Genomic DNA, 144,179 nt, shown 5'->3' on the forward strand with positions numbered 1-144,179 from the left:
TTAGTTTTACCCCCCCCCCCCCCCCCCCCGACGTTGGTGTAGATCATTTGCTCAATCAGTGATGGTGAAAACAGGTTTGCATCATTAGGTTCAATCTGCAGTGAAGGACTGTAGTAAATGGCATTTTGTTGAAGATGGTGTACTCATGGGTTTGCATGTATGCCTACAGGTCAGCTTTGACGTCAGGAGTAACTAAGAAATCCTAAATCAATACTTTGTTTCTTAATCTGTATGGTTTGATGCCTTGTATCTATTTAGCTTGTACCTGAGCAGGTGGTACGCTCCAGTTGGGTGAGGTGAAGGTAAAAGGCCTCTGACTGACAGTATTTGCAGCTTGCACATTTTATTATTTGTTCTTTTTATCTGTTCTCTTCACCTCAAGTTTTTTTTTTTTTTTAATGTATTTACTTATAATTTATTTTACTTGTTTTTATTAATTTTAGAGTGTTCTGTTACATTGATATTTTTCAATTCCACACAACATATGTTGCCCTTTATATGGGGTGGCAACACGACAAAGCATTTCATATTTACATGAATTAACCAGAGGGTAAATAAATGTGTTGATGAAGTATATACTATATATATTTGTATGTGTGTGTGTGTGTGTGTGTGTGTGTGTGTGTGTGTGTGTGTGTGTGTGTGTGTGTGTGTGTGTGTGTGTGTGTGTGTGTACTGTATGTATGCGTTTCAGATTCTGCATTGTTGCTTAAAAAGAGCTAAAGTTCAAACAAACCGATTCAAACCGGTAATGTAGAGTCTGACACATTTCACTGAGGTTGACGTGAAAGGATATTGTTGAGTGTGGTTAGCATCACCCCTGCGCACAGGAAGTGTTGCGTCAAGAGGATCAGAGAAGGAATTGATCAGACATGACATAAATGTGTCATCACAAACATAAACAGCTGACGTGTGTTGAAAGAATGTTATTTGTGTTGAACCTGAAATGACGTAAGAAGACATTGTGTTTAAGGTGAACATAATTGCTTGTACAAAATACAACTTCAACTGTTGTGTTGTGAATAAAAGCCAGTGATAACACGACCTACGTCTTCTCTATAAACTCATCAAAATCATTTTCAAAACCAAAGCTCTGCTGGATCATTGACTTAAATTTGACATTTAATACATGAATATATTTTTTATCGTTACAATGTTTCTGAATGTTTTTGCACTGGAAAGTTATTCAGGTTTTCAAGTTTTCATGAGTAAACCTTCGTGACAGTTAAACACAAATCATCTCCATCAGTGATCTGCAGCATTTCCTTAAGTGGAAGTGACAGAAAGGTGTTGACCTGTCAGAAGAGCCCAGTCTTGGGTATGCTGCTTTACTTTTTTTTTTTCATCAAAGGATATGGCTTTGATAGAGATAGAGATAGGGGAAATTTATCTTCAGAACTGCTTTCACACGTCAACTTCGAGAGGCTTGCAAGTATTTAAAAAAAAAGATCATCACTATAGGAATCAGTCCTTGTCATATTCGATAACTTGAGCGGACTCAGAATGAAATACAGAGCAGGTACAGTATGCGTTCTCACACACTTTCTTCATTCATCAAAAATGTGTGTCTTTCAGAATTATGGGGTGGATTTAGAATGTCATTCACTTGCATTTGCAGGATTTGTGACAGTGGCGTGCGCCTGGATGGTGATTCTGATTCAACGCTTGGACGCAGGACCTGCGCCAAAGAAACATGCTGCTGGTGTTCCATGCAATCTGAAGGATCTGACGGCCCTCGCCAGAAGTCTAGTTGAAGAAAGCTTGAACGGTTTTGTAAGTAACACAATACCTTGGTGTCTCTCCAGTATTTCTGAAGATGATGTGTGTCTGTGTGTAATGTTGAGCTCAGTGAAAGTATTCTTCATGCAGCTTTTAATCACTGTGGAGAATCCATGCCTAGCTATTTAAATAAACGATCAGTGCAAACACTGGTGTCATCACAGGGAGATTATTGGCCAGTGATTTGGTCCAACAGCAATTTGAACGGATCAAATCCTCTCGTATTGTTCTTGACTGCTCTATTAAATTTAAAATAACATAACTAAAACCCCAGAAACACTTGTTACATATATATATATATATATATATATATATATATATATATATATATATATATATATATATATATATATATATATATATATATATATATATATATATATATATATATATATATATTGTTTCCGAAAGACATTAGTCATCAGAGGGTTGTTTGTCATTGCCTCTGTGTAGGACTAGTTTAATAAGGAGATCAGTTCATTATTAAGCAATGGTAGTGTGGAAATAGTATTTTGATTTTAGAAAAGAAAAATAACACGTTTTAACAAAAAGTTAAGTTTGTATTTGTTTACACATGGAACAGTGCAGAATATTCTGACTTTGTGATTGTTTGTTTTTCTGTTTTCTAAAATGTGATATGGATATAGACAGCTATCCATCGCACTTTGTCTTTAATTTAGTGGATGAGTTGTGAAGTGATTCAATTTCTCAATTATTTAAAAGACTGAAATGATAATACAGAGCAGAAAATTTGTCTGATTTCAGATTAGATTTTAGAGGAAATGGTGCATAGTTACAAAATCATTTCACCTCAGGTTGATCTCAATATATATATATATATATATATATATACACACATACATACATACATACATACATACATACATACACACACACACACACACACACACACACACACACACACACACACACTATATATATATATATACATATATATATATATATATATATATATATATATATATATGTATATATATATATATATATATATATATATGTATTATATATATATATATATATATATATATATATATGTATATATGTATATATGTATATTATATATATATATATATATATATATATATATATGTATGTGTATATATATATATATATATATATATATATATATATATGTATATATATGTATGTATATATATATATATATATACATGTATATATATATATATATATATGTATATATATATATATATATATGTATATATATATATATATGTATATATATATATATGTATATATATATGTATATATATATATATATATATATATATATATATATGTATATATATATATATATATATATATATATATATATATGTATGTATGTATGGAAGTATGTATGTATGTATATGTATATATATATATATATATATGGCACTAATATAGGTTTTCTCAATCTGGACCTTTTGGAATTTTAATTGAAAACCCCTGATATAGAGCTATCGTATGTATTAGACAGGCTTTGAGTTGGTGGTTATGTTATGTATTATTAAGTGATATTGTGAGTATGAATGCTACGCATGTGTACTGATGTATTTTCTGTTATTGAAGTATTGGTAAAAATATGAATGGGGACTATCTCTTTAACCACTATAACACAGTGTGTGGTGCTATGAACATTTTAATCTGAAAAGTAACTCGTAACTATAGCTGTAAAGATACGTGTCAAATAATGTAGTAAAAGTACAACATGGAGTACAGTACAAATATCAAAACTGTACTTCACACAGTGCTTTACTATGTGTACAGAGTTACTTTCCTCGACTATATATGATATACTGTAGTTGGTGGAGCTCATTTGTGGGTGTCTGACATGTATTTCAAGCATGTCTTTATTTATTTATGTATTATAAGGATATTAATTTTACATGTGCTTTTCACTTCAGTGTGTGGGACGAGCCTCTTTGTGTCTTTAGTCATCACTCTTGCCTGTGTAAATAATATAATCTCCAACATTTGTCTTTTTGTTAATGACTTTGCTACATCAACGCGCACCAATAAGGATTGATGCTATCAATTGAAATCATGTCTTTTATTAAATCTACAGACACATTTCTTGAGTGGGTGTGGTGTAGATCCATGCTGAGACGTCTTGTTTGACGGAGAGTCAAGGAGTTTGGTGGAACATTTGCGACACAGAGAGATTGCAGGCTTTAAATTTCATGAGATGATTAACATAAATCTTCCAACTAAATTCACTGTTGGTCTTCTCTTCCAGGACAAAGCCAACGGGGAGCACCTGGGCACTTGGTCCCCTGGCTTCCCTGAACTCGAGGTCCACTGGAACTCTCCTCTCGATGGGCCAAAAGTTCAGTGCAGCCTCCTCTTCATGGCTCAAGGCCTGAAGGAAGTCCTGAAGGACCAGAGGGACAACCTCAATCCCAAAGATGTTTCACTTCACGAGAAGCTCACGGACACCATCTCCAAAGTCAACATGCTCGCAGTGTGTGCGAAGCATATCCTCAGTGGGGAATGCTCCCCGAAGCCCCCACCACCCCAAATGCCCAAGAATACATTTGAGAGGAAGCAGTGGAGTCACACTCTGCTGAAGACTGCCAGGGTCTATCTGGCCTGGCTGGAGCGTTCGACGAAAGAGAAGAATAAGAGAAAACGTAAAGCTTCTGAGACGACACCTCAGAAGTACTTAGAGGGGAGTGGATACCTCTTGTAATCAGTTTGTAATGAGGCAAGGTTACAGTTTATGGCAGCTTTTTTTTTTTTAAATGGTGAAGGATTTGTTGATGCTTATTTGTAATGCATTTGGGACATTTGTGACAAATGTTTGTCTCACTTTTCATACTCTTTTTAAATAAATAGAGGAATATAATGTTACATAATGTGTGCTGTCTTTAAAGTATAATCACTTGCAAATAAGGATCGGTGTGTTTTCGGTACCTTAGAATGAGTCGTTAATAAAAGGGGGCGGGTTCTCTTTGCGGAGCCGGTGGCCATGTTTCTACAGTAGCCCAGAACGGACAAACTAAACACTGGCTCTAGAAGAAAGGGCCGGTGACGTTTTTCAGTTGGTTCCAATCTGCAACCTCACCGCTAACTACCGCCAAATCCTACACAATGCACCTTTAGGTAGATGAAACGAATGATTAAATCACGATTTTAGCATTTTTTTTTCAACTGTTTATAGAAGTATAGTATGACATTTTGGAAAGTTGGCATATTTGCTTTCTTGCTGAAAGTTGGATGAGAAGATCATTGAAGAGCAGTATCAATGTTTGCATCAAACTCTCAGCAAGGTTGCAACATTGTAGTGATTTCCAAAATGTCAAACTATTCCTTTAAAAAAAGCTATAAAAGAAATGGCTTTGTTCAAATAAACTCAGCAACTGACATGGTTCCCATGTGACCGTAATTAATCAACTTGCCAAAGAGGCAAATTAAAAGGGGCTCTAATTCGTTTTCTAATTACGACGGTTTGTTTTCTCGGCCTTCACAATGATTAATTGTTACGCTCTGGCCATCTATCCCTAGTGAGCGGGCTGCGTTGCCTGAGGTAGAAAGAGAAGCTGATAAGAATCACCTACAGAGAGCCACCGGTTTGGACTCCAATCACTGTATTGAAATTTGTGGACAGATGGACAGTGCACAAGTGAGGCAGATAAGTCTGTCAAAGTCCCATCAAAGCAATGCAAGAGGACAAAAACACTGTAACCAAGATTAATGTGGGCCCTGTCCTCCTCAAATTAAGCAATCAATTAATATTCAATTAGAAGTTCCGATGTTTCGTGGTTCCGAATGAGCTTCAAACGCGTCTACAGGATGTTGAAAATCAGCAAAGGTCCACATATTTTACATAATTGAGAGAACAATTGTACGTACTTTAATACCGCTGTCGTTCTTAAATTCTATTTTTTTATTTCAACAAACCACAGCTTTGACTGTACCTTCTATTCTATTAATGTAATGCCATTTTTTGGCAAATAAAATTAAATGAACGCTAGATCATTCGGTCCTATTTCCTTTTCTCAAGCGCAATAAAGAAACAAAACACCAGCCCTCACCGACAAAGCCTTTTCTAATTTATCGTGGGTGAAGCTGCTTAGTCTAGCTGAAACACGTTCAGTTTTGCCGATTACCTGAGCGCTGGTGTTTTGTTTCCTTGAGCCTCAGTGCACTACAAGATTTGGAGCCGTGTGTGCTGCTGCTTTCCGTTGTATCTCGCACATTGAACCCCCAAGTTTTATCAACAAATGTTAAAATACGGAATGTTCCGCATGCTTATATCACCCTTATTTTGTACAGACTACACACATTATCCAGCGTTGAACTGCTCTTTACACCTGAAACAAAACAGTTCATGAACATTTCAAAAAGGTACATTTTAATTGTCACCACTTATAAAATAGCAGAAACCCATTTCATTTCACAGTCACCTTTATTAAATAGTTTCATATGCATGCACTACACACAGAAGTAATGACACATTCTTTGCTGTATTTAATATATAAAAAAACCAAAACATGAAACGGCTGTTACCTTCTTCTTCTAAAAATGAAGCCTATTTTATGACATGAACCGGTTTGAGGCGAGTCCTAATGGATGAGCTGCCTTGCTACGTAGACCTGATGATCATCACGGATGAATGTATGGAGCGTTCTATGCACTTATGAAGTGTAAATAATCAAATCACATACAGCTTTTGTCCATTCTCAGGTTGGTCTTAGACGTTCTCCATCTCTTTGCCTCTATAACGCAAAATTGTCCAAGACAGAGGTTCATTTGCAGAGAGTCTCCTCTCCAAGCACCTTCAGGTGTCCAGAACAGGGACGCCGTTATCGACCCGCTGCTGTTAGAACACTTCCTAAACCCGAGAGGGAAGTCAAGATGCTCACACAGGAAGGAGCTCTGGAGGGCTCTCTCCGTAGCAGTACTTTGCTTGAGGGTTTCGGTAGGTGTTCTCATGTTGAACACTCTGCACGAGAAGGAAAAAGAATAAACATGTTAATATAGTGAAGTATTTTCTGCTGCTGAATGAACCGAGTCAATAGATTAAAGCTGAGTGTGAAACTGTTGTCACCTAAAACAAACGAGCGTTTGAATTTTTATGGGTGGAAATAAAATGTAAACATTTATTCAGCTCCAGAAACCATAAAATGCTGATTCTAGGAATTTGTCTGAAGCTCTTATTGTCGGCAACTAACAACTTAAAAAAAAAGGTACATTCTAAAATTTGTAAACATTTAATATTGGGGAGAGCAAAGATCAAAGCCAGGGCAGAATGAATGTGAACAAATATAATAATATTCATAAAGAGAACAGACAAAATTTGTTCTTACCAGTTTTTAGTTTTTTTTACGTTCAGGAAATTGATGAGACAGTAGCAATGATAGTGAAACGTTCATCAAAGTGCAAATCTTCTGTCTAACTTTCACCGTCCAAAAAATAGAGGAAATACTGACTTTAACTGTCAAATCATAGCTCTCGTCTGTGGGACAGAATCTTTTTACTAATCACGCCGCTTAGTTTCAAAATGACTACCAGACTGACTGTATTCACGAAGATAGGATTGTGTTCTGTCAGAGTTGAATGTTTTCATTTTTTCGCTTATCTCCGAACTTACTTGTGAAGAGGTCCTACACTTGGCCAGGCACAGCTCAAAATGATCCTCCACGGCGGTGAAGAGGTTCTGGAATCCTTCCGCTGCACGATTCAGGAAGCGCTCAAGGAGAGGTTGCTGAGGAAGAGTTCACAGATAAGAGATGAGCGAGTCCAGATTTCAATCTGCTCAACCTGTTCTTTCTTCCCCCTCGTGGTCACTGCTGTGTCTAAAAGGCAAACTCAATATTCAACTTTAAAAGATATAGCACCTAGGATTGTTCATTCATTTAAAATGTATGCATGCAGCATGCGGACACATTACTTTCTAGATGACAGTAACGCCGCACGGCCCTGAACATCCTTGATGAGACAGATTACCTTATCAGGCTGGAGGCAGCAAGACACGCAATACTCATAGATGCTGCAGCAGCCGTTGGCCAGGCAGCTTTTACAGATGTACTGTCTGGAGCTGGGAGCGTTGACATTACAGCAGCCGTTGACCAGCAAGTCGTTTCTCTCGCAGACGTAACCTGTAAAACATTTAACGCGGAGAAGAAGGTGCATCGATTAAGAGGCGACAGAACCCGCGTTACCATCACTGTACGGTGGCGAGTTAACCGTCGCACCGCTCACCAAGTTCGTCTGTGAGCAGCGTCTTGCCCTGGATGGAGTTTCTGCACTGAGTGATCTGTCGGCTGCTGTTGCCCAGGTTGAAACGCACTTTCCAGGGGATGCGATGGTCTGAATCTCTAACCTCTAGGAGCGTGCGGTCCCGTATGGTCCGCTCCTCCTGCACCATTCACACAGGACAAGGCCACGAAACACCGTCAAAGAAAAAAATACTAGACAAAATTTCAGAAGAGGGTCAGACAATGTGATGAGATACGAAGTGAGAATCAGTAGTCTAAAAGTGAGGAAATACAAATTATCGCCGATATAATCTATTAATCTTTTCAGTAAATCTTTTAAGCAAACATGCAGAGAATTCACCAGTCCAATATTTTTTCCACTTCCTGCAGGTTTTTTTTTAGTTATCTGTTGTAGTAAACTGAATATATTTGGGTTTTAGATTATTGATCGGACAGAACTAAGTAACCTAAATGTTAGGTTGGGCTGTGACACAGTGGTTCAGTAGATAGACCGTCCACATGTTGAATTGTCCTCTGTGTCCTCAAGACACTCAACCCCGAATAGACTGATTTTGCAGAACCATTTATTTGGAGGTATCTCATGTGTTTTGTGTTGATGAGCAGGACTGCTTTAAGGCAATACTGGGTTTGCGGGAATTTCGCATCAAAAACAGACATGCCCATCTATTTCATAGATTTAGTCTCAATGCACTGCTGCAGAAGACGCTACCATTTAGTGCAGTGTGAGTTTGTGTACCTGTTTGAGCGTGCTGGTGAGAAAGTAGATGAGAGACAGTCCGAAGACAACTCCCAGCACCCAGCGCTTCCTCAGTAACCGCCGTAGCACCATCATAGCATGGCTTTCTTGAGGAGATGCCGGTGACAGTGTCGGTCCAACACATCAAACCTCCAGAGGGTGGTGGGGGGGGGGGGGGGGTATCAATTCCCTGACTGACGTTATTATTTGTCAGGACTGTGTAACGACGCACAAAAAACCCCTGTAAAAACGGCTGTGCAAAACTGACGTTAACTAGCTTTAACTGGCAGCAACTGTGCTAAATAACGTTACAGTTAGCATTATCAACAAGCCAATAGCTAACCCATGTTGCAGGTTTGAGATGCTGACGGATGACAGATGGCTGTAAATGTGAATAATGCTCAAAAACAGTTAACTGGTGTGCACGTAAGCTAACGTTAGTTAACTGTGCTTCATCATAAAAGCCTGCTTTGTTAGCCGGCTAGCTAGCTGTCGTTAGCATTAGCTTTCTCTTTTAGATAAGCTACACAATGATGATAAGAAAAAATATATGAATATACTATGACGCAGCCTATTACTTTAAAGAACACAGTTGTGTATTGTCCGACGTCACGTCTAGCAAGCAGCAACTGCTATGTTTATCCAGCGACGTCTTGACATCCACCATCTGCAAAACAAATTTTCCAACACGGATGTGGTGTGGTGGGAAGGAGGCCGCTGATTGGTCGACACGAGGACGTCGATGACGCCATACAGGAAGTCTTTAGAGCCGCACTGTCGGAGCATCTTCTCTGCAGCATCAACAACCTAGCTAGACCTGACACTAGAGCTACACCTGACTCTAAATATGCCAAGAACTGCGGTGCAATTCACAGAACGTACTCAGGTAAAGTCGTCTGCAATGTTGCTCAGCGTACTGTCTGACGAATAAAACACGCACACAAAAGGCAGAATAGCTGAAGAAACGAGCTGCTAGCACCGGCCTCTCCTCTGTCAGTCAGACTCTATTGATTTGCATTTTTTTTGCAGGGCTGGACCATGTGGTGGTGAGCGGTATGCCATGCAGAGGAGACACAGCAGCAACACGGATGGCATGCCCTCAGACAGGTGAGAAGAATAGCTCTCAGAAGCAGCACAAGCCCTTTTGTTTGTGTGTTGTCCTCATATTCTATATAGCCAAATGTATGTGGACCCCTCCTGTCTACATGCATACAGCCTGGCTTTCATTGTCTAGTGATCCCATAGATGTCTACCTGCAGTAATCAATTGTTCTCCTCGGTTTGGGCCAAACCAATGTTTAATTCCAATATTTCAAAGCTGGATCCATAAAGAACTTGACTGAGAGGATTTTTACTATACAGGATATGTAAAATGAAGCATAGCCATTGTCCAGGTTAAATATGTATTTTTTTTGTATCCCCACTTATTTCCCACTCAGGAGCCGAAGCCAAACTCTGGGATCAGAGAGCAGCCTAGATGAGGGTGGTGTGTTCGACTGCCTGAAGCCCGACTCGCCCACTTCACCCCAGCAGATCTTCTCCGGCCTGGTGGGCGTCCCCTCCGGCTCTGTCTCCTCTGCCCAATTCCAGGCAGCCGGCTTAGTCCTGGGCTCTCCCCCTGAAGTTTTTATCCAGATGACTGCGTCGTCCAGAGAAGAGGGAGGCCCCCACCGCACGGAGGGCGGACCTTTTCTCCCTCGGCCGCCCCCGCACCACCATCACCACCACCACCACTTCCACCACCAGCCCCTGCAGCACAGGACCTCCTCTCTGCTCCAGCAGGCCGCTACGGCGGGCGGCTCAGAGAGGCACAGCTCCAGGGAGGAGGGCCAGGAAGACCCGTCCACCCCGGCCCCAGCCCTGTCTGAGCTGAAGGCGGTAGTTACATGGCTGCAGAGAGGCTTCCCCTTCATCCTCATTCTGCTGGCTAAAGTCTGCTTCCAGCATAAGCTAGGTAGTGCTGCTAACGGTGTCTGATAGTACACCACTTGCATCACAGGGTCATAAGGTGTGGTTTAGTGATGATGTTGCACTTCTTTCCTGCAGGTATTGCTGTGTGTGTGGGCATGGCCAGCACATTCGCCTATGCCAATTCCACGTTTAGGCACCAAGTGTCGCTACGGGTAAAAACAAACTACAATCCTTTAACTGCTACAGGTTTTAAATACAATGACAACGTCTCATCTTTTCAAATGTTAGCTTAAATACTGAAACACACATAGTCTGAGATCAAAGTCAGGCTAAGCACATGCCTATGATTAAGGATGAGGCTGGTGTTATTTCATATGTTTATGCCGCTGCGCCGGCAACAATGTTTCCGGGTTGTTCGTCCGTCCATTCTCGTTATATCTTAAGAACGCCAAGAAGGAATTTCTTCAAATTTGGCCACAAAAGTCCAGTTGCACTCGAGAGTGAACTGATTTAGAATTTGGGGGTCAAAGGTGAAGATCAGTGTGACCTTTAGTCTGTCCCAGTCTGGTGAATGCGATATCTCAGGGAACACCTTGAGGGTTCATTTGTGTCTTTTTGTAAATGACTTGTAGGAGTAGTTTTCCCTTTCAGTAAAGGCAGAGTTTCCTTCTAAAACAGGACACTTTGTTTTTTTATCAAACAGGAGTTAATAGTGCACTTGTTGGGGACTATTTTCAGCCACGGATGAATACACGTTGGGTGCACTAGTGAGTGTTTACAGCAGCGGGACGTTGCATTGACTCAAAATAAACTACAGTGCCTATGTTCACGGGACTAAATTACTTATTACCCAGTACAACAATATGGCTCATTAATGTGTTTTTAATAGTTTTTATAGACAATAATGGAGTCAGGGAAATGAGATGCATCAGGCTTTGGACACACAGACGATACTTGTGAGTTGTGAATTCATCATTAGTTTTGGTCTTTTCATGGAATTTGTTGACTATAAGAAAAAAAAAATATATAAATTTCACCAGCTTTATCCTTTTAAGTTATTTAAACGGTAACGTTATAAAATGCAACCAAGAACTGATGATGAAAAACAATGAAACGCCCCCCAGAGCGTCCCGAGCAAATCCATGAGAGCGCATACACACAAGCTCACCGTTAGAAGGACGACAAACTCACCACAATGTGATAAGAGTTTATGACATTATTGCAAAAAAAAAAAAAAAAAAGGTACTGAATTACAATTTTAGATTTAACGAAATGCATTGCGTGTTTCACTTTTATGTTGCCAGGCGGAACGTTCTGTATTTGTTGCTCTTTGGATCATCGCGTTCCTTGCAGGGAACATAGTGTACATCTACTACACGTTCAGTCAAGAGGAGCTGCAGAACAGGTAGTGTACACGCAGGTATTTTAACAGTAGCTGTGTTGTTTTCTCACGCCTGCCATCTTATGTTTTTATTTTTATTTATTTTTTTTATATGTTTTAGGTTTTTCCATTCTTCTCGTGTCGTGTAAGCCATTTCATTTTGACTTCCATTTCCTTTAGGGAACGTTCCTGTTCTTGTCTGGTCTCGTCCTGTGAGTATTTTGTGTTTTATTTCATTTTTGTTGGTTTCGAGAGCGTTTTCGATTTGCCTTTCTGTTGCGTGTCGTTCTCCCATCCTGTGTGAAACCACCAGACCTCCCATTAACAACTCATCTTAATGCTGTTTTCTTTTTCCCTCTAGCCTCATATTTGCCAGGCCCAACCTCAACAGTTTCGACTTCTTTGATCTGATCTGGGCTGTGGGCATCACCGACTTTGTCCTCAAGTACTTCACCATCGGCCTGAAATGCTTTGTCCTGTTCTTGCCCAAGATTCTCCTGGCCTTCAAATCCAGGGTAAGAAATCCACACCGATTCCTCTGACCCTTCCGTCTACAGAAAATGTGAATTATTATTTGAACATCTTCTTCATGGGACACACAGTTTACATTATATTCATGAGTCATTACTAGAAACTTTAACTGTAAGTAGCTCTACATGCAGCTATAATTACATTTTAATACATTTTCCTTTATTGTATTAAGTGCTGAAGTTAGTCTTTTTTTGTGTTATTGATTTATGAATCAAATCATCAAGCAAAAAAGCGAAATCAGAATTTGTGTTGTAGGTCGTAACAGTCTGCCAAGAAAAAAACCTGAAGAAGTAGAAAGTATTTTCTGCCATTTTATGGACATTTTTAAGATTATTTGTATTATTTATTTATTAATCGCAGCACTAATTATGTCCATTTGACATTTGCTTAAACTGCAATAAATGCGTGCAAAACATAAGGCCCAGATGAACATTTAGACTAACTTTTAACCTTAAGGTTTTTAACTCTTTTGCCGTTACGCTATAAGAGCATGTAGGAGTGCATTTTGTCCTTTTTAAACACATTACTGAGCGCATAGACCGACCGAGCAAACCTTCAATGACGCACTTAATTAAAAGGCATCTGATCTGAGTGTAAATGTATAGACCGCCATATTCATGTTTAGCTTATCCATGACACGGTACGAACGATTATTGAGTTCCAAGAAGTTCACTGACAAAGTTGAGAAACTTGGTAGACAATATAAAAAAATTGTTAAAAAAAATTCTGCTAAACTATGATGCAATACTCCGCTGAGTGAAGAAAGTGCTAAAGGGTCACAGTGTGAAACTGCTCTGTATTCATAAGGCCTGTGCAATGTGGGAGTCTGTGTGCGTGGTTAGTCTGGCCTGAGGCAACGGACTATGACTGCACACACACACACACACACACACACACACACACACACACACACACACACACACACACACACACAGATAGATAGACTCTGATTTCCATGCAGGTGCAGCTCATATTCCTTGTCTGTGTGTGTGTGTGTGTGTGTGTGTGTGTGTGTGTGTGTTGTGTGTGTGTGTGTGTGTGTGTGTGTGTGTGTGTGTGTGTGTGTGTGTGTGTGTGTGTGTGTGTGTAATACAAAGTATTAGGATTACATTTTCCACTGATAAACAGACCTACGGGCCTATCGGAACCACGGCAGCCAGCAACTGAGCTCATTTGCCCTCGAGGGGATTGCATGGGTGAGGTCATCCCTCCCTGGAGCTGGACCATTACCTGCACACACACACACCTACACACACGCACACACTCTACACACACACACGTACATCATTTGACAGCTTTGAGGGACACACGTGGATTTTTAGGGAATCCCAGATTGTATCATGACTGTCCTCTGCTGTGACGGCCGAACACTCCCGTCTATTCTGAGCTCCATGAAGTCACGCAAGCAGCCCGTCTGCTTCGTTACTGCACAACAAACGCGGCTGCACTAATGATCCTTCATAATCACCACCGTCAGCGCAAGTGATACAGAAGTTCCGTGACGAGGAAGGGCTGCTTGTGCATGAATCTCATTAATTGAGTGTTTTCCTTGGTGTTTACGAGGCGTCTCTGAGTCTCCTGCTTCCTAAATTTGGTGGTCGTAACATCGATCTGCGGTTTGTGTTTTGGCTCTGTTGGTGCTGCTCCGCTTGTCTGTTCTGTTTGCCTCGAGCAAGATTTAATGTGGAAGACTTTCTGCGGCTGTTTCAACAGGAGCATGAGTCCCAAGTTAAGTAGGGCGAGTGACTATTCTTTCATTTTAAACTGATTAATTATGTTTATACTGATAATGATATTAGTTGACTTCGTTGTTCATACAGAGAAGCAGTCAATGTGTGGCATTATTGCTTGATAACCTACTGAATTGATTAATTTTATCATTAAAGTCAAATTTCATTCTAACATTAGCAAAGAAGAAGACCGCTAACAAGTAAACATGGATGTAGCCCTTCATCTCGATAACAATATCGCAATGTAGCATGTGAGGAAAAAGTTGTCTATATGAAGTAAACGCATGGTTTTGTATCCTCCTGTGCGAATTTAATACTTGGGAAATGAAAAATACTGAGTATTTTCTAATTTAATTAAGAAGTTTTGTGCAAAATGATCTGTTTTTCGGAGAAATTTGAGTGCTCTCTTTCAATCAAAACAAGGTAATTCAACGTGTATCGCGATATCTCGACATATGATGATCACGATGTGATTCAGTTGAAAGACAATCGGCCTTACTCATGTTTTATGATGAAGATATTGCTATCAACACGCCTATTGGACTTCAAGGACAGAGACAAAGTGTTTGATGAGAAACGGTGAACGTAAACGTAACAAAGAACGATTTCTAGCCATATCAATTTATAACCACATTTTAAGCCCCACCCACTTACCCGCAGAGTTAATAGATAACGGTGCAATAATAACGGCCTTCGTAGATTAGAACGTAAAGTTATATGTCTGTGTAGTGTTGGAGTGGAAACTACTCAAACAAGGCCCGCAGTGGAGCTTACTCAAACTCCTTGGCTTCTGTCCAAACTTCAGATTTGACAGTTTTTGCGTGGGCGTGATGGGCACTGTGGGATGCGAGGCTGAGGGGACAATAAGGAAGATGAATTAGCCACTAGCAGAGGCCTTCCTCCCCGACCAACCTGGCTGCTCGTGGCTCTTTACCCACAGTCATCAATCTTTGTCAGCGAACATCCAGGAAGTCATTATGCAAGCTGGGATGCCACAGGGGCCATTAGGGAATCAAGTTTGCCTTCATTCTGGTCCCCTCTGTTTTTTAACCGTACCCAATTCACTTAGTGCACTTTGTAGCAGTCAGAAGTTAAATTTTTTTTCTTCGTGATTATTTAGGGAAGGGGTCCTTTTTTTTTTTTTGAAGGCAGCTAGCAAGCCCCCGTAGGGCTGGGTTTAATGTGGGCACTGGGTAGCAGGTGGAAAGAGCCGCTGCCAGTTTCCCTTGCAGTGTGGGGAAATTGCCTGTACTGCTGTGAAACTGTGGAGCTCTGGACAGCAGCCATGTTTGGGCTGGAGGCATGCTGTTTTAAGCTCTTAATACCGCACTGCTCTTGACTAGATAGAAGAGTGCCTCGAAGCTGTTCAGCTCTTTCCGGACAGTAAAAGAGTGGATCAAAGGAAGAATACATATTGTCTTGATTTTAGTATTTTTTTTTTTTTCATTTAGTCAAACTTTGGTTAAGCCTTAAAAAGGTCGCCTTTGTTTTTGATGCTTTGTCTTCGACAGCGCTGCCAGTTTTAAAAAGAGAAATATTAGGTGGGCACATTCCCAGTCACTGCCATCTACTGGACCATCATATATAAGAAGTGGACCTCATCACCGTGATGTCAGCTATTGGTTTGAAGCCTCGACTTTGGCATTTAGGCCGTCGCCATCTTGGTTTTTGGCCCGTCGCTATTTTGTTGTTTTGCAACCAGAAGTGACATGAGAGGTTGGAGCTACAATCGAACTCTGAATAAGACATTTTTAGGAGACCAAACAAATAACAATTTACCTTTTTTTTTTTAATGAACTAAAAACACACTGGAAAAAAGTTCTAAGACGAAAACACAAACAACTCCCAGAGCGGACAACGCCGTGGTAGAGACCTGTCAATCACAAGGTAGCCCCGCCCTGAAGCATACCCTGCTTTATTGTCTATTTACTCTAAATGGGACCATAATGTACTCAATAGACATCATGCTGTATTGAAGAATTCTTGAAACTAGAGATTGAGACCATGAACTCATGTTTACAATGTTTGGTGAGGTAATGAATCAAGTGAGAATTAGAGTCATTTTAGACTAGACTTCTATACAATCTGACTTATTTTAGCACGCGTCGCCCCTCCAATGCAAGTTTAATGCGCTTCCACATTGGCTTCACTTTTCAGACCCGGAGGTTGCCGCCTGATTTGGACACAGAGTTGGATAGAAGCACCAAGAGAGGCCTCCTCTACTATTGTGCTTTTGTAATTTGTTTGTGTTTATCTAGGGTAAATTCTACCTGCTGATAGAGGAGCTGAGCCAGCTGTTTCGGGCCCTGGTGCCCATCCAGCTGTGGTACAAGTACATCATGGGAGAAGACCCGTCCAACAGTTACTTCCTGGGAGCCACACTCATCATCATCTACAGCCTCTGCAAGGTAATCTGTGCCCGGTAGCAAAGTATCTAGCAAAGACAGTATTGTTTTCCAACTGAACTATTTTACATTTACTATTAGTGCAGATATAGACGACACAACATTCAATTCCTTTATCAGAATTAATTAATAAGATGCCAAGGGTTGACAACAGATGGAGGACAAAAGAGCTCTGCATAGAATAATAGAAGCAAGTGAAGGTGCCTAAAATATGAATATTACTACTTGAATACTAAAACCCCATTAACACTTTTCTGGAGCTTACATTGTTCTTTACACCTCACATCAGGAAAAGTAATATATTATTATTATAGAATAACAAAAATCACGATAATAGTGTTACTCTTAGAGGCTTACTGGAGACTGCTCAGGTTTACTGTGATGGTGGTGGAAGACAAGAGGTCATAAAGGACGCCACAAACAAGTACTTTCATTATCGATTAATAGGCGGATTATTTTCTAGATAATGAAGATTATTTACTCGATTCAATTTTCATGTCTCGTTAAAAAAATTCCCAGTTTCTAAAGTCGAAGGTGATGTCTTTAAATGTCTTTTTTTTCTTTAATTCATTTTCATATTGTATAAAACAGTGAAAAGCAGGAAATCTCCATATTTGAGAGTCTGAAAGTAGAATTTTCTGCCATTTTTGCATGAAAATATATATTTTTTTTTTACAATGAATTGATCAAAATAGTTATCAACTTATCATTGCAACTCTAGAAGTCATGGGCTAACTCGGGTCAAAGTCTTGTTTTGGGAGTATGACTATTTTCAGCAAGTCTCATAGCAACACTATTCATGATAGCTCTGTGATTTATACAATAAGATTCATCACATTCATGTGATATGTTGTGTGCACGGTAAGCGTTTCGGCTCCTGGGTGGCGCTAGAGGAAAGTCCATTGGGTGTTAAAAAAGGAAAAGGGTTCCTCCTCTAGGGGAGTAGGAATTCATGCAGGAAAAAGTCATGATAATTAGATGAGCTTCTGATTTCTAGCCATGCTGGAAGTGAAATGGCAGCGTCAGTTAGACGGGCGGTCTGTCCAGACTGCGTACATTTAAAACAAACCTTATAGTGATGGGGTATAGAACTTAAGGGTGTCATCGGGAACATCTGTTGGGGACCCACAAAGTGAATGGGAATCCAGGCGTTCGTTTTCCAGACAAAAAGAGGGAAATTCTGACATGAGAGGGGAGGCTCGATGAACAGTTAGGTCACCAAAATTATTAGAAATCATCTACAATGTTATTCTTCCCCTGGATTGGAAAGACATTTGGGCCTGGATTCTAAAACTGAAACAGAAACCCCAGGTCACAGCTAGGCCAGTCACTGAGCTCTTTCATAAGGGAACTTAAAAAGACTCAGAGAAAGAGATTTTGAGAGCCATGCGTCAGCTTCCAGTCGGTCACCACATCGCATGGGAAGCTGAAATAGTGAAAATAGTCGTTGGCTGAAATGAAACTGCAAATGACGGCGCGATGAATTGTTTGAGGTTGTCACCGTCATGTGTTCCGTAGAGCGTGTTGACAATTATCAGTCGGGCCTTCTTTTAATACACCAGTGATTCAGCGGATGTAGCTGTTGATGATGAGCTTGTTCAGCTGAACTGGGTGGACAATTTCCTGGGGTGTGTGTGTGTGTGTGTGTGTGTGTGTGTGTGTGTGTGTGTGTGTGTGTGTGTGTGTGTGTGTGTGTGTGTGTGTGTGCGCGCTGAGGTGCAGCACTCTGGTGTTTTCCAAGATCAGGCAATGTCCGCAGTGTGTCAATATTAGAGTATGCCGATGTGCATCAGTGGTTGATTCACGGTTGTCATGCTGTTTGTGTCACACGGTAAGATAAAGTTTAGAGAAAATGTTTGTACGCGTAACCAGTAGAAGCTGCGCAGAGTATCTCTTCATTTTTGAATAAAACCATAGAGATTAGAGAGAACTTGTTGCTCGTTTAAACTTTATTTGTACAGCACCTTTCATACAGGTCAGTGCTTCACAGATGACCGACGAGTCAAAAAGTGTGTCCCCTGACACCAACAGAGAAGACGAAAAGACAATTCGGCAATTAAACAGTTTGAGACCATTGGACGTGAGACAATAAAATGATAACAAAGAAATAGAATATAAATAAAAGCTATGATAACAGTAATAGTAGTAGAACAGTGTGAAATGTAAAGTAGATTAATAAAACAACAACAATTATTCAACTTAAATGCAATGAAATTAGTGAATAATATCATTCAAATAAAAAACTTGACTTGCTGATCCTTCATCAAGCACCACCATGAGGTTCACATTTGTGGTTTTGAGTAAAAACACCCTTGACTTCATGTTCAGGATGATTTGTTATCACTTTGGTGATCCCTTAAGTGTGCGACACTTACCTGCAAACCTTTAGTAGAAGAAAGTTAACATAGGAAGGCTTCTGGGCAGTTGCAAACAAAAAAACCCCCAGATTGTTCTTCTTTATTGTTTTGCAGTCCTTTGACATCTGTGGACGAGTGTCTGCCATCCGCAAGGCCTTGGTCATGCTCTGCAGCTCCCAGGTGAGATTCACACAATTTTATTATTGCAACATATCGGTAAACACACAGGGATATGCTTTAACTTTATTTCACCTCTTTGCTGTCTCATCCAGAGTTACGGAGTGAGGGCAGGAGGTCAGCAGTGCAGCGAGGCGGGCGATGTCTGTGCCATCTGTCAGGCTGATTTCAGAGACCCCATCGCCCTTCTCTGTCAGGTAAGGACTCTGCGAAGAAAGAAAAACAGTGTTTCCCTTTTGTAAATAACAACATTCAGGGCCGTAATGAGATTTAATGAGATGTATTTATTAGAGACGTATGTCAGCTGTGCAATGCTCCTCGTCTCTTTCGCAGCACGTGTTCTGCGAGGAGTGCCTGTGTTTGTGGTTCGACCGGGAGAGAACGTGTCCGCTGTGTCGCTCCACCGTCATCGAGACCCTGCGGTGCTGGAAGGACGGCACCACCTCGGCTCACTTCCAGATCTACTGAGCTCCGAAACGCGCATCATCGTCTCCTTGTGCTGTATTGCGAGTTAGACCAAACGGTGTGTCATCTTTCGCTGTTTATTTTAGAAGCGGTAAACTCTTTAAATCGGGGTAAGCGTAGTAACGCACGATATGTAGGGGGACTTTCATTTTTAGAAGCGTTTGTAAAGACCAGGGGTCTCATTTATAAAACACGGCGTAGGATCCCCGCTAAATGTTTGCGTACGTTCAAAGGAGGAAATGCACGTTCTCCAAAAAAAGAATCTGATTCATGAAACCTTGCGTACGCCTGCCAGCGCGCCGTTTCAACCTGTAAATAAGCACAGCTGGATCAGCCTCACATCTGGCCCTCTGCACGGGCCACATTCAACCATAAAGTTAGGAATGTCGATGCATAGAAATGGGCCTGCTGATCAGCTGTTATTTACGGTGAATCACGGCAACTACAGAGAGGAAGACCAGGAAAAGGATTTTTTTTGACACAGAAATCGAAGTGCTTGTGGATGGGTGTGGGGGTGTGGGGGTGTGGGGGGGGGGGGGGATACCTGAACACTTGTTCCCTCCTGGAGCTGGAGTGATTGTACGAGAGCTGTCACTGGCTTTATTACCAGACTTCACAATCCTTATGTGAAGGTGGTGACGATTTGCCAGGTGAGGAGACTGGAGATGGCGGAGTGTGTGACGGTTACCGCGGTGACTCCAGAGAGCTTTGATACCTGCATCGGATCAGCTGTTTTCAGTTTGTCCGTGTACAGTACACATGCTGTATCTGTCCCTGTGGAATAAACCATAAATGAAGCACTCAAGTCGTGTTCACTGCAGCGATCGTAAACACAACAACTTTACGGAAACTAAGATCGTACTTGGTAATATATGCACAGTATCAGAAGATTATTGAAAACTGTTGACGCTCTTTTCTGCAAAGTAACGTGCGATTTTGAAGTGAAATCATTATACGTGTAATGATGCCTCTCACATTTCATTTCTAGTCCGGCTTCAATTCACCACTTCACCATCTGCGCTTATTTTCAGGCCCCCCTTTTTGTGCGGTCGCGGCGGTTACGAATGAGACCCCAGAACAAAACGCTTTGTTGATCACGTTTGTTTTCAGTGCGGACAAGTTGAGCACATTGTTGGTAGAAGCCACGTGCACAAACCACATCACCAACGCGGTGTCACTTAAAAGAAACTTAAACCTTGGACTCAGTTTTACAGTTGTGCCATCGTCATATTGTTTGTCACCTGTTTGTGTGCATGTAGTCTAAGCAAATATTGTCAAATGTTAAACAGCATTTTATTTTACACTCGACACACGATAGAAGAATGTTCCTTTTGATTTGGTGCGGTGGTAATGTAAATAGTCTGCACTCTATTTGTGGTCAATTTGGCAAATTTCTTTTGTATATTTTATGATTTTTATAATTGAAAACATTTTTATTTGGTATTTAGTTTTAAAGTTTTGCGATGTTTATTTTTGAAAGACCCTTTGAACACATCAAAATGTCTCCGAACGAGTCTGTGAGTAAAAAAAGGTTCTTGGGAAGCGATAAGGTTATTTAGATATTGAGTAATGAACGTCTAGTGGTGTGTGTGTGTGTGTGTGTGTGTGTGTGTGTGTGTGTGTGTGTGTGTGTGTGTGTGTGTGTGTGTGTGTGTGTGTGTGTGTGTGTGTGTGTGTGCGCGCGCGTCAGCAAGACACCGTAGTCAGCATTTTATAGAAGCATATTGCTTTTTTGCTCATGTCTGATAAGCTTCCATGTTACAATCGTCACTTCATTGTTATTCTATATGAATATTGTCGATATGAATCACTTCCTTTAGAATAGTCATTCTTGGATTGCATCATAGACACTAAATGCAGAGTGCATCGCAGTGTGGAGGTTTTCAGTTTGAAATTAAAGCACTTTGAGCTCATTCTTGTCAAGCGTACTTCTTGTCTCATCGTAAAGACACCATGCAGAGAATTTATTTCAGAAAGATTTTTATTACTTTACCTACTAAAAATCCATATGAAATATTTAATAAAGTATAAATAGCACAGACTTTTATAAAAGACAGTTTCAGTAGTTCTGCTCACATTACACTTGATATATCAAGAGAGAAAAAAAAAGCTTATTTCCAGAAATCACAGACAGCATTGACAGCATAACTTCCGATGCGCAGGTCCAGTATCTGACGAAAAGCCGCTTAACACTGCCCCCAACAGATAACGCTAAAGCAACAGGAGAATGTGGTAAACATCATCTAAACACTGTAGAAAACATCTATAAAAACATTCATCCTCTCAGTATTCACATGTTTACACTGACAGTATAGCTTATGTAAAAAGGTACAGTGCATTATGAAGCTCACAAACTGCTCTATTTCAGTGCATTTCTTCTTCTTCTTTTTTGTTCAGGACTGCTGCACTAATTGTAGCCTTACGTACATTTAAAGGTAAAATCAAGTCTAACCCGTCTGCCGTGAATGCACTCACTTGGTGGGAGGTGGGAATTCAAAGGAGTCCTATACGTAAGCTTTTCCCTCCACTCTACCAGGGGAGGATTACATCACCGTTTTTGTAACTGGGATGAGAGACGCAAAGGGGGGGGGGGGGGGGGGGGGGGGGCGCGTGCAGCCGGCTGACTGCAGGGCTGCTGGGGGTTCAGTGGGTTAGCTCGTTATGAATCTCTCAGTGCATCTGCATCGGGCCTGAGGAAGTCTTCACGACATATAGAGTTTAGTCAGACTCAAAGTTACGACCCTGAAACGCTCATTTAAATCCGCTTCCTCCTCCTCCTCCTCCTCTTCCTCTTCTGTCGGTCTTTTTCTCGCTGCACACTTTCCAACCTGGACCAGATCCTCCGACTCTCCTGCATCCCTCGATTTTAGTGCAAATGATGTGAGCCCTTTCCTCGTGCATGGTCCTAACGGCACCATCTATGGAACATATATCAACTTAATCAGCATAAAATATACATGAAATACACGTTTTTTTAAATGTAAGAGAGTCGTTGTAGAATCTACCTCACTAAGTCTTTATTTACGTCTTTAGAACCAGGAAGATGTGATGCCTTTGACCAACAGAAACCTGGCCAACTTCTCAAAAGTAGATGCAAATTTAGGATGCTTTAACAGCATATTAAAAACAAAACAATTTAAAACATTTACTATTCCCCTTGAAACCAATTATTTAAATGCAAATTAAAGCCATTCAGAATGAGTCTGCCTGCGCGTTGTGTGCATAATAAGCCTGCACGTTTTTTGTTTGGCGTTCCATTTAACATGATTGCCGTATGCGTTATTATTGTATAATTTAAACAATCAAAAGTACATGTTTAGTATGTCAAAACATTGGTAAAGAACTAAATGAATTTGGGAAGTTGTGTTTCACGTTATGATTACGTTTACGGTGGAAACATTTCGAAACTAAAACATAAATAAATACATCTTGTTTTCATTGTATTCAATATTCTGAAAGGCCAATATATTTAAAGAAGTAGAGGTTTTCTCAACCTACAGACGAAGAGAAAACTTCTGTCTAAAGCTAAAGTAGCCCACCTGTAGCCTGCAATTTACTTTGTATTAAGCAGACAGGTGTTAAACGTCTTTTTGCGTATATATTTCGACATACATTCACTTTTTTTTTACAGGAAATATAACAGATTTGTATTCATACATAAGCTGTTTTTTCCCACGAGGTGATAGGTATGTTTTTTACATTTTTATTTACACAATAGACCATACAACAGGTTTACCATTCCAACAACTGTAACGATGTAAGCTCGAGGTTTGTGATCGTAATTTACTCAAATCAAACACGCAGGTGACGCGACTCTGTTTACGCACCTGTTGCTGGTGTCGTCGCCTCGCGCCCTACAGGTGTCGCCTCGCGACGACCAGCACGAGCACGGTCAAGTGTATTGCAGTGCACAGGAAGCTCTTGAGGTGGCCTCGCCCGGTCACCACCACCAGCGTCCCTCTGCCCCCGCAGCCGAAGCCGCTCTCCGTCTCCCCGGCCGTCCAGCTTTTCTCCAGCTGGTCCCCGATCCTCCGCAGGCGCGACGCGAGCAGCTGAGCCACCGAGCACGGCGATTGTCGGCGGGCACTGCAGGTGGAGTCACCGGGCAGGAGCAATGGCTGGTCAATCGGTAGCCAGCACATCTTTCTCTGAGAGCACAACCAGTCTTTTCTCTTGAAGTCTTGAGGATATATGACACCCCTTCTCTTCTCTCATCACACCTTAACTGTGTTTGCGTTCCCCCCTTTCTCTCCCTTTCTCTCTCTCTCCCCCTCTCTCTACTGTATTATTCATTGCAGTGTCACATGGTGTGGGGTTTACATCATCTTTTCCCAAAAGAGAGATGCAATGGTTAACTCTTCAATCTCCCCTGTCTGGTTTGATCTGAGGCGTCTTTTGTTGCAGGGTGTTCTGGGACATTGTGTTCCCCTTTGTTATCTTTTAACTGTAAAATATGCAGTTTGTATTATTTTCCAAATATGAACACCCTGCTGGCATGGGATGTGAATACATGCATTTATATTCCGGTCAATTGCCTGTAAAAACACATATCACACTTGAGAATCGCCGCCTGTATAATAAAACTGAGGAATTGAAAACTAGCGGAACTAATGTACAGCAGCGCGTTGTTGCTCTTCGGACTGTTAACAGTGAAGGGCATGTGCTTGTTTATGCTTCGGAACCGATCTAGCTGTCCCTTTCCTGATCTGTATAGCGAACAAATTCCAACTACATCGCTTCATACCACTTTAAAGTTATATTTTGTCAATAATGGTTGAGAAATATGGCCGAAGACGAGCTTGCTGCGTTCAGGGAGCGTTGGAAAGAAGAATTAACGAGTAGTAAAGACGAGCAGCCACTTGTTTGTGCTCCTTCTCCTTCGTTGGATGTTCCTGGTAAGTCAGGCCAGAGAGACTTGAAAAATAGGTATTTTGAAAACTTGGAAAATCTCAACGAGGCCCGGACTCCTTCTAAACAAGAAGAGTGGGGCTGCGCCGAGGATGGAGCGTGTGTCAAAGGTGGTGGAGGGGGGGGAGCTGCAGCAGAGCCAGAGGATGAGCCTGAATATGTGTCCATTGCACGTAGTTTGCTGGATGGGAGGACCGGTCCACTGCTGGACCGGATTCAGGAGGAGAGAACCAGGAGAAAGAGGCAGTATCAGAACATGACCAACGTGTGTAGGGCATCCCTACAACAACAACAACAACAACAACAGCAGCAGCAGCAGCACAGTAAGAGAAAGATGAAGAAAGACGAGGAGCTGTTGGACCAACTCATTCAAGATCTGGTATGAGGAGGAGAAGGAGGAGGAGGAGGAGGAGGAGGAGGAGGATGGTGGTTGACCAAGTAAATACAGACAGATAATGTCTGTTTTAATTCTTTTCTTTTGCAGAATGAAGTCAATGACATTCCCTTCTTTGACATTGAGTTGCCGTACGAGTTAGCCCTGAAGATATTCCAAAACCTCAACTGTACCGAGCTGGGCCGATGCGCACAGGTAAGCTGCTGTGGTTAATCCTTTGGCAAGACCTTTGCATTACAAACAACTGAGAAGAATGGGCTTTATTCTCCTCATTGTGTGTGAAATGACAGGAGCCAGACCCCAACATATTGTCTGTTTTGTCAATTTTGAGGGGACCATGTCTCATGGTGGTTTTTGTCCTCTTGGTTAGAGATGCATGATAGCATTGCAGCAATGGTAGCTTGTGTGCTATCACTCCTTTTTTCATCCCTCTGTCATTACAATAAAAGAGGGTTACCTACACAGAATATCATGAGGTTCTATGCCATAAAGCAGTGGTCACTAATAGGCGGACTGCGGTCCGGATCCGGACCCAGACGCCGTTGTATCCGGACCCTGGACCTAAAACCGATAGATAATTGAGAATTACTACATTTTGACGGAGCGCCTATATTTTAACCGGCGCAGCTTTTCTAGCCTTTACGGCACTCGGTCAGTGGTCCAGGAAACAAACAACAAAACGACCAATTACATGCGTTGTACATCACATCACGTGATGCAGCTCAGTCAATCAAATATGGGTATTCTGACACGTTTCCTGACTCGAGTGAGATTTACACACACGGGGCTGAGACGAGGAAAGAGAACGAAGGGAAGGTGAATAATTACGTGAGTCAGAGAAGTTGTTTCACATGACGTTCTCCAAAAAGAGAAAAGTGGTCAGAGAGACCAGAGAGACCAGAGTCTTTAACCAACAATGAACAGACTCTTATAGGTTAATTCTTCCCACGGACAGTTTAAAACCAGTGTGTCTCATATGTTCAGAGACGTGACGATTATTAAGAGGAAATGGTGCATAGTTACAAAATCATTTCACCTCAGGTTGATAGCAGACCATCTCAAGGTGTCACTCTAATCTGAAATTAGACAAATTGTCTCATGAATGTGATTTGAAGTTAGCTCATGAATGCGATTTTGAAGGGCTTTTATTTTGAAATGCTACATCAGAATTTCCTGGTTCTCTCTAAGTGACACCTTGAGGTGGTCTGCTATCAACCTGAGGTGAAATTATTTTGTAACTATGCTCCATTTCCTCTTAAGATGCACAATGTTTCAGTTATGTCAGTTTTTCTTTAATCTTATTATTTATTATTTGAAATGAGAAGAACATTTCTTTAAGTATTTCTATGTATTATTTATAATCCATCCAGTTCAATTTGAAAACTGAGAATAATAATTGTTAACATATAATTGATGTGTACTTTCTTTATTTGATTTAACAGTTGTTGACTACACAAGACGTTACTACTACATACTACTATATATATATATATATATGTGGCACTAAATAGTGCAAGTTAGATATTGTTGTAATTTTCCGGACCTTTGCACAAGGAGATTTTCTCAATCTGGACCATTTGGAATTTTAATTGAAAAACTTAAAGAGTAGACTATAATCTGTGTACCCATCATATTTTCATATTTTCATGCAGCACTCTGATCTCAGGTTTTAGAGTTCTTCGTTGTGGATCACAGTTGCACTTCCCCCAACATGCAGACTCACTGATGGCAGCATTACTCCCTTATGTGACTTTAACCGGTATAGATTAATTAATTACATGTTGTGCGGCTGACCTGAGTCCACTCGGCTCGTTAAGCACAAATAAATTAAGTGAACCAAGCTCGTAATTCATGCTGACTCAATCCAGCCGTTTCACTGTCCCAATCTCCTCCCAGGTGAGCAAGGCGTGGAGAGGCCTCGCAGAGGACGGCGTTCTGTGGTTCAGGATGTGCACGGCGGAGGGCTACCAGCAGGATGCCAGCGTGTCTGACTCCCCCTGCTGGAAGAGCACGCTGCGAGACTGCAGGAACTCAGCCAGAGCTGTGCGCTCCAACTGGAAGGTGAATCAGAATCACCTGCTCCTGCTCTGGAGTTTGTCTGGTGCACAATGTACCGTACATCACCAGTAGACCGTGGACTGTATGTCTCCAGTTTGAACTGTATTTAGAATTTACAATATAATACAATATACACCATTCAAAATTGGATTGTAACATGATGGCAAAGATCTCTTTTTTTCTTTAATTTTGAAAGCCAACCTCTTATTCTCTACAGTTTAGTTAAATAAGGTTCTGCTTGCATAACCCTGTCTCCTACAGAATTACATTCCCATACAACTAAACTACTATCTCATTTTTAAACAGCCTGAAAAGCCTGGTTAACGTTCTAAAATGAACTAAAACAAACTCAAAAAATGCTGCAGAAGTTCTTTGGGCGGTTTGAGTACAAAACTACTTGATTCGGTTTTGTAAAAAAACATCAGTTTAGCTTAAAATTACTACAAAACACAAATGTATCAAAAGTACGGTTTTGTTTTCGGAGACAGGGCTTTAAATGTCAGTCTTTGTACTGTGGATGTGACCGTGTTTTCAGCAGAGTCGTGTCTTCTGTCCAGAATCGAGTGGGATCCATCAGCCAGCTGCAGTTCGAGCTGGGGAAGGTGCTCTGTGACGTCAGCAGCTGTGACAACTTTGTCCTGGCTGGGTGAGTTTCAAGGACTCCCGACATTCCCGAACATCAGCTGTAGCTTTGACAGCTCGTATAGATCCTCCGTCACCCTTTATCTTCTCGTATAATTGTCAGTATAAATCTTCTTTATGGTGTTTGATTAAGAACCTGTCACATTTAGACATGAGGCGCTGATTGAATGACGACCAAACTTTTGTGTTCTTGGGAGGGATGCGTTTCACATTTTCTAGCAGTAGTAAAAGGGACATTGTTGAAATATAAAAGGAAGAACTTGGTAGTTTATGTGAGCAGCAACACATGGCTTTACCTGAAGACAGTCAGACCACATCAACACAAAATCACGAGGAAAAAGGTCACAAAATTGGGCAAAGATCTTTGATTGCCATTTGGTTTACTTACAGAAACATGTTTGTTCCTTTTCAAAAACTCACTGCTCTGCAGCCTCCTGTTGTCGGCTGCAGAGCAGGTCGGAGCTCAGAGCGTTCCCTATTGGATCAGGAGTGTAATGAGTCGGTGAGATCACGGCTTGTTATGATGCATTACAGCGTTCAATGTTCGATATCCTCACAATATTTGAAACAAGCAGAGTGTACAAAACTCTTCTTACATTTATCCCTCCTCTGTTTGCAAGTTTCAACCTTTTTAAAGTGACTTTTTGATGAAGGGTTTTTAGATAAATAGTCTAAATAATCTTTTGAATGAGAACAACAACGATTAATGCATGTTTTTACAAGCAGATCTTTATTCACATAAAGTAAAAAGAAGAATAAAGAATGTCGGGTCAGGAAGGAACTGATCTTATAACAGTTTTCAACATTTTAAATCTAAAGAAGAAACCATAAAAAGACAAGTTCAACCTTCCACCACATCCCCAAAAATCACCCAATGGAAGTTATTATCGATTGCATTGAGTTGATCCAGTGTTCAGATCACTGATGCGTATTGTCACATATTTATATACTCTTACTACTGGCTCTACTGATGGCAGTAGTTGGTTAGTGTAAAGCGAACCTGAAATCACTGTGCTGAGACGGTGACAGATTGCGCGGCCCAGAGGAGCGTGACGGACTGCCCGCACGGAGACCTGCGGCGTCTCCAGGGAGCGATGTGATTAGATTCCCCTCAGTCCTGCCGGGTCCCGTCGGAGAACACGCTTTTGTTTGCATCTCTTCGGGTTAGCAGACGTAGGACACGCCGCACCAAAACAGTCCCGTGAAGTTAAAAGCTCTTTGCAAAATGTGGACGTACTCATGAGTCCTCCTTCTACCTATTAACAAATTCACAACATCAATACTTTCCCCGTCATTGGTACCTAAAAGGTCATTTATCTAAGTGAAAGTACTGGGATTTGTTTAACGAGAAACAAATCAATAGCAGTTAAGAGTAATCACGAGTGATTCAATTGCATCCGCAAAATCTTAATTAGGAAAACTGGCGGGATGAGATTTGGCACTTGAAAGGCAATATGTCTCGTTAACCCGGCGCCTCCTGGAGTCACGCGGAGCCGAACCCGGGGAGGCTCCTGCGTGGAGGACGCCGTGGTCTCCTTCCGTGCACTAAAGTTTCCGGCGCATTCAAAGTTTTGACGAAGTGCTTGGATGAGATTCAGCGATCATCATCCTGTTGCTAGTCGGCGTTGAGGTGATGTACCAATTAAGTCAAAGTGTGTATTCCTATTGTTTGCTTCCTGCCAAACCTCGCGATGCCAGCCGCACACACACACACACACACACACACACACACACACACACACACACACACACACACACACACGCACACACGTACACCCTCTCCCACACTTGCTGTCACTGTGTCACACACTCTGGCTGCGAGGCGGATACTTGCTCAGACATGATGGTATCTGTGGAGGTGGTAACGCTGGCAGTTTGTCGGCCCCCACAGTGAGAACTCATTGACTTGAAGAGCGAAGGGAAAGAGAGGGAGAACAGAAGCCTATGGGGGGGGGGGGGGGGGGGAGATAGGATAAGGGGTTGTGTGACTTTACTTGTGCTACTTGTAGTATTCAACATTTATATATCATTTGCACAAGTTCTGAGACATTTGTATAAATGATGCAAACTTAACAATCACTGAGTAGACTGTGAGCCACTGGTTGGATTAATAAGACTCCTGATGGTTTACCAACAGGCACTCAGAAGGCCTTCTCTGTACAAATATAAATATAAAAAGAGAAAAGGCTTTTCTTTCTTTTTTTTTTAAACTATCTTTATTTTCGAGAGAGAGAAAAATCTTTTTTCTGGCTTCTAGTGCTGCTACTAACCATCATTTTCATCATCAATTGATCTGCTGATTATTTTCTAAATTCAGAAAATTTCAGATAATAGCAAAAAAAAAAAAAAAAAAAAGGACTTTATTTGCCCGACCAACAAAACTAAATCACTTCACTGTGAAGTCTAACAGAGAAAAGCCACACCGGAGAAAATAGAACAAGAAAAGTTGTAATTTTATGTGAAATATGAATCAAGCAATCAGTTATCGTCAATCAACTACTCGGTTAATTAACAGTTTCAGCTCTAAAGCACCAACCAGGTGTTTCTTTGTCCGTCTCAACCATTGCTGAAACAAACAATGAATGAATGAATGAATCAGTTTGTGGATTGACAGAAGATGATTTGACAACAGTCAACGATCAGTCAGTTGTTGTCGGGAAGAAAAACACTCACTTGCTGGTTGCAGCTTCTCTAATATGAGAATTTGACTCGACTCTTCACGACAGTGAACCAAATAAATTAGCACGGTGGGGCGCTGCGTTCCCTTTTCACGCTCGCTACGTCTTCATCGACAATGTTTTAGGAACTTTTCTCTGTCATTTTAAAAAGCAAACTATGAAACAATCGAGCAATTAAGCAGCACTAATATAAAAAAGAAGCACTGATTAATATATTTTTTTTTTAATAATTGCTTAAATTTGTTTTGCTTCAAATCTCTTTGTGAGTGAATTAAGACGGTCATACATTTAAAGTTTTATGACTGCGTATAAAAAGCTACAGACTTAATTCCAGTGAACGCACCGCTTCACTTCCTGCCGCAGAGCCTCCCCACAAACAACCACTAATAAGGGTCGAAATGTTCTGCCTCGTTCCGCCCAAACAACACCCCTGTAATCCTGGAAAGATCATGCAACAAAGAACGGACAACAAACCAACTAACAACAAGTCCGAGTGAGTAAAAGGAGGGAGGCGTGAGAGGGGAAATGATTCAGTGGTGAGAGGGTGACGTCAGGTATTCTCGCCGAGACAAACTTGTCAGCCCGCGATGGAGAAATGGGCAACAGTTCTTCAGCTCTGTTCGTCGGCCTTTTTGTGCGAAGCTAAATATTTGAACGGCGTTCGCTCGTTTGTGTCCGCAGGTACACGTCTGGTGATGTGAGGCTGTGGGACACGCTGCACTGGGACTCGACAGCCTCTTTCCTGAAGATCAACGGCCTCTCGGCCAACTCTAACCCCAGGCCTCACGTCAGCCACGTCCAGGTCAACAGAGCAGTGGCTGCTGCTGCTTATGAAGATGGTGGGTGTGTGTGTGTGTGTGTGTGTGTGTGTGTGTGTGTGTGTGTGTGTGTGTGTGTGTGTGTGTGTGTGTGTGTGTGTGTGTGTGGTGTTCAATGATCAGACTGAGAATGCTTGTTGCCTCAGTGCCGTCATTAAGGTACTTGGTTGACTGCGTTTCACCGTCTTTGTGTTACAGGCTGTGTGGACCTGTGGAGCACAGAGACCGGTGGAGAGCCCGTCCATCACTACCAGAGCCCCGGGGGGATCCAGGCGCTGGCCCTGAGCCCCGACGGTCCCACCCTGGGCTCCGCCGCTGGGCCAGACGTTCGGCTGGTCGGCGCCGACGATCGCGGCTACTGGAGAACGCTCTGCCAGGCTCGGCTACCCAAGACTGTAAGAGAGTTTGATTCCTCACATGTATGAACGGCTCCATGTGTTAATGTGTTAATTAACAGGCTGTGCTTCACACGTTTCCCCCTTGCTTCCTCCTTTTTCATGCGAAATATGGGCGGAAGCATTTAGAGGGTGATTTTGATATTTTTCAACCTTTTTAACCCTTTCAACCCTCTATTTTCCTTTGTTCTTGTTTCCAAGTGACTAATGGGGACAACATTTTTTTTTTTTTTTTGGTTGGTCCAAAGGATTGAAGGACAGCGCTGCAGACTTACACAAACACGGGGAAATAGGCTCCAGGTTGAAAATGTTACCGAAGTTACCCGTTAACTCTTGACTTATTCCACATTTTGTGGCATTTCAGTTTCTGGCAAGAAGTTGTCTAAGTGCTGAAATGATGAGTCAATTAATTAGTTGATGAAGTTGTTTATTATGCAAAATGCAGAACATTTTGTGGGTTCCACTCTTCTCAAATATGAGGACGCTCTGCTTTTCTCAGATAGGATTGTAAATTGAATGTCTTTTTGCTTTAAAACATTTAAAGATATCACCTTCGGATGTGGAGAATAAAGGAGAGTTTTGTTAAATAAATAAAAGAAAATACAAAAAGAATACTACTTATTGCCTCCATCTCGTCTGCATGGCAGGTAGAGAGCCTGGTTTTGGTGCCAGGCAGAGGGCAGCAGTGCCCGCTGGCGGCTCTGGCAGCCGGAGAGGCCGTGCACCTGCTGGACCCCCGGGAGGAGGAGCCACGGACGCTCCACTCGGTCTACGGTCATCCTGTCACCTGTCTGGACGCCGCTGACTCGCACGTTGCATTCGGAGTGAAGCGCACGGGCTGGGCCATGCACGACGGGGGAAACAAGGTGGGCTCGGTCACTCGGTTCAGAATACATCGCAATTACATTAATATGAGACACAGATCAATATGAGATACAGAAAACAAGCGAAAACCAACATAAATAGAAACGGTTTGGCTTAAAAGAGGAGTTCTAAGTCTGCGTTCATGACCCCATCTCCTCCCCGTGTCGCTTCATTTGCACCGCAAGGTTCATAAACTCTCAATTCACCTTTCAATTAGACATTTTGGTAGAAACGCGGTAGAATTCTGGCTTCACAAAGCAGCGCCGGATCCTAGATCACGAATGAACCCCTTGGAAGGCTGGGACTAGTTCAAACCAACGGTGAGCTACTTTATACCGTGACGATTATCTCGAGTCCATTGTGAACAGCACTCTGGTGTTTGTGTGTTAATGGCATTGATGGAACTGTATCAAGGCCTCTTTTATGCTTTCTGGAATTGAAAAGTCCCCGGAAGACAAATAACCATAAACCCAACCTTGAATGTTGACAAAGTAGATGGCAAAGCCTCGGAACTGTGCAGCTGGATTTTAGATGTATTATTAAAAATAAAAACATTCTACCCAGACCTTGCTAATTGGCATGAAAGGTTTCCAAAAGAGTTAACAAGGTCACTTGTGCTCTCAACAGGTGCTTAATGAAAAAAAATGGTTTGCTCAAATAGAATGATGCATGATTTCTTTTTTTTTTTTTTTTTTTTTTAAGGAATACAATTCATGTAGAGCAGAGCAGTGAGGGCAGATGTTTTGGCATCAGGCCATCGTGAGTTTAATCACTGGCTTATAGATAAATCTTCCCTGTCCTCATGATTTAAACTCCTTTTTTAGAGAAACTATTCCTCCTGCCTTTTGAATATGGAGCACACTTTTTAGTTACATTAAGTCTGGTTTAGGGCTGCAACAACGAATCGATTAAAATCGATTATTAAAAGCGTTGGCAACGAATTTCATTATCGATTCGTTGCGTCGCACGATTATTACGCCACTCAATAAGTCACGGAGATGTTTTGAGTATAAAAAACAAATTTCAGTTGAGAGCTGAGGTAGAGGAAAGACCATCGGAGAGACCCGTAACGTTGTTCTGAAACACACGGCGAAGCAAGACTAATCAGTACGACCGAAGTCATCCAAGGTGTGGCAGCATTTCACACTAAATACATCGAAAAAGTGTGTTAATTGCAAGATATGCAAAAGCGACACGGCACCACGGTGATGATTCAGCACCTAAAACGTAAACATGTTGGAGTCCTTGAGGAGGAGGAAGGGAGTTCAACAGCAGGTTAAGTCACTACAGAATCCTACTGTTGTTCCGCTTTGAAGTGAGGAACGTAACGTCCCACCAGTAGCTCTCCTGGTGCTGCTGTTTACTCCTTATCCTGCTTGACAAGTTAGCGTTAGCTCGTTAATAACGGTAGTAAAGCAAGGGGTGGTATAGTTTGCAAGACTAAAGACACGTTTTTATTCACTCGCCTTTTCCCCGCCGATTCATCGGAAAAAATAATCGACAGATTAATCGATTGTTAAAATAATCGTTAGTTGCAGCCCTAGTCTAGTTTAAATTTTAGATGCAGTGCAAACAAAGGTCGTCCTCTAGTGTGTAAATGTAGACGGGGTCTCTTGACGGCGTGATCACTATCGTGTCCCCTCAGAGATGAATGCCATGTACCCGTGGGGGATCGCTTTATAGCAGACATAGCTTGCGTAAATAGCGACATGCCCTCATTGGTCCCTGCTCCTAATTACTACAGCCTTTAAGGGCACTTTGATAAACTTTTGTTCCCCGAGCTGCATCTGTTTGCTTCTAATAATACCGTGTTACTAAGGACCCCGCGCTCCTAATTGACTCTTGAGCCTTTACATAGACGGCTCAAAGAGCCACGAGACGAGCCGTTCTGTCGGGATCAGGAGGCGGCTCTGCGGGAGCCGCCGCGCTTTAAAGCTCGGATCGAACAAAGGATAAAGAAAGCTGCTGCATCCCGAGATGATGTTTTTCATTTAAAAAAAAAAAAAAAAAAAAAAAGGCAGATGTTAGTCGCCGTGTGTGTGTGTGTGTGTGTGTGTGTGTGTGTGTGTGTGTGTGTGTGTGCGTGCGTGCGCGCGCGCCCCCAGCAATCTGTTTGTTGTAGACGGGTTTTTGGCAGAGCTTCTCCGCTGACATCACCCCTGTTAAAAGACGATGCAGTGAGAGGCAGAGCTAAAGCACCACATAGTGGACCAAGGAGAGAGCAGCAGCAGCAGCAGCAGCAGCGAGGGAGACGTCGGCCTCGTCTTACCGTGACAAAACAAAGTCACGCTGAGGCAGAAATCGATCTGCTGTTTATGTTATCCTCATCCAGTTCACTAGAAAGACACTCGTAGTCGAGATGGTTTTGAGGTTACAGGTACAGAGTGAGAAGAGAAAAATGCATTTCTTTTAATGAGTGCATCTCATTCGTAGTTCCTGAAACTATTTCACTGTACTGCCTATATTAGATTTACTAGATTTAATTTAGAGCTGAAATGAATTGTGGATTATTCGATTACAATGGCAAAAGACAACAACTGGCAACTATTTTGATAGTCGGTTAATTAAAGAAATAAATTCAAAGCGTTTTCTAAGAAGTGGCGTTTTTTCTTTTATGTCATTTTAAATGTCATTTAAAATGTCTTTGGGTTTTGGATCGATGGTTGAACTTTTTACTGACATTTTATAGACAACATGCCTAATCAATGATCAATAATGGAAAAATACTCATCATACTTATTAATACGTTTTATCATAGATGGAAGAATAATCCAATTATTCTAATGTTCTTTTTAATGTTCCTCTTATGTGTTAAGAATTTTGTGGCAGTTTTTCCTCGTTTTGAAACCTCATCTCAATAAAACCCAATTAAACATTTTACGTTCATTTTCATATGCAAATAGATTTGGACCAATCTCAGACTCAAACTGAATTTATCATTTTTTTTTGTCTTCAGCGTTGAAATTTCCCACGTTGAGGATAAAAAGCAGCAGTTCCTTTCCTTGTACACTTTGCATTCTAGATTTGATTCATTTTATTTGCGGTACAGAAACAAAGTCTTTCAAACTTTATTGTTTCCATGGTGATCTTAGCCCAAACTCTCATCTAATTATGCCAATTCATGACTAGCATACTTCTCTTGCTAATTAAAACATATCACAAATGTAATTAACCTGTTTGTCACTCTCATCACGCCTCCTAACAGCAATTTCACACCGCGGAGGAGACAAAGCATGAATTGGCTGCAGCCGTCGGTGATGTGGCCTTTTCGTAAGAAAACATATGCTTCATTAAAATCTGTCAATATGACTTCCTAGAAAGTCATCTCACACCTTTTGTGTCTCACAGATGAGTGAAGCATTTTCATTTACAGCATTGTGACTTGCATGAACTCGACCATATTGTCGTGTTTTTGTTTTACTTGATTCGCGCTCAGCGGTGATCACTTCGTCAAAAAATCTGCTGCCAGCTTAAAGTACAAACGTCGCTTTGTGTCGATGATACAGAAGATTCTTTATCATATTTTGGCTTGCGTTATCATTTAGTTTGTGGCTTTGTCTCCTAGCCCCCCCCCCCCCCCCATCTTTTGTTGGCGTTTGTCAGTTGGTGTGTGTGTGTGTGTGTGTGTGGCCGTGTGTGTGGCCGTGTGTGTGGCCGGAGCCAGTCTCCAGATCCTCATTACTACTCGCCACCTTCTTGCCAGTGGACCGGGGGGCACCCAGGCAAACACCCAACCCGTGGCTGGGCTGTCAACTCAAGCTGGCATCTCCGCTGGCAAACCAATCCGTCCGCTGCAGTGGATGCGCCACAAGTGCTGTCAGAAAAACCTTGTCGTCCTCCCACCTCCTGAAGTTCAGAAGGCCGGTTGGACGCATGGCAGGCTGAATGAACGGGTTGATGTCGACGGGGCTCGTAGATGGTATGCGTAGAGATGCGAAAGATGGATCGAGGTATTGTCCCAAATCAGGATCAAGACATCAGACCATCAGGAGACCATCAGGCTCGCTTCCTAGAAAAACCACAGCAGAGGTTGGGGAGTGAGGGTGGTAACGTCGAGATGTAGGAGTTTCATGAGTCTCTGACACATGGATGCTGCTGTTTCAGGATGTTACAATTCCAGCATGTGCTTTCATTTGTCTTGTGGATGACACTAAGGTGTCTCCTGACTTTATTTGATCCATTTTGCCTTTGTTGAACAAACCACTAATGAGCCGAGCAGCACAACAGAACTACCTGGTGGTTTGGTTTCTAGTTTTCGGGTTCCTTTCTTACTAGCTCCTTGTTTTGTCCGGGGAGAAATCAAATACAGCTGCACACAAACTTCTCTACAACTTTGGAAATACACAAAATAATGCAACTCAAAACTGGCTTAATGTACTTAAGCCAGTTTTGAGATGCTGCTCTGCCTTGTTGGGTGATGCACTCCCAAAAATTACTCCAAACCACAACCACCTGCCATTATCACGCATCTGGTCCAATGCGCTAATCTCTGTTTGTCCACATGGTGTCTAATCCCAATGTAGCTCTAAATCCGTATTTGTTTCAGACGTGGGTGTTTGTGTGTGACAGGGAGGGGGGAGTCATGGGCCACGGAACACCAACAGTCTGCGGAGTCTTTGGTTGGTGTGAAACACTTCCGACACTTGGCCCTCCGTGTTCCTGCTGTTTGATATTCCACTTAAGATCGATTCAAAACCAAACCGAATTCTGCGATTTTTGGACAAATGCGTTCGACAACACAAGCAGCATGAAAGGTTTTTTCTCAAAAGTGAAGCAGCGATTGCCTAATGTTTCATCTTTTTGAAAGCAAAGGGAGTAATTACATTAACATCCAGTTACAAGCCGCCATTAGAGTTTTCTTTGTCTGCGAGCCTCACTGGTGCTCCAGCAAGTGCATTAACCTAACAGCTCCTCCGTTGTCCTGCTCATGATTAATATTCCTCAAAGCGCACCGCCGTGGTCTCTAAACGGCCCCCTTTATAATCACAAAGCGGCCCAACTGCCTCCCTCTGCGACGTCGCTTCATTTTAGCGAGCGAGGTGGACAGATATTTAATAAAAGATATCGTCCAGAAGCTGTAAAGATTCATCGAGAACAGCAGGTTGAACTTGATTTCAGCACCACCCCCCCACCCTCTCCTCCGCTGTCCAAATCCTATCAAGCTGTCATTTCAAAGTCCAGTGTGATTTGGGCTTTGCCCCAGGGTGGTGCACAATTAAAGCTCTGCTTGGCCCAAATAAGGGACACACAAAAACTGCTGGCACCTCCTCGAGGCTTACATCATGTCTGACTTTTTTTTTTTACCTTCAGTCAAACTCCTTTATCGTCGTCGCTGTCTCTCCATCCTGCTCTCTTCCTGTCTACCTTCTGGCTCTCTCTCCCTCCCGCCTCGGTTTAATTTCTTAATCGTTTTAATTATTCAAAGACAGTTTTGCCTGGCGGTTATCCTGTTTGTTCCGTCTCATTTGGATGAGAAAACACCAGCCACTAATTGACCAATTAGGCCGGCTCCAGATGACATCATTGTAGTTTGTATGAAGAAAGTTTGTTGCCGCCATTGAGCCAGAGGCAATGGAGTGCATCTCAGTCAGTAATTGAAGAATGCCCACAGGTTGATTTATTTTTAATTTTGTCCCCAGATTTAAAACGTATGTGCTGCTTTGCTTTTAATTAACTGGCAAAGCTTCACTTTAGTTAACTGTGTTTGTCTTTTTTTATGATAAACAAAATCCAATATTGTCAAATAGTTTTTAATTGTGCAATTTGCAGAGAATTAGCAGGTAGGAAAGGAAACAAGAATCAGAGCAAATTTAAATGTGCTTAATGCAAATTGCTTAATTGGGAGTTTTAACAAAAGGTAATGACTTTTATTTGAGTAAGTTAAAGAAGAACATTGTTTTTATTGAATCTTATACACACAAATCTCCTAAATTATGAATTGTAATGAAACACTGACTATAAGGGTAAAAGGGCAGACTTTGTAGAAGAATTGTAGCCCTTTTTCACACAATTTTGTTGGCAAAAAGTCATGAAGTAGTCAAATGAAATGATTTTTTTTTAAAATATTTGGTTGTGCAAATCCTTTTCAATTGTCTGCATGAAGTCTGCCCATAGACATCAACACTGTATTCCATGGTGATGATGATCGCTTCAACATTTGGTGGTTGTGCATTTGGAGGTCGGCTGAATTGAAGACCTTAAAATGATTGATGTTTATGTGTGTTTTTTGCTTGTTCAGATCCATGTCTACAGCCTAGAGACGGGCAAACCTGTGGCATCCGTCGGCGACTCGCTGGGAGACTTCACTTGCATCAACCTGAGAGACAGCCCTCCTCACCTGCTGGTGTGCGGAAACAAGGACAGGAGGTAGGACACTGAGACAAAAAACACACACATTGTCAGACAGATGGAGAATCTCTCAATGCTGACATTCAAACATCACAAATGGATGAAACTGAGCCAAGAACTTAAGCTGAACGGAGTGTCTGTTAAGTAGTTTCCTCACAGTGGGCTGAGGCTTCAGTCCTTGCAGTGGAGAACAGGTGTTAACAAAGTGTGTAAGAAGACGAGGCTCTTTTCAATTCATGCATTAGTCACACTTCTCGGTCTCTCTGTTGCCTTGAATAACAAAGCATTGTGGGTGTTGACATACCTAGATGTGAGACGTTTTGTTCTCCGTGTTGAATAGAGATGTCCGTCTCTCTGTCTGTCCCCTCCATTACCTGGGATACTATACGACAAAAAAAAAAAAAAAAAATCTGGCCTTCTTGATCCCATCCGGCGACAACACACACATCTGTGCATGTACGCACACACGCACTTGCCTCCTCGCTAACCTGGCTCGCCAGATGAGGAAAGACGCATAAAAGAGCCATTCATCTATTCTGCACTTGTTAGCGGGCGCTGCGGTGCATGAGCTGGCAGGAAAAGAAAAATCCCTGGCGCGTCTTCGTCCAAAGCTGCCCCTGCTGTTTCTATTCAGAACCAAATCCATCTGGCTGTAAAGTAGTTGGCTTAAAGCGAAAGACAGATCCTAAACAATATGATGTGGTCTGTCTTTATCCCCTCTTCTTACTAGTTATGACTCCTAGCAACTGTAAAAAAACAAACAAATGTGCTCCGTTAAAGATGTTTTGTCAACTGCCAAAAGGAAATGCTCAGCATTGTTTTTTTTATTGAGGAATTGAAATGGTTGTTTTCTCGCCAGAGCATTGTTAGAGTCTTTATCCAATTCCTTTCCGCTTTACTTTTGTTCTTTGCTTTCTGATGTGTAGAGATTCAACACACTAGCTTGGCTCTTCCACTTTGGCCCCAGCTTATGCAGGGCACAGTCGAAGACAAATGGGGGAGACAGTCGGCGATCCTGGCCCTCTGACAGGGTGGCTTAAGGCCAAAGCCTAATGCATCCCTTCTTTTTGTCCAAATGAGTTTTGTCCCTCTGTTTTTTTTTTTTGTGGGATCCAGGAAGCAAATGAGGGGTCTTGATAAGAGCTGTTTGGAACAAGGCCACATCTGTGCACACAGGGAAAGATGTGGGCTAAGAGCAAAATTGGATGCAGTTAGAGGAAGGGAAGAAGTAGTGAGTGTCATACCTGTGGCTGTTGGTCACTTATCACCATGCATGACTGCACTTCTTGAGTCCAGCCTCTTGAAGTCTAGGATTTGACTTCCAGTTGTCTCTTTAAATCTATTCAAACTGGTTTTTAGTCACACTAACAACATGGTTCGAGGGATGGCAGGGTCCACCACTTTGGTCCAGAATGTAATCTCTCAAAAATAATGGGATGGATATAATTTTGTACAGACTTTCTTGGTTCTCTGAGTCCTACTCTCTTTGGTGATCACCTGACGTTTTCTTTATCCAGTGGAAAAACTGCAACATATACTAAATGATTTAGCACAAACTATTGCAGAGACATTCATGTTTTCTAGACAAATAATCCTAACGACTTTGGTCGATCTTAAGTGGCTTGTAGGATTGATTTAAGAGAACTTGCCGCATCCACCGATTTTCTCGTATTTTGGATTTTCTATAACACAATTAACAACTGGATCTCGTTGCAGTCATCCATCGCCTTGCTGTGGCAAGACGTTTTTCATATTGAACAATTTTTTTCTTTTCTCGACAGTGCGACCGTCAGGTGACACGGCTATAACGGCACTCATTATTTCCCCCTAGTCCTTGGCTTTAGCGGGTTCCTTAACTCCGCTGCTTTTCGTGAACGCGCCCTCATGTTTTCACAGGTGGCATTCATCGTGTTCACGCTGGTCATTACCACAGTTACATGAAGTTAGAAAGCGTCTGACTTAGAACACACGGACAAGCCCACCGAACCAAAATAAGAGTACGAGAAAGTTAAGATTAGAATACAAAAAACACCCTTCTAAATTGAACAAATTGTGAAAAACCTGTTGTGGAATTTGGTTTACACGTGCCTCACTCTTGAAAGGATCTTGAACTGATCTTGGAATAGGTTGGTCTTAACCCACAGGTTGTAACTGCAAAGTCTTTAGAGCAGAAAGCAAACAAGTATAGAAAACCAAACCAGACCACTTGGGATCACCAAATCACAGGTTTGCGTCACACACAATCCTCAGTGAGTAATGATTAATGTCTCGTCCAGTCAGCAGGAAACTAACAGGAGTTTTCCGAACCTTTTCCAACACTGAGCTCCTCCTGATTAATGAAGAGGAGTCTGGCCACTGACAGCTCACTGAAGACAGAGCCCCCCTCCAACATTAGATTTATGGTTCCCTGCGGCCTGCCAGTAATGCTCAGTCCTCATTGTTTGAATGTGCGCTTCCATCACGTAATGCCACTAAACAGGCAAAACTAACTGCAGACAACAAGACTGCGGTGCCCATTTAGCCATTTAACTCTAATTCTTGGGGAAAAAAAAGAAATTGTGGAAGCGGAAATGTAATCTGTTTGAGTCCCTTAAGTGAATTTCATTATGGTAATGAAGTCTTGGAAGAAGGTTGAGCCTGGATGGAGTCATGTCCTGGATGCTTTCAGCTGCAATAAAGCCACAATGACGACAGATGGAGCCGAAGGTCCCTTGAGCTTTTGATGCTCATAGAGCCCAGACAGCAACAATCCCTGCTGTTTCCTTTTTCATATAATAAATACTGATACAAATAATTTTATTAGGGCCCGAGCAACCGACAACGTCGGGCCGCGAAGGCCCTATTGAAATTCAAATACACATAGTACATCGAGCGCATATTTGGGAGACTTGCCATACTCAAAAACTCACCAAATTTTGCACACTTGTCAGGCCTGGTGAATATATATATATAGATATAGGTTGCATATTTGTGTGTAAATAAATGTCTCTCTAGCGCCTCCTAGAATTTGGACCGGCGACGCCCCTCAGCCAGTATGTCCGATTTACTTGAAATTCAACACGCATGTCCACCTCCTCTAGATCTACAAAGAAGCCTCTCAGATCCTTAAACATATTCCGCAATTTTTGCAAACTTCTCCTACACGCTGATTTTGATTGATACCTAATTTGCTCTGAATCATTATTGGATCTACATCATCAAAAGTTATCAAAAGCGTTTTAATATCTCTTTGCGTTTACAAGATATGGACCAATAAAATTCTTAGGGGTGTGGCTTATATATCAAAATACACAACTTCTCAACCATTTGTCCTAAACTCACCAAATTTGCAGCTTATGTGCACATCGCATCCTGTAACATACCCTGACATTTTTATTTCATTCAACCACTAGGGGGCGCTACAGTAAACCCGCCATGTTGTACTTTTTTGTCACTTTTTGCAGTTTTCAGCCTTTGTACTTTAATGAACTCCTCCTAAAGAATTCATGAGATCAACCTCAAATTTGGTCAGGATGCTCTTCAGGCCTTTGTGATGAAAAGTTATTTTTATAAATTTAAAGTTATAAATTGGTGAGTTTTCCTGGAAGAACCTTGACGTGGCGGCCATTTTGCCTCCTTTGCCATGAACAATAAAGTTGTTATAACTCCAAGGTACATTATTCAATCTGCAAAAAAATACATATGCATGATGCTAATTTAAGAATGAGCATATTCCAATGCCAAAATCTTCAATAACTCACAGCACCACCTACTGGCAAAAGGAAATGTCACATTTTCTACTTTTATTTACTCCTCCTAGCCAGTTGATCAGTCTCAAATTTAGCAAGGAAAGCCTTATGACATTGAAGATGCTTCATCATGAATATTACAAATTACTAAGATACATTTATTTCCAGTTTCGAGTTAAAAGCAAAGGACACACAGTTTATGCATATTTTTACCAATTTATTCCACTCTTTAGATTATTCATTAATCTATATTGCAAAAATATGTTACAAGGACATTTCAATAACATTTTTATTATACATAATGTTACACAAGTGCCACCAGAGCGGAGGAAAGGATTCCATGGTCGATTTTGTTTCGGCATGATGAGAAAGAAACAGTCAACCAGTTTGTATGGAATTCACCCGAGCAACTGGATTGTATCCAGTATATGTGTGTGTGTGTGTGTGTGTGTGTGTGTGTATATATATATGTGTATATATATATATATATATATATATATATATCTATATATATATATATATATATTTTATTGTTGAAGCTTTGCTAAAAATAGATACTATTAAGTTCAAAGTTTATTCCATTTGTGAACTAATTTACTGAGTTTCTTCAAATGGCACTAAAATAATGCTATGAGTTTAAGATTGTGAATAAGTAGCCTGACTGTTCCAACCAGAGCCTCCTCATTACGCTCCCTTGTATTGACATGTTGGCCGTTTCATAACATTGAAAAGGTCTTTGTTTGGTCATGTGGTATTTGCTTTTTGAGGAAAAGGAGAGGAATGTGGTCGGTCATTAATCTGTATGTAACTATGTGCATAATGACACATTTAGTCACTCATCAAACTGGCTATATCTCAGCAGTATATACAGTTCAATGTGAACCATAGGCAGTATTGAACACGGTTCACTCAAATAAAAGTGGAAATCTGTGATTAAAATACACATCTGGTCGTGAACAATTACAAAGTGTCATCAAAGTATTTCTTTGGAAGATGAACACTAGAGAGACCTTCTTCCAAGGCTTTCAGGTGTCTTTACAGTGACAATAACAGATATCCTCGTCTAAAAACACAACATAAAATTCACTATATTATATTCACTATATCACCACTCTCCAGTGGGCAAGGAAATACTCCCAAACATCCTTTTGGTCAGACACTCTCCAGTGGACCAGAAGTTTGGCCAGTGTGATTGAAACTTGCATCACCTTCATTCAAGAAAAGTCTCTTGGGGCCATGCTCTAAACCATACTGGAAGTCGGCAATTTTGATTTTTGTGTTATTTTTTGATAGATTTTTTTGTCCATTTGTAGTCGCTATACTTTAACGAACTCCTCCTAGGGAATGTGTCTGATCCTCTTCAAATGTGGTCAGTAGCCTACAATCTGAGAACCTTTGTGATTAAAAATGGTTAAAAGCTTTACGTTTGGTTGAATGGCTTAGCCGCAACGGGCGGCTACTTTACGTGATTCCCCATCAAGAAAGCTTATGTAACTTGTTCCAAACGGTCCTAAACTTCCCATGCTTGATAACACTCATGGCCTGAGGATGTCTACAAGCTCATTTTCACTAATACTCACAGTGCCACCTGCTGGCGAAAGGAAATCTGCGTTTTCTGACAAACGGCATCCGATTTACATGAGTTTTACAAGATTTGGTTTACACTTGATATGGAGCAACATAATGCATGTTTGCGCGTGTTCTGTAGCGCCACACAGCGAATACAGGACGCGGTGGACTATTTGCAAAGCATAATTTTCAGCGTCAGGCGGTCCACGCGGGAAAACAAATTCCAACTCGCGGAAATAACACTTCTAAATAACATTAGAAGAAAATAATTCAATCAACTTCATTTAAAACAATGATTTTAATTGGCCACATTTACCAGTTTTTAAAAAAAAAATTTAATCAGCAAAATACTTTGTGTTTACTTTCACCACACTGCATACATTCTTGCTCGTAGACCTGTATTTTGTGCCTGCTGTTATTTTACACACTTCATGGTTCTTTTTGTTTTCTGTTCACTATTCTCTGGTGTTTAGACGTTCTGCTGCTCTTTGTTGAACACCCTTTACTTGATCCGTTGCAATACTCAATTTGTACCATAACGTTCTTTTTAATGTTTTGTCCCGTTGGTCTCAGTCCACGTCTTCTCTCTATTATTATACGTTTCTTCTTTTTGATGGCCCCATCTTTCGTGAAAGTGGTGAATATATCCTAGTGACAGATAGCAGGAGGTGAAATCATCTGATATTTGGGTTAAGCTCAGTATGATTAAGGCTGGAACACATGTGCTTCAGCATCTATTTGTCTTTGGTCTCTTGACTGAATGTTTGAAAGTTCCTTCAACAGTGAGAATAGTGTCCCTTTTGTCTGTAAATGAATGCACTCTTTGACAAACTGTGCTCTCTCTGCAGTCTTGGAGTCCTACGCCTCTGTAAGCAGGAAGTTAAATCCCAAATTACCACGCCACTGTAAATGACTGATGCTATTGTACTCCCTTCACTTCTTCTTTCATAGGACTCACTTTAAATCATTTACAGCCTTAGAGATATTCAATAAATAAATACATTTGTTCATCTCCGCTGTGATTCAGGGTGAGGGTGTTTGACCTGCGGGCCGGCTCCTCCGTGGCGTCCCTGTACGCCCACCACCTGGGCGTCACCTCGGTGCAGGCGGACGACTGGAAGGTTGTTAGCGGCGGAGGCGAAGGGCTGGTGTGTGTGTGGGAGATGAGGACGGGAGCGAAGCTGTGGGAGATGCACAACAGGTGGGATTGTCTTTCTGCCGAGCCACAGAGATCCGAACTCTGAGCTGCGCTGATAAAATCCAGAGTCTTCAAAGAAATCACATTTATTTATGTTACCGAGCTTCTCTGTTTGTTTCTAATACATCACAGTTGTGGTTTGTGCCTTTGAGATTAGAGTTAATTAAGGCATTTACAAAACCCATTAACCCAGTGGTTGCACATATTTAGTTTTTTTTCTCATTGATGTGTCTTATTGATCTCCGAATTATTTTAAGTGCCACAAATAAGATAATTGTCCCAGCAGAATATGTTTAATTCATTGCAGCACAGACACATTCTTCATAGCTTGCATTAACAAAATGTAAATTACATGCTTTTATTTTGAAACCAATTTTGTACCACATCCAGATGGTCCAATTTTAAGGGAAAATGTCAATGTATGCAGCTGTTCGCTGATTAGGAAGCATTCATTTTGTGTCAAATGTGAGGAATAAAATCAGAATTTGGACATTTTTAGATATAGTTTTAGACAAAAAGACTAACCTGCACAAGCAAAAAACTGTTTATATATTTTGTGCTGAAGGTGTTTTCTGTCTTGGCTGCAGGCATCCTGTAAGGCACGTACGCTTCAACACCAGCACCCTGGTAACGGCCAACATCCCCGATGACAAGTCGCCAAGGGGGGCCTGCATCACAGACGATGACCTCACAGCTCACCGCAGGTCACTGATCTTCCTCCCACACTCTTCTTCTTCTTCTTTTTTTAAATCCTGGATCTCTTCTCGACATCCACCTCCCATTCCCCACGAGCTTACAGTCAGAAACACGCAGTGAATTGACTGCTTTTGTTTTCTGTACCTTTTTTAGGTTTTGTAGAAGCAAATTAGTGTATCTCCCAAAATGTTGCACTATTCCTTTTAAATGGCAATATATTGCTGTTGTCAAAATAATTACAGCCCACCTTATTACAAATGGGATAGTGTTTAAGATGGCTGGAAGCTTGTTTCATGCTAGTTGTGTCATTAATTTGACGCTTTCTCAAAATTAAATTGGGACCACATCTCCCCGACTACCTGCTGCTCCTCTCAGTTGGAGTTTTATTATTGAAGCCTACAAAGCAGCATGCAACGAACTGATTAAAGTCAGGGCTTTTAAGTGACACCACCACTCATGATAGAGCTGCATTTTGCTCTTCAACAGATGTGTCAGTGGTTTAAAACTAGACTGATCTCATCTCTGCTTAATACCCTGCTCAAGTGAAATGAGTGATATCTCTGTTGTTAATACTGGAAATGTGTTTATCCTTCAGACACAGGGGAGTCATCTGCCATTATGACTTCTCTGAGGATGCGTTGTCACAGGATCACATCCTGCCCATCTGCAGGTCCGACTACATCGAGTCCTCCGGCTACAACTACAACATCGGCCTGGCGGTGCCTTACGACAAGCTGCCTGGCTCCCATCCATCGCACTGACGGACACTGGGCTCAGTGAGTGACTGACAATAGAAACTTTTACCCTTTAATCAGTTTGATTCAAGCGGTATCCTTTTATTTAATGACTTTCCTTTCATCATGCTTCTTAGGAATGTTATATTTCAATGTATACTATCTGTAACTGTATTTGTAATGGACAGTGTGCCCAGATGTTACACAGGATCACAGTCCTATGGACCATTGCTGTAAAATGAATGAATTAAAGCAGAGTTTTCTTGATTTGATTCAGTGCTGCTGTGAAACATTACAGCAATAAAAAAGTAATATTTTTACTTCATGATTCTTTTGAGTGCATTTTTGATAAATTTCTCTAAAAAATAAAATAAAATCGTACACATGCATTTGTTTTATCAAAATCTCTTACATTTATTTTGTTCATGAATACAATTCAGTACAAAGTCTGCAATCATTCATCTCAGGGAAAGTGTTAGATTAACTCAAACAAAAGCAGTGGATTTTTACAGCAGCGGTTGGTTCCACAGCATCTCAGCGGAATAGATACATTTAACCTGCAGCTATTCCGAAGCTGCATACTATGACTTTTCAACATGCTACACTATGACTTTTAGACATGCTAAACGATGACTTTTTTTATGACTTTTTGAAATGCTATACTATGACTTTTTTATGACTTTTCGACATGCTATACTATGACTTTTCTAGGACTTTTTTATGACTTTTCGACATGCTATACTATGACTTTTCAACATGCTATACTATGACTTTTCGACATGCTATACCATGACTTTTTTATGACTTTACGACAAGCTATACTATGACTTTTTTATGACTTTTCGACATGCTATACCATGACATTTTTATGACTTTACGACAAGCTATACTATGACTTTTCGACATGCTATACTATGACTTTTTTATGACTTTTCGACATGCTATACCATGACATTTTTATGACTTTACGACAAGCTATACTATGACTTTTCGACATGTTATACTATGACTTTTTTATGACTTTTCAACATGCTATACTATGACTTTTTTATGACTTTTTGACATGCTATACTATGACTTTTTTATGACTTTTCGACATGCTATACTATGACTTTTTGACATGCTATACTATGACTTTTTGACATGCTATACTATGACTTTTCTATGACTTTCGACATACTATAGTATGACTTTTTTATGAGTTTTTAACATGCTATAGTATGACTTTTTTATGACTTTTTGACATGCTATACTATGACTTTTCGACATGCTATACCATGACTTTTTTATGACTTTACGACAAGCTATACTATGACTTTTTCACTTTTTTTGACAGGCTCAACTATGACTGCTTTCGACAGGCTATACTATGACTGTTTTCAACATGCTATACTATGACCGTCTTTCACTTTTTTCGACACCGATTTTCACTTTTTTCAAAAGGCTATACTATGACCGTTTTTCACTTTTTTCGACAGGCTATACTATGACTGCTTTTGACAGGCTATACTATGACTGTTTTTGACATATATACTGTGACAGTTTTTTGACTTTTTTCGACATGCTATACTATGACCGTTTTTCACTTTTTTCGACAGGCTATACTGTGACCGTTTTTCACTTTTTTCGACAGGCTATACTTTGAATGTTTTCGACAGGCTATACTATGACGGTTTTCGACATGCTATACTATGACTGTTTTTTGACTTTTTACGACATGCTCTACTATGACTGTTTTCGACATGCTATACTATGACCGTTTTTCACTTTTTTTGACAGGCTATACTTTGAATGTTTTCGACATACTATATTATGACCGTTTTTCACTTTTTTCGACAGGCTATACTATGACTGCTTTCGACAGGCTATACTATGACTGTTTTCGACATGCTATACTATGACCGTCTTTCACTTTTTTCGACACCGATTTTCACTTTTTTCAAAAGGCTATACTATGACCGTTTTTCACTTTTTTCGACAGGCTATACTATGACTGCTTTCGACAGGCTATACTATGACTGTTTTTGACATAATATACTGTGACAGTTTTTAACTTTTTTCGACATGCTATACTATGACCGTTTTTCACTTTTTTCGAAAGGCTATACTATGACTGCTTTCGACAGGCTATACGATGACTGTTTTTGACATAATATACTGTGACTGTTTTTTGACTTTTTTCAACATGCTATACTATGACTGTTTTTCACTTTTTTTGACAGGCTATACTGTGACCGTTTTTCAATTTTTTTGACAGGCTCTACTATGAATGTTTTCGACAGGCTATACTATGACTGTTTTGGACATGCTATACTGTGACTGTTTTTTGACTTTTTTCGACATGCTATACTATGACCGTTTTTCACTTTTTTCGACATGCTATACTGTGACCGTTTTTCACTTTTTTCGACAGGCTATACTATGACTGTCTTCGACAGGCTATACTATGACTGTTTTCGACATAATATACTATGACTGTTTTCGACATAATATACTATGAATGTTTTTTAACTTTTTTTGATATGCTATACTATGACCGTTTTTCACTTTTTTCGACAGGCTATACTGTGACCGTTTTTCACTTTTTTCGACAGGCTATACTATGACTGCTTTCGACAGGCTATACTATGACTGTTTTCGACATGCTATACTATGACCGTCTTTCACTTTTTTCGACACCGATTTTCACTTTTTTCAAAAGGCTATACTATGACCGTTTTTCACTTTTTTCGACAGGCTATACTATGACTGTTTTTGACATAATATACTGTGACTGTTTTTTTAATTTTTTCAACATGCTATACTATGACCGTTTTTCACTTTTTTCGACATGCTATACTGTGACCGTTTTTCACTTTTTTCGACATGCTATACTGTGACCGTTTATCAATTTTTTCAACATGCTATACTATGACCGTTTTTCACTTTTTTTGACATAATATACTGTGACCGTTTTTCACTTTTTTCGACACCGATTTTCACTTTTATCAAAAGGCTATACAATGACTGCTTTCGACAGGCTATACTGTGACTGTTTTTGACATAATATACTGTGACTGTTTTTTGACTTTTTTCGACAGGCTATACTGTGACCGTTTTTCACTTTTTTCGAAAGGCTATATTATGACCGTTTTTCAATTTTTTCAACAGGCTATACTATGACTGCTTTCGACATGCTATACTATGACTGTTTTTGACATAATATACTGTGACTGTTTTTTTTATTTTTTCAACAGGCTATACAATGACCGTTTTTCACTTTTTTCGACAGGCTATACTATGACTGCTTTCGACATGCTAAACTATGACCGTCTTTCACTTTTTTCGACACCGATTTTCACTTTTTTCAAAAGGCTATACTATGACCGTTTTTCACTTTTTTCGACAGGCTATACTATGACTGTCTTCGACATAATATACTATGAATGTTTTTTAACTTTTTTTGATATGCTATACTATGACCGTTTTTCACTTTTTTCGACAGGCTATACTGTGACCGTTTTTCACTTTTTTCGACAGGCTATACTATGACTGCTTTCGACAGGCTATACTATGACTGTTTTCGACATGCTATACTATGACCGTCTTTCACTTTTTTCGACACCGATTTTCACTTTTTTCAAAAGGCTATACTATGACCGTTTTTCACTTTTTTCGACATGCTATACTATGACTGTTTTTGACATAATATACTGTGACTGTTTTTTTAATTTTTTCAACATGCTATACTATGACCGTTTTTCACTTTTTTCGACATGCTATACTGTGACCATTTTTCACTTTTTTCGACATGCTATACTGTGACTGTTTATCAATTTTTTCAACAGGCTATACTATGACTGTTTTTGACATAATATACTGTGACCGTTTTTCACTTTTTTCGACATCGATTTTCACTTTTTTCAAAAGGCTATACAATGACTGCTTTCGACAGGCTATACTGTGACTGTTTTTGACATAATATACTGTGACTGTTTTTTGACTTTTTTCGACAGGCTATACTGTGACCGTTTTTCACTTTTTTCGAAAGGCTATATTATGACCGTTTTTCAATTTTTTCAACAGGCTATACTATGACTGCTTTCGACATGCTATACTATGACTGTTTTTGACATAATATACTGTGACTGTTTTTTTTATTTTTTCAACAGGCTATACAATGACCGTTTTTCACTTTTTTCGACAGGCTATACTATGACTGCTTTCGACATGCTAAACTATGACCGTCTTTCACTTTTTTCGACACCGATTTTCACTTTTTTCAAAAGGCTATACTATGACCATTTTTCACTTTTTTCGACAGGCTATACTATGACTGTCTTCGACAGGCTATACTACGACTGTTTTCGACATAATATACTATGACTGTTTTCGACATAATATACTATGAATGTTTTTTAACTTTTTTTGATATGCTATACTATGACCGTTTTTCACTTTTTTCGACAGGCTATACTGTGACCGTTTTTCACTTTTTTCGACAGGCTATACTATGACTGCTTTCGACAGGCTATACTATGACTGTTTTCGACATGCTATACTATGACCGTCTTTCACTTTTTTCGACACCGATTTTCACTTTTTTCAAAAGGCTATACTATGACCGTTTTTCACTTTTTTCGACATGCTATACTGTGACCATTTTTCACTTTTTTCGACATGCTATACTGTGACTGTTTATCAATTTTTTCAACAGGCTATACTATGACTGTTTTTGACATAATATACGGTGACCGTTTTTCACTTTTTTCGACATCGATTTTCACTTTTTTCAAAAGGCTATACAATGACTGCTTTCGACAGGCTATACTGTGACTGTTTTTGACATAATATACTGTGACTGTTTTTTGACTTTTTTCGACAGGCTATATTATGACCGTTTTTCAATTTTTTCAACAGGCTATACTATGACTGCTTTCGACATGCTATACTATGACTGTTTTTGACATAATATACTGTGACTGTTTTTTTTATTTTTTCAACAGGCTATACCATGACCGTTTTTCACTTTTTTCGACAGGCTATACTATGACTGTTTTCGACATGCTAAACTATGACCGTCTTTCACTTTTTTCGACACCGATTTTCACTTTTTTCAAAAGGCTATACTATGACCATTTTTCACTTTTTTCGACAGGCTATACTATGACTGTCTTCGACAGGCTATACTACGACTGTTTTCGACATAATATACTATGACTGTTTTCGACATAATATACTATGAATGTTTTTTAACTTTTTTTGATATGCTATACTATGACCGTTTTTCACTTTTTTCGACAGGCTATACTGTGACCGTCTTTCACTTTTTTCGACACCGATTTTCACTTTTTTCGACAGGCTATACAATGACTGCTTTCGACAGGCTATACTGTGACTGTTTTTGACATAATATACTGTGACTGTTTTTTGACTTTTTTCGACAGGCTATACTTTGACCGTTTTTCACTTTTTTCGAAAGGCTATATTATGACCGTTTTTCAATTTTTTCAACAGGCTATACTATGACTGCTTTCGACATGCTAAACTAAGACCGTCTTTCACTCTTCGACACCGATTTTCACTTTTTTCAAAAGGCTATACTATGACCGTTTTTCACTTTTTTCGACAGGCTATACTATGACCGTTTTTCACTTTTTTCGACAGGCTATCCTATGACCGTTTTTCACTTTTTTCGAAAGGCTATATTATGACCGTTTTTCAATTTTTTCAACAGGCTATACTATGACTGTTTTCGACATGCTATACTATGACCGTTTTTCACTTTTTTCGAAAGGCTATATTATGACCGTTTTTCAATTTTTTCGACAGGCTATACTATGACTGTGTTTGACTTTTTTCTACATGCTATACTATGACCGTTTTTTACTTTTTTCGACACCGTTTTTCACTTTTTTCGACAGGTTATACTTTGAATGTTTTCGACATAATATACTATTACTGTTTTTCACTTTTTTCGACAGGCTATACTATGACTGTTTTCGACAGGCTATATTGTGACTGTTTTTTGACTTTTTTTGACATGATATACTATAACCGTTTTTCACTTTTTTTGATATGCTATATTATGACTGTTTTTCACTTTTTTCGACAGGTTATACTATGAATGTTTTCGACATACTTTTTTATTACTTTTCGACATGCTATACTATGACTGAGTCATCTGCCATTACAACTTCTCTGAGGATGCGTTGTCACAGGATCACATCCTGCCCATCTGCAGGTCCAACTACATCGAGTCTTCCGGCTACAACTACAACATCGGCCTGGCGGTGCCTTATGACAAGCTGCCTGGTTCCCATCCATCGCACTGATGGACACTGGGCTCAGTGAGTGACTGACAATAGAAACTTTTACCCTTTAATCAGTTTGATTCAAGCGGTATCCTTTTATTTAATGACTTTCCTTTCATCATGCTTCTTAGGAATGTTATATTTCATTGTATACTATCTGTAACTGTGTATTTGTAATGGACAGTGTGCCCAGATGTTACACAGGATCAGTCCTATGAACTATTGCTGTAAAATGAATGAATTAAAGCAGAGTTTTCTTGATTTGATTCAGTGCTTCTGTGAAACATTACAGCAATAAAAAGTCATATTTTTATTCGCATTTTTTATAAATTTCTCTAAAAAAAATAAATCGTACACATGCATTAGTTTTATCAAAATCTCTTCTATTTATTTAGTTCATTAATACAATTCAGTACAAAGTCTGCAATCATTCATCTCAGGGAAAGTGTTACATTAACTCAAAAGCAGTGGATTTTCACAGCAGCGGTTGGTTCCACAGCATCTCAGCGGAATAAAGACATTTAACCTGCAGCTATTCTGGAGCTGCAGAGGAATGGTACATGCCTGCAGTCTCTCTCTTTGGACGTCAGCCATAACAGATGACCCACGAATGCCTGAACGGCACGTCTGACTTCATCCATCATGTGAACCTTTGGACTGAAGTACAACGCATCCTTCACATTGCATGCTGGTTACATAAAGGAGTGTAGCAAAAGATGGAAAACAAATCTATTTGAAATATGTGACACTTGTACGATCACAATGATTAAAAACTGAATTCTTCAGGCTTAAAAGTGAACTGTAGGAGATAACGTCCTTTGAAAATACTTCACCCGTCTTTTTAATTCGTATAAAAATGTATTCATAGTATGGTGCTAGGTCTAGAATTATTTCCCACGATCCAAAAATATATTAGTGCACATCAAGTGTTTGGCTTCAATCCCATTTAGGGCTGGAGAGACTGCTAAAAACAAGCAACATCAACATTTCAAGAGGTGGATTTCCCGCAACTCATCGTTGTGGTGTCTACGTCTAAAAAGCGAACGTGCATCCTCGTCTCCATTTCAAGTCCTTTCAAAATCTGTGGGCAGATAACAAAATTATATCATAAGTAAGTGACAATAGAAAAAAACAAAGGAATTTTGATGATCATAAAATGGTGTAAGTGCAAACCTCTTCAAAATGCTCAAACGTGATCCCTTCATAGAACTCATCTGGGGCCTGAAATGAGAAATATGTTACTTGCAGTAGATATATAAGTCAGAGAGTTTATTGTAACAGTTGAGTTGTGGAGCGCTCTGTTACCATGTGGGGCACATTTATGCTCGCCACTTCCAACATGGCAGCATCCGCTATCGCCTTGGCAGCTTCCTGCCCGATGTCTTGACTTTTTGACAAAAGCTCCTCTACCACCTGGAACGAGAAGAACGTTGTTAGTCTTTAAAACCTTCAGAGGTGGACACCTTCAAATGACAGTAAGAGGTACTCTGTGGCATTTTAATGACATGTTTGTGTCATATTATACTACGACTTTTTTATGACATTCTTTCTGACGTGATATAGAATGAGTTTTTTGGTATACTGTGACTGTTTTTTGACTTTTTTCAACATGCTATACTATGACCATTATTCATTTTTTTGACATGCTATACTATGACCGTTTTTTACTTTTTTTGACAGGCTATCCTATGACTGCTTTCGACAGGCTATACTGTGACTGTTTTTGACATAATATACTGTGACTGTTTTTTGACTGTTTTCGACATGCTATGCTATGACCGTCTTTCACTTTTTTCGACACCGATTTTCACTTTTTTTTAAAAGGCTATACTATGATCATTTTTCACTTTTTTCAACAGGCTATACTATGACTGCTTTCGACAGGCTATACTATGACTGTTTTTGACATAATATACTGTGACTGTTTTTTGACTTTTTTCGACATGCTATACTATGACAGTTTTTCACTTTTTTCGACAGGCTATACTATGACTGTTTTTGACATGCTATACTATGACTGTTTTTGACTTTTTTCAACATGCTATACTATGACCATTATTCATTTTTTTGACATGCTATACTATGACCGTCTTTCACTTTTTTCGACACCGATTTTCACTTTTTTCAAAAGGCTATACTATGATCATTTTTCACTTTTTTCGACAGGCTATCCTATGACCGTTTTTCACTTTTTTCGAAAGGCTATACTATGACCGTTTTTCACTTTTTTCGACAGGCTATACTATGACTGTTTTTGACATGCTATACTATGACTGTTTTTGACTTTTTTCTACATGCTATACTATGACTGTTTTTGACTTTTTTCTACATGCTATACTATGACCGTTATTCATTTTTTTCGACATGCTATACTATGACCGTCTTTCACTTTTTTCGACACCGATTTTCACTTTTTTCAAAAGGCTATACTATGATCATTTTTCACTTTTTTCGACAGGCTATACTATGACTGCTTTCGACAGGCTATACTATGACTGTTTTTGACATAATATACTGTGACTGTTTTTTGACTTTTTTCGACATGCTATACTATGACCGTTTTTCACTTTTTTCGACAGGCTATACTATGACCGTTTTTCACTTTTTTCGAAAGGCTATACTATGACTGCTTTCGACAGGCTATACTATGACTGTTTTTGACATAATATACTGTGACTGTTTTTTGACTGTTTTCGACATGCTATACTATGACCGTCTTTCACTTTTTTCGACACCGTTTTTCACTTTTTTCAAAAGGCTATACTATGATCATTTTTCACTTTTTTCGACAGGCTATACTATGACTGCTTTCGACAGGCTATACTATGACTGTTTTTGACATAATATACTATGACCGTTTTTCACTTTTTTCAACATGCTATACTATGACCATTATTCATTTTTTTGACATGCTATACTATGACCGTTTTTTACTTTTTTTGACAGGCTATCCTATGACTGCTTTCAACAGGCTATACTGTGACTGTTTTTGACATAATATACTGTGACTGTTTTTTGACTGTTTTCAACATGCTATGCTATGACCGTCTTTCACTTTTTTCGACACCGATTTTCACTTTTTTTTAAAAGGCTATACTATGATCATTTTTCACTTTTTTCGACAGGCTATAATATGACTGCTTTCGACAGGCTATACTATGACTGTTTTTGACATAATATACTGTGACTGTTTTTTGACTTTTTTCGACATGCTATACTATGACCGTTTTTCACTTTTTTCGACAGGCTATACTATGACCATTATTCATTTTTTTGACATGCTATACTATGACCGTTTTTTACTTTTTTCGACAGGCTATCCTATGACTGCTTTCGACAGGCTATACTGTGACTGTTTTTGACATAATATACTGTGACTGTTTTTTGACTGTTTTCGACATGCTATGCTATGACCGTCTTTCACTTTTTTCGACACAGATTTTCACTTTTTTCAAAAGGCTATACTATGATCATTTTTCACTTTTTTCGACAGGCTATACTATGACTGTTTTTGACATGCTATACTATGAGTGTTTTTGACTTTTTTCTACATGCTATACTATGACCGTTATTCATTTTTTTCGACATGCTATACTATGACCGTTTTTTACTTTTTTCGACAGGCTATCCTATGACTGCTTTCGACAGGCTATACTGTGACTGTTTTTGACATAATATACTGTGACTGTTTTTTGACTGTTTTCGACATGCTATACTATGACCGTTTTTCACTTTTTTCGAAAGGCTATACTATGACTGTTTTTGACATGCTATACTATGAGTGTTTTTGACTTTTTTCTACATGCTATACTATGACCGTTATTCATTTTTTTCGACATGCTATACTATGACCGTTTTTTACTTTTTTCGACAGGCTATCCTATGACTGCTTTCGACAGGCTATACTGTGACTGTTTTTGACATAATATACTGTGACTGTTTTTTGACTGTTTTCGACATGCTATACTATGACCGTCTTTCACTTTTTTCGACACCGATTTTCACTTTTTTCAAAAGGCTATACTATGATCATTTTTCACTTTTTTCGACAGACTATACTTTGACTGCTTTCGACAGGCTATACTGTGACTGTTTTTGACATAATATACTGTGACTGTTTTTTGACTTTTTTCGACATGCTATACTATGACCGTTTTTCACTTTTTTCGACAGGCTATACTATGACCGTTTTTCAATTTTTTCAACAGGCTATACTATGACTGCTTTCGACAGGCTATACTATGACTGTTTTTGACATAATATACTGTGACTGTTTTTTTAATTTTTTCAACATGCTATACTATGACCGTTTTTCACTTTTTTTGACAGGCTATACTATGACTGCTTTCGACAGGCTATACTATGACTGTTTTTGACATAATATACTGTGACTGTTTTTTGACTTTTTTCGACATTGATTTTCACTTTTTTCAAAAGGCTATACTATGATCATTTTTCACTTTTTTCGACAGGCTATACTATGACTGTTTTTGACATGCTATACTATGAGTGTTTTTGACTTTTTTCTACATGCTATACTATGACCGTTATTCATTTTTTTCGACATGCTATACTATGACCGTTTTTTACTTTTTTCGACAGGCTATCCTATGACTGCTTTCGACAGGCTATACTGTGACTGTTTTTGACATAATATACTGTGACTGTTTTTTGACTGTTTTCGACATGCTATACTATGACCGTTTTTCACTTTTTTCGAAAGGCTATACTATGACTGTTTTTGACATGCTATACTATGAGTGTTTTTGACTTTTTTCTACATGCTATACTATGACCGTTATTCATTTTTTTCGACATGCTATACTATGACCGTTTTTTACTTTTTTCGACAGGCTATCCTATGACTGCTTTCGACAGGCTATACTGTGACTGTTTTTGACATAATATACTGTGACTGTTTTTTGACTGTTTTCGACATGCTATACTATGACCGTCTTTCACTTTTTTCGACACCGATTTTCACTTTTTTCAAAAGGCTATACTATGATCATTTTTCACTTTTTTCGACAGACTATACTTTGACTGCTTTCGACAGGCTATACTGTGACTGTTTTTGACATAATATACTGTGACTGTTTTTTGACTTTTTTCGACATGCTATACTATGACCGTTTTTCACTTTTTTCGACAGGCTATACTATGACCGTTTTTCACTTTTTTCGAAAGGCTATACTATGACTGCTTTCGACAGGCTATACTATGACTGTTTTTGACATAATATACTGTGACTATTTTTTGACTTTTTTCGACATGCTATACTATGACCGTTTTTCACTTTTTTCGACAGGCTATACTATGACCGTTTTTCACTTTTTTCGAAAGGCTATACTATGACTGCTTTCGACAGGCTATACTATGACTGTTTTTGACATAATATACTGTGACTGTTTTTTGACTTTTTTCGACATGCTATACTATGACAGTTTTTCACTTTTTTCGACAGGCTATACTATGACTGTTTTTGACATGCTATACTATGACTGTTTTTGACTTTTTTCAACATGCTATACTATGACCATTATTCATTTTTTTGACATGCTATACTATGACCGTTTTTTACTTTTTTCGACATTGATTTTCACTTTTTTCAAAAGGCTATACTATGATCATTTTTCACTTTTTTCGACAGGCTATACTATGACTGCTTTCGACAGGCTATACTATGACTGTTTTTGACATAATATACTGTGACTGTTTTTTGACTTTTTTCGACATGGTATACTATGACCGTTTTTCACTTTTTTCGACAGGCTATCCTATGACCGTTTTTCACTTTTTTCGAAAGGCTATACTATGACCGTTTTTCACTTTTTTCGACAGGCTATACTATGACTGTTTTTGACACGCTATACTATGACTGTTTTTGACTTTTTTCTACATGCTATACTATGACTGTTTTTGACTTTTTTCTACATGCTATACTATGACCGTTATTCATTTTTTTCGACATGCTATACTATGACCGTTTTTTACTTTTTTCGACAGGCTATCCTATGACTGCTTTCGACAGGCTATACTGTGACTGTTTTTGACATAATATACTGTGACTGTTTTTTGACTGTTTTCGACATGCTATACTATGACCGTCTTTCACTTTTTTCGACACCGATTTTCACTTTTTTCAAAAGGCTATACTATGATAATTTTTCACTTTTTTCGACAGGCTATACTATGACTGCTTTCAACAGGCTATACTATGACTGTTTTTGACATAATATACTGTGACTGTTTTTTGACTTTTTTCGACATGCTATACTATGACCGTTTTTCACTTTTTTCGACAGGCTATACTATGACCGTTTTTCACTTTTTTCGAAAGGCTATATTATGACCGTTTTTCAATTTTTTCAACAGGCTATACTATGACTGCTTTCGACATGCTATGCTATGACCGTTTTTCACTTTTTTCAAAAGGCTATAACATGACCGTTTTTCACTTTTTTCGACAGGCTATACTATAACCGTTTTTCACTTTTTTCGACAAGCTATACTATGACTGCTTTCGACAGGCTATACTATGACTGTTTTTGACATAATATACTGTGACTGTTTTTTGACTTTTTTCGACATGCTATACTATGACCGTTTTTCACTTTTTTCGACAGGCTATACTATGACCGTTTTTTACTTTTTTCGACAGGCTATCCTATGACTGCTTTCGACAGGCTATACTGTGACTGTTTTTGACATTATATACTGTGACTGTTTTTTGACTGTTTTCGACATGCTATGCTATGACCGTCTTTCACTTTTTTCGACACCGATTTTCACTTTTTTCAAAAGGCTATACTATGATCATTTTTCACTTTTTTCGACAGACTATACTTTGACTGCTTTCGACAGGCTATACTGTGACTGTTTTTGACATAATATACTGTGACTGTTTTTTGACTTTTTTCGACATGCTATACTATGACCGTTTTTCACTTTTTTCGACAGGCTATACTATGACCGTTTTTCACTTTTTTCGAAAGGCTATACTATGACTGCTTTCGACAGGCTATACTATGACTGTTTTTGACATAATATACTGTGACTATTTTTTGACTTTTTTCGACATGCTATACTATGACCGTTTTTCACTTTTTTCGACAGGCTATACTATGACTGTTTTTGACATGCTATACTATGACTGTTTTTGACTTTTTTCAACATGCTATACTATGACCATTATTCATTTTTTTGACATGCTATACTATGACCGTTTTTTACTTTTTTCGACATTGATTTTCACTTTTTTCAAAAGGCTATACTATGATCATTTTTCACTTTTTTCGACAGGCTATACTATGACTGCTTTCGACAGGCTATACTATGACTGTTTTTGACATAATATACTGTGACTGTTTTTTGACTTTTTTCGACATGGTATACTATGACCGTTTTTCACTTTTTTCGACAGGCTATCCTATGACCGTTTTTCACTTTTTTCGAAAGGCTATACTATGACCGTTTTTCACTTTTTTCGACAGGCTATACTATGACTGTTTTTGACACGCTATACTATGACTGTTTTTGACTTTTTTCTACATGCTATACTATGACTGTTTTTGACTTTTTTCTACATGCTATACTATGACCGTTATTCATTTTTTTCGACATGCTATACTATGACCGTTTTTTACTTTTTTCGACAGGCTATCCTATGACTGCTTTCGACAGGCTATACTGTGACTGTTTTTGACATAATATACTGTGACTGTTTTTTGACTGTTTTCGACATGCTATACTATGACCGTCTTTCACTTTTTTCGACACCGATTTTCACTTTTTTCAAAAGGCTATACTATGATAATTTTTCATTTTTTTCGACAGGCTATACTATGACTGCTTTCAACAGGCTATACTATGACTGTTTTTGACATAATATACTGTGACTGTTTTTTGACTTTTTTCGACATGCTATACTATGACCGTTTTTCACTTTTTTCGACAGGCTATACTATGACCGTTTTTCACTTTTTTCGAAAGGCTACTATGACTGCTTTCGACAGGCTATACTATGACTGTTTTTGACATAATATACTGTGACTGTTTTTTGACTGTTTTCGACATGCTATACTATGACCGTCTTTCACTTTTTTCGACACCGTTTTTCACTTTTTTCAAAAGGCTATACTATGATCATTTTTCACTTTTTTCGACAGGCTATACTATGACTGCTTTCGACAGGCTATACTATGACTGTTTTTGACATAATATACTGTGACTGTTTTTTGACTTTTTTCGACATGCTATACTATGACCGTTTTTCACTTTTTTCGACAGGCTATACTATGACCATTATTCATTTTTTTGACATGCTATACTATGACCGTTTTTTACTTTTTTCGACAGGCTATCCTATGACTGCTTTCGACAGGCTATACTATGACTGTTTTTGACATAATATACTGTGACTGTTTTTTGACTGTTTTCGACATGCTATGCTATGACCGTCTTTCACTTTTTTCGACACAGATTTTCACTTTTTTCGACAGGCTATACTATGACCGTTTTTCACTTTTTTCGACAGGCTATACTATGACTGCTTTCGACAGGCTATACTATGACTGTTTTTGACATAATATACTGTGACTATTTTTTGACTTTTTTCGACATGCTATACTATGACCGTTTTTCACTTTTTTCGACAGGCTATACTATGACTGTTTTTGACATGCTATACTATGACTGTTTTTGACTTTTTTCAACATGCTATACTATGACCATTATTCATTTTTTTGACATGCTATACTATGACCGTTTTTTACTTTTTTTGACAGGCTATCCTATGACTGCTTTCGACAGGCTATACTGTGACTGTTTTTGACATAATATACTGTGACTGTTTTTTGACTGTTTTCGACATGCTATGCTATGACCGTCTTTCACTTTTTTCGACACCGATTTTCACTTTTTTTTAAAAGGCTATACTATGATCATTTTTCACTTTTTTCGACAGGCTATACTATGACTGCTTTCGACAGGCTATACTATGACTGTTTTTGACATAATATACTGTGACTGTTTTTTTAATTTTTTCAACATGCTATACTATGACCGTTTTTCACTTTTTTTGACAGGCTATACTATGACTGCTTTCGACAGGCTATACTATGACTGTTTTTGACATAATATACTGTGACTGTTTTTTGACTTTTTTCGACATGCTATACTATGACCGCTTTTCACTTTTTTCGACAGGCTATACTATGACCGTTTTTCACTTTTTTCGAAAGGCTATACTATGACTGCTTTCGACAGGCTATACTATGACTGTTTTTGACATAATATACTGTGACTGTTTTTTGACTTTTTTCGACATGCTATACTATGACCGTTTTTCACTTTTTTCGACAGGCTATACTATGACCGTTTTTCACTTTTTTCGAAAGGCTATATTATGACCGTTTTTCAATTTTTTCAACAGGCTATACTATGACTGCTTTCGACATGCTATGCTATGACCGTTTTTCACTTTTTTCAAAAGGCTATAACATGACCGTTTTTCACTTTTTTCGACAGGCTATACTATGACCGTTTTTCACTTTTTTCGACAGGCTATACTATGACTGCTTTCGACAGGCTATACTATGACTGTTTTTGACATAATATACTGTGACTGTTTTTTGACTTTTTTCGACATGCTATACTATGACCGTTTTTCACTTTTTTCGACAGGCTATACTATGACCGTTTTTTACTTTTTTCGACAGGCTATCCTATGACTGCTTTCGACAGGCTATACTGTGACTGTTTTTGACATTATATACTGTGACTGTTTTTTGACTGTTTTCGACATGCTATGCTATGACCGTCTTTCACTTTTTTCGACACCGATTTTCACTTTTTTCAAAAGGCTATACTATGATCATTTTTCACTTTTTTCGACAGGCTATACTATGACCGTTTTTCAATTTTTTCAACAGGCTATACTATGACTGCTTTCGACAGGCTATACTATGACTGTTTTTGACATGCTATACTATGACTGTTTTTGACTTTTTTCAACATGCTATACTATGACCATTATTCATTTTTTTGACATGCTATACTATGACCGTTTTTTACTTTTTTTGACAGGCTATCCTATGACTGCTTTCGACAGGCTATACTGTGACTGTTTTTGACATAATATACTGTGACTGTTTTTTGACTGTTTTCGACATGCTATGCTATGACCGTCTTTCACTTTTTTCGACACCGATTTTCACTTTTTTTTAAAAGGCTATACTATGATCATTTTTCACTTTTTTCGACAGGCTATACTATGACTGCTTTCGACAGGCTATACTATGACTGTTTTTGACATAATATACTGTGACTGTTTTTTTAATTTTTTCAACATGCTATACTATGACCGTTTTTCACTTTTTTTGACAGGCTATACTATGACTGCTTTCGACAGGCTATACTATGACTGTTTTTGACATAATATACTGTGACTGTTTTTTGACTTTTTTCGACATGCTATACTATGACCGCTTTTCACTTTTTTCGACAGGCTATACTATGACCGTTTTTCACTTTTTTCGAAAGGCTATACTATGACTGCTTTCGACAGGCTATACTATGACTGTTTTTGACATAATATACTGTGACTGTTTTTTGACTTTTTTCGACATGCTATACTATGACCGTTTTTCACTTTTTTCGACAGGCTATACTATGACCGTTTTTCACTTTTTTCGAAAGGCTATATTATGACCGTTTTTCAATTTTTTCAACAGGCTATACTATGACTGCTTTCGACATGCTATGCTATGACCGTTTTTCACTTTTTTCAAAAGGCTATAACATGACCGTTTTTCACTTTTTTCGACAGGCTATACTATGACCGTTTTTCACTTTTTTCGACAGGCTATACTATGACTGCTTTCGACAGGCTATACTATGACTGTTTTTGACATAATATACTGTGACTGTTTTTTGACTTTTTTCGACATGCTATACTATGACCGTTTTTCACTTTTTTCGACAGGCTATACTATGACCGTTTTTTACTTTTTTCGACAGGCTATCCTATGACTGCTTTCGACAGGCTATACTGTGACTGTTTTTGACATTATATACTGTGACTGTTTTTTGACTGTTTTCGACATGCTATGCTATGACCGTCTTTCACTTTTTTCGACACCGATTTTCACTTTTTTCAAAAGGCTATACTATGATCATTTTTCACTTTTTTCGACAGGCTATACTATGACCGTTTTTCAATTTTTTCAACAGGCTATACTATGACTGCTTTCGACAGGCTATACTATGACTGTTTTCGACATGCTATACTATGACTGTTTTTTGACTTTTTTCGACATGCTATACTATGACCGTTTTGCACTTTTTTCGACAGGCTATACTATGACTGCTTTCGACAGGCTATACTATGACTGTTTTTTTACTTTTTCAACAGGCTATACTATGACTGCTTTCGACAGGCTATACTATGACTGTTTTCGACATGCTATACTATGACTGTTTTTTGACTTTTTTCGACATGCTATACTATGACCGTTTTGCACTTTTTTCGACAGGCTATACTATGACTGCTTTCGACAGGCTATACTATGACCGTTTTTCAATTTTTTCAACAGGCTATACTATGACTGCTTTCGACAGGCTATACTATGACTGTTTTCGACATGCTATACTATGACTGTTTTTTGACTTTTTTCGACATGCTATACTATGACCGTTTTGCACTTTTTTCGACAGGCTATACTATGACTGCTTTCGACAGGCTATACTATGACTGTTTTTTGACTTTTTTCGACAGGATATACTATGACTTTTTTATTACTTTTCAACACGCTATACTATGATTTTTTATGACTTTTCGACACGTTATACTATGACTTTTTTACATGCTATACTATGATTTTTTTTATGACTTTTCGACCTACTATACTATGACTTTTTGACATACTATACTATGATTTTTTTATGACTTTTCGACCTACTATACTATGACTTTTTGACATACTATACCCTGACTTTTGACTCTTTTCCACACACTATACTATGGCTTTTTAATTACTTAAGTATAGTACTTTTTAAATACTATGCTTTGACTTTTATTGACACAATAAACTCTCACTTTTAATGACTTTTCAACATACAACCATGACTTAGAGTATGATTTTGAAAAAATCCATAAATGACTTTTTTTTTTTACCTATTCCATTACCCAGCCCAGTCCTGACTTATATCCGATTGCAGGAAAATAAGATGGATGGCTGAGCCAGCAACGGGACGTCGTAGACTGTAGTGCCCACAAAGACTCGGCTGCATCGTGTCACTCTGGATCAAGCTGCACTCCACGGGCGCAACGCAGGACTCAATTTACAAATTGCTCAACAGGAATGCATAACTGTTTTTGTTTTGTCATTTGTATATGAAGTAAAAATTAAGACTTTTTTCCACAACTATGATACGTCTTTTTTTGACATACAATACTATGACTTTAATGTGTGATTTTGTCTTCTGTGTAATGGTCAGGTCTGGCTGTTTGATGCATTAAAAAAAATATGCATCAAATAAGACGTGAATCAATTTTTTAAAGTTTTATGACCAGTTTTAAATGATTGATTTAATGTAGGTCCCATACTCCATTACAAAAAATAATTGAATTTTGAATCACTTCTTTTCATAGACAACATTATGTTCAAGTATAAAAAGGCACATAACCATTCCAGCCTTTGATTGAGGTATATGTGATTAAGTTATCTTACCTTCCTGTACTCCACCAGAGTGATGGTGCCATCATTGTCTGTGTCATGCATGTTGAATAGGACTGGGATGGAACAGAACAATTTTGAGGTTAGTCTGATTTCTGAGGAACTTTCTGGCATAAAATCTGAGAGGAGAGGTTCTTACTAAAAGACCTGAGGAAGTTGTGATTAGAGGAATGTTCAAGATGTAGAGATAGGGCGCAGAATAACAAATCAGGTTACCTTCAGGCCACATGAGAATCACCAATGAATGTAAAGAATCACACCGAGGCAACAAATCCCCTTTCAAACATTTACAAGATTCAGCCCCTTGAATACCCCCAAAACCTCCATTTATTTCATGAGGAAGTTGTGAGAGCACAGCCCAAACCCTCTTTTTACTGGAGCAGTGCAAAACAACACAGACTGATTAGAAAACAAGGAAATACCAGAGTTAACACATGTTTGGCAATGGAAGTGGAGGAAGTCTTTGGATCCTATACTGAAGTATCAATACAACAACGTAAACATAATCCACTGCAAGTAAAGGTACTGAGTTCAAGTTTTGACTCAAGTGATTTTACTTATTTGGGCCATAACTCATAAGCCAACTCTATGTACTATGTACAGTACTTGAGTAAATGTTCTGAATCATTTTACATTTCTGTTTTTTAGATACTTCAAATGTCTTTACAACAACTAAGCTTTCAATCAAATGGTAACAGAATTAAACAAGCAGGAATTTGCAGTAGCTGCGACCACGTACACGTGAATGCATTTACACACTCACACATGGTGAATGAGTTATGAAGGGGTGGGGCTTAAGTGTAGGAGGCGGGTCAAGTCGTCGCTTATGAAAAAGGTACTCTGAGTGCAGTGATGCCATCACATCAGTTTGGCCATGGTACGTGAATATGTTTAGTAGTTATGCTTCTGTTATAGGCCACTCTCTTTGCCACACCCCCTTTTTTGCCAATTGGCATAAACACAAACACACACCTTACCACCCACACACTTGACCTCCATGCCAAATTTCAGCCTCCTAGGGCAAAAACTGTGGCTTCTTTTTAGCTCAAAATCGCATTATGTTATTTTTGGTCGTCATATTTCTAAACAACAAATAAAAAGAGAAATTGAGCAAGAGAGAATTCCTCACTCAGAAGACTACGATCCAATGGCGCTACACATATTGTGCACTGTGAGAAAGGGCCGTGGCTGCTATTAGTCGGCTAAGTAGATGTTATGCATTGCAAGATTTACCTGCTTGGACGACCCACGGCACAAATTGGCACTAATCATCCTAATCTGTCCCTCCTGCCACCTGCACTTAGGTGCATCCTGTGTCCTTAATGCACCCATCAAGTACAGCACAACACTCATCTATTATCATATGAGTTAGGTCAGGTAGTCCCAACCGCATGATTGAGGAACAACTTGAAAGAAAGTGATTCTAACTTGTTTGAATAGCATCTAAAGCGTTTTGTAGGGCAAGAGTCAGCTGAGGACATACCCAAATGATATCGTACCTGGAACACCTGAGACAATGGCCTCATTCTGTGTCTGTACATTTGTTTTAATTTGAATAAACAAATTTGTTCAGGAATGTGTACAATCTCAGTTCAGCATCTATACCAATGTTAGCCTAAAGGAGCCCTTAGGCTAGATTTCTACACAAAGCCTTCTACACAACAAGGCCTCTTGACAAGAAAATAATGTAATCATTTCAATAATTGATCAATCTACGATAATATTGTTATTAAATGATCACATTTTTGTTTACGTGCCACTAACCAACTGGCAAAAAATATACCTTGTGCCTTCGTACCTGGCCCTGTCGCTAATTTACCCAGTTGTTGATCCAGCCAACAACTAACTAAAAGTAATTCTGGGAAATGTAGGACGCCACAAACTCTACGAGATACTGTAGGTTGAGGGGAAGAAGACAAACCTAAAATGTAAACTTCTTCATCCTGGAATGAATCTACATAACCTGAGTATAATCTAATGCTTTTATGATATCTGAGGCTAATTTGGGGCCCTGACTTGGTGGCTCCAAATGATCCCATTCTACTTGTGACAGGCGGGATTGTGAAGCTGCTGTTCTGGCACTGTTCCCAACCGAGCCGAGAATACCTACACGCCTCTCCAGTGAGATAGCTGACATGCAGTGAGGGATAGAAATAAGATACTCACATCACCGATGCGTCATCTACACCGGATGGTACCCTTTTTCCTGGTATTTTGTAATTGAGACACACGCCATATGGAGACACGGGAGACTAAAGCTTTTGTCGTAGACTAACAGTTGAGAATCTTACCCAACAGCTATATCTGCTTGTATCTAATACTGTTATTAAAGTGCAGTGTCTTACAGCGAAGCTTCTCTTTCCTCATAGCTTCCTTCTCCTCCACCGTCGTCTTCAAGGTTGGAGGGCGGAAGTGGGACATGACCATGAGGAAGTGCTCGAAGTCAATCTCCTGGCAGGAGCCCACCTCATCCTGATGCTGGTTCCTGGGTCACGCATAGAAGACATCAAAGTTTAGGGATTATGAAACAAAATTCAAGCAACGTGGCTCCAACAACTATTTTCTCAAGTGGCCTAGCTGTAAATAGACCATGTGCAGATTGCAAGTTTTCTTGTCTTGTCTTGACATTTGCCCTGAAAATACGACATTTTGATCATCGGATTCCATGGGCTCGATGATGCCCATAGAATCCTAATTTTTCTAAAATGATTTAGTGATGTGTTTTTGCATTTCTGTTCCCATTGTGCACATGACTTGTGTTCAATTCTGTGTACAAAAGTCATATGAACTCACAGCGTGTTTATTGGACAGATCATATTGTGGTTTGCCTTCTTAAGCTTTCCAAATGTGAAGAAGTGCTGCTTTTACAACGTCAACAACTGTCTCTTTGCAACCACAAATCACACAGGCAGATGTTGTGTCCTTTAGTTAATGTGTGGATTACACATTTTGTTTTCACAAACTGCACCGCATATTGAAGGGAGACTGAAACCCACATTATCAGCCATCAACACAAGAGGTATTTGCTGCTGCTGCTAACGTTTGAATGGTTTTCACGTAGCTACTATGCTACACTTTAAACTAATGCTACTCATTTCAGAAGCTACAGACACCTTATGTCTTAAAAGGAATAGAACCACTCTTGTGTCTGTAAGGTAAATATGAAGCTAACCTACCACCAGCAGACATTTAGCTTAATTCAGCAAAGAGACTGGAGGGTGGCTCTGTTGAAGATAAGACAAATACACTTACCAGTCGCCTTAAACTGGCTAATTAACACTAATTAATTACTAAATCTGCACAAAAAACTGAATGTAAGAAGAGTTATGGTTAGCTAGCTATCAGCTTCCGCTCGTTCTCCGTCTTAACGCTAACCTACTTCCTACTTAATGTATATGCATGAGAGTGGTATCGATCTTCTCATCCAACTCTGGGCAAGAAAGGTAATGAGCATATTTTCCATAACGTGAAACTATTCCCTCAAATTAGGCTTTAATTTAGTAACGTTAGGAATTATTATTCAACACATAAACAAAAATAATCACAAAACAACACAGCATTTACAGCTTGTGTTTATGCAGTCAGGAAGAAATTTCCATCAGGCTAATATCTTATATTTAATATTTACCATAATGAAGACTGTTAGGTCTACCTTTCACAGATCATATAAGAGGAATTTGGTTTTAAAAGTTTTTTTTAATATATTCCAAATAAAATCCCGATAGTGCCAATATCAGTTGGTGGACAGAGAGGGTGTGGTGTAATATGACTGCACTCACCTTTTATCAAAGAATGCTTCAATAATTTGCTTTCTGATTGGGTTGTTGGCGAGGCCCGGTACGCTGACCAAGTTATCTCTACTGCAGTGCGACAAGAGAAAGTCCATTATCATAAAACAGATAGTACAGTACCAGCATGCTGCAATAACACTGGATGTTAATTATGGGAAGTAAAATGAAGACACATTGTAAATAAATACCTGCTATGTACAACACTTGTTCCCGCTTTCCTTTTAAAAAGGGTAGGAACTTGTGATCTCTAACTACCAGCATGCCACTTTGTGTGTGTGTGTGTGTGTGTGTGTGTGTGTGTGTGTGTGTGTGTGTGTGTGTGTGTGTGTGTGTGTTTATACATGAGTGAGTGTGTGTGGACAGTGTGTGTCAGCTGTGTCCTTTATGCATCCTTTACGTCGGTGCCAGTGATGACAGAAATGCCCACGATTCATATCTCCAGTCACCACGCAGGTAGTATTTCCTCTTTAGTGGTACCTGAAAATGCTGAATGGTTTCCATTCAAACCACGTGCAGCTTACCAGCAGAGCTTTGTCACATGATTGATTTTGTTCTTTTTTTTTTAAAACTACCTTATTGTCTCTTCATTCCCACTCAGCTGCTGGAATCTTTTGGAAAGATTTTTGATCTGTTCCAGTGAAACTGCAAAGAAGAAAACACCAACAACATGAACGCATGTCGATGATACATCCATAATTACTTCCACACCCGACAGAAGGCCTCGTAAATTCCATCAATTGTTTTGAAGCGACGTCCAACATGACAATGAACAGAAGATCACGGTTGTTGAAAATGTACAATTACAATGTTTTCTTGATTTTCATTTAATTGTAATATACTGGATTATGATTAAACAGTGAGACTTGTTTGTATTAATCTAATCAAGTACTCTGTAAGAGTCTCTCTGCTATCGGCTTAATGGAAAAGCAAACAACTGTTGTACTGGGATTGTCTTTTTATGCCATTTCAAAGGGTTCCTTGAATCATTAACTCACTGTGTGGACTAGTGAACACACACTGAGAGGTTCACACTTCATAATCTGGTTCCTCCCACAGACGGGTTTGGCATTTTCAATTGTTTCGGTAAACACTTTGTGTTTATTTTGACCTTATTTCCCCCTTTTCCAGTAAGCTAAGAGGGTGTTTTCAGTAGCAACTGCAGCTGCTGAAGTGTGGGGTGAAGAATATGCAGAGACAGACGACAGCCTCATGCAGAAACAAGTTTGTTAGTCGGAGTGGGCGGCGTCTCTATTCCATGTGTGGGAACAACACACAATTAACTACAACACCATGGAGCAATTATTAGAGCATAAAAGAAAACAACAGAATAGTTGGTCTGTGCTCTTCCACCAGGACGTGTGAGTGCAATGAAACATGTCATCAGAGCGTTGAGAAGAAACAGGACTATAAAAAAACAAATAAAAGAAAACACTGAGTCCAGATTGAAATGGGGTCCAAGCCCCACCTTGAGGAAATGAAAGCAGTAAAATAGTTCAAAGTCTCACCCATAACAGACTCAATAACGTTGGGCCTCAGTCTGGGATGAAAACCTTATCCCTGCTGATCAAACTCTGCATGCCACTGCATGCAAAAAGGCTTCACATCAGAATCTAGTCCTTTCTAAAAATAGATCTACACACTTCTGCTGTTTCTGGAAGCTTTTTGTTTCACTTCTTTCATGGACTCACATACAGTATGGGAGGACGAGAGAGGGGCTTAAGACGAGAAAGAACTTCTGTTAAAAGCACGTTTATTGGACCCATGAGTTCTTTCAACACAAATGAATGCAGAAAGGAAAATAGTACTCTCATAGAATGGATTGTCTATTACATATATAAGCAAGCACATTGCTTTTTAATAAAAACTACTGGTGTTACCAGCTCTAAGTCACAAATGGTTAAATGCAAATCTAAATCACATGTATTTGTTCAACGGGTGGAGTTTACATGATAAGATGTCGGCAGCATTTGATTTTCTATATATCACAGGCTGACACAGTGGCAAAGCTTTCCATTTGTCCTCTCATCTGTATTATCTTTGATTTATTTGTGTCACTTCCACCAGACTTTTACACCTCGAAACGGAACGTTAAAACACCAACTTCGTACACTGAATCAGCACTTCTAAATGGTCTTAATGCAGAAGCGTCTAATGGATTCGTCTTTACTACTTACATCCCGTTTTGTCCGCCAGGTCCTGGTACTTGTGCTCGGAGCGCGTCTGCGAAGCTCCCATCGCTCCTGATCCACCGGTGCGGTGAGTCCGTGCGCAAAATCCAGTTCGACTGGCTCAACTTTTCTGCGCTGCTGCTTTATCACTCTGTAGGCTGTTGCTGCTGCTGCTGCTGCTGCTGCTGGCGGCGTCCGGGAAACATCTGGTGTCCTCAAGGTCCTAAATCCACGCAGCCAGTGCTAAAGTAGAGGGGAAACAATTGCCAGTACTCCTCTTATTCTGAAGTGCTACAGTGAATAAAAGACTACTAGGAGATATAACACACTGGAACGAATTGCTGTAAATTTATGGTGGATTTTCAACAGTATCCTACAGTATTTCATATATCCCTCGCATGTAAATTAACAGTTAATGCCGTAAATTAACAATAACAGCAGACTATACTGTAATTTATCAGCATGATAAAGTATTCTTTGTAAAGTGGTGGATACACGCTTGTCTATACAAGTTCAGTGAATCACAAACCATCTACATCATACTGTCTGTTGTAGGTTAATGCTAAGGTAATGCTAAGGTGCGTTTACACGTTAATTGCGTCATTCGCGCCGGAGAGGGGGCGTGGCTTAAGGCCCTGGAAGTCGTTATTAATTTGAGCCATTTATTTCCGCCATCAACCGTGGAAAAAAAATAACCTCTATTTCTGCTTAGTAACGTTAAGTGTTGTGCATGTTAGTTAGCATGTGCTAGCAGCAGCGCCGCCATTTGCAATTGTATCTTCTCCAAGGTTGCAGCTAGGAGGGGTTTTATCCCAAGTTACACCAACTATGTTGTTAACTTAAACATAGTAATGAGATAGTAGTATGAATTTTGATCATTTTAGTTTTTTTTGTGTTTCTTGATTTGATTTCGTTTAAGAAAATTTAACGCATTTTTCCTACTTACCAGACTTTGATTGTTTTCACTTGAGAAAATTGTGAAATAAATATAGCTTGAGAAGACGCACGTTTGCCTGCCTCGTCATTTTTCCTGTTTTTCTCAGGCACACATCTGGCTCTTTCAAACCGAGACCTGTAACATAAACAATTAAATAATTATTCAACTCCAGAAAATCTTGTCTTTAAGCTTTTGGCCGTTATCTGTAGTTATAGTAGTGGTCCAAAAAGATGTGTGATTGCATACCAAACCTGTTAACTAGTAGCTTTTAATCACTGTAGAAATTCACAACGTGTCTTTATCCTGCTGCATAATATGTACAAATATCCTGAGTGGGACACTGCTGCTAAAACCTGTCTGTCTGGCTGATGCATCTTATAATATATTGTAACACAGAAAAGCACTTTAAGTATTAACACTATGAACACATAAACAAACACCACCGTAACCCTATATTGGATAAAATAACAACTGACACAGGCTTAAAGAAATGATAAATAAACAGGAATCAGTAGCAAGCGATTGCCGGTACACACGCCACCATGTGAATAAGGGGAGTACTGCGGCCCTGGTTACCAGTAGGAGCCATGCATCGGTTTACTAAATACTGGGTTTCAGTTAAAAAGCCTCGGTTTGAGACTTTTGTGCTTTGATTCAGTTACAATTTCCTCCAAGATGCAAATAAAACTGGCAGGTTGTTTGACCGCACTAAAGCCAGACAGTGTTTCCAAAATCAAAAACAAAACAAATATCTATCAGGTGAACAGCAACGTAGAGTTTTAAACTGCTTTCTTAAACCAAGCAAAGATTGCAACGCATGCTTTTGCCTTTTCAGCATGAGATGACAAGCCAGCAACACCGGACCTGCGACCAACAATAACACACATATTTATTTTTATATTTATTTATCTGTATATTTATATATTTTTATATTTATATTTGTATTTTTTAATTTATATTTTTATATTTCTTTTATATATTCATATATTTTTATATTTGTATTGTTATATATTTATTTTTATAGCTGATTCTGTCTGGTCTTCCGGATTTCGCATTCCACTAGTAGAGAAATGAAGACGCTCATTGAGCTCAGTAAAAATAAGTCAGCGAGAAGCTACATTAAAACTTGAACCGCTTTATTGTTTTTGTAAGTTCCTCATAGCGGAGAGTCATTTCTGTTTCAAGTCAACGGGGACGCTAACGGTTCTTCTTCCGTTTCTCCATTAACAGCTCAACAACACTGAGGAGCCATGACACTTGTAAATACACAGGAAAAAACAAACGTGGTAATCTACAAATGTGAAAGTTGAACTTTCGTAAGTGCATGAAACGTGATGAAAAGATGGGGGATTAAAAGTGGAAGTCAATTTACAAAGTATCTTCTGTACAGTCTTTTGTGTGGCACTGTAACTGGGGGGGGGGGGGGGGACTATATGCTGGGGGCTTATTTGACTGGTGCTGGGTGCAGGGAGTTGTGGTCAAGGGTTGGGGAGCTCTGGGTAAAGGAGCATTCCTTGGTTTTAGGTAAAGGAAGATTTACAATACCCGGACACCCATCCTGAATTTACTCATCCACTTAACTTCAATTCTTTTTTTCTTCTTCTTCACGGTGTCTATTTATGCATTATTATTTTTTTTCAAACTCAACTGCATGACTGGATTCGAGGATCCTGCATCCTGGATAGCGACCATCGTCTAGGCCGTATCGCTCCCTTTGTTTGAGCTTTGTTTCCACAACGAATACTGTAATACTGTATACTAGCTCCGTTACACACGTCCTGGTCTTGAGTATGCGCAACAAAGCAACAGCTAAGTGGACTGTGAATTGAGAATGGGTGACCAGTAATCGGTTATCCCGGGTTTGTCCCAGCGGCGCTGCTACATGGGCATGGCTCGGTGGTTGTTTTGGTCTGTGGCAGAAGCCTGGTCCTGGTTCCCGAGGCCGGGTGTCAGTCTGTGGTAAAGCTCCTGCACCGTGCCCAAAGTTTCAACTATGTCCTCCGGGTATCGCGTCTGCAGTTCTTCGTTGGCGAAATAGTAGGTGTTGGCAAACTCGGAGAAGTACCGTCCCACCTCCGGGTGGCCGATCTCCAGGGGCGCCGAGTGGGGCTCCAGGTTCTCTGAGGAACAACAACGAACAAGTGATTAAAGACAATGGTGATTGTATAAACTAGCTAGGCTGAGTTGAAGACAGACAAAATTCATACAAAACAGTCCCATCCATTATTAATATAAATACAAGACCAGGGCAAACAGACAACTCACATATCAAAATATTTAGTTAATTAAGAAAAAGTCAAATGTTAATTATTTTGGCGATACAAACCCCCTTCAGGGTTCTCCGGAAACAGAGCCTGTGGGTGAATGCTGAGGTGGTGGAGAAGGCAAAGATAACGCGTGCAAACAATGGAAGCTGTGTTGCAGCAGCATCAGCAGACCGAGCAGCAGAGGGAGCAAGTAAGGACAAGGGATTATACGAGTCAGCCTGCTAGGGAGGGGCTTTCTGATGAGCGCGCAAAAAGTCATCATGCAGCATCACTAAAGCGCGTGCCTTGAACCAGCATGCAGACTTTGTTTGATTCATTCTTAGCGATATTGATGTATTAATGCAAGTTAAAACGTATCACCCATCATGTCCAACAAGCCACATGCTAATATGTGAGTACATAGGACAGAGATGGATTTGTCTACAGTTAGAAAAGACTCCCTCAGTTTCCCCATGTTGCAGTTTTAAGGAGAACTTGGAAGTTTGACATTGTTTGTGCTGCTGACTTCCTCTCGTCTTATCAGCTGGCAGTTTCCTTTTCAATGTTTTTTTTTTAGTAGATAACATATCAGTTTATCATATGTTCCAATTTTGTACTATTTCTGCAATTGTCCCCCAAATAACTAGCAATACTATGTACACAAAGTAGGCGTACACTACTAGAGTGGTACTCTTTTTTTCCCCCCTTCCTTTTTGGCCTCATAAATGCATTCTTGCGATGCCCTTTTGCAAGCGTAAATAAACATAATTGGGAACTTTAGCAAATCATGATTTATTTTTCTGGGTTTGGCCATTTCACTTGATTTATTATACCAGTGGGTGCAATGATACATTCCTTCCCATGGGCAATTATCCCCTTCATTTCATAAATCATCACATAACCGGCAAACATTTGCTGGATTTTTTTTCCCCCATCAAACGATCCATACCTTGTGCTGCGTAGCGACACGTTCCGTCCTGTACGAGGACATTGTAGAAGGGCTGGTTGGCCCCGTTGGACAGCTGGTGGACCCTCATGGTGGTGATCCACTCCTGACTCATGGTGCACTTTGGGTCCCAGCCGTAGATCACACAGTTATACCCTGACCTGGTGGAGGAGATGGAGCAGGGCAGACACGCTGTGAGAGGACTGCAACGGGGATGTGTTCACGGATAAGAGGACGGCCGTACCACATGTTTCGCGTGACCCACCTCTTGTGTTTCATGATGAGGCCGACTGAATACTGGACCTCCAGGTGCTCTGGAGCGCTGCGCTTCTTCACCTCGGGTGTGACGGGATGCTTCTTGTGCTGGATGTGCTCCAGCGTGTGCTGCACCAGGTAACCCACTGCCCCGTGCTGAGAGGGATCCAACGCCTGGATGTGCTGCAGGATGTCAAGCACCTGGAACAGAGGGTGGACATCAGCGGACAATGCGGTGCGGTGAAGTGCGCTGGGCTGAAAGACAGTTAATATTTTATTGAACTGAATCTCATTAGAGCATCGGGTCGTGTGGTCGGACCTTTTCTGGCCAGATGCCCAGATGGAAGTAGAGGCGCGCCTGCAGCAGCAGGTACTGCACATTATCTGGGTTTATAGTGAGGTAGAGGTCCAGAGAGTCTCTCAACAGCTGGTAGGATTTCTCATTGCCCTCCCTGAAAGAAACCACACAGTGCAGGTCAAATGCATCGCAATAATTCATACCCTGCGTTGACCGTATATCAATCCTCCAGCAACCCACCTCTCCAGCATCAGAGAGTCGGCAGTGACAGCCGCGTGTTCAGGCGCTCTTACCCTCTTTTGCCGATGTTAAGCAGGTTCCCCACCATCCTGAGCAGCACCTCGGTGGTGCTGATGGCACTGTAGTAGTCTGCCGTCACCTGGTGGCCAATGAGGTACTCGCACTCCTTGGCGGTCAGCTGTTTGCCTTTACCAAAGGCATCGATGTAGACAAAGTCATAGATGTCCTCACTCCTGCAGGGACAAAGTTAAACAAATCTTTTTTCACGTAACTATATTTAACATGAACCTGTCACAAAATTGTGTCTTAGAGGTGTGTAGGATTTGGCGACATCTAGCGGCGAGGTTGCAGATTGCAACCAAATGAAAGTCTCCCCCTGTAATCGTGACAGCCGTACTCTTAAGACAACATTCAGAGGAACTTGAGAGCTGTTCATTTCAAAACGTACCCTGTTGGTTTTTGGCACCAGCGCAGCAGGAAGTGATTCGGAAAGTTGACCGGTTCCAGCTGAACCCCCAGCTTCCGGGCTAAATTCATGTAGAGGACAGAGAGACTTATGGGAATACCTGTACGGCGTAGTAGCACCTAAATGGAAAAGGGTCCGTTTAGAAAGAAGAAGAAAAAAAAAAAAAGATTCTGAAATGAAAACAGTTGGGAAAATAATGTTAATTTTGTGACTTGAAATGGTCATTATTTCATAGAAGACGTTACCTGGTGGATGTAAGAGTTAAGAGGGTTGTAGTAGTCAAACTCGTTGCCTTTGTATTGAAGCTGCTCGTATAAGACAGAGTTCAGGGCGGACACCAGCTGCCTCTGGAGCTCAAAGTCCTCCACCACTACACAGTCACCTACATCACACACAGCAAGAGGAACTTTAGAAGAACCCTGTCTGAAAGGGAAAATATGGATCTTGTGCAGCTGACACATTTATAAGGGTATTGATTTTTTTTTTTTCTCAAATATTTAGTGGGAATAGAATACATAATAATGTGTAGTTTTGCTCATTTTAAAAGCTCACCTTGAGCGATACGCAGGCTGGGGTGAGAGGGGTTCTTGATTCTCAGCATCTTCTTCACTTTTTCTGCGATCTCGTCCAGCTGGGCCGATATGCTGTTCAGTGTTACATCAGCCAGGGGGTTACAATACTGATCAACCAGCACAGCGCCTAGAGAGGCAGACAAGACCAAGAGAGGGGAAGAATAATGTAATGATGCTGCCTGCATAGATTATTTAAAAAACAAACAAACAGACATTTAAGCTAAACAGAGCCGTCTGACACGTATTGATGCCTCACCCTCCAACGATGACTGCTGATCTGCAGGCTGCTCCATGAAGGTCTTCAAACTCCTCAGGATGTTCTGTTGTCTCAGGAAGTAAAGGATTTTCTTTGCATAGTACTTCAAAGTCAAGCTTTTCCTAGTGATGGACGCAAAACAGAAGAGAAGAGAGAGAGACACATTAACGGTGTGCAACACAACAGGAGATTTCATAATCCAGATCAACAAGATCCCAACACCCAAACCCATTAAAGCATGTGGCAAGTATTGAGGCGTTGCTCTCACCTCTTGTCAGAGTTGAGGATGAAGAGGAGCTCGTCTTCGCAGAAGTGCTCTGGCATCCCGAGTGACTCGATCTCTGCAAAGCTGTCTCCCAGCACCTGGCCGACGCAAGGCTGGGGTTACAGATCTCTGGGTTAGTTTGGTACATCCAAATGGTGCATCGATAAAGCAAACCGATTTAATGCATCAAACCAGGTCTAACGTAACATAGTCACGATGGCAATGCATCCTGGATTACAAATGGATTACTTACGACTTCTGTGAAGAATCTCTTGGAGATCGATTCCACGGTCCTCCGTATCTGTATACCAACTCGATGGCGTGTTTTGTATTCTCTGAGCCAGTCACAGCACTCATTCTGACGGTAAAACATCTGCAGTCTTGGCCATCTGTTGATGAAAATAATAAAAATAAAAAAGACATTTCAGTGACTCTTTTTGGGCACGCTCAGAGTAAGTTAAGCAGCATATGACATGGCTGTGAAATCACGTATCGTGAGCAGACGTGGTTTTCTATTTGCACACAGAATCAGGAGAGTAACAGCCAAGTAAGTCGCGAGGAGGGCTTTAGCTTTTTTTTTTGGCATTAGCTGCACCCTCCTGCAGTACACTGGTTACATGTAGCATTCAAGACCACACACATGCATCTTTTTTTTTTTGGGCAGCTCTGGGTAAAAATGCAGCATTAAAATGAAACTTGTGAAAGGTTTAAGCGCCGAGATTTACTAAATCCACTGTAGTCTGCAGAGTGGCCTGGCGTGATGATGCATTTGGTGCATCAGCGGCTGACAGCTTGCCTGCGAGTTCGCAGTAAAGGAACCCATCTTTAAGTAGAGGGACTTAGAGCTCTAAACGAGACACGCACCAATGGACAGGCAGACAGGGTTTAGCAGATAGTGGTGAAACGCCACCAGAGGCCACAACTCCGACGAAACACCACAGAAAAAAAAAAAATCGTAGCACCTTAGTTTGTACTGGTGTCCCCAGACCTTCCCCCTTCCATGGCAGACGTCGTGTAGCCGCTTGCAGCAGCAGGATACGTTACAAATGTCGACATGGTCGAGGACGGGGAAGCACAGGATGTGTTCGAGTAACTCGGTCGGCAGGTCGGTCAGTTTTTTTGTTTGTGTGTCGCATGTAATCCCATTTAGACTTTGTTGCCCCTCTCCAGCCACAGAAGTCGCCATCTTTACTGTTTACCCCGATTACCTCATCGCTCAGGCGCCGCCCACTTATGGCGCAGGGGGCATGGCTAGGGGCGGGGCAAAGGAGGTGTAGTGCAGTGTGATTGGTTGTTCGGTCAAGAGAGCCGATGCTACGTTCACAATGCTCGGATACGCTTACGTATATACTGTATGTACATGTATATACTGTATAATATGCGTTTGTGTGTGTGTGTGTGTGTGTGTGTGTGTGTGTGTGTGTGTGTGTGTGTGTGTGTGTTTTAAACCCTTTGAAACACAGAACAAAATATATTTATAAAGAGGTATTACAGAAAGGTATTTCAACCGTCAAAAGAAACTCTAATTTTAAAGGTACTTGAATAAACTCGCAGGATGTCATTATGGAATAATCTGTCAATTACATCCTCGATGAATCATTTCCTAAAGGTGACATCATCAGTTTGCTTGTTTTGCCTGACCAAAAGAGAAGGATGTCCAGATTGACGAAGAATAGCAGCAAATTCTCACTCTTCCCTAAAACTAGGGAATGTTTCAAAATAGTTGCAGAGTGTGTTTTTGTCAAGTAACGATTTAATCGATTGATCGACTAATAATTTCAGTGCTAAAAACTATTTCCCACCTAGAACTTGATTCGTTCTCACTTAGATTTTTGTATTTGTTCACATTAGCATAACCTGGCCCCTTAGGCTGCGATTAGAATCAGAAAGTGAAACAGAGAAAACACAGGTACATTGTTTGTTATGAAGACTACACATATTTTATGCTATTATAATACACAACAATATGATAACTCTGGTAATACAACAACTCTTCTATCTGTATATCAGAATCAGAATGAGCTTTATTGGAGGAATTTGACTATTTCTATTTTCGTTGCTCTCCACGTACATACACGTAATTTACAAATAAACAGGAATACAATTCAAAAAACGAGGACAACAAAAAAAGTACAACAGATGCAAGCATAAACAGTTAACGACTATGTACAATATAAATATAAATATATATTCAAAAGTATATATATATATATATATATATATATATAATCAATACAACAACTATTCATTTCTGTATATATAATATTTTATTTATTGTGGATTTTTTTTACTTATTTCATATTCTTTACTCATTTATAATTGTTTTGAACTTGTTTTTGTCTCTTGTTTCCACTATGCTGCTGTAAACCTGTACATTTCCCCGCTGCGGGGCTAATAAAGGATTATCGCATCTTAAATATGTTTAACATCCTTATTAACCTGGATATAGTATTACAATCTCAGACCAAAATACCACGCACTCTGACTCTGAAAGAAGCGCCTTCGTTAAGTCGTTAATGTTGCGCTACAATGTTATTACAACACTCTGGGCGGCTCTTGAACGCAGCATTGCTTCTTCGATGAGATCGTTGATAAACGGTTAGCAGCAGGTAGCCAGCGCGTCGTTCACAGCACACTTTACAAGCAACAACCCAAGTGTTTTGAACCGTCCAGAGGGGAATACTTTGGATTGACCATTTCTCGGACGTCTAGATGAAAACGTTAACGGATTTCACGGCATCGAGGAGCACAACTTTAGCGCAAGATAAGAGTTTAAACTGTAGTTTCTATTGAACCTAGCTAACGTTAGCAGCGAGTTTAGGACGTTTCAATATGTATCGGCTCATTCTACATGTTTTGTTTTGTAGATAACGTGAGATTATAAAACAAACAACTACCATAAAACACGTAGTGTGTATGTGACATTCACAAACCAAGAACATGTCAGTGAACGCCGCATATAAACTTTAGCTGAACTTTAGCTTTTTTTTTTACGCATCTATCCATTCATAGCTGAGCGAGCTACCGTGAAGCTGGACAGTCACACGCGCACACAGCTCTGCCACACGATGCCTTGACAGTTTAGTCGAAATCAACCACTTCTGAACACGTGAACAGTGAGTTTATCAGCTGCTCGCAACAATGGCGAGTGCCTTAGCATCAGCGAAAATGGGATTTAACTCTCTGATGAGAAAACAATCCAGGAGGAACTTCAACGTCAGGATATGCACAGCGGAGTCAGACATGGAGTTCAGCTGCGAGGTGTGTATGATTTCAGATTCATGATTTCATTCAACAACAACAACAACAACAACAACAACACAAAGTGCTTTCTAAGTTCTCCCACTCACTACTATGCACTACTGCATTGTAGTGGCAACTACTCTACGAGAGTTTTCACTTTTCAAACACTAGATGGCAGCAACCAACTGAACAATAAGCAGTTGGCACGGTGGGGTCTATTCTACAGAAGGGAAAAAAAAAAGACCCCGCATCTGTTATAATGCATCTCTGTCTCATGCAGCAGTGGAATCACGATCATTCCGGTGAAGCTCAATGCAGTGTAGGACTTGCTGCAATGCTGCTGAATCACCTCCCTCGTGAAGAAGTAGAGCACACACTGATCCATGCTGGTCTCAGGGTTCTATTTCTGCTCTACTTGCAAGTGTTTTTTTTTTTTTTTTTTTTTTGGTTCAGCATATGATTTCGTTGATGATACATGCCAGAACTGAAAAAAAAGGCCATCGAAACGACTCCCTCTGTATTTAAAGGGGAGGAACCCCACCAAAGTTTGCAACGCTGGTAATTACACAGAGCAGCGTAATGTTTAGTTGCAGGTTTCTATTTTCTGTGCCCCGGATGGATAATTGCACCACTTATGTTTTTTTTGTTTTTTTGTAAATAGCATTTAAACCGGGTATCGGTCACATAGACAACATGTTTATTCAGCCATGACAGTTTTTGATTGCCCCCCCCCCCCCCGGTGGAGCTGATTTCCTCATTTCCAGCAGTTTTTTTTTCTTCTTCTTAACCTTGAATGCAGTTGACAGGAGCTTCCACCCAGAGTTAGCTCAGAGATGAAAGGAAATCTAAACCCGGATGTGCCCGCCGCACACCTCAAGGTTCACAGCAGGGAGCCACACACGTTCTCCTCACTCAGCTGAGGTCATGGTGGAAGTGCTACTATGTATGCGTTCAGTAGATGGCATGGTTCACTTACATTAGGGACAGCCAGCGAAGGACGTGAATTATACGGTCATTATTTAGCTCTAACAGGCTGGATTTTCAGCTGCAGGATAAACCAATTAAACCAATTATGCTAATTAATCTTTTTTTCTTTTCTTTTTTTCTCTACTAAGTAAACTGTGTAAGACTAAAACATGTCACGTTTCAGGTCAAGTGGAAAGGAAAAGACCTTTTTGACTTGGTGTGCCGAACTCTGGGACTGAGGGAGACGTGGTTCTTTGGGCTCCGGTACGACATCAAGGACACAGTAGCGTGGCTGAAAATGGAAAAGAAGGTGAGCGATTGTACTGGTCTTTAAAAACAGCCACATGTGACCGTTGTCGGTAAAGACGACAGCGAGTGTGAAAAGGGAAACGCCTGGTGCAGATGTTGACTTCTTTCGGGGTTTCCTCGTTGTAGGTTCTGGATCAGGAGGTGCCGAAGGAGGAACCGATCACCCTTCACTTCCTGGCCAAGTTTTACCCTGAAAACGCCGAGGAGGAGCTAGTGCAAGATATCACGCAGCATCTCTTCTTCCTACAGGTAAACTGTGCACACGGGGACACCTGAGATTGAAAATGATTCGGTGTGTAAGCATTGCTTTTAAATAGGCACAGTGTTCTTTCAGCACAGATGGACTGTTTACTACTCGCCATGTCGCGGTCCTGTCTGTCGTGCCATTAAAGGCCTTAAGAGAAGGTTCTGACTGACACATTCCCCGCTGCCCTCTTAAGTTGAAATTGCAGCAGGCTTACAGGTAAACCTGAAATCCAACATGCCTCAGAGCAGAAGCTGAGGATTCCTGCCTTGTGGCTAACTAGCGGCCAGACGCTTCTTTTTCAAAGCCTCTCTTTCTTTGATCGTAATCTTCTCAGAGGGACGCTTGTGCTCCTGACTTTAAAAAGAAGAAGACATCTTTTAAGTGGGTGTCATCTTTCTTAGATGAGTTCAAATGAATGCTTTTTAAAAAAAAAGGTGTGTTAGCGCTTTAAAAACTTTCAAAAATGCTCTCTACATTTAGGCTGATCTCTCTCTCTCGGATGCATATTTTGTATCTGCGGCGTCGTCGCTGTTCCGATCCGGCGCCAACAGGGGGCGCACGTCCACAGGGTTTTCTGACGAGCACCCTGTAAACCACTTTTTCCCAAACGTCCGATCGTGCGCAGCCATGTGGAATCATTGCGCAACATATCACCGCAGCCCTTTCTCTTTCCACTTTATACTCTCCAGGGGGGGGGGGGGGGCGGCTCCCGCCACACCGTTCCCCCCTCGCGAGAAATGAGATTTGTTCCCGCGCTCCACTCGTCCAATGCTACCAGCCACATTCATCAATTACCAATTAGGCTTTAAGGGCTCAGTCATTGGCCCGGTTAATGACATATTCTCCATGGGACGCTTATCCCCCGTAGCATTCATAGCCCATTGTGCTGGTTTAGTCGTATGGCTCGAGACAGCAAGCGTGCTCCTCAACAGTTGTCTACTTAAGGCGTATAAAAAGTCTCTCTGTGGCCGTAATCCGTTTAGAGATAGTTCAAGCGATTTATTTATTTCGGAGGGGAAAAACCTTGCTGGAAAAAAAAAAAAAGAAAACAAAAAGGCCAGAGCCGACAAATTGCTCAACGGTGTCGAGCGCTGCCCGGCTACAAGGGGAGAAGAATACTAATGCGTCGGGCCCGGCACCGCCTGTCTCCTTATTACTCCGCTCTCATTAATTCCCGTAACGTCGGGAGCAGGCCTCTGTTTAGATAGTGTCACAGGCATGACAGCTGGATTAGTGCTTATCAGAAATGATCAGCGACCGGGATACACACACACACACACACACACACACACACACACACTTAAGGCCGCGCTCACAGACGTCTTCGTCACCTCGGCCCCGCAATCTCCGCAACAGCGGCGTCTCATTTGTAAACCAGATCCTCTTGGATCAGGGGCTGTCACCTCTGGCTCCACACCTTTCGTCAGTTCAAAGCGCGAGTAGACAGCACCACTGGGCTGGGTTAAAGCTCTAAATTGGCCCACTACGGCTGAAGCACGTCTGCACCGTCTCACCTTACGGTTCTGTCTTTTTGTGCTCTCTGTGTTGTTTGATGATTTGAATTAGTCGGACAGGCCACGGAGCTGGGGGGGGGAAGTGACACCCGACGAGGCGAAGCGCTTTAAATCTGGAGGAAGCTTGTTAAACGGGATTGCCGGCCATTTTAAGAATTCATGTTGTTATTGGGATCCACGAGGGTCGAGTCAACACTTTGTAAAACACAGAAACGCTCTTTCCATAAGCTACGAAATGGAGAAGCGAGCCTTGAACTTGCCGCTCTTACTAGCTGGAGTGTATTCTGTGTAGCCGGAGGCACAGAAATGACATGAATTATACAAAAATGGGCGGCGCTCTCTAATTATGATTTCTGTCATGTCATTATACTCTGCTGACTAGCAGGCAGATATTCTCGGAGCAGCTTTAATGAACACATGAAATAATGTTGGCTTAGGTTCACGGTTCCTGCTTCGGCGTCTAATAGGTCCCCGTGTGGCTATGATACTTAACTGTTGCAATATTTATTTGGCACAGTTTGTACTGTTTTCCAGACTTCTCTTAAAAAAAAGAAGAAGTGCCAGTGTACTGTAGCAGTTCTGGACGTTTATTCACTCAGTTTGCAGCGTATAATAACCACAGTGTACCTTAGGAATGTTTTAGCTTTATCGGGCTCTTATATTTGTCGAAATAAAATGAAGGGAATAAAGTTCTGGCAGTTAGAAGCACAGTTGTCAGAGAGTTGTTTTCCACTGACGCTCTTCTCTCCAAAAGGTGTCAAGTCTTTTTGATTCCGCCACGATCACCCGTCAACCCCGATTCCAGGTCCGCCGTGTCACAGGAATCACTTTGCTCCTCTCATGGAAATCAATACAAAGAGCAGATGTCCCGACTTCGATGATAACCGACAACTAAATGGCACAGAGTACACGTTAGCTGCATGATTGATTCTGAAAATATGTCGTTAAGGTGAAGAAGAAGATCCTCGAGGAGGATATTCACTGTCCGCCTGAGGCCTCGGTGCTGCTAGCCTCCTACGCCGTCCACGCCAAGGTAAGTGCTTCTTGTGGAATTCAGGATTTTACTCTCAGTTGTTTTCAAGCAAGATCAGTTAATGCTTTATTAATAATAATTCATCTTTATTTAAAAATCTGCATGGTAATTCCCTGTTCTGTTGACCCAGCAAATTGCTTCACATGGATTCTTTTTGTGGACAATACTTTCAGTTGTTTGTTCATCTGAAAAAAGTAGTATTACTCCCAGAGTGCAGCTCTTTTTATCTCTTGGACCTGTGCACAGTGACCGCATGTTTTATCACCAGCGGGCTTGACTATTGTAATCTTCTCCTATCTGGTTTTCCCAAAAAGAGAGACATAAATCACCCACGATTGATCCGGAACTCTGCTGTCCGAGTCCTGATAAGGACCAGAGGAGGTACACCTAAAATACACCTTCACCGGCTAGTTTAGTATTGATTCTTTTTACATTCTTGGGAGTGCTACAGGGCCTTGCATGAAATGTAAAAAAAACAGGAGTACTGTACTAAAATGCAGAAGCTAAAGCAGCACCTACTTCTTGGAGCAGCCACATGGCAGATCCGCAGTTGGTAGAACATCTTAAATAAATAACAATCAACATAATCCCCATTTAATTAAAGCGAGAATAAGACGCTGGTGACCTCGGGATTACGTCTGCGTTACATTCTCTTTGGGCGGTGACAGTGTACAGTTTAAGGAAGCGGAGATTGAGGGGTCAGCGCCTCCAAGTCGGGGGGGGGGGATGTGGTATTCTGCGGGACAATTGGGGATCAATCCCTTCCCTTTCGGTTGGGGAGCAAGTGGCTGCCCCATAGGAGATACACACTCCCAGACGGAGCTGAGGTGGAGCAAATAAACCTGGGAATCAGCATCACAATGACCTGACATGGTCATCCCTCATCTTCATGCAAGAGATACAGAAGTATCCGCCACCATACCACCAGACTACAGATCCGCCTTTTTTTTTTTCTCCTTAAGCAGATGTTGCAACGTATGAGTTGTTCGTGCAACTTGTTTAGGTAAATGTGTCAGTCAGTGTACAGTATGTTCCTCTCCTCACTTTGAGCTCTGGGTAGTGAGTGAATAACTTAAAATATGCAGATGGAAGGTGGCGGAGCAGATACAGGGTGTTAGAACTAATGCATCTTTGAAAGAAGCCAGTTTGAGGTTATTTCAGTCATCTGATCACAAAGGTTCAGATTTGCATGTTGGCCTAGAAGTTAGTGTACTTGTTGTATTATATAATATGTGCTTTTCTGTGCGTTTACATTGCGTCACAGTTTGCATTAAGCGTCCTCTATGAGCACTAGAAAATGCTGTTATCCCGTATGAAAGCCGTCATTTGATTTATTGGTCGAGGATCAAAACCACGAGTTACCTGAAGTCTAATGGAAAGCACTCCACAGGAAAGAGCTCCCTTAATAAACCCCCGGCGATCTCAGCCGTTTTGGTTGAAGGATCCCATCTCTCTGAAAATCCCCAAGAAAAAGATAAGGAGAGTGAGGTGCAGCTTTTCTGACAGGCGGACAGGGTCCAGTGAGACCGGAGCTCTCTACCTCAAAAAGGTTTGGCAAGGAGCCCTCAGAGATTTTTGCCTTTCCCTGTGCCAATTTAACAGGCCGAGGTTAAAAAGAGACCGTGTGCGGATGAAGAAAAAATCAGCAAATGAGCTTGAGCCCCGTGCTCTCTGCTGTCAGCGGCCTCGGATCCGGGACCCGGTACAAAACATGGGGCCACAATCTGTTTTCATCTAATCAGCAGTCCACCTCGATTAGAGCCAACGTGAGTAAATTGGCATCGTAAAGGAGGAGATAGGTACTCGTTAAGCAGTGCAGCTGCCGGAAAGCTTTTTGGCAGACTTTCCCTTCATTCTTTTCCTTGAGGTTTTTTTTTTTTGTGTGTGCAGCACCGCTGTGTAACCCGTAAAGTGGAGTATATCACACGCAGCGGGATCTACTTTGTTCCCTCTGCTCATCTTTAATCACGATTATGCCTGAAGATAGCAATAAAGGGTACATATACAAAGAAGACTTTTTATAAAATAACGTGAATAATGACTCCGTTCAGGTACGCACGCAGAATCCGTGTGTGTAATCAGTTTCCAGTCGGGGTAAAAAAAAAATAAAAAAATGGTGATAATTCATAACAAACGCACTCAGGGGTTCATGAAAGCCGGCTGACATTACCTGACAGAGAGTCCATGAATGAAGGTGACAATACAAGGTATAGTGGAGCACGAATGCTCTAACTGACCTCCTTACAGTCATTTCACCTTGAACACAGACGCATGCACCGACAGTGGGATCTCAAGACCTCAGTCCACCAGAGACACTCGTACTGTTTCGTCACTCATTCATCAGTCATTTTGTACCGTATTAAATCTGCAATTTATCAACCCATCTGTATGAGATGATGGACACTGTTACACACGCTGTATGTAACAATATATTGATTGCCCCATATATGAAGCATTGAACGCTCATCTCCAGTTAATTATTATCTATCATAATTATTGTTTTCCCATTTATATTGAACAGTAAAAATGTTTAGCCACATTATATTTATGAAGTGCTTTAATATGCTTTTTAGGGCAACTCACAATTATTTCCCACGATTCATCTGCCATTACTTTTGTTGATTAATTGATTCGTTATTTAGACGATAAAAATGTCTAAAAAGTGCAGTTATTCAGACTTAAACCCTCTTTGAGACAGCAAATGCAGTCCCCAGTAGGTGAGAGAAACCCTTTGATAATGTATAAAATGTTCAAAGTCATCAGATTGAACTTTTTTTTTTTCCCTGTGGGAAATTTGCATGCGAACGCTCTGTGAGCCAACAGTTGAGCAGAGGTCTCAGCGCCTCCTGCTCTTTATTCAGAGCGGGTGCAGAGCTTCAAGGAGGCGATCGACGGGGAGCGTTCAAGAAACTGAGAGTCACTCTGGCGTGGACGGCGAGGAGGGAGGGAGGGAGGGAGCGAGGAGGGAGGGAGGACGACTCCCTCGGCCACAACGCCACGGAGGGGGGTGGAGACGCCGGTCCAGCCGAGTGTGGAGGGACACGACAAGCTAATGGGAGTGTTTGACACCGGTGGGGAATCACTGTGGTTTAAAGGGGTGCTTCAACAGGAGTTACACCTAAACTATAGAACTGAATGAGGCAGCTTCCATAGAACTGAATGAGGCAGCTTCTATAGAACTGAATGAGGCAGCTTCTATAGAACTGAATGAGGCAGCTTCTAGGCTGCAGCATGTTTGCTTTGTCAGCTGTGTCACTATCTGTCACCTCACAGCATGTGACACAGATAGGATTTAATTGAGATATATTTCCAATCTGTGTAAACAGCAACAGAGTGGCGCTTTTCAGTTTCAACGCGGCCCGCACAATATGCCGTTTAATACTTGTGGAATTTGCCGGCTTTGCCTTGAGATTATGTAAATCCGTCGTCACTCATCTGATTTAACTGACACACTATCGAGGCCCAGCACAGCCTCGGCGAGCCGGCATAACACTGAGGGGTAGAAATATCACAATAATATGATGTAGACATTTTAGTTCTGCTCGCTGGAGAGACGTGTCAATTCAGTCACAGTTTTATAGGCATGAAGTGTAACCTGAGAAGGGAAATCATTTTTGAAAAGTGTAGCTATAAAACCACGCAATACATACACAGTCTATGGTTACACTGTGAATACATACAGACGGTATAAATATCCAGCAAATGCTGATTTTAAGATATTTAGGCATAAACCAAAATCTTTGGGCAACTGGGAACATTGACTTCACGACGCCACTAAATGAAAATGAAGGGATCACCAACACAATTAATCCAAATTTCATGGCAATCTATGCAATATTTGTCAAGTCATGTTCCTCAAAACCACGCTGGCGCTAGAAGAAAAGTACGAGCGATGCCGCTAAAAAAAAAAACACATCAGATATGAACAGCATTTCCAAAGAGTTGACACAGCTTCAGAGTGTATCTTTATGGGCTAGCTATGAGAAATCTGTATTCCTCAATTAAAGGCTGCAAATGGATCCGTTTGAACAGAATGCACCCATTAGTCAGCGGTCACCGCTGGTGATAGCTGTTGACACGCGGTCGTCCCTCTCTTGTGTAATCAGAGAGCCTCTTAGAGCGCTGTCGCTGTCAAAAAGCCCAGGGTACCTCCCATACGTCTATATATCGTCAATTATGCAGCAGTCACAAACAAACAGGTGAGGAACTGAGGGAGTCGGCGCTGGGAAACTTAAGGGAAAGCAGCTAATTAAATGTCCCTCGGCGTCTCCACTCTGTTAGCGCTGCTCCGCTGCTCCGGGATGTCCAGTCTGTGGGTTGAGCTTATTAAATTCAGCTCCGTAAAGTACAAGTTTTCAGACTGACGCGCAGACGAATAAAATCCAATTACACCTCATAATAGAAGTAGCGCTGTAAACAAAACAACATAGAGTGAGGAGGTTGATCAGAGCGACACGAGTGGTGAACGGTTCTAAATGACTGTGTGCAAATGAGCACAGGCCCACCGTTATAATACAATCAATGTGCTCAAAGTTGCATTTGTAATCTCTCGTCATTGTTTAAGCGCTTAATTGTGTGTTTGTTCCCTTCCGAACACGACGACATGTCGCCTCAAAATAAGTGGTTACGGTTTCAGTCCCCGTCTCTCTGAGACAATTTCTTTGTTGTGTATATTTTTCTCCTCCTTCAGGTGAAGGTGACACAACAGTGACATTTTGAGTGCAATTACAACGGCTTTTTGAGCAGCAGCAGCAGCAGCGGCAGCAGCAGCGGCAGCTTACGCTACCCGAAAACCCTTTTTTTCTTTTTTTGGCGTCAGGCTCAGAGTGATTTAGGGAACGAGAGTTCCTATTTCCTCCCAAGGTAGAAACCAAAAGAGCAATAGTCATCGAGGGAGAAGTTCATCAGGAGGATGTAAAAAAAAACATGCTCCAATAGATGCCGTCACGAAACTTCCCCAGTTGATTAGTACCATTAAGACAATTATTACAAGTTTTCTGAAATTGTGTGTTTGAATTTGCAAATTGTGCATTATCTTATTGAATACATGCTATGTGCGTGCATTTCCCGAACCAAAATCTGCACTTCATTGTTTTATTTTGTTAACATATATTAGGCTCAAAGGTTTCTCACTGCAAAAATCAGCAAATACAAGGTATTTTAGCTATTAAAAAAAACTATTTTCGCCATGTTTTGGGAAATACAATGTTGTATAAATCAGGCTATGAATGATATATGAACAAACCCCTCAGTAAAAACCTTCGGAATGTAGATATCAATGAAACTGGAAAGTTTGGTGTATGTAAGTGCTACTGAAGTGGAGATGTACATTTGGCAAGACATTACAAGTGTATAGAAAACATGTTAAACTAATAGATATCACCATGAAACCTCCCCAGCTCATTACTTACATTAAGACGATGAGTTTTTGTATGAAGTTTTTTGAAGTGTGGTAAAACAAATACCTTTATGTGTTTTTAGAATGTTTTCTTTCCATTAGTCTGAACAAAGACATATTAAGAAAATAAAATAGCTCAAAAACTCTAAATTAAAAAGACTCGGCCAAAATATTAGATTCCTTACTAAAGTAAAAACTCTTTGATAAAATCAGATTTCCACAAAAGATAACAGCATTTAAAAAACATATGCAGGGCACACCGCAATGCACATATTTTGGTAAAGATTCAAGCTAACCTGCTTCCATAAATCCACAGCCCATTTTGTATAAATGGAAGCTCCATGTATAATTAATATCCTTCCACCAGTTTCACTGTAGCCCAAAGGAACACCCCCCCCCACCACCACCACCACCACTCAGTCGTGCCTAATCCGTCCATATCTCTCTCAAACACGCTCCATGTCATTTGTATCCCGGCTCCGTGAGGATAAGTGATCAGTCGGCGTTCTCTCTGAGATATCTCTAATAGCATCGTTTACACCGTCTACCAACAACTGGGCCGCCGTGTGTGTGTGTGTGTGTGTGTGTGTGTGTGTGTGTGTGTGTGTGTGTGTGTGTGTGTGTGTGTGTGTGTGTGTGTGTGTGTGTGTGTGTGTGTGTGTGCGCGGTGCACATTAATGACACCGTGGCAGACCGGCCTCCATTCGTTCTCAGAGAGAGCCGCTGTAGTTTCATCTTATTAACAGCTCCCGGGAGAGACATAGTCTGGCCTGTTATTGGAGGGAAGCTGGATAGCGGCCATTAGTTTGGAGTGATTTTAATCCTTTTGGTCCTTTTGCTCTGTTTTGCAGTACGGAGGCTACGACCCCGATGTTCACAAACCGGGCTTCTTGGCTGAAGAGGACCTGCTTCCAAAGAGGGTGAGTAACAGCCGGGTGTTACTCGATGTCATCGACCAGCGAAGGCGTTTGCGCGTTTGTCTTATTTGTCTTATTTGTCTCAGCGCACACCTGCATTATGATGTCAGCGGACACTGAATCCTCTGCACGCATTCGTCTGTGTTGATGTTTGTCAGGTGATCGACTTGTACCAGATGACTGCAGAAATGTGGGAGGAGAGGATCACGGCGTGTTACGCAGAGCACAGGGGAAGGACGAGGTAAAAAAAAAACAAAAAAAAACTGAGCTGCACCACTGTGAAGTTTCGCAGTCATCAGCGAATTTCAAGTTCACATAGGATGGGCTTTAAACTTGGTTTCACAAGAAATGTTTAATGCAACGAGATTGCAAAAAGCTAAAAAAAAGTTGTTTCTGTAGGGAAGTTTTTCAAAAGGAGCATTAATGAGTGAATTTACTTTTTTTTTTTGAACAAGATCATACACTAACACCAAACGACAAGAATGCAATCCTGCCTGTTTTTGCACTTTGCTCCACCGCTACGCTGAGCTAAAGTTGAACATCGACAGGGAGTAAGTGTGAGGGATGCGGCGTGTTTTAAAACTCCCGTGGGTCGGGGAGTTTTGGAGCTGGAAAGGGAGTTCAGAAACCAAAGTGAACCGCAGCACTTTGAAGGTGATAATTGACATCGCTGGTGCTGATCAATAACCCTTTCAACCCCAGCAGAGAGAGAGAGAGAGAGAGAGAGAGAGAGGGGAGTCCTGACACCTTCAGCATTTTAATAGTTTAGTGATGCAGTGTGATGGGGGCACAGGAGGGAAGTCAGCTGCCTTCACTAGGACTGGCTATCATTACAAGATAGATATAGAATATATAATACAGTACCTGCGTTTTGGTATCAATTCAAACAATAACTTTTCGTCTTGAGATACTTTTTTTTTTGAAGAAATAACATTTTTTTTGTCTGTTGTTCAGTCAAACTTTTCAATGTCATGACATTTATTTGGGACATACATTCATGGTTCCCAGAAGATATATAATATTGGCGATCCCTTGACTTTTCCTCCCACATTTGGGATTTAGAGTGAAATGTCCCAACGGCTATGGGATGGATTGTTATTATGAAATTTGGTACACACATTCATGTCCCCCTTTAGAATTAAGTGCAGTAACTTTGGGGATCTCATAGTCATCGCCGTCAAATTTAGTTTTTTGTCCAGTACTTTGCTTTACGACCAAATAACTGCAAAACATTCCCATCAGCCTCAGCTGTTGAACGTTAACAAGCAAATGTTAGCGTGATAAATAACGTTAAGCCAGTCGAGGTGGTTCGGGCATCCGGTAAGGATGCTACCTGGGCGCCTCCCTAGGGAGGTGTTCCAGGCACAATTGGCTGGGACAAGACCCCGAGGGAGGCCCAGGACCAGATGGAGGGACTGTATCTCCAAACTGGCCTGGGAGAACCTCGGGATCCCCCCAGTCAGAGCTGGCTGATGTGGCACCGGGAAAGGGAAGTTTGGGGGTCCTCTGCTGGAGCTGTTGCCCCGGCGACCCGATCCCGGATAAGCGGTTGAAGATGAGATGAGATGAGGTAAACTTAAGACCTGGGAAGCATCAGCGTGTTAGCATAGCATTTAGCATTTACTACAGCTTCACAGTGCTTCTAGTGTGGCTGTAGCCTCTTAGAGGTGTCCATTGAACAACATAGGTTAGTTGATTTCAAATTATTCCATCAAACTCAATTTTAAATGTGACCAGACATTTTGGCACTGGGTTTTGATACTATAAAATAAAATGTTAATTTAATGTTTATTGAAGCTCTTAGTCTTTCCAAACTTGATGAGAAACACATTTTTAACATCAAAGTAACTGGCTTACTTGCTTCTGCATGTTCTTTTCCACGGAGCACATCTCCAACGCTTCACACTTCCACAGCATTAATCAAGCCATTAATATTTCCTCAGAGCCGCTCCAAAGTCAGAATGTACTCCAGCCTAGTTTAGATTTGTTTACTTGGCATAATGCAATCTTGCCTGTTTAAACTTTGATGAAGCTTAACTCATCAATTTCCCACCACCCATATCAAACAGCAAGTTATTAAAAGTTTAGTCGGATGCATGCCCTGATTTTTGAGTATGCTAATGCTCTTCTTTTTTTTGTTGTTGTTGTTGCACGAGATGACCCTGAAATCACAACTGATCTGCCAACCGGGCGGCAGAAAGAGAGGCAGAGACGAGTTTGATTCATCTCTCACAGTATTTAGAGTCTTGGAGGCATCCAAATAAGTCTTCTCTTCCATCGAGCATGACCCCGAAAGCCTGTTTAGCGAATCATACTTGTGTTTTGTGTCAGTGCTGTGCTTAGCTGAGTTTTTACAGATCACACAACGTGACAGATGCTACACTCAAAAGCAGAGGAAACGAGGCCTGATCTCCTTTTTCCTCTCCACTTCTGCACCTCCTCCTTCTCCTCCCCTCTCCTCCCCTCTCCTCCCCTCCCTCTCCTCTCAATTCCCTTGGATCCCTCTCAATCTCTTTCTCTCTACGTCTTGTCTTTGAATCAGGGATGAAGCCGAGATGGAGTATTTAAAAATAGCCCAGGACCTGGACATGTATGGCGTCAATTACTTTTTAATCAGGGTGAGCCAATGCCGCTTCGCTATATCCTTACAATGTCAGCCAATGTGGGAGATTAGGAGGCAAGTCAATTTCACTGTGGTGGTAATGAAACGACATTGGGGGGGGGGGGGGGGTATAGCAGCTTGACTCGGCTGTTGTAAATTGTCCCTTAGTTGAATGTATTATTTGAAATGTTGAAATGTTTGAAATGATATTAACTGCTATTCGGCACCGGATCTTTTTCCAGGTGAGTCATAGCGAAAACCAACCTGTCACAACCCTTAAGAAAAACAAAGGCTCACCTGACGGCTCGGGTTTTGATCAGCGCATTCCCGAAAAGGCCGAGACATTTACAAAATACCACCAACAAGTCAACCAAAAGCTGAAGTAATTCACTGTAGCGTGTGACAACTCCAGGCTGGCTATACACACCCCGCAACTGGCGCTGTCCGGCTCAGCTCTTAACAAATAGTTCTGGCGAGCACAAATAAAATTGTTGGCCGGATGGATGGTCCCGCGACTGCTCACTAAGCTCTGTCGACTGTGCTGCGTGTGGTTTAGAATAAAAAGGGAACGGGTCTTCTTCTGGGAGTGGACGCCCTGGGTCTGCACATCTACGAGCCGGACAACAGGCTGACGCCCAAGTGCTCCTTCCCGTGGAATGAGATCCGCAACATCTCCTACAGCGACAAGGAGGTGGGAGACTCTGCTGCTGTTCTTCCTGATGGAGATTAGCGGCACACAGCGCTTGCATTGTAATAAAGAAACATGAATATGGAGCTATATGTTGGCGATACTTAAGTATTGTAGTTTATTGGTTTGAAAAACTAACATATCAAGATGTTTCCTGTCGTGCTCGCTGCTTCGAAAATACATTTTTTATATGAATATTGTGATTTTTCTTTTGTGGTTTGATGAAAAATAAGGTGTTCTTGTCTCCTCAATGTTTAGTTTACCATCAAACCTGTGGACAAGAAAACCAACGTTTTCAAGTTCAACTCCTCACGGCTAAGAGTCAACAAGTTGGTGAGTTTAGTGACTTTAGATGATTGACGTTTATCATTTCTCGTGGTGATTTTGATGAAAAAATACCAAAAAGTAGCTTGACGAATTCGAGTTTTTGGGATACCAAACGTTGTTTTGAATACAGAAGCGTTCGTTCTTGGCTTGTTTCTCCCGTGCAGATCCTCCAGTTGTGTATAGGGAACCACGACCTGTTCATTCGCCGCCGCCGGGTCGACTCGCTCGAAGTGCAGCAGATGAGGTCTCAGGCCAGAGAGGAGAGGGCCAGAAAACAGGTACGTTGTTAACGGAGAGACAAAGAGGAGGAGGTGGGGTTAGCCATCCATCTTTTGTTTCTTCCTCTTTTTCTCCCCGTCTTTCCGCTCATTTTTCCCACCATATGCTCCCGTCGTCGCCCGCGCTCCGCCCGTCTCTGTGTCGTTCAGGTGGAGAGTCAGCGTCTGCAAAGGGAGAAGCAGCTGCGGGAGGAGGCGGAGAGAGCCAGGGACGAGCTGAAAAGGAGGCTGATTCAGCTGCAGGACGAGGCTCACATGGCCAACGACGCGCTGGTAAGATTCAAGTGCTTAGCTTAATCCAAAATCCACCATTTTGTTGCCTACGTCACATATACTCCAAGTCTCAGAAGGAAACATCCACCATCCTCACTTCACTTGCCCCCTGTGTATCCTGTTTTGAATGTCATTTGCTCAATCTTCCCCTTTATTGTTTCTCACTGTTCCCCTTTTTCCCCTCAGTCAACCTCCTTCGCTCCTTCTTTACTCATGCACAGCCCTCCCTCTACTCCCCTCTTCCCCCCTTTTCTACTCTCTTTCTCTGTTTCCGTCACTCACTCCATCTCTCTTTCTTTGCTTCATTTCCCCATCGTCGCTCCCATACCAACTTTGTTTTCCCGTGTCTCCCCCCCCCCCTTCTCATGTTTGACCTTCCTCTCCCCGCTCCTCTCCAAGCTGCGCTCGGAGCAGACGGCGGACCTGCTGGCCGAGAAGGCCCAGATCGCGGAGGAGGAGGCAAAGCTGCTGGCCCAGAAAGCCGCCGAGGCCGAGGCGGAGATGCAGCGCATCAAAGTGACCGCCATCCGTGGCCAGGAGGAGCGGCGGCTCATGGAGCAGAAGATGCTGGAGGCAGAGATGCTGGCCCTCAAGATGGCCGAGGAATCGGAAAGGAGGTGGGGAGAGGAGGAAGAAGTGGATGAATTGGAGAGCGCCATCCATAGCTGCGGCGAATGTGATTCCGATCCAGCTTTGGCTGCTGTGTGGCTTTGTCTCTCGCACACAGATTCTCTTTGTATCCGTCCCACGCGCGCGCACATGCACTGCATGCATAGTGTTTTTTAAAAAAAATCCTTAAATAACTTATCCCCACATCTTACTTTACCTCGAACTAAGGACACATGAAACACTGTTCCTGAATAACCTCCTCCACTCGTCAGCCTCCCGAATGTTTCTGACTTACTATGCCGCTTAATGCCAAGGTGCAGCGCCGCGCCGCTGCGTTCGCGTTTGCTCAGCAGAACAGAAGTCAGTCGATATGCTGCGGGCGGAGAGAGCTAGGTGACGCGGCTGCACGCTAATAGCTCGATCAAAGGACTTCTAACTTGTTTAAAATCATTTAATTTTAAAGGCTTTGTTCTCGCACTGCAGCAGGTAATCATGCGGTTACAGCCACACTGCTGCGCTCAGAAGGAAAACGGGAGCAACGCTTTTTGTTCAGCGGCTCCGCTCCTCCGAGGTGCAGCAGTTAATTTGTGCTATTTAATTGTATCGATTGCTGGTGGGAGTCCCTATCAAAACGGTCTCTTTTACTACACAGTGAAAGCTCCACAGTGCTGAATCGGTGTTTTATTTGCACCTTAAAAAGGCCATTTTGTCATTTTCTATTGTTCGGTTCAAATCAAGTTATTATATGTGGTGTTGACTTTTTTTTTTTTTTTCTTCAGAGGTCAGATGGATAACAAGATTTATGAGTGACTCTGATCAGCACTGAGAAACAACACTCCATTGTAGAAAAGAACGAGTGGTTTCCATAATAAAACAGCATATATATATATATATATATATATATATATATATATATATATATATATATATATATATATATATATATATATACACACACAGATACTAAAAATATCACTTCACAGCCTCTGCAATTTATTAGGCAATCATTTAAAATGGGTGCCATTAACCACTTGCCAGCAACTGCAATTTCTGGATGAGCACTTTCTGAAACGGAGAAAATTTAAACCTGTAACACTCGACGTGTAAATGACTATGTCCACTCAAACCCTTGAGGCACGTTGCTCCCCCACACCAACCAGGAACTGCTGAGTGCTTCAGGAACACAATCAAAAGAAATGTAATCACCTGCGTATATCGTTCTTACACCTCTGTGTGCCAACTCAATGGTGAAATAATGGAGTCAGAAATGATTGTCTGCCCGGGCGACACATTGATCACCCGGGTAATAACAAAGTGACGTTCCCGGTTCGTCGAGTACCGACGTACGCGATTATGTAAGATAATTTGGGATTCAATTTAGATAAATCGTGCTCCCTTTGAAGGATTCGAGGTGAATTAAAGTATTAACTGCATATGTCTGTCTGTTTTTTTTTTTTTGTTCTTCCCCTTTAGGGCCAAGGAGGCTGAGCAGCTGAAACAGGACCTGCAGGATGCCAAGGAGTCGGAGCGCAGGGCGAAGCACAAGCTGCTGGAGATTACCAGCAGGACCGTCTATGCGGTAACGGACCATAGAACACACACACACACACACACACACACACACACACACTCACTCACACTCAACAACACACAGTGTTTGATTCATTAGTGACATGTTAACAGGATAATATGCAACTAACAATTCATTACGTCATCTCGCTCACGTGAGCCGTGGTAAATTATGATGCACATTCCTTAATTCTTTGATACTTGAAGACAAAAATAAAAGGGATTCATTGAAAGTAAAAAAAAAGATGATCAACTATGTCAACAGCCTTGCATGAAACAGACCAGGCTTAATACACATAGATTATGCAATACGTGCACAAATGTACATGCAGTAGCACCCCACAGGAGTATCGGCTGCAAACGGCTACTGGTATGGAAATGGCCATATAGTTTTAGCTTGACTGCACACACACACACACACACACACACACGAGTTACTTGCGTAAGAACAGGCAGCACACATAAGGCAGCCTACGCAAGAGCTTCCAACATGCTAAAAACCCACACACTGCACATTCAGCTGCTTACACACACACACACACACACACACACACACACACACACACACACACATTCCTCGATACATATTAAGATGCTGGCCGTCGATAGAGAAATACTAGCTTGTACGCTTATGAATGAGGAGCCTTAACATAGAAATAAACGACATGCTGCCGCTGGAACTCCCCTATACAAGTTCATCAGCTCGTGCGAGAAAACGCATCTACACACACACACACACACACACACACACACACACACACACACACACACACACACAAGTACGCGTGACTTTCCGTTCCTATTTCCGCTGGACATGGTCAAATTGCCTTCTCTGCTCGGCCGGACCGCATTTAGGTTCGAGTGTATCCACACTGTAGTTTGGATTCACAGGCCAACCAATGAATTTACATTTATATTGTGCATTAGGTTCACTTCCTTTCCAGCCGACTCCTGAGGTGACATGTGGCCAATGCATTTCTGACATTCGGTCAGGATCTGAAAGCATATATATATATATATATTTGTGTGCTCTTGATCCGTGACCATCAAATGGCCATCTATCTCATCCTTTGTGCTTTTATTTTACCCTTCCTGTCTTTTCCTCTGTCCTTTTTCCTTTCTCCGTCCCTCCCACCTCTTCTTTATTCTGCCCCATTTTCAGTTTTTTCCTCCTGTCAATTCGTCTACATCGCCTCCTTTCCTCTAATCTCTCTCTCCATCTCCCCTCCCAGGGCCCTGGACTGCAATCTGACAGCATGCCTCGCGACCTGAGCTTCAGCAGGGAGAACCTCAGCTTTGACTTTAAAGACACCGACATGAAACGCCTCTCCATGGAGATCGAGAAGGAGAAGTGAGCGGCCGGCCTCGCCCTGCGTGATGCCGCCTGATATTTCGGGCCTCGGCAAAATTGGATTTGTTATTCCGCAGACGGGATCAGATCTCTAATGAATGAATCTATTTTAGAGTCATTTTAAATGCACAAAGAACGCGTTTGAGAAAGATCTAACTCGATTCAGGAGCAAAATCACTTTTTAATATGCACATTCTGATTCGGGAGTTCAGGCAATTGACCCTCAGCATTAGCTGTGACTGATGTCACTGCCAGCGTTCCAGCTTTTATCAGTGATTGCAGACAGAGGAGAAAAAAAAAAAAAAAAATGCACTTGGACTCAGAAATATGAGCCTGGCTGTGGAGTTGAATACATTATCTGGGTCTCTGTTGTCGTGTACCGTAATCAGGTAATTAGGTTTGTGAAATAAAGGCAGGTTGGTGAGTAACTGTTCATAAGAGGAAGAAAGACTGCGGTGGAATATAGAGATACAAAATTTAACACATTTTACGGAAATAGTGACCAGTTGGATTCTTCCAAAAAGTGTCACTATTATTTTGTAAAATCGTATTTCTCTTACGCCATCTACCATTATAGTTAATTGCACACGGCTCTTTTAGGTTCTCTGGTATTACAATTGCATTTTTTTATTTGCACATATTAGAAAACTGATTGTAAAAGTCATACATTTTTCATAATTTGGCATTTATCGTGATCTTTTTTTCTTTTTTAATGAAAAAGCGGGTTCCATTTGTATTGCTGGCTTGGAGAAGGCCTTTGAATAAGTTCATTTAGACATTATTTTTCAATCTTTTTAAATGTTTTTATATTTTACAAATCATTGATTGTTTGGCTTATTGGGTATTATACAACATTATGAGCTTCATGACTATCAATAATGGTTATAGCTCTGTGCCTTTGCCCCTATTAAGAGGAGTAAAACTAGGACGCCATATAATGGCTATGAAAAATTAATCAGCTATTAAAGTCAGGTCTAATGGGGACATAGCATCTATTAAACTGTCTCCCAACATGCCATCTGATCGTGCTTAGGGTGGAGTACATGGAGAAGAGCAAGCACCTGCAGGAGCAGCTGAATGAGCTGAAGACGGAGATCGAAAGCCTGAAGATGAAAGAGAGGGAGACTCCTCTGGACATCATTCACAACCAGAACGCCGAGCAGGGGACCAGCAAGCACAGCAACTTTAAAAAGGTAGCTATCAGCTCGGCCGCCTGCATCCTCGGACACACGACACGCATTGTAGCGCAACACACCCCTCGAAGGATTCCTCCAAAAAGCACCGTGTGCCTGTCTGATTATCTCCATTCATACCTCATCTATTCATACAAGTGTACATTTTAGCATCTGGTATACATGCTCAAAAAAAGTCAATAGGTAGCAGAACTAGTGGTGGTAACGGACCTCGGTTGATCCAGGTCTTCTTTCGTACTGATCTGATCTTTGATCCGAACCGTGAGTTTTATGATCCGTTGCAACAGAAATCTTATGACATCTACCTCTATACAATTCTGTCTATGGGATTCAGGGCATTGTGTTTGCAATGTAAAGATGTAGTGGAGTAATGGCGTCCTGTGCAGAGAATGAAGTGGCTCTCCCTCTCTGTGTGCTGTAATCCGAACTTCTCCCATCCTCCGCGGTTCTCTTTGCATCGACCTACACATGTGAGCAAAGGTTCTCAGTGATAAGGTTGAACAGATCCAGGTCCAGATCCAGATCCTCTGTCGCTGTCCTTCACGTCTCACCTCACACCTTCAACCTGACTTCAGTTCACTCGTTCACCAACACGCACTAGATTTCTCGCACTGAACTGAAAAACAGAAAATGAGGTCATTGGACTGCAAACAATAGTAACAAAAGTACTCATTTTTGCAGAAACATGATCCCTGTCTGTTTACTATTATATATGGATATTACATATGTGTATATATTTGTTTGGATCATTATTCCTGCTCACTCCTTTATACACTGTTGTTCAGTTTGGGTAGTAAATAGAAATGTTTAAGTAACAAGTAACTAAAGCTGCCAGTACAAAGTTGAACAAAATGGAAATACTCAAGTAAAGTACCTTGAATTTGTACTTGAGTACAGTACTTAAGCAAATAGACTTAGTTCTGTTCCACCACTGATCATAGTGTTTACTCTTAACACTCACAGCTTATCAAAACCATACACTTTACTGTCTATAAAGAGGTGGAGTAATATCGAGCAGGGTTGAGTTCAGTGTATTGATCCGGCCCTCCATGTGGCCCCTTGGGAAAATTAATTGCCCCCCCCCCCCCTCAGGTGTACATTGTTAGCCCCGTCAGCACTGTTGCTGTTGTTTGTGAGCAGTTGTCTCTACGTTAAGAGCCGCGCGGAGGCAAAAAGATATGCACCTTCATACAACAGTTGACAACATCATCACTCAACCAAAGATCTGACGTCAATTCTGCTGGAATTTGGGGGAAAAAAAATAAAAAATTGATGCAGTTGTTCAAAAAAAAAAAAAGATCTTCACAAGCAACTCACTGCTCTCCTGTACGTCGAGCGTGTGTGTGTGTGTGTGTGTGTGTGTGTGTGGGCAACCTGTCGTCTCTTCAACAAACAAAAGTTGTGTTTATGTTCACTGTGACTCACCAAAGCCCTGTGTGTGTGTGTGTGTGTGTGTGTGTGTGTGTGTGTGTGTGTGTGTGTGTGTGTACTTGAGCTCTAAAGAATGTGTTGAATGCATTTAGAAGTACTTTAAAGCCAGCATTTGTTACATCCGTGTTTAGTGCTCCTCCTCCCGGTCTTTGCTGCCCAGCATATCTCATCATTCCTCATTCAGTATTTGGAGCTAAACGCTGAGAAAATAACAAATCTATTTTGGTTTACTTTTTTTTTAAAGTCAATATATCAATTCCTCATTGTCACTGAATCGTATCAAATCCCCTTTGAATCGCAGTGTGTCGCGTTGTCACTGAGCCAGAAGCATCAGGAGTGGTTGCCCCGCCCCCCTGCCCCGCCCCCCCCCTGGATGATTCATGAATGACCCCTTAACACGGCCCTGTTGCGCTGCTACCGGGCCACAGGTTCTGCTCCGACTTCACTCTCTCAACAGCCCAATCACACAAAGAGCTGCGGTGATTCCGTGTGAAGTTTAGCACAGAGGAAAACGCGGCGGTCCGTCCAGGCCGCGCGAAGCGGCGGCGCACGGAGGAGGTCGACCGCTTAGGTCGCTCTCATTGTGCTCTCCTCGCAACGCGACATCCGGAAAGGATTTCTTCTCTGGGAAAAATAGCTCGCTGCTGTGCCATTCACAACAGTGACACTGGAGTTCCTGCTCAGCCTGTGGGCAGCGTGGAGCACAATGACACACACACACACACACACTCACTCACAGGTATAGTAGAGAGCTGCCTGTCAGCAGGGACAATAGAAGGTGATCTGTAAATATTAAGCTGCAAATCCATCCCTTGCCCACACATTGTCTGTTTGGATTTGCTTAAGTCCCCTGCATCTACACATTCCCTTAAAATGATCTGGATTTCCCCAAACTGTCCTCCATCATCCCCCTGTCTAAATATTTACTTTGGCAGCCACCTTAATTCCCTCTGCCCTACAGATGTCGAAGAGGGTGAAAAAGTTTGCCCTAGTCAATTGGTCGTTAGCGCTCACTTATGCTTTAGCGGTGCTAAAAGGAGTTAAAACACAGTGAATTTTTTTCATTTAAACACGGGGAGAAAAACAATTAACAGTGACCGGCATTGATCTTCTTCTTTGATCGTCTCTGCGGTAGTAGAGGGTTCGAAAAACGTACAGATGTAGTTTTGCTGTTTTGGTTCTTTCAGAGTAAATTGTAACAATAAAGCTTCATATCTTCTCGGTATTCATTAAAACCAGAATAAACTTGGTTGCACAAAGGTGTGCTCTCTCCAGATATCCTCTCCTTATGATCACTTATGATCGTTCAAGAGAAACAAGTGACTTGTACTTCTGGATTGTGTTGTGCTTTTGTCTACATTAGAGATGCAGCTAAACTGACCACAAGTCAGCCAAAAGAATGTTTATTTTTCACAATGTTCCAGCATATTGCGGAACATTTAACAAAACAGCTTCATCTCGTGAAAGAGTCCATGATTTTCGGAAGACTTAGTAGTGCAGCCGTCTCCCCAGAACTACAGAGATCCATCTAGGAGTGCTGGACCCAAACTGAATGATACACGTTGGGTAATAATCTGCTTTCACCCTATAAGCTCGTTGACCAGCCACACATGTTGGGTCTTGTGCACACTTGATGATTGGTGATGATTTCAGTGAAATTAGTCTTCAATGACCCTTGGGTCACTGATTTTGCTCGCTGTACTCTGCGGTATGTTCTGTCCTTGTTTACTTCCACCCTCAGATATAAATCCTCATCTTGTCTGTCGTTCTTGTTCTCCTCCACAGCTAACACTACAGAGCACCAAGTCCAGGGTGGCCTTCTTTGAGGAGCTTTAAACTACACAGTGCCTGTAAAAAGGTGCGGACGCACAACCGACAAGAGAGCCTCGCGGTTCTACATTCCCGGGTCAGTTTACACTACAAGACCGTGTGCTCCACTTCCTGGGAAACCACTATGAAATGAAAAAGACCCAATAAAAGACCACTGCCTTTATCTGCCGCAGCTGCAGAGGCCTCACATGTGTTGCGCACAAAGAAGGACGCATTGGTAACGTTCCTGCACTAAATCTGAATCTGAGTGTGTGTTTACAGTAAGAGTGTGTGAAATACGAGGACATTCTCCGGGGAATATTTCGAAGTGAACTCGAAAGTGGGTTTTATTCACGTCAAAGGACAAAGACGGGCGACTTGAAGAAATTAAAATGATCTTTGGCTCCTCCAGTTCTGCTATTGCTCTAATGAGACAGTATTTGTGTGATTTAATTAGTCTTAACTGTTTTGAAATTCAAATGGAAATAAACCACCTAAGGGATAAAGTTGAACAAGGGAATGGATTGATTATATGGCTGATGTGTTGCCCCTTACCCTGATATTTAGTCGTTATTGGCAGCCTAGACTGCCCAATTGATTCATAACGCCAATGCCTCAATATATATAATCTGTCTTGTGTATAATCTGGTGTGCTGCCTTAGTTTTCATGTTTCAATGGTATGTTAATATTGAAGGTTCAGGCAGCAAAAACAGGCCACAATACATTTAAACAGCCATTTATTGCTGATAGTTGGAAGATGTTAAAGATGTTCTCACCACAAAAAAAAAAATCACGTGATTTGTCTTGGTTGCGTAAAAATGAGCAGTGTTTGTTTTTTTTTTATCTCAGTATTTGTGTCCATTTGTGCCTTTTATGCAACTTTTTTGATGGTGACTGTAGACTAAATGATGTGCATGAGGCCTTAGGACTTGCGTCTACATCTCGTTTACACAGAGAAGTCATGACGCAGCGAGAGACGATCGCTCGTAGGTTGTTCTCAGACACCAAAGTGGATGAAGGGACTTTGATCCTTAGATGAGAGCTTGTGTCACATCCATCATCTATCTCAGTTTTCTTTTTTTTCTTTTTTTTTTGTGTGAAGACAACCACTTTTTCCGAAACATGAATTTGCATCTGTTTTGAATTAATGTGTCTTTTTGAATTAATGTGCTCTTTCCCTCTGAAAGCAATTTATTTTGGGGAATTATAATGTGAAGGAAAAAAAGTATATATATATATATATATCTATATATATATATATAGATATATATATATATATATATATATATATTATATTTCTTCTTGACTGCATTTAACAAGGAAAGTAAGCAGTATTTAAAATGAAACTCTGGGTGAAGTTACAGTACCTTTTATTACTACATATACATTTTCATAGAAACATTGTACCAGATATGTTTGTTTTGCATGTAAAATAAATGAATATCAGGTCTGATTTTTTTTTTCCTTGTTGTAGGTTTTAGTTTGTTCCCCATCCATAAATAACTTTGTGTTTTGGCAGACTTTGATGAATGTCAGCTTTGATATTGCCAGTGCCAAGAGCCTCTTACACCCGACCCAAACAGGCATCCAATTACACCTTTGAAATGATTCAAGTGTTACGTAAGCACCCTCCATCTTCTGTCGGATCGCATACCCCGTTTGCTTGAGTGACACCATCTTTGTGTGTGTGTGCTTACGGACGCGTGGGCGAGTGGTGTGTGTTAACCCTTTCATGCGAGTCCCTTCCCGTGGTGTTGGGACTGACAGCTCTCTGACAGAGCGAGTGGCGCTGAGGTCGGGGTGCTTCTCCACAGCTCTGTCACCTCTGGGCAGTTGGGGAACGGCCACCCCTTGGCTTGTCAGTGTTGTGACAAAAGAGGCGTCTTCAACTCTCCCATGGGGCCCCGGGGCTCAGACTAGGGGCGGCGGGGTCTGTGGGGGCATCAGGCAAACCAACAGCCACGCAGATTCTCCGTCACTGCTGCCTCCGCCTCCACACCGTCTTCTGAAACAGGGGAGAGGATGTGATGGGAAGAATCACATCGTTTTTTATCATTTATCCATCCTCAAGGGATCACGGTTGACGTCACACCTGCACTCGCACATCGGCGTACCCACAAACACACTCGTCTTGCAGCAGATTGGCAAAGGTTCTCAGTTTGCTGCGGGGTGATGGGAGTTAACAGAGACTGCACAGCGCCTGCCAGGGGCTTGAATATAGAACAAGCGCACACAATAGGAAGCAAAAACCCTAGTGTCATAATCCGGGGTGAGCCTCCATTCAGTGCCAATTCAGGCATCAAAGGAATGATGCAGTAGCAGTTTGATTGGCTTAGTACAATAGCCAATTAAATCTCCTTATTAGCTTTTAAGGTTTGACTACGCAGATGTAAGGTGGTACCTTTGAACCCCAATGGCTCGCAAGTGAGCCACCAAATAAATGTTTAAATTCTGAATTGCATAAGAGACATTTCATTACTTTTCTGCAGGTTGTTGCATTAAACATTATTATAATTTTGACCCACCCAATAGCTTTCCTTGGCTGTCATCAATGAGGAACGCTAGTTCAGAGCAACCCCTCTGTGAGTTAGCTAGCTAGCTAGCTAGCTGGGTCACGGCCACTTCTTTGTTCCATAACTGTTAACGAGCATTAAAAAAACGGAGGTCAACCATTGATTATGATTGATACAAAACTGTATGAAGTTACAGTCACATACAGTACAAGCACCCTTCTACCTCAGGTCTCTCTCTACTTGCCTGCATTAACTAAAAGTATTAGTATTCTCCAAAGCAATTGTGCAACTGAACCATACAGATGGTTGTAACAGCCAGCGCTTTAAACATCTGACTTTATTGTTGACAAATGGAATGTTTAAGACTTGAGAAAAGTGCATGCAATGCACAACTATAAGCTTACATTTTCATTTTGGATTAAGGTTTCGGCCTGACCAACCCCTACTGCTTTGTTGCAGTGCCAACTGCTATGCTAAAGACGAACAATGCTAAGGCCTATGCTTCATTGACAATCATCACCTTCACTGTTGTCGCTACTAATGTTGACTCCGCCCACAAATGACCGATCTACGTCTACGCCCAGATCAACTTCTCTACAAACTCTTAGCAACCAACTTTCCCGATCACACTTTCCAACCTCGGCCCTCCATCTCCAACACCACCTTATGTTTCCTCTCACATTGCCTCATCGGCTGTGTCCTCCTGCGTATTGCAAGCTCCACAGACTTATCCATCCATTGTGTGTTTTATCTGCACCAGCTGTGGTGGAGCTCGCCATTTCCTGTGGGCTTATCAACCGCTTCCTCAAATCTACTCCCATGAGCTAATCTCTTCCCACCCATACCTGCCCTAAAATGTGCCAGCTCAGAAGTCCTTTTTCTTTTCAACTCTGGACAAACGCAACAATATATTTAAATGAATTTCTAACCATTAGCTGTCAATTTCTGCTGGTAGATTATTTATGGAACCTGGTTTATCGTACTTGGACAAACTATAGAGCTGAACATAAAGGACAGGAAGAGATTTCATCCATCTATAGACTGACAGGTTAGTTTAGTGATTTGGAAAGGGGTTTTAAATGGGTATTTGTATCCTAATATGTGCTAATATCACAGCACACCGCGAATATAATCCGTCGTGCTCCTTACCACAAATCTCATGAGCAGTTTCTTTCTGGCTTCACATTTAAAATCCATCCACTGAATCTTTTGTCCGAGGAACAACCCACCTCGGTACTCCGTCCTGTATTTCGTCCACGACCAGACTGGTTTTCTCCGGGGGAGTTTGCTTCATAAAGGTTGCCCTTTAAGTGACCCTGTTCTCTCCGAGTACAAACTTTACCTGTTGAACTACTTTGATGTGGATGAAGGAGACCGTGCACTTCTGCTACGTCTTTAGATACTTTGAGCTTTATCTGAAACCTCACCTGTATGGATTTAAAAACCTCTTAGAAATGTAGATAGTGTCCCTTTGATGTTCCATCTTTGAACTGTGTCATGAGTCACATCCGCTAGTTATAAGTAGGGTGTGAAACCCCCCCCCCCCCCCCGAAACCAGGACCCTTAAGTGTACCACACATTCATGCATGCACACATGTATGCGCTCATGAACGCACCGTAGTCGTGCTAATGTATATTGCTATCTGGCCATCTTAATATGATCTTTTGTATTCGCATTTTCGCCAAAAATGTACTCTTGCAGTGTGTGCAGAACGCAGCATTTTCATCACTGGGTACTTTACGAAGGAAGGAGCGAGCCTCCTGGAGCTGTTTAGAAAAGAACGAATTTCTGCAAGCGTCGTAGCAACAGCCTTGACAAAGACGCATTGATTGACACGCATACAGACAAATCAGTGTTGAATTCAGACTCCTGGTGCATTGTTGGACTTTTAATATTGGGTGAGGGAAAAAAAAGTGGGACAGAACGTGACAAATGCAAGTACTGACAACAAATGTAAGTTTGATTGGCTTAGTACAATAGCCAATTAAATCTCCTTATTAGCTTTTAAGGTTTGACTACGCAGATGTAAGAAGGTGGTACCTTTGAACCCCAATGGCTCGCAAGTGAGCCACCAAATAAATGTTTAAATTCTGAATTGCGTAAGAGACATTTTATTACTTTTCTGCAGGTAGTTGCATTAAACATTATTATAATTTTGACCCACCCAATAGCTTTCCATTATCATTTATCATTATTACAATGGGGGTGAAAACCAGGGCTCCCGGAACCTTCCGTCTTGAAACTGACAATCCAGGACAAACCGGGATGTCAAGGTCACCGTACTTACTCAAGTCAAACATGAGCATCAGCAACTTTAAATGTTGGCTCTTAATCGTTACCTTTCTGCGTCCTCAGTGCCTCAAACTATCTCATACTGCTGCCGTCGAGACCCTTAAAGTGTATCTTCTTTTTAAGCAACCTTTTTTGGTTGTCCTAATAATGACTGTCCTCTTCAGCATAAGCCTGAGGTCGATGGCTGTACAAAGCGTGCAACTTTGACACCAGGGACTGCAGGTGGCATCCCATTATCCACCGACTGTTCATTTAAATGAAGCCAGTACGTCAGCACAGCGGGGTTGCCAATGCGATACAACTTCATCCAGCAATCCAATCCAATAAGCTGCTGCCGTGACAGTTGTGTAGTCCTGCTTATGAGTTTTAATAAGGCTGTTGTGCAGTGTTACGGAGTTTGTTAAACCTTTAAATGCATCGATCTGTTACGCAAACTGGACTTTCTGGATCGTAATTTGGAGTTTAACCGATTTCTTTAGACAACTCGCCCCCCCCCGACCAGCTGAGCCCCCCTGCATTGTTTTATAGCATCGGTCTGAAACTCAGCTAAGTTATTCCTCAGCAGCTTCACAAACGCTTTTGATTGGCAACCAAACATTGCTGATTCACTCATTATTTCAACTACTGTATAAGTAGCATGAATCTGATCTTGTTATGGCCAAGCGTTGTCCAGTAAGCATTGGTTCTATGGCTGTGTTCACTCTCCGCTGTTCACATGTATTGCTCATTTAGATGTAGTTGATGTGGTGAACAGCCAAAGGGATTTGTAATGTCCAAAAAAACAAACACATATGGAGATCTCAGTTGTCCAGCTTTGGTGGCTGAATTTGGTGCCAAGTCATGCCTGTATGCTCCAAGCACCTGAAACAGTTGGACATTTCTGTTTTTGTTTTTTTTCTCTGGTGTGTCAATTAACTCACCCAAAGTAACTGGACCGTCTCCACTGCAGTCAATAAAACGTTGGATTATACTACTATAGCAAACAAATAAGTGTAATCCAAGTGGCATGTACAAGTTCTACATTTTTCATTCATGAAATACTAACCTGATGTGGGAGGGAACTTCATTCTTTCTGCAGGTCAGTTTTACTAGTCATGTAAGCACATTACAGTTTTGGCTCATGTACAGAAATACATTTATATGTTCAAATGTTAACTACACCTGCATGCTCGGTGAGCAATAAGCACATTTATCAGCATGCTCTGCAGAACTGTCCTGCCAGGAGGAGCCATTGACTCTTTCATTATGACACACCCCCTCAAAGTGGTGAATTCCCCCACTTGCCTCGCCGCGTGTGGGGGTGAGCTACAGCCGCTGTGCATGCTCCTGTGGGAGTGTTTTATTTGCTACATATTCATTGTGAATCCTCTTGACGCTACTTCTTTCTGCTCCTTTTCATGCGGGTATTTATTTGAGAGTGTGCGTCACCGTACACATGTGTTTAGTGTGATTACATTTTCCCAGTCCCCCGGGGACTCGGTGTGGTGGCAGGGGGTGTATAAGGATTTGAAAATTTGGAAGCATCGGGTCTCTGGCGTTTGTGTGTATGTGTGTTTTTTTTTTCTCGCTCAAATTCACGCACCCACACTCTGACAGACGCACACAGAATCACAAAATCCTTCTCGGTTCTTCCAGCCAAATTAGTATCTTCTTTCATTGCAGGATGCAGATGTCTCTGAGTGAAATACCTGTGGAAAATCGCCATGATTGGGTTCATTATGTCTCCCGCACTTATCTAGGATGGAAATGAGTTTGGTATTTTAGGCTGAACAAAAAAATAAATAAAAAAAGTCTCCCTTTTCAAAATATCAGCTTGTTAAACTCAAGGAAGTGCTGCTGCCTGCCAGTTTTACGGTGCTTGATGAGGGTCTATGAATACATTTTGTAATGGCTGTGAGATAACGATGAGCTCTGTTTTAATTGTCTCAGTCCATTATGAAATACAATATGAAGATCTACTTGTTTCTCTCATCATGATACGGATCAATCTGCAGTAATATCCGTTCTTTCTTTGCTCGCCAGCACGACTTATTTCCTCTTTTATCTGCTGTTACTTCTGCTCTGCTGTGGGAGTCAACGGTCACCATGATCATCCCCGCCACGCTTTACACCAGAGAATATATACGTATGTATATGAAAAGCATGTCTGCCAAAGAGCATTGCATATAGACTGTCAATACAGCCGGACATTGGCATTGGCCGCCATGACGAGGAGTCAGTTGTGAATTATTAATTAACGGAACTCTATTTGCGAATATTTAAAGCAGGTGAGATCACGAATGATCAATTGCAAAATGTCATTATGGATCCATATACCCTGAGGGGCTCTTCAGTGCATCTCTTCTTTGCAATTTCTCTCTTCAGAATTAGTTTCTCTTTACGAATCCTCCATTCTAATCTAATCTTGTATATCTTATTGCATTGCTGCTTGTTTTTAACTGTGCCTGTAAGGTGTCCTTGAGTGCTTTGAAAGACATCTATATAAAAAAAAAAGAAAATCTGTTATTATTATTAATACTTCTTTCATCTTGTGGCGTGGTAGACTGGGCTCAGCCTTTTCTCCATTGATCAGACTAACAGCCTAAGCACCTGAGGCCCCTGGTGGCTTGTTTGGTGGCGTCTGGTCTGGTTTCAAATCCAAATACTAGCAGAGAGAGGGTAATAAATAGATTGTAAGAAGAAAAACATGCTCCATTTGTTCATCCATCTTGACCCGTTTAACTGACCCACTTCTGCGGCTACCTACCTTTCTGCTGTGGTGTTGTGGATCTTGCATCAGAGGTGTTGAGGGAGAAGACATTTGCATGCTTCCCCCCCCCCCCTCCTCCCTGCTGGAGTCTTTATGCTCTTTTCCATCGCCTCCCGGTGTACTTGGTTGTTTAAAGCACATCGCCTCACCTTGTACCTTTTCTTCCCCATCAGAGACCCATTTTGAGAGAGAAAAACAGCTCACTCTGAGTCTCCCTTGTTTGCACATTATATCCAGCACAGAGGAAGAAGAGGCCATTAAGTCACAAAACTACTGGACCAATAATACACATGCAGACGTGGCAAACAGGTTGTGGGTGCCCTGTGGCCTGTTTGTACTCTATATGCCCACATTTTAGTCTTTTATTTTTCACTAAGCTGCATATAACCTGTACAACCCCAGGTTAAAACAAATCGATGGATGGCCAAACATTGAAGAGGTGGAGCAGCAGCAGCAGCCCAGTGGTGGCACTATAATTGGCCTCCACACAGCAGTAGCGTAGAAGTGTCTGGGGGATGATGATGCAACGTGCACATCTCTATCCTCTCCACTTGATATCTATAATGATTCAATCTTTTGAGACAAGACTGCACTTGCAGTAATGACACACCAAGTCTTCACAAGAAATTGCTAGAAATCCCAAAACCCATAATTTCCTGTTTTTATTTTACTTCGGTGTCCAATGTATCACTATCCATGTGTTGTCTGTGTCCTCAAGACTCACGAAGGACTGAAAAAAAGGTTGATGAAGTGTGATCAAATGATCGATAGCGTGCAAGGCTTTTTTGATTGAACACTCTTACTACTCTCTGGTGTGCAAGAACTGAATTATCACAATCGACATGGCAGTGAGCTCTTACATTTTGACTTGCAGACCGAGTAGCGCTCTGAATGTTTTTTGTTGCTCTCTCAAATAATTTGCCTGCCGCCGTTGTACTTCCATACTCTGCAGGCCCAGCAATCAATGGTAGACAGAGCTAGCGCCTAGCTGCTGAACATAGTGAAGCATTTAGCAACTAAAAAGTTAGCCCCTAAGGAGTTTGTGGATACCAAAGACAAGGCTAAAAGGAGAGTGGATATTGGTCGTACATTTGCCAGGTGGCCAGAGACACAACTCCAAATGAATGCTTATGTAGGCCCATATGCTGGATGTGTAAACACCAAAGCTAACAACAATGAATTGATCCTACTAACTACAATTGCCTGTGTAGCCAAAGCACAGACTTTAAATAAAGATGGATGACATGACAGCTCCCGAAAAGTGATATAAAAAGATATTTATGTACAGTTAAAGATCTTTATATACAGTCTATGCGTCATTCAGTCACTGAGCGTGTCGCGAGCTAGCTGAGCAACATCTCCACTGACAGTAATGTTAGCCAGCGCTGTCTGTCAGACCGTCATATGTGTTCATAACCTGGGATGGAAGTGTCGGACGAAACAGATATTATGGTCAGTTGTTAGTTAGTAGAACTTGAAAGAAGATGGTGCTAACGTAGCGGCTAGGTGGGACTCGCTAACAAGCTAGTGGCCGTGCTCAGCTCCCGATTGGCTTGGGCGGGACCACGATACCGGCGACTCCACCCCCCCCGATCACCACTGCGCAGACTCTGGCTTTAAATGACAAATGTCAAATGTGCAAGATAGCATCTATACTGTATCCGGGATGTTTTGGCTCCACCTTTGGGAGGAAAGTGGGACAAAGACGCATCATCAATCTATATATACTGTCCGTAATATTCCCGGCTGTATTTTGAAATACGTTTGGGTTTTGTGTGTCTGTGCTTGGTGTAAGATTGATTGCTCTGTCTTGTGAGGATCTTTTGTATCAATCTCTCTCCGACTGTCTGGAGTCGTGGGTTCTTCCTGGCGTGTGTCTGCTGCTGACCGGTCCATCCATCCATCCATCCATCATCTCCTGCCTTTTAGCAGTGCTTGGGTCTCCAGCAGTCCGGTGACAGCATGTTTGACAGCAGCATCGTTCTGTCCTCACTAACTAGCCCAAGTATCTGTGTAACTCGACTACATTTTCTAATAATCTATGGACCAAAGCCACAGTTTATCCCTCTGTGCCGTAGACTACCGCTGTCGTCCAAAATCTATTAAACACACGTCACATTGGGTGACGTCACTTTATGAACATGAACATACATAACTTCACTATCGCACCACAAAATAGACCCTAACAAATTAACTGTGCTTGCTAAAAACTACAATGATTAGTCTTTTGGATAAAATAATGAAAATATATTTTATGAAAATGTTACTACTTCAGAAGGAAGGAACAGGCTTTGATATAGTGAGAGATAGGCTTTCATTGTCGTTGACTTTTAATGGGATTTGTTGACAATATGAAACATCTTATCCTTGAATATGGAGCTCTGTTAAAAACCTAAAAATGGAAAAAAAAATAAGCAATTGTTACTTAATCCAAGTATGCCAGCTTGGTATATTTGTACTGTAAGGAAATTGGATGTAACAGTGTTATGTAACAGGCAGAGATTGGGGCAGAATGCAGCACAGAAGGCTGTCTTGCTGTGGAGTGATGTCAGCTGCATTGTTCATTCATGTGCCTCTCTTTCTCTCCAAGCTGCCGTACTTCTAACATCCTCGTGGCAGACATCCCAATATCCCTGGTTGAGCGTAGGGGATTCACACACTAACTTGGCAGAGGCTTCCACTCTCTCGCTGTCCCTCTTTCTCCGTTTCTCAACAGCTAAAGAAACAGAACTCAAAAACACTCTCAGGTCTGGAAGTGCTCTTGCCTAGTCCCTATTTTTAGGCTGGCAGTGAAACGCGACGTTTCAGCTCTGCTTTGTGCATTTTCCCTCTCGCCTAAAACCTATACTCGTGCAATGAATCTTTGTTTCGTCTTCCTCACTCTTGTCATCTCTGTCTTCCTGTGATTTTATTTGTCTCTGCAGCTCTTTCCGTCTCTGCCTCATTCTCAGCAGCCACCTCAACAGAAAATTAGGTAAAACCTAATAAGTCATTTGACAAAACATATAACGTGAAATGTCTAGACTACAGTAGTATATTTGGAATCTCTTCGTAGGCATTTCTCCGCTCAGCAGTGGCTGTCAGTCATGTTACGTTTTATTTTCGTCTGATCCCGCAATCACATCATCCCTCTCCCTCTCCTGTTGTTGGTGTGGTTTGGTGACCTATTTGATGGCATTCGAGGAGCGTAACATTTTCTAGCGTGTCGCCTCTTTGCTTCTCACAGACGTCATTGATTTGCATAGACGTCTATTTGCTGCCACCACTGACTCAGTACAGAGGACAACTTATTATGCAGTCTGTGTGGTTTCTATATAAAACTGCATCCAGAATTGGCTGGTTTTCAATGTTGGTGGGAGTGTATAAGCACATTTATTCTGTTGTATTGATGCCAATTCATAGCATATATTAGCCCCATACATACATTCTCACATTCGCACATAGGCAGCTTCAACCTGATCTTATGGGAAGGCATATATATATATATATATATAGCATTTCATCATGACATGCATTCCACATTCCACTTAGTTAGGTTTAGGAAAAAACATCATAGTTGGGCTCATTACAGAAAACAATTCACAAAGATAAAATAAATACGTAAACTATATAAATAACTAAGTGATACACACATATATAGATACATTCAAAGAAACTAAAGAGAGCGTAGAGTGTAATTTTATTTCCTAAGCGCTGGAGCAGCACAGTTGTTTTATTAATAAGGAGGTTGTTCATTTATAAGGGGGTCCTCTGGCTATTAAATATTGGATAGACATAAAAGACCAAAGAAATTAGATAAGCTACTGATATTTGAAAGGCGAAACGGAGCATGAAGTAGAAGATTGACTGAATTTACATCTTCCAGAGAGGTCTAATTTGAAATATTTTCAATGTTTGGTACAGTTTTTTTTTTCACATTAGACTATTAAGTGGTGCTTTTTACACAGATTAAAGTGCAAGCAGCGGATGGTAAGAAGTTGTTAAGAGTATGAGCTTGAAAGAAAAAAAATGAAGAAGAGAAGTGTAGAAGAAGAGCAACGACAGAACAAGCATAAACCCGACCCGTGGGCTCTCGCACGCCCCCTTCAGTGAGGCAGAGGTAGTGTTTGCCCCTCTGTGCTTTTTCACTGCGGTTTCTGTCAGATCAGCAACACTAAACATGTTCTACACAGACGTGAAATACATTACATATTCTATGGAAAGAAAGGACATATAATAAAAGTGTCTACAGATATTACAGTGGTGACAAACAATGAGAAAGCAAGTTAGTGAGGGATTCACAGTCTGAGGTGAGGAACAGCTCATCACTGCCTCCCCTCACGTGTCTCCTCTGTTTGAACAGGACATGCGCTAATTCAGCGATTTTGATTAAAAAATGCTTGAAATGATTAGAATCATACATAAATGACATTTATAGCACAGATCAGTAGAGACATATTCATTTTTATTTTATTGTCCCTGGTGCCACATCATATTGAGCAAACGCTCATAACTTCAGATAACTGTGTAAATGACCAGCGTAAACATGATGAATGCCACCTGTGTAAATAGGCATGAGTTCATGAGAATTGTAAATTAGCGTAACTGACGCTCCAATAATACCAAATAAGGATACACGTCTTGCCCCATGTGTCCTATACTGAAGTCCAACCCGGTCTCAACTCGTCAAATGCTAACAGTTGGTCAGGGTCCCTCGGCGTCTGATACCAACGCACCCGGCTTTCAACTAAATCAAATGTGAACCCACCCACGTCATTATTAGACGATCAGAGCAACTGGAAAGTATAAAGAGCGAGATAATTCACATTTGGTTTGAGGGAGGGCCGGTGAATGGGTCGAACAAACACAAGACGTTTCTTCCAGTAGACCGCAGTTCCTGTCCTGTACGGAGAGAAAAGTCAACTTTGACATTTGGACACAACTCATGGGAGTCGGTAGTCTCCCGGTGGCGACATGAGTCGTTGGTCAGCCAATGCCCTTTTCCTAAACCTGGCTAAGTGGTTTTGTTCCCTGAATCTAACTTCCTGTGAAGAGGGAAGTTTATTTTGAAAGGGCACTATGCAGTGTAAGGAATGGAAACGGACATGCCATCCTTGCCTCAGCGTAGGTTCCACCGAACAAGCGTCTTTATTTGACGAGTTGCGACTCGATTGACATCTCGAGTCTTGGCTTTGAATATTTCATTCAGTGTAAACATCATATTGCTTCAATAAAGAACTAAATAGATATGTGTCAAACTAGACGGTGAGACATTTTTGACCCGGCATTTACCGAACCATGTTTACTGACAAAAGGTCCAATGAAGTGGTAAAATATCACAGCGCAGAATCCCGCGAAACACAGAGAACGCTTCATCTCGTCGTTGGCTTAAGAATGAAGCTCGTTAGCCTTCGTAGTCGAATGGCGCTACGACACCTGCTGCTGTCCTCCATCGCCGAGCCGTTGACACTGCGAGCAGGTGGAGGAGACGCGTGTGTTGAAATGCCAGCATTAGGGGAGTATTTGATCCAAAACCGAGCAGAGGCCAGAAAATCAGTCCCGAAAGGCCAGACGCCTCGGCGCCTGTTGAAGTAAGAGTTGAGTCATTTGTGTTTATCAACGGCCCCGAACAAAGCGTCAGATTTATGGCTAATTGGCACTCCGGGACAATTATCACTTTGTCCTCTGTAAGTGAGCTTTTTGTCGCGAGCCACTTGTCCGCAGCGGAGTGCCCTGCATTGTAGCTGGCACCTTGTCAAAGTGAAACACTCGGTTACAAGATCATAGAGGCGCTGCAGACGACGCTTTAAAAACAACTCCACACAGATGCATGACGATACCTCGCGTCACCACTGCTCTATTCAATTTCATGGCCACCGAGCACCAAAGCAGGTGCTTGGGAGTCCACTCGTGTGTTTGATGCCACGGGCGACTCTCCAGGATCCTGTTTACCTCTTGGCCTGTCTGTCAGAGTGCATCTAGAAACCTTGTTGGAGACCTCAGTCACCCCCGGGTAGAAACACACACCTCAGGGTGAAGAGCTGTCCGCTGGTATACAGTCAGCTCTTTGCTTTTATATATATATATATGGCTGTTATCTATACGCCGTAAGATTTCTGGTGTCGAGATTTGGGTGTATACGTTTCCGGCAGATGTGCCGCAGGCTAATTGATGATAACAGTCTGTTCATTTTTAGAAATTCAACACAAAAGAGTTCACAGATTGGTTGACTAAATAATGAAAAACACTTGTAAATGTTTGCTTTTCTTTATGTATTTGACAGCCTTTCATTAGAGCCATGGATTACAGCCTGCAATATATTTGGGTGTAGAATAACTAGGTTTTTATTGGTTCTAGAGAACAATGAAAACTCAAATTTGTAAACTAAATTTGCCTAATTCCTCACCGGCATTTGGGGAGCACACGTCAGACAGGATTGACATATGTAATGTTAAGTGATGAAATACGCAGCATTTGTGCCAACATCACATAATCACTGCAAAATAAAATCTGACTTGTTTTGTTTGCATCTTTTGTCACCATGAGCCATGTTGATGTAGCGCAGAAGGACGACCGATATCGTTCACAAAAAGTGATAAGATCTGGTCTCAAAACATATTAACACACTCAAAGTACGTTCTATGAGACAATGCATGTCATGGAGGTTGGAGTCAAAGGTCATCACTACCTCATTTAGTAGGAAAAATGGCTGCTCACATGAAGTACTGTACCAACTGCACTTATAAAAAGGACAAATTCTAGTTGCATTGTTACTTCAGATTGCAAATTTTCTTTAAGGCTTCCATTGTTTCTGTCCGCTGGAAATCACTTTTCGTAAGCTTACTGTTTGCAACAAAAGCCAAACATTTTAACACACCTTTCAGTAAAACAATCAAACCCCAGAAAGGGAATTGGGTAAAATTACCATCAGCCTCCCTCTGGCCTGTATGGGGCTGTCAAAAGGGATGGCATTAGCTCACATTATGTTTTTTCTTTTGTTTTTTTTAGCACAAATTAATTTAATTGTGAAGCAGTTTAATCTGGGGGATATCAATACCAAGGCCCGGTCGGCTTCGTGGGCCGAGTGGCTTGTTCTGCAGGGGTAATTTCATTGACGTCGTATACAATTGGCTCTCCTGCCCGTTTCCATTACCCTCAGAACTAGCGGGGGGGGGAAAATAAATAAATAAACAAGGTGAGATAAATGAGAACGAAATAGAAAAAAAGCCGAAGGGGGTGTTACAAGGAGTCCGTGCTGTCCGGCTTTTTTTTTTTACGGTTGGGTGAACAGTGTTTTAACAGAAAATGTGTGAAGTTACCTTTTTATTTATAAGGGAGGTCTGGTGTCGGAAATGTTCCCCTCCGTTTGACGTCGCGCATGCATGCGCATGTACTTGTGGATATGGCAGATACGATTATGCAGATTGAGAAAGGCATCTGAATATTAGAAATATGTATACTGTCAGTGATATATGTTCTCTTCACTGTGACAATAAAGAAGACACTCTCAAGTCATGAAGCACCTTGTCCTCTTTCTTCCCAGATTTTTTCCCTCTCTGTCATCGATCAAATGCAGTCAGTGCCATCTGGGAGACTTACATAAGTTCTGTGGAAACCCGCCTCTTTCTGCAGCTTCCACCGAATGTGCAGCCTCTCGCTAACGAAGATCCCTCACTTCAAAGACTTTTGTGGAAAAGGGCTGCAGGCCCAAAGTGTCCTTCTGTGTCCTTCTGCACTTCCCTCCCAAATCAAGCAACTGCTGCACGTTAAATGCCGCATGTCTAGATTTACAAAAAAAGGAAATAATATATGTGTGTTTTTTTTGAGGATGTGCTGCACACAGGAGAGCGAAATGAAAGTGATTTAACCAAATGGGAATTAAGACGAGTTCGTGTCTATTTCACACTCCAGCTGTTGGCCCTGCGTTGAGGAGGCAAAGCCAATTAATTTTTTGGTCATTTTCATTCAACACTATCACTCACTTGATGACTGCTGCTGTGAAAAGCAGAATATCACTCTTCTTAATATCTATTTTTTCTCGCACAGTTTTTGAAGATCTGACTTCTTTGGAATTTTAATTATACTCACAATATCTATTAATATTTAAAATGGCTAATTAGTCTCATAGAAATACATGTTAAATACTCGGATTAATGTTTTCCACAAAGTGTGGCTAAGTATTACTTTATTTCAGGTTTTTAGAAATTGACATTACAAGTTATCAGTTTGCCCTTTTGTCATTCATCCATCCCTGCATCTGCAGCTTTTCATTGACTGCTAACTGTCATTACGTTCCGGTAAAACAAAACTTCATTGTCAAATATGTTAATAATAAGTAAGTTCAATAATTAAGTCATGTTTTTCACTTACCACAAATATGTTTCTAATCAAACCACATGGAAGTCTATGTAAGGAGGAGGTTGGGTGGATGAGCGGATCAAACAAACAGGACTTTCACCCAGCAGACCGCTGTTGTGAAACCAAAAGTTAACTTTCGCTTACTTGAATTTACGCCCGTTAGAATGCGATATGCAGTTGTTTTGGGAGAAGCTCATCCTTGTCATTTGAGTTGATGTAGGTGTCGAGCTAAAACAACTCACACCTGCCGCCGCTTGGCGAAAATGGAATTTGTCCTCTGAGCTGCACACCGGGATGAATAATTGTATGAGTAATTGGTTGTATGATGAAGGTCACCCAGTGTACAACGGGCGTCCTTGAAGGGAATCTGTCTAAAAAGCTTTAGCTCCCAACAACCTGCTTAATACACCAGTGACAGATGGATCAGTGCGGGACATTGCATTGTTTTACATGTTGTAACGTGAGGCTACCCTCACAATAAAAAACGGCTGCGCTTGTCAACACTAAAAGCAACATTAGGGTGTGAAAATATATGGGTCACGGCTATGAGAATCAGCCTATTCAATGAGGTTGGAAGTACACAAAAGCCCTTGCTTTTTCCTCCCCAATGTATTTTTAATTAGGGCCGCATTCTGTTTATTTATCCAAACTACCAGACCTTATTTATATCCCTGTGGAAATCCTCTGACATCGGACTCCCGGGCCCAACAACGGCGCCTCAGCATACAGTGCCAGAATTTTCCTAAACCATTACCCACTAGTACCAATTATGGGCCCCCTCGAGTGCTCTATCTGCCATTTTTAATGCCATAAATATTTCCCTTCATGAAACCTCAAGCGACAAGGGGTTAGGCCTCACTTGAAAAATGCATATCAAAGCACTGTGTCCCTGAGAATGATGAGGGCCCCGGGAGGCAACATCCTCTGATAGTGAATTTGCTTCTCGCACAAGTCCGCGCGAGATGTGTGTGTGTGTGTGTGTGTGTGTGTGTGTGTGTGTGTGTGTGTGTGTGTGTGTGTGTGTGTGTGTGCGCGACGGCGGGTTGTCGTCAAAAAGGCAAAGCTGGTATTTGACTTTTTAATAAGCATCCAGCATCATGAAAGAAGAGGGGATTACTTTTGCATGATCAAGTGATACGTCTTAAATAACAGAATCCCGGTCAAAAAACTCACCAACGCCTCAAAATGACTGATATGATTTTAATGATGAGGAATGATGATTTTTGCATCCGATGTCAAAGCGTTCAACACTGATTCGCTATCGGCACAGTTCTGTGCGTTTTTCTCTGCGAAATGCAGATTTGTTCATCGGGAGTGTCTTGCAGCAGGATAAAGATTGATGGCGATCGATAAAGACGAAATTAGAAGAAGCAATGAGAGTTCCTTTTGAAGAAAATCCACTCAACATTGTCTATTTTCCCTGTGACGCTCAGTGACATTACTCATAAAACAATGCAACAAAGGCATTGCATGCTGCGACACAAACTTACAATCCACATAAAACCTGCACCTTGTTAAATATTCATTTAATTCCTCCGTGATGGTTTTAAAGGAATTCTTAAATCAACTCTGCTCCTTTGCTCTCGTCTGGGATTGAATAGTCTCTTCACACATCATTAGTGGTGTGATCTGTAGCACTGAGCACAGAGGTGTAGCTGTAGCTTCACGTCACCAGGTAGCCTTCGCACCTGTCCCTCGTTCCCCCAACACCTGTAGCATACACACTGGTAAACCAGCTCTCCCGATCTGCAGATTTCCTTCTGTGCTCTACGAACCCATTTAGAATTCATTCGTCTTGAGCGGCTCCATTACGTTTTTCTGGTGACCGAGTTGTTTTATCTTCCCTGCGTTGCCTCTGTGTTCTGTTTGGATTTATCACAGCTAGTTTTCATGTCATATAGTATTGGAATGAATCTGAGGTGAACACCGTTCTGTTAACTAGATCTGTGACACACAAAGAATCGGCTTCTTGTCCGTCACGGGTCACATCCACATAATGTCAGGGGGTCAGCTGTTACCTCATTCACATTTAAAGGTCACCAGCAAACAAGTTGAACCTTATTAACTGAAGTGTAAAATGGATACAGAATGCAACACCCAAGGTTTGACAAGTCCTTTTAATTTATATCGTCAAATATCACAAATCACAAATTTGCCTAAAACAATGAATCACACGCAAAGTTATTCTGACGCGGATCATGTGTAAAAGGCTTTAGAAACACCAAGATACTGTCCATAAAAAAGGTTTATGGCAAAAATGGAAAAAAAAACCCTGAAAGCTTCTGCAATGCATCGACACATACTTTGATTCTTACCCTCTTGAATATGAAACAATGAGAGAAAGGACCTGCATCGTCGTCTAATCTTGTCTATTGTATTCCACTGTAGTCTCAGCTCTTCTAGTTTCTCTCTTCAGTGCTGTCGTACTTTTTTTTTTGGAGGGGGGGATATTCCCCTCTACAGGTGAGGACTTTTTTTTTAGTGGACTGTGCCGCAGTACCATTGCAGGTCTAGGAACAAGTATGTTGCGCAGAGAGAGAGAGAGAGAGAGAGAGAGAGAGAGAGAGAGAGAGAGAGAGAGAGAGAGAGAGTGCGATAGAGAGAGAGAGAGAGAGAGAGTGCGATAGAGAGAGAGAGCGAGAGAGTGCGAGAGAGAGTGCGAGAGAGAGAGAGAGACAGAGAGAGAGAGAGAGAGAGAGACAGAGAGAGAAGGCAGGGGTGCAGCACGGTAGCCTTAAGGTGGGAAAGGTGTCGAAGAGAGACGCAAAGATGACTGGTGGGTGTTTGTGTGTGTGTGTGTGTGTGTGTGTGTGTGTGTGTGTGTGTGTGTGTGTGTGTGTGTGTGTGCGCGTGTGTGTGTGTAAAGCAAGAGAATATCCCCTCCACCCTCGAGTGAAACCTCAACCGGCGTGTTGTGCAGAATCTTAATGGACTCTCTTGTCAGATATGGGGATTTTCCATTCAAATCCTCAGACATAAAGGACACGTGCGCGTACACACACACACACACACACACACACACACACACACACACACACACACACACACACACACACACACACACACACACACACACACACACACACACACACACACACACACACACACACACACGTTAATGACTTAGTCAGGGAGGGAAAGCACCCAGAAGCAGACAGCGTGTTCCACAGATTGTGTATTCATGTGCACAGAAAACACAAGAGAAAGCCTGTGATGAGTGATGATAGCCATTTCATCAATCAATATCCTATTATCTACTACTGATGGTCCATTACCATTGGTGGGTCAGCGTGGCCGGCACAGACAGGGATCCATCAGTCGCTACTTAACGCTGTTTACATACACAAACACACGCGCATGCACGTTTGTATAGGCGTGAGATTTCACTCACTTCAGAAAAATATCTTATCATAAGAAGTCTCACTTATTTTAAGTTATTTTTTTTCATTTTCCCTACTGCGCTGTCATTTAGAGTAACTGTTGTGTAGTCTGGCTGACTTTTCCTGCTTCAAGCAGGTACTTTAGACAAAAGCTTTCATCCTCGATAAATGATGTCATCATATATAGGTAGAGGTGTGGACGGACTCCTGGATTGTTAGAGGCAGCAGTGACCAAAAAGTCAGAGATAAGAGTGCGGCAAGGCGGTTAACCCCCTTACTGCTAAGTGGACAATCGATGAGACTGCAGTTGTTCTGGGCAACTTCCACTTCTAACTCTGTGAGTGTGGAGCAGGGTGATTCTGAAGAGCTACTTTTCAGCCTGGATACACACGCGCGCACACACACACACACACACACACGCACACACGCACACGCACACACACACACACACACACACACACCGTAGAGTCGTCTTGGAATAACAGGCTACTGCAGACAATTTAAGATTGAAGGAGCAGAAATACATCTGAATAATTCACAAGTCTCATTTTACTTCTCACAGCCAATTATTTGTAAAAGGAGTAGAAATTGTTTTTTTTTTTCAAAAGAGCAACGCAACATTGCAGCAGTAGATTACTAAGTACATTACTTGTAATGTTGCACGTCGTTTTACATAATTCGTCACAGTGAAAACAAGGTATTTTCCAAATTTTGTCATTTTTTTTTGGGGGGGGTTATACAATTCTAGTCCTTAAATTAAATCACTCATTAAAAATGCATGGTCACAAAGCGGAAAACAGTTTTCTTTGTAAATTGCAAAACCAAAATGGAGACTTAAATCACAAACAGCCCGGACAACCAGATATAGCTTTGAGTAAAAACGTAAAAAGTGGAGGTGAAGTGTTCTGCCTTTACAAAAGGTGCAGACGGGCAATCAACTGTCGGAGGCTACATGCATAATTCAGAGAGCTGTCCTGACATGTGCCTGTCTCCTAAATGCTGAATTGATAACAAAAGCACAGCTGTTGACAGAAAAACTATTTTTTTTTGGGCGTTACTAGTATTTTTATAACTCTTCAGGCTTTCCACTTTAAAACATCGTTTATTTGCCATTACTCTCACTCCATTTATAGTGTCTGAAATGCTAATAAATCATTTCCTGGTTTCTGTTATTTATATTGTTTGTGGCAAATTAGATGAGGTTAATAGAGGTTATGCGTATTTATTTTTAACAACAGTTATTTAAAAATATGCCCAAAACCTTCAAACTGTAATTAGTATATTTTAAGAAGAGGCCGTTTTGTCAGCAGGCAGCAGATTATCTCACTTCAACATAAATTAACCAAGGTTGTGTCATTTGTCATCCGCCTCTCTGACTTGGCGAATTAATGGAGCAGAAGTTCCTGCTACTGGTACTACAGCTAATGCTACTACTGGTATACTATTGCCTAAAGAAATCTACTGGAGTGAATGTTCTCCTCTCGGCCACATTTACTTGGCATTGTTGGGGATCTTTGATTTGCAATTAGAGCGGCCCAGATTATCATGGCATGGGTTCAAATGTAGAAGATTTGTCTGCCACACATTCATTCTGTGAACTCGACTCCAGCACAGTATAATAATACTAGATATACGACATGCTCCTACTCTTACGCAACTTAAAAACGGTAACACGGAGTGGAAATTTGAACTTAAACTGCAGTTTGCTGGGAAGCACCGAGCAATCAATAAATGCATTGAGAAATAAATTGTTTTAAATATGTTTTTTGGCGAAGTTGCCCTGCCATACCCTCATTAAAAACTACAGCCAGAGAGGGATTTAGCTTCCTGTAAATAAAGCAGAACTGTGACAGTAGTAAGGAGAGCGCCGTTTCCCTCCCTCTGAAGTTCAACGCCGCTTCTGCATGCTGATGAATTCGCCGGCATTTCCTTCTTGACTGCTGGAATTCAGGAGCCCCTGACACTGTTGCAGGGCAAACACATTCATAAGTGCACATTTGCATAATGACACATTATGTTGTCTACATCAAAAAAGGGAAGCGACAATTAGCGACGGGCTGCTGAGTGGGAGAAAGAGAGGGACACCTGTTGAGATGTTAGAGACAAAAAGACTCCTCAGGTTTGACACTGCATTCAAGGTATTACTGAAGAGATCCTTCTCAAAGTGTCACACGTCTACTCAGAAGTACTTTGGCCTCCTGAAGGCAGTTAGAAAAGAAATATAAGTACACCAAAATCCTTTGTGCCTTGTTTTGATTTAATGAAGGAATGCCAGTCTATCTCACAATGAGCCTCAAGATAATTCAATTTAGAGTTTGCTTGATGTTGAGTCTGCGCCCCGTCGTCAAAATGTCTTCTGAATATAAAGTAGAAATAACTGCAAGTTGCTGTTTTGTCACCATAATCATCAGTTATGCTGCAGCATTCCATTTGATTTGTGTGGTGCTTCTCATAATACATTGTTTTGTTGAGTTAACACAACTACTAAAGATAAGGTAGTAACAATAGTAACAACTGTCTGTATGTAGGAGTTTTTGGTTTGTTGTTATTATAATTGATTCCATTCGGCCAGTAAATGATTCTGATTGGCTGGTAGCAGTAAAAAAAAATAAAAAAAATTGTGAAGCTCTATTACAATTTCTAGTGACTGATATTGTTGAATTATTAAACAGTTCCCAATTATGCTACATGTGCCCTATATGTGCTCTGTGTATATAGACACTGCATATATATCTCGTACCCTAGAGTGTGCAAACCTGAGCTCATTAACACACACAACCGCTGCATCACAACTTTAAACTATGCCAAACCAGGAAAAAGGATGTCTGCCATAACATCCAATCCCTTCCTCTTCGAACCGGTTCACGCCACCTGGGCATTTCCCATAAGGCTGCGGTGCTGTTGGCTCAGACAACAGAGATGGTGAACATCTGCCAGAAAGAAACTTCCTGTGCCTCTCTCGTTCTCATCCCTTTCCAGCTCGACTGCGCATGCACACACACACACACACACACACACACACACACACACACACACACACACACACACACACACACACACACAAACAAATATACCTCTAATGAGATTTAGTTGTCAAGGAATGGTAGTTGATTCATAACATGCCATAGCAGCACGATAGAATAAACATGAGGCTGCTAACTGTGAGCACAATATAACATGTGCCATTTGGTGGATAGGTGGCCATGCGCATTCTTTTCAGCACAGGTGGCCCACGAGGAAACAAACTGTTTTCAGCACCACAAATTAAGAGCGGCATCAGTTTTAAAATTCCCGTAACCACTTTCCCCACTGTGACTGCCATAAAACATTAACTGGCAATTCTCTACATCCAGTTATAGCAGCCAGATACCGCCGCAGCATGACAAATTAAGACGTGTTAAGAAATGCGGAAGCGCCGCAGTGTCTTCGACGCCGTTACGAGACCCGGCAGTGGCTGTCATCGGCCGTCCAGGAAGTGATTGTTGATTTTGGAAACTCCCCAACGGAACAGCTGTCCAATCATAATGAGTTTGGAAGTGATGTCTTACTTGTTTGCCTGACTGAAAGTGGACGTCCAGCTGGCGAATGCTACTGTGCAGGGAATGACTTGTGTTGAAGTAATGAAGGGTTGCATTCAAGATTGCGGCCGTGTGTGTTTGGTGAAAATATTGCAACCTGATCAGACAATAGTTTCGCAAAAGACACAACATTTTAAAGGGTTATATGTGTTAGAGAAATTCACTCGAGGCCGATGTAAAAATCCTTATCACAGGACATTTATTCTTGCAAGAAGGAGACAGAGTTGAAACACATACAAGTCACGCATCAAGGCTGCTCAGAGGTCTGTCTCTGAGTCTCTGTTATTTATACTGCGGATAACACAGAATAATTTCCATAAAGCTACGTTCTTCTCCCCTTCCGCACAAGCAAACGTCATCTTGACGTTTAGTAAGATCTACAATCGCCCCTTACAGAAGGTCACAGTGACTGCTAAACGAGGAACATCTGAGATAACAAGTGTGAAGAGAGTTCACACAGGAGCCACAGACTTCACGGAGCCTTGTATGTTAAACAATAAAGAACAGATCATTCTAAAAGCTATTTTTCTCCAACATAGTATGTCATTGACATGTTACTTTAGAGGGTCAGTCATGCCTTGTCTAGCCATCAAATGTGATATCTACCACCAACAGAACTTGAAGCAGAGTAGGGATGTGTGGCGCAACTTCACCTATACTTCCAAGGTGCATGGAGAAGTGAGAAACATAAATAACTAGTGTAAAGTTGTTCTTCATACTGCCGGCTTTGCTAGATTTGGGACCTCTTCAGTAGCAGCCTCAATAAAACAAAGAATCATTCCACAAGCTGCCAACTGGAGTAAGATATAGACAGATTACGTTGGAAGAGGCTCATCTACATTTTGCCTTAATAGTTCTGCTGATTTACTTCAGCTCCTAATGTGTTAGATTTTGCTTGAGTGCCATGATTAGAAATTTTAATCTCTCAGGGTGTACTCACTCCTGTTTCACAGACTCGTGGCCTAAAGATAATCCATCATCGTAAATGAGAGGTTGACACTCATCTTCTTCTGCCAAGTTTCATGTGTAGCAAGCCACCGTGAGTCCCCCCCCCCCCCCCCCCCGGCACAGAACACAGACAGTTCGTTCACAGGCAATGTTCTTCTATCGACACGGCCGCTCACCCACTTCCAGCATAAATACACAACTCTTAGGTCGCTCCGAGTTTCTAACACAGTTCAGCGAACAGCATCTCGCGGGCCGGTGTGGCCGTTTGTCCGCAGTGTGTGGCAGTCATCAGAGGTCCGGCATGCTACTGCATTTAAAGGAGAACGTAATTAGTGAGCAATCAGCTCCCCTGGCACTGCTCTCATGAGCCATCACCGCACCGCTGTCTACTGCAGCTGAATGCCAACCATGCTCACGTTCCCAGCATGAAAATGATGCGGTTAAAAATATGCGCTTGCTGACAGAAACACAAAGTCAGCATTTCACTTTTCTGATATCTCACACCTGCTATCTATTCATTAGATTTCTAAAGTTTTGTCTCCGTGATAACAAATAATTAGAATTCAGTGTGCTTTTATTAGGCCCCGTCTTCTGAGTACCTGATAATATTCAAATAGATTCCAATATTTTCCAAAAATACTTAGACTGCAAGTGATTACAGCACTGGAAACAGATCTACAGTGCATGATGGAAAACAGTAACTGAATAAAAGAGATGTAATATTCCTTTAAAACCTATTTATGACTCACCTCAAGTTAATGTAGTGACCTTTAGCTCGCAGTGAAGCACAGTGGGGAAGTCAGGAATCAATCAGGAAAAGAGAAAAAGCGATATGAAGTACATTATTGTTATATTTCATTTTGACTTGCAAGAGACAATTTTTGTTTGTGTTTTTTAGCAGATAATAATCTTAAATATGGCGTTATTTAACCATCGAATTTATCATATCAGGATAAACCCTTGAGTTGTGTTATCTTGTATCATTTTATTTTTCCATGTAAACGTGGTAGACTTGCATACTTTCTTTTCGTTAATTTTCTCAGTGTATTTATCTTCCTTATTTTATCTCCTCTTTGGGGATGCTACAGAACTTCTCATGTGTTTGTGTCTCTTCGTAAACTCTTAGACTTCGCTCATGAACTGATGATGCATCTTGTTCTTCTGAAGATTTGCGTGTGAAGACACATTTACCTGGTTTTAAAGGAAATATTTTGAAGCGATTATATGTTACAAATTCGTAGTCACAATGGCGTTACCTTGAATATACAGTACCATAAGCAGTTTGAACAAATTATTTGATTTCTGTCCAGTGGTTCCTTCTATCCTTCAGGCCAGACCTTGGATATTCATACTCATAAAGCTTTATAACCAAAAAAACCCCACCAAGCTCTGGTTTTAAGTCTAGATTTGAAGGTTGCTACAGTTGGTGCACCTTTAATACAAATCAGGAAGTTGGTTTTGGAGCTGAGCAGCATAACAGCTAAAAGCTGCTTCAGCATGTTTAGCTCTGACAGTAGGTATTACAAACATTATCAAAGTATGTACTGCTGAAACATATCCGATATGTTGCTGTTTTGGTACTGCTCTATTGAATGAGAAGCAGAGATTTAAAGTACATTTTATGACTTACAGTAAGCCAGTGTAAGGATTTAAGTATCAGAGTAATGTGGCTGGCTCTTTTGATTTTTAATAAGAACTGTTGCGGCTGCATTTTGTACAAACTGAAGCTGTTTGATGGTCTGTGAAAAGACCATTGCAGTAATCAACCCTGCTGGAAATATTTGACTATGTTTTTGAGGTGGCAGAAAGCTGATTTAATTATAGCTTTCACACGATTGTTAAAACACAGATCACAATCAAATGAGACACTCAGCTTTTTAACTGTGTTCTTTGTTTCGAGTTATTTTGTGCCAAGATGAGCGTTGATTTTAAGTCTCTCCTCATTTTTCCTCACGTACGATTATTTCAGTTTTGTCCTCATTCAGGTGAAGAAAGTTTCGAGACATCCAGTTGTTGATTTGGTCAATCCATCCACAGAGATATATTCTAGAGGATAGAAGTAAAATTGGATCAGCATAGCTATGATAAGGAATCATATTGTCATTAATGATTTGTCCCAGTGGGAGAATATAAAAATGTAATTATTAAGGCCCTAAAATCAACCCCTGGGGGACGCCTCAGGTCAAGGAAGCTGGTGTTGAGGTATAGTTTCCAATGGAAACAAAAACTTGTGAAATATGAATCTAAAATATTTATAAGCTTCTTCTATCTGCATGAAGCGTGTTAGGGCTTTGCGTTTCATATCCTCTTCTTTTCAGTTTTGAATATTTTCCTCATGGTATTCAATGTTGGCTCATTCTCCAACATTGCAAGCTTCCTCTCATATCAAAATGTGCATTTGCCTCTTCCAGCAACATCACTGTCAACGATTTTCAGCTCTGTCTCATTCACTTCCTAACAAGGGCTTCATTTACCCCATGATCGCAGTCAGTGATGTTATATTGATTTGCGGTGCCAAACTTAGCGAAGGCCTTGTCTCAGGCAGTGATTGACAGCGCTGCCTCAATCGCGGCACTGACGCCGGAACTGAGACATTGACTGCAGGCTTGAACCAAAATCAATCAAGATCACTTAGGCATGACCAGCTCCGCCTGTCTCTCCATAACCATAGCTGTCAGGTGACTTGGCAGATGGAGAATTGACTTGACTGCAGGATGAAGGCCCTATGTTAACATTGTTGGGGCCCAATGTGTATTCGTAGACATGACTTCATCCACATAACTTAATTGTAAAAAAAAAAAAGCTTTTGTTCAGTCTAATTATGTGTTTTTCTGTTGTTGGGGAAACGCACTTAATAAAAGACAAGTAGACCAATGTATTGTAGTAAGCCAGCTTACTTGTAACATCGATCGTTGCTTGTGGTTTGAGATAAGAAGATTATAAACTATGTGAACTTCATTCATTAGGAAAGAAACTCTTCCGCCATGATAATGCCATTGTACTCTGGCTAACAGCAAAACACAAAGAGGACAAAACCAAGGATACACGCTCTCTAGGGAGTGGTGCATAGTTACAACATAATTTCACCTCAGGTTGATAGCAGACCACCTCAAGGTGTCACTCAGAGAGAACCAGGACATTCTGATGTAGCATTTCAAAATGTAAGCCCTTCAAAATCGCATGCATGAGCTAACTTCAAATCACATTCATGAGACAATTTTGTCTAATTTCAGATTGGATTTTAGAGGGTCTGGGTCCGGATCCGGACCGCGGCCCGCCTATTAGTGACCCCTGGTCTATCACATCACCACCACCAGTGACTAGACTGAAAAAAATCATGTCCCCTCCCCCTATGTTTATTGGCTTAATGGGTCTAATTGCTCATCTCTCACTGTTGCTATATTGTTACGCTTCCAGCAGATCTGTCATATTGAAATGCTATTCAGGTTAAAGTATCAACAGAGATACTGTGCATGGGGAAGCTTCCTGTGTAAATCCCTTCTGCTGTCATCTTTAATAGGAAGTTCTTGTAAAAAACTTCAGAGGTGCCTATCTTAAATAGTCAGGCTTATCAGTTACTTGAATCCCCCCCGGCAATGGAATCCCTAATCTCTACTCAGAGATGGAGGGGGCAGCCCATTTCAGATGGTGGTGTGGGAAAGGGAAAGAGTGCGAGTGTGTGTGTGTGTGTGTGTGTGTGTGTGGCACTTTTTCACACTCTAATGAAGGCTCCTCGCCCTCCTTCATGCCACTCGGTTAGATATACCTCGACGACAGGCAGAAATACATTAGCTTCTGACTGTTAATTTTCCGTTTGACAGAATTTAACAGTCAGGCGGGGGGGGGGGGGGGACTACCACCTTTACTCTTCCTGTAAAGCTCTGACTGACACCTACAGTAAAGTCACCGCTGACAGTAACGCACATGACAAATCACATGCTGACGAACATAAAACATAAGCACATAAATATCAAAATACCAGAATACAAGCGATACCCGTTCTTGGAGTAAAACAGCAAGCGGTTTATTTTTTTTATCAGCAGTGGATATGAGATGATTTACGATTCATTTTACAGCCATCGTCCAACAGCCAGCACAACATATTGGTATGCGGACCAAGTAATGTTTTTGGTTCACTGGTTACAATCAAAGCTGGGTTATTATAGCGGTGCAGCTACACCAGTCGAGAGAGAGTGTGTGTGTGTGTGTGTGTGTGTGTGGTGTATATTTGCGTTGCCGTGTGTATTCATGCTCGATCTTATCTGGTGCTAATGCATCTACAAGAGCGGGTCCCTCTTCCGCGGCTGTGTCGTACGTCTGACCTGTTCTCTTTCACAGTTCATAACTCCCTGCTGTTCACCGACAACTACTGCACTACATTATAAATGTCAACAACGATGCGTATGGGTGCGGCAATATTGAACGTCAAACACTGAAAACATAACCGTGAAAGAAACTTTTTAAAGAATTCAGGAAACAAGTGAAAATATGGTTCGACATTTTGTGTAAATTGTGACCTAGTAAATTGTGTAAATGACCAATTATAACAACAACAACACTACTATAACTACTACTAATAATCATATTAAAATATTGAGCAGACTCTGCAAACGGAACGATTATTGTATCTGTTCAGAGAAATCCACCTTTGGGAGAAAGTCGACTTCTTGTCTTGGATCTCCAGCTCGTCTTTGGGTGATGTGTCAGTTAGTCTTTCGCTGACCTTGCTCACGCTGGCAGCGTCGCTGCTCGGCTATCTTTCCCGCACATCAAGGCTGCAGTAAAGCTGCTCTAGATAAGGGCCTGTGGTCATGTGGACCCTTCATCCCCCCACAGTCTCTTAATCCGTCTGCCAAAAAGACAAGCTTGTATACAGCGAGTGTGTCAATAAAGTATGTGAAAATATAGAAGCCACTTTATCTCCTAGTAGGCTTTCACCTTCAAGGAATTAGCTTTGGGGCGCACATATTAAGAGATAATAGAATCTAGAAAAATCAAGAAAGAAATATGGATGGAAGAAGATTCAAATTTTAAAAAAAGATGTACAGTATATCTAAATTGAAATGAAACAGCTGTGCAGTGTTACGTTTTTGTAATTGCTCAAGGATATGTGCTTTTTGAATAAGAACTTTAAATACCAATGTACTCTGTCAGTCATTTTGAAGACAGACACACACACACACACACACACACACACACACACACACACACACACACACACACACACACACACACACACACACACACACACGCGCAGATGACATTAATTACATAACTAATAATGTTGTGAGGAGAAATAAGTTGACTACGATGGTTTATTCTCACTGCAGTTCATTCTCGGTGTTTCCCTGTGATCTCGGTAGTCGTATGTTAAATATGTTGGCAGGGTGAGGGGTCGGTCATCATGTTGCAGCTCAGGTGAATTGTAGTTGTAGATATAGTTCAGACGCGTCAAGGGCATCACTGATAACGACGGAATAACAAAAGCAGTGTAATGAAACATTACATCTGTGTTATTTTTTTTTTACAACAGACGTAAAGATGCGCTCTCGTTGTATCGTTCATCCCAATCTGAACACTGTGGCGCTAAAATAACTGTACCAAAGGAGTTCTGCAGGTTGCATTTGGTATCGTGATACACAGGCTGAGTCAGATGGGGGAGAAATAAATGGTAAAAATGTAAAAAAACATTCTGTAAAATGTAACAAATGAAGAGGTTTTCAAACACGACAGACAGCGTCACTGAACGGATCCGTATGAAAGTGAAATGTAAATCATTTGCTGTGGACATTGCCGTCCAAAAAGTCCAAAATCTCCTATTGGTGTTGGATTGGAGTGAGATCCGGTGCACTCTCCATCACCATCATCAGAAAAGGAGAAAGTCACCGGTAGTCCTTTTGAACTCCACTTTGGATTCTTATGGTCGATGCACCGAGTCATTGTCACCTCTCTTTATGTGACGAACAAAGTCAGCTCCAACTTAACATTCCTCACAGTACAAGCTGTATGTAATGAATGATTGCTGATCTTTCCACAGAGCCAAATGTGTCACAGTTATGCAACGTGTCACTATCCAGCACAGAGTGAGCGGACTGCACGCAGTGGAAGAGGATGTAACCCAGGGCGCGTCTGTGTCGATACTCGCTGGCGTCACAGGGAAACGGAGTCTTCCACAGTGGGGGAGTATCGACCACCGGCTGTTACCTGGGAGAAAACGCTGTTGTGAGGCGAGGTTTCGAGGGACACATTGATGGACGAGCAGGACACATTGAGTGGTTCCATTGAACTACTGCTTCGTTAGAAGTCCAATCCGTCAACAGTGGATCTGCACATCTGCACATTTTAGGGCATTTGAGCGCGCTCCCTGAATACTGAGCGGGAAACTAGGTGTGCCCCGCAACCCGTCCATCAAACGTGTGAGCGTTATGTGCATCTCCATCCAGCTGTTTAATGTGCGTTTTCAATTAATGCATTAAATTAGCCGACAAGAAAACGTAGAAAATAAAAAGTTTATGCTTTGCTGAGATTGAAAAGTTGGTGCATTGATAAGAAGCTGCCTCCCGTTTTGCAGCACATCCACTCACAAGGACCCTGGGTTATGGGGGAAAACAGATTGGCACCAGCTGGTTTCTTCTGACTGCACCTCTGACATGGCCGTGATGCACGTAAAAGGTTTCCAGCGGAGTGATTTCACCTTTGTACCGCTCAGTCATTGCAGGTTTGCTTCAACAAAGCTAATTCAGGAGGCCGAGACAGAATCCTGCAGAAGAAGCACGCTCATGGCAACCGGAGGCATGGAATGTTACTCGCGCATTTTTGAATTCGAAAGACACTAAATGAGGTCTGTTCCTCATTTACATGTTAAAAGCGCCACTTTCATAATGTATGCATGCGATGATGCAGGAGTAATCTAAGCAGCGACTTCTGTGTGCTCCAGCGATACATCATCTCCGTCTGTCTGACAAAGAAATAAAAGAGAAATAAGGAGCACGATTTGACGGCTAATTAATTCATTAATTCACAAATTTACATCCCTTACAGCGGCAACGATTAATGAATAAAATCAGGATAAAACTGACATTTAAATTAATCAGATGGTCAAATGAACTAATCACTTCCCAGTTGAGTATCATTAAGCAAAACATGAGAATGAAAAGGAAAAGGGAAATCAGAAAAAAACAACAAAAATTATGCAACTAAGCCATGGCGTGAGCTTCTTGCTTTTCCATAACGAAACCGAGACGAGGACCGGATATAAATCAGAACCATCGGACTCAATTCCTGCACTGCTTCTCCATTTCTTTTGCAACAGTCTGGGTGGATCAATCTCATGCTAGGGGGAGGCCGTTGAAGAAAAGCATGGCGAGTCAGCATTCAGATCTACTTTTCCTCAGATTTACAACAGGGTCACACAGCAATGCAGCAAGGATGCGGACGCTGAAGATCGAGCATCACTTGTTTGGTATTCTGGAGGAAACTAGGCGCGGTGAAGCGGAGAGAGGAGCTGCTGACAGAGAACAACCACCGGTGATGGCGTGTGGCCGTCAGGCCTTACTGGCTTCTGCGATCAACCTCAAAGCTGTGATCAAACTTTGAGGAGTGAAGCGGAGAGGTCAGCCGATAACAGGAGGTTGAATCAAGTGGTCTCTGCTTCCTCCAAGAGCCAAAATATTTTCCTAAAAGGTTCCGCCTTTAACCGACGGCAGTGTGTGTGTGTGTGTGTGTGTGTGTGTGTGTGTGTGTGCACTGGTAGCTCCGTTAGCTGTTAGCCAAACACACCATCCAAAACACTAAGCGTGAACAAACTGCTTTCCCTCACTGTGTCTCTGGGTGCAGGGTAGCAGCTGAGGGGAGGACATGTACTCAGCTGTGTAACTGTTCAACATATTATGCAGTTTGCTGCAGCAGAATGTCAGATTTGGCGCTCACAAACAAAGAGGCGCACACAGACACACACACAGACACACACACACACACACACACACACACACACACACACACACACACACACACGATCGCATGATTCTCCTGGCAGAGATAAAGATCAGCTGAAGGGGGGGTGGGGGGGGGGGAGGGGGGGGGGGGCTTTGCATTCTGTGTCTTTTATCGACATTGTAAAATTAACTGAGGGACATTTATTCATGTTAATGTATTTCATTCGCCATATCAGTATCAATTAATTTGCAAGACAGTCTATGTTGAAGCCAATTAACCTGGAATTTACCTCAAGGACATGACACGAACACAGTTAATGCGTTAGTGTTTTCTATTATTGTCTTTCCCTTGTTTTTTTTTTTTTTTATTGAGGCAATTGTGAGAACTCTGCGATTAACGACCTAAAAAATGATTAATGTTATAGAATTTTAGAGGTCAGGGATGTCTTCTCTGCCAGCGGCAATGGAAGTTATATTTTGCTGGCGAAATATAGATGCAGCCGCTTACGACGTCCAACGTTACCTAACGACCCGGACGATATTAAACGTGTGCTCATAGAGAACGTAATAGACATCATTTGACTTGTACTTGCATATCTCCTCGTCGACTGGCAGGAGGCTGTTGGGTACGTGCTAATAGCTTCTGATACGGACTTAAAGTGTCGTCGAGAAAAAGAAGAGGAAAATGGAAATGGAAAGAAGAAATGAGGAGGTATAGAACAGATGAGCAGGCGCACACACACACACACACACACACACACACACACACACACACACACACACACACACACACACACACACTCTACCAGTCACAATAGGCGGGAGAGGAACACAGTGCGTCCTTTCTTTCTAAAACATTCACAACCTCTCAGCAGTCAGTGAGACTCTACACTAAAGAGACACTGTAACCTTTTCCTATCTGCTTTCGCAGACCTGTCTGTGAGACCCACTTCCTCAGCGGGGTTCAGTCACGGAGGAGGCGGCGGCGGCGGCGGCGGCGGCGGGGAGCAGCGAGGGGTGTTCCCGGTTACACTCTACATCCTGAGTCTCACTCACATTTTGCTAAAGGGTTTAGCCTCAACCTTCCACATACTCAAACACACACACACACATTCTGAATCATCTTAGGAAACTGCCAGGGCATGCACATCCCTAGAGATTACTGTGAATAATTGATTTTAACCAGGGAGACGTTTGCATTCCACCCCCCCCCCCCCCCCAACATCCCCCCATTTCCATATAGAGGAGAGTCTTGAGGAGGTGATTCAATAGTTGACGGATACTTGCAACACTTTGTAAAAGTTAGAGAAAGTATAATTTGTAGGTCTACGAAGTGTCCCTAAGGATGTAAAGGAAATATATTGAGAAATCCGAGCATAACTCTATGATTTCTTTTTTTCTGCACAGGTTGATTTGGATGTAAATATTTAAAAGTAACATGGAGCTACAACTTCCCATGCACTATGCTTAATGACATCCCCCCCCCCCCCTCCCTCCCTCCCCCCGAACCCTTTAAGAAAGCGTTTTCATCTTTGAGGACTTCCGCCGGGATATTTTCTGCTCACAGGAGCACTGGTGCAAAGAACGCTTTTCACCAGTGTCACAGTTATCTAATCAGATTTCACCTCACGCTCACTGAACTTGGAGTTTACTTAACTTTTTTCAAAAAAGGGCTAAATTCCCTCGTGGTTTTTCCGCTTTTTTTTCTTCCCCCCACTGCCTTCAGTGTTGTCTTTCATTTCTGGGTCATGAGAGCGAAAAAAAAAACAGACTCGGGCGTTTTTTGATGTGTCGAAACGGTTCCTGTAGAAAAAGGTGCGTAAACACTCGGCGAGCTCGCTCAGGAGGTAAACATGACGCGGCTTTCTTACCCTAGTTTCCTTCAACTTTGATGTTTGGGAGACGGCATTAACATTCTGGAGGGAGAGCGAGCTCGGTGCTTGTGTTCATCAGATATCCCTCAAACTATAAGGGGCTTGAGGCGGTGAAGTCTACCAGGAATACTGCTCTCGGTCCTGAGTGTTTCTCGTGTTATTCCGACGCCTCAAGCTGTTGGTAACACGGTCAGTCTGACATCACGGGGATTTGTGGGAGAAGCTGGGGGCGAATGTGTGACAGCTTTTTAAAAGGCCAATGTCTCCTGCGTGCGTTCATTGTAAGCGGTCTCAGTACTGTGAGTCTGGAAGGACTAACGGGCATCCGAATTATTTCAAATCTGATGGACGCACTGTTAATGCAACAATAAGTTTCATAAAATGGCTGGGGGGGGGGGGGATAACCATGCACATGGCCAGAAGCATGATATATGCACATTGTTATCTTTGCTTTAAAAACTGCTTGCGTAGCACTTTTGCAGTTAGCTTGGGCTCATTTGCCCCCAACTCTGCTGACGTGCCATTTGTCCGATAACCGATAATTAGTAAAAGGTTGATCAAATACTGGAAACTTCAGCTCATGTTCGAGTCGAGGAGACTTTAGTCAAATCGCAGATTTCAGTTTCTGTGCATGGTAGCACTGTTATTGAAAAGGTTACGGTTAGGGTATGGATACTAAATAGTTTGAGGGACTTTGGACCTAATCAAAATCCTAACTAGGAAGTAAACACGCAACAAATAGTCATTTCTTTGCACATCTGTTTGTGTTCCCACTGCATACAGGCAACATTCCGGAGATCCTGAAAGCTTGGCCCATGGACAAGAACCCGCAACGGAACCAGACTCTCGGTTAGAGAGAACTTTAGTGTTTTACAGAAGTCAGACATGTTCCTCTGCCACCTTTATTTCCTGCCTCTCCACACACAGGGCGTAGACCGTCTTCAACGAGGGATTCATTCCCGTTTCTTGTGATGCACATTTCATTATTTCATCTGGCAGATTCTTAACAATCTCCCTGCCTGTCAAGAAGTGTCAAGTCTGTCAGTGTTGTACACGGGCTTTGTTGAATCCCTCCGGTGACTTTTAGCATCCTCACTTACTAGTCAGCGCTCTCAAATGAACAGGGTTCATAATTGTGCCCAGGAACGGTACCTGAACAAAAGTCAGACATTTTGTAAATAAAACATTTAGTATTTTTGCAAAAACGTTTATTTTTCAGAAAAGATTGTTCACCTTTTCAGCAAATAAAACATCAATAAATGGATGCGCTTCATGTGTCGCAAAGGCTGCATGCCGAATAAGAGAATAACATACTTTGCCAGAAATAAAAATCAAGGTAAAATAGACATAACATATTTGGAATGGGGCCATTCTGTCTGTTCAAACTCAAAAGAGGGCAATCTCTCTTTTTTCCCTTCCCTCACAACAGTACCTCAAATATCCTCAGAGTCTCAGGCTCCTACAAAGGCTTGCATGATTTTTATTTGGAAGATCAAGGGCGCATTACTACAGGGACGAACCAGCCTGCATCTGTTTGCCACCAGGGGTTGCTATTTCGTTTCTTCCCCCCCAAATAACGGGGTTTTGTCTTTGCTTCCAAATCCAATATTTTTTTCCCTCCTACACCTCCTCCCGGCGGAAGCTCCCCAAATAGCAAAGCAGCACTTCAAACAGGCACCGGCATCCTCTTAAAAACCATCAACGGGGTCCAGCTCTGGGCTGCCCAGCAAGAGGAGGAGGAAGGAGAGAGAGAGAGAGAGAGAGAGAGAGAGAGAGAGAGAGAGAGAGAGAGAGAGAGAGAGAGGAGAGAGAGAGAGAGAGAGAGAGAGAGAGAGAGAGAGAGAGAGGGGTGGGGGTGGGGGGTGTATCGTGGTTATAAAAACAAGCCAAATCACCCAGGGAGTGCACGTTTGGGCCTGCAGTGCAGCTTATGTTGATCCTGCAGCTTCATTCAGAGGCGGGATTCAGCGCAGGCGCCCACTGGCATATCCATAATTCCCCTCACTGACTGGAACTCCTCTTCCCACAGACAGGAAAAAAAAGCCATTTAAGAATGGCGGCACCAGGCCAGACATGTCCGGTAGAGGAGAGAGGCTTTCAATTTTGGGGTGGGCCAAAAATAATTTCTGCTGAATCTTTTAATTACAGAAGTTAATACTGTTGGACGTACTTTGACGGTTTCCGAGTGGAAGTTTTGCTAAAACAGAAATGAGAGATTTCATGCTTTGGAAGGAGACTGGAGTGTCTGGTTGATTGTGTTATAAAGTGGCACATGCGGGTATAGGCCTGTTGCTCAAATTTTGAAAGTTGAAACGTGATATCCTATGAATCATGTTTATTTATTGCTGTGGATTTTCCATTCATTTAGAACACTGACCTTTATTGATAATTCCATTTTAGGAAATACCATCTTGTTTGGAAGATTTGGTTGGATTATTAATTATTTCATTTCATTTCAGGGAGAGTGAGAGAGCGACTGAATGCAAAATATATTGTGAGAGAAGGCAAAACATATGTCGAGGTCACTCAGAGGTAGTCCTCAGAACAATGATCGTCATGCCGACATAGTTTAGGTTCTTCTGGTCTCAATAGGAAATGCATTTGCAGCTATAAAATAGAACTATCTGCATTTTTCACATCTGGAAACGGATGTGCAACTATCCAACATAGAATGCTGGGTGAAAAATGCACTTAAAGCCAAACCCTTAAGTTCTAGTGACATATTTATTAATAGTTCTCATAGACACATAAGTAACTTTTTTGGTATGTTGTCTTATGAGATGTATTATCAAGAATAAACCAGGCTCTGTATAGCCTAGCTAACCGTGAACCACACCCACATGCTCAGAAAACCCAACCCGGTCTTTAGTCTTTATTGTGCATTAAAATGTTATTTTTAATGATAAGAAATAAAAATAAATGAGTCATTTCCTCATATCAGAAGCTATTTTTTGTTGTGCGTTCTCCTACAAATATCTAGCAGCACGAGCGGTCAATGTGCCCGTGAAAGCCCCTGCAGTGCAAAACTTCTTGAGACAACAACACTGTTCTGGTTCAGGAAAAGATTGTGGTTCGGCTTGAAAATACGTACGCTTGCTACGAGGACTTACCTCCGTTGTGTTAAACTTCGTTGGACCCATCTACCCCCCCCCCCCCCCGACCTCATCTCTACTCAGACATCGTCGTCCTTTGTACCACATTGCTCGTCTTCCTCACGATTACGTGGGGACAGATATACCTACGAGATGCGATGCTCCGAGTACAGACGGCGAATGAGGACAGCCTGAGTGACGCAAAGCAGAGCAGTAATAGCAGACATTAGTCTGCATTTCAGACTCCCAAAACATCCTTCTTGTGATGCAGACGTTTTGTAAATGCATCACCTAACAACGTTACCCGGTTCAAGTGCCGAGCTTTAATGACATGTCTGCTCAGGGGAATTGTGAAATGACCACATTTGTCTTTCCTATTTCTCCCAAACAGAGAGGGAAAGCCGTTTTTCCTCCATCCATCCCCTTCAGTCTGCAGCTCTCTCCGGCTCCACGCTTATAATCCTGGAGCAGCTCAATGGGCTCCCGGTACGGGCCATTATTCACTCCAATACTTTTTCCTCAGTGCTGGTCAATAGCCAAGGATGTAGTCAGAAATGAAAAGGTTTATTTGTTCCATGGGGACGGATGGATCTGACCGCATGGGGCAGCGCCACATCTTATGGAATCTATAGCGTCCTGTTCAGAGGAACGATGAAGAAAATATCCTCGTTTTATTTCTTCATATATTGCTTTGTTTATTTATTTGTTGTCATCCAGGCAATTTGCCGGTTGCCGTTTGTTTTGAAATATGGTAAATCTTCAGAAGTAATAACTTCTGGCAGGTAGTCTTTTTCTCCCTTTCCCTTTTAATCTGCGATAATTCAAATCGGGCAGCTTGACTGCGAACTCATCTCTGTACTTCGTCCTTGTTACGATCTCGTCAAGCCTCTTCTCTTTGCTCATCTGAGGATGAGAGTTGGGCTCATGACGAAGCAACAGGGTGAGCTTTCGTGTGTTTTTCCAATTACTGTCATTTGAGCCGAGAATGATGTTTTAAATCTGTCAAGCCAAGTCGTCATTAGAAATCAGAGGGCGTGACGGTGCCGCCCCATCACAAGTTCATTTGGGGTAACAACACAACATTTGTGTTCCTAAAATTTTGAAATAGTGCCACATTTCCTCTTGATTTTAAGTGTTGGTGGCCACAATATGTTACACAATGTTGGCTTTATCTATATACTCTTAAAACAACAAGACTCTGGTCTTTAATGTCGCCCAATTCTTCACCTTGGGCTGTCACCTGTCAAGCTATCTTCAGACCAGCTGTAGAGGATGGAGCCTGTGGATCGCACCGCTGGAAATTCACTGCAGCATCCTGAACCATTTAGACGTGAAGATAACTAATTTTGTCTCGAAATCTACAATAGATTCACGCACAAATTGTAGATAGAAAGGATTATTTCATGATAATTGAATCTGCACAAATCAATTTTATATTGACAAAGGAAAACTGACTCTCGTGGCTCTCATGAAGCTAATTACCACCTTCAGCATGCAGCCGTTTTAGCCAAACACGTCTACGAAACGGCAGACGAACCAGTTGAGGGCTGTCAAACTCATTTTACTTCACGGGTCACATTCAGCCCAATTTGATCTCAAGCGGGCCGGACAAGTAAAACCATTGCGTGAAATAACATAAACAACAGCAAATATTTCCCCTTCCTTTACTGTAAAGAAGCACATTTATATTCTGAAAACGTCCGCCGCTAATGAACGATCCATTACAGTACAGATGATGAACTGCCTGGGATGCGTTGCTGATCTCTCGGCTATGACTAAAAACAGGCTGTTTCCTCAAACCTGCCAACAAATCATTTATATTCTCTGCTCTCGGTTGTCCTTGGAAGTTCTTGCGCTTTTCACCATGATTAGTCTGATAGAGGTGCTAAATGTAATATTCCTTGAGCACTGAAAGGGGCCGTGAACACACTAAGCTCATTGGTTTTCCCATTTAGAGAAATAGGAACTGGTTCCTTTTTCCTCAAAGACCCGAAGTTGTGTTCACTTTTCTTGTTTTTGACGAAGACATGATCCACGAACGGCTCCTGTCTACGCTTGACAGATCTATATTAGCGTATCCAGCGGAGGGCCTGCTGCTCTCATCAGTGCGACCCCCATTGTACGAATAGGAATAGCAGTGCATTTTAGTGAAAATTTGGAATTAACGACTTATACTTTGCACAGTCATCTAGTTAGCTATATTGGACCCTTTGGTCATTTTAGCATTATAGCAACCTAAGGAGCCAAACTTGGAGTTGGTGGAGACAAAAACAAATATCCAAAAAATCATGTATTGCAGGTTAAACGTATAGGCACTAAAAAAAAAAACACGCAGTCCTGACATACAATCAAAATAGGCAAAAACAAAAGCACACACTGGTTGAAGTGTAACAGAGATTGGATGACGGGTCTTCTAGTCTTGATCTTACCGCCTTGCTAATCCAACAAAATGCACAATTTCATCAAAATCACATACAAAATGACTCACATGATTGTAGTTTCAGTTACTATTCAGGGACTATAAGCACTTGAATAAACAATAAGTTTTAGGTTTGAATTTGCAACTTTAAATCTTGGAAAGAGAAACTTGTGAGCAGATGATGGCGGCAAGACTTCTGCCAGACTGCTGTAGGGGGACGCGTAGTGAACCAGAGGAATCTCGGACTTAATGAGAGAAAGATTGGACTCTTGACTCCGCAGTGCAATCATTTGGCTTCAGAACACTTGGATTATGCCGCTGAACTGTTTGGAGAAATATGCAGGTCCCAAAAAGAACACGTTCAGGTACTTCCGCTAATTGAGTACCTGCTGAGTTAACGTTGGAATTAGCTTTTTAGATTTACTTAAGGGTGAGTAGAAAATGACATGGTTATTTCTGGATGTTTTATATATATATATATATATAGATATATATATATATATATATATATAGATATATATATATATATATAGATATATATATATATATATATATAGATATATATATATATATATATATAGATATATATATATATATATATATAGATATATATATATATATATATAGATATATATATATATATATATAGATATATATATATATATATATAACCAGAACCTGAGAGACCTTAGCCTAGCAGGGGGCAATCATTCAACATTTTCAGTGACAAAAGATCCATGTGACGTATTGGAGTTTGAACACTGCAGCCACCGGATTCTGAAAGTGGTTTGACCTTCAAAGTTTCATCCTGTTGAGAGGGCTTCAGGTCGCCGTTTTTTTTTTTTTTTTTTTTTGCAGAAACAAAAAAGGCGCCACATGTCACCCGAGGATACAAAGTTGCTGGTGCCCTTTTGCGTCCAGCCAGCGGTTGTTGGACACTGCTGACACTGTCACGCTGACACCGTTGAGCATTAGGAAATGCCAGCCAACACGGTGGATGTTTTTGCGTGTGGATGAATGTTGCAACTCGGTTTATTTCAAAGGTTATATAACCAATTTAGACATTGCAGATTATAGATAATCAGGTTCCT

At 41.2% G+C, this 144,179-nt stretch overlaps 7 protein-coding genes across 9 annotated transcripts; 4 read left to right on the plus strand and 3 right to left on the minus strand.

Annotated features, from left to right (window-relative positions):
- The first annotated feature begins 1,434 nt into the window (after window positions 1–1,434).
- On the plus strand, window positions 1,435–4,542 carry LOC137880022 (uncharacterized). The gene is made up of 3 exons (XM_068721086.1): window positions 1,435–1,519; window positions 1,619–1,773; window positions 4,037–4,542. Exons 1-3 carry the CDS (start codon window positions 1,504–1,506, stop codon window positions 4,487–4,489), a joined length of 624 nt encoding a protein of 207 aa, XP_068577187.1. The 5' UTR covers window positions 1,435–1,503; the 3' UTR covers window positions 4,490–4,542.
- Window positions 4,543–6,189: 1,647 nt separating this feature from the next.
- spring1 (SREBF pathway regulator in golgi 1) lies at window positions 6,190–9,439 on the minus strand. The gene is made up of 5 exons (XM_068720816.1): window positions 8,758–9,439; window positions 8,005–8,161; window positions 7,750–7,901; window positions 7,394–7,507; window positions 6,190–6,745 (listed from the first exon to the last, which is right to left on the minus strand). Exons 1-5 carry the CDS (start codon window positions 8,851–8,853, stop codon window positions 6,662–6,664), a joined length of 603 nt encoding a protein of 200 aa, XP_068576917.1. The 5' UTR covers window positions 8,854–9,439; the 3' UTR covers window positions 6,190–6,661.
- A 103-nt stretch (window positions 9,440–9,542) lies between these two features.
- rnft2 (ring finger protein, transmembrane 2) lies at window positions 9,543–20,244 on the plus strand. Its single transcript, XM_068720815.1, has 10 exons — window positions 9,543–9,643; window positions 9,787–9,864; window positions 10,196–10,710; window positions 10,803–10,879; window positions 11,972–12,072; window positions 12,410–12,563; window positions 16,568–16,717; window positions 19,186–19,251; window positions 19,344–19,445; window positions 19,582–20,244. Exons 2-10 carry the CDS (start codon window positions 9,818–9,820, stop codon window positions 19,714–19,716), a joined length of 1,347 nt encoding a protein of 448 aa, XP_068576916.1. The 5' UTR covers window positions 9,543–9,643; window positions 9,787–9,817; the 3' UTR covers window positions 19,717–20,244.
- Window positions 20,245–24,372: 4,128 nt separating this feature from the next.
- On the plus strand, window positions 24,373–53,303 carry fbxw8 (F-box and WD repeat domain containing 8). Of its 3 annotated transcripts, none has more exons than XM_068720936.1 (12): window positions 24,373–25,000; window positions 25,106–25,210; window positions 26,912–27,076; window positions 27,631–27,719; window positions 31,075–31,232; window positions 31,410–31,606; window positions 32,254–32,472; window positions 38,709–38,836; window positions 45,143–45,316; window positions 45,901–46,017; window positions 46,605–46,785; window positions 52,967–53,303. In XM_068720936.1, exons 1-11 carry the CDS (start codon window positions 24,497–24,499, stop codon window positions 46,768–46,770), a joined length of 2,022 nt encoding a protein of 673 aa, XP_068577037.1. In that variant the 5' UTR covers window positions 24,373–24,496; the 3' UTR covers window positions 46,771–46,785; window positions 52,967–53,303. The 3 variants fall into 3 exon arrangements, with proteins under 3 accessions (XP_068577037.1, XP_068577038.1, XP_068577036.1); XM_068720937.1 differs by lacking the exon at window positions 52,967–53,303 and adding an exon at window positions 52,838–52,958; XM_068720935.1 differs by lacking the exon at window positions 52,967–53,303 and having other exon boundaries at window positions 46,605–47,068.
- Window positions 53,304–53,398: 95 nt separating this feature from the next.
- Window positions 53,399–71,916, minus strand: tesca (tescalcin a). The gene is made up of 8 exons (XM_068721059.1): window positions 71,739–71,916; window positions 70,137–70,206; window positions 69,553–69,633; window positions 68,119–68,258; window positions 65,768–65,829; window positions 54,342–54,449; window positions 54,210–54,257; window positions 53,399–54,117 (listed from the first exon to the last, which is right to left on the minus strand). Exons 1-8 carry the CDS (start codon window positions 71,797–71,799, stop codon window positions 54,025–54,027), a joined length of 663 nt encoding a protein of 220 aa, XP_068577160.1. The 5' UTR covers window positions 71,800–71,916; the 3' UTR covers window positions 53,399–54,024.
- A 1,872-nt stretch (window positions 71,917–73,788) lies between these two features.
- fbxo21 (F-box protein 21) lies at window positions 73,789–79,432 on the minus strand. The gene is made up of 12 exons (XM_068720705.1): window positions 79,176–79,432; window positions 78,467–78,602; window positions 78,217–78,326; window positions 77,949–78,070; window positions 77,673–77,819; window positions 77,366–77,502; window positions 77,103–77,239; window positions 76,708–76,887; window positions 76,436–76,568; window positions 76,127–76,317; window positions 75,865–76,022; window positions 73,789–74,789 (listed from the first exon to the last, which is right to left on the minus strand). Exons 1-12 carry the CDS (start codon window positions 79,397–79,399, stop codon window positions 74,548–74,550), a joined length of 1,917 nt encoding a protein of 638 aa, XP_068576806.1. The 5' UTR covers window positions 79,400–79,432; the 3' UTR covers window positions 73,789–74,547.
- Window positions 79,433–80,818: 1,386 nt separating this feature from the next.
- Window positions 80,819–105,424, plus strand: nf2a (NF2, moesin-ezrin-radixin like (MERLIN) tumor suppressor a). The gene is made up of 16 exons (XM_068720706.1): window positions 80,819–81,474; window positions 82,607–82,732; window positions 82,858–82,980; window positions 85,442–85,525; window positions 91,775–91,843; window positions 91,999–92,081; window positions 94,383–94,458; window positions 94,999–95,133; window positions 95,389–95,463; window positions 95,622–95,735; window positions 95,886–96,008; window positions 96,408–96,625; window positions 98,091–98,196; window positions 99,419–99,537; window positions 100,571–100,730; window positions 103,947–105,424. The coding sequence occupies exons 1-16, from the start codon at window positions 81,355–81,357 to the stop codon at window positions 103,995–103,997; spliced, it is 1,782 nt and encodes a 593-aa protein (XP_068576807.1). The 5' UTR covers window positions 80,819–81,354; the 3' UTR covers window positions 103,998–105,424.
- The last annotated feature ends 38,755 nt before the right edge of the window (window positions 105,425–144,179 follow it).

This window comes from Cebidichthys violaceus, unplaced genomic scaffold (assembly GCF_023349555.1).
Source record: "Cebidichthys violaceus isolate CVI_PGR_0920_01 unplaced genomic scaffold, fCebVio1.0.p SCAF_26, whole genome shotgun sequence".
In the NCBI taxonomy this organism is placed as follows: domain Eukaryota; kingdom Metazoa; phylum Chordata; class Actinopteri; order Perciformes; family Stichaeidae; genus Cebidichthys; species Cebidichthys violaceus.

What these genes read in the sequence shown, in the direction of transcription:
- LOC137880022 (XM_068721086.1), top strand. An exon ending in AAGAAAGCTTGAACGGTTTT is followed by an intron (nt 1,774 to 4,036) that starts GTAAGTAACACA and finishes CTTCTCTTCCAG; the next exon opens with GACAAAGCCAACGGGGAGCA.
- spring1 (XM_068720816.1), bottom strand. Translation starts at nt 8,853, where the DNA reads ATGATGGTGCTACGGCGGTTACTGAGGAAGCGCTGGGTGCTGGGAGTT. An exon ending in TCACCAGCACGCTCAAACAG is followed by an intron (nt 8,162 to 8,757) that starts GTACACAAACTC and finishes TGAATGGTGCAG; the next exon opens with GAGGAGCGGACCATACGGGA. An exon ending in GCTGCCTCCAGCCTGATAAG is followed by an intron (nt 7,508 to 7,749) that starts GTAATCTGTCTC and finishes ACTCTTCCTCAG; the next exon opens with CAACCTCTCCTTGAGCGCTT.
- rnft2 (XM_068720815.1), top strand. Translation starts at nt 9,818, where the DNA reads ATGCAGAGGAGACACAGCAGCAACACGGATGGCATGCCCTCAGACAG. An exon ending in GATGGCATGCCCTCAGACAG is followed by an intron (nt 9,865 to 10,195) that starts GTGAGAAGAATA and finishes TTTCCCACTCAG; the next exon opens with GAGCCGAAGCCAAACTCTGG. An exon ending in TCCTGGCCTTCAAATCCAGG is followed by an intron (nt 12,564 to 16,567) that starts GTAAGAAATCCA and finishes GTGTTTATCTAG; the next exon opens with GGTAAATTCTACCTGCTGAT.
- fbxw8 (XM_068720936.1), top strand. Translation starts at nt 24,497, where the DNA reads ATGGCCGAAGACGAGCTTGCTGCGTTCAGGGAGCGTTGGAAAGAAGAA. An exon ending in AGCTGGGCCGATGCGCACAG is followed by an intron (nt 25,211 to 26,911) that starts GTAAGCTGCTGT and finishes ATCTCCTCCCAG; the next exon opens with GTGAGCAAGGCGTGGAGAGG. An exon ending in TGCGGAAACAAGGACAGGAG is followed by an intron (nt 38,837 to 45,142) that starts GTAGGACACTGA and finishes GCTGTGATTCAG; the next exon opens with GGTGAGGGTGTTTGACCTGC.
- tesca (XM_068721059.1), bottom strand. Translation starts at nt 71,799, where the DNA reads ATGGGAGCTTCGCAGACGCGCTCCGAGCACAAGTACCAGGACCTGGCG. An exon ending in GAAGCATTCTTTGATAAAAG is followed by an intron (nt 68,259 to 69,552) that starts GTGAGTGCAGTC and finishes TGCGTGACCCAG; the next exon opens with GAACCAGCATCAGGATGAGG. An exon ending in GCATAAATGTGCCCCACATG is followed by an intron (nt 54,258 to 54,341) that starts GTAACAGAGCGC and finishes TTCTCATTTCAG; the next exon opens with GCCCCAGATGAGTTCTATGA.
- fbxo21 (XM_068720705.1), bottom strand. Translation starts at nt 79,399, where the DNA reads ATGGCGACTTCTGTGGCTGGAGAGGGGCAACAAAGTCTAAATGGGATT. An exon ending in ATCCTCAACTCTGACAAGAG is followed by an intron (nt 78,071 to 78,216) that starts GTGAGAGCAACG and finishes GTCCATCACTAG; the next exon opens with GAAAAGCTTGACTTTGAAGT. An exon ending in CAGCCTGCGTATCGCTCAAG is followed by an intron (nt 77,503 to 77,672) that starts GTGAGCTTTTAA and finishes TGTGTGATGTAG; the next exon opens with GTGACTGTGTAGTGGTGGAG.
- nf2a (XM_068720706.1), top strand. Translation starts at nt 81,355, where the DNA reads ATGGCGAGTGCCTTAGCATCAGCGAAAATGGGATTTAACTCTCTGATG. An exon ending in GCCGAGGAATCGGAAAGGAG is followed by an intron (nt 96,626 to 98,090) that starts GTGGGGAGAGGA and finishes CTTCCCCTTTAG; the next exon opens with GGCCAAGGAGGCTGAGCAGC. An exon ending in CCAGCAGGACCGTCTATGCG is followed by an intron (nt 98,197 to 99,418) that starts GTAACGGACCAT and finishes CTCCCCTCCCAG; the next exon opens with GGCCCTGGACTGCAATCTGA.